This window comes from Meles meles, chromosome 18 (genome assembly GCF_922984935.1).
Source record: "Meles meles chromosome 18, mMelMel3.1 paternal haplotype, whole genome shotgun sequence".
NCBI classification, from domain to species: domain Eukaryota; kingdom Metazoa; phylum Chordata; class Mammalia; order Carnivora; family Mustelidae; genus Meles; species Meles meles.
In genome coordinates, this window is record NC_060083.1 from 32,964,198 (window position 1) to 33,070,551 (window position 106,354).

The 106,354-nt window shown below is 45.1% G+C and overlaps 2 protein-coding genes and 1 long non-coding RNA gene across 4 annotated transcripts; 2 read left to right on the plus strand and 1 right to left on the minus strand.

Annotated features, from left to right (window-relative positions):
• Positions 1–24,700: 24,700 nt before the first annotated feature.
• Positions 24,701–56,162, minus strand: SCPEP1 (serine carboxypeptidase 1). The gene is made up of 13 exons (XM_045986190.1): positions 56,029–56,162; positions 52,930–53,078; positions 49,258–49,347; positions 44,976–45,131; positions 44,601–44,675; positions 39,937–40,009; positions 35,106–35,143; positions 34,589–34,717; positions 33,870–33,963; positions 32,828–32,941; positions 30,705–30,842; positions 28,990–29,153; positions 24,701–25,287 (listed from the first exon to the last, which is right to left on the minus strand). Exons 1-13 carry the CDS (start codon positions 56,099–56,101, stop codon positions 25,225–25,227), a joined length of 1,356 nt encoding a protein of 451 aa, XP_045842146.1. The 5' UTR covers positions 56,102–56,162; the 3' UTR covers positions 24,701–25,224.
• Positions 56,163–61,663: 5,501 nt separating this feature from the next.
• COIL (coilin) lies at positions 61,664–78,141 on the plus strand. 2 transcript variants are annotated; one of them, XM_045986388.1, is made up of 7 exons: positions 61,664–61,908; positions 68,210–69,323; positions 69,447–69,533; positions 70,217–70,264; positions 73,009–73,078; positions 75,514–75,672; positions 77,170–78,141. In XM_045986388.1, exons 1-7 carry the CDS (start codon positions 61,664–61,666, stop codon positions 77,196–77,198), a joined length of 1,752 nt encoding a protein of 583 aa, XP_045842344.1. In that variant the 3' UTR covers positions 77,199–78,141. The 2 variants fall into 2 exon arrangements, with proteins under 2 accessions (XP_045842344.1, XP_045842345.1); XM_045986389.1 differs by having other exon boundaries at positions 75,514–75,602.
• Positions 78,142–85,736: 7,595 nt separating this feature from the next.
• LOC123928879 lies at positions 85,737–92,257 on the plus strand. The gene is made up of 4 exons (XR_006815838.1): positions 85,737–85,901; positions 86,006–86,332; positions 87,113–87,249; positions 91,709–92,257. It is a non-coding gene; the product is annotated as an uncharacterized LOC123928879 (long non-coding RNA).
• The last annotated feature ends 14,097 nt before the right edge of the window (positions 92,258–106,354 follow it).

Consider the following 106,354-nt stretch of genomic DNA (forward strand, 5'->3'; position numbering starts at 1 on the left):
CACCTGCCTATGGTAGGCAGCCTCTGAAAGGGCCTCTGAATACTCCTGGCATTCTTGTAGTTGTACATCCCTTGAGTACGGCCTGGATTTGCTGGCTTAGTTCTAACAAATAGACTGTGGTAGAAGTGATGGGATGTCAAGTCCAAGAGTAGGTTATAAAAGCCATGACTTCCACCATGGATCCTCTTTCTCACTGCCTCTCGAACTGCTTCCTCTAGACGACTGCCATGTCATGAAGCAGTCCTGTGGAGAGGCCCAGGAGATGAGGGTTCAAAGTCTGCCAACAACCCCACAAGTGAGCTCAGACCTGTTTCCCTTCCAGCTGAGCCTTTGGATGAGACTGTGACCCCAGCTACACGTTGATTGCAACCTCACAGAAGACCATCAGCCAGAAGCTCCCAGCTAAGCCATGCCTGGATTCCTGACCCACAGAAACTGTAAGATAACAAATGCTTGCTGTTTTAAGCTGCTACATTTGGGGGCAATCTGTTGCACCTGATAGATAAGTCACACACACCCTTCTCTTGGATGAAAGGAGCACTGGCCAGTTTTTAGAGCATGTGACAGACAGGGAGATGCACCGCTGAGATCCCCATTTAAGGAGATCCCAAGTGCCTGATGCCAGGAGGGCAGTTCGCTGACAGCCTTGAGGGGCCAGCCCAGTTTTCAAGCTGGGGTCATGCTCTTCCTGAAGTGCTCTCCTCAGCCAATGGGCGAGCTGCAGTAGTGGCACAAGGACCCACCCATCTCTGCCCAAATGCAGGACCCCTTGAAATGGGCAGTCTTTGCTTCAGAGCTCCATGCTGGGCTGGCAGAGACTTTGGTCTGTGCTGGGTCTTGTCCATCTGTGGGTGTCACTCCCCAGTAAACCTCTCTCATTCTCAATCCCATTTTGGCCCGGGTCCACTATAGACTCCACCCTTTCCTCACTCTGTGACCCTGGGCAAGTTACTCAACCTTTCTGAGCTTTTTCTTCTCGCATGTAAAGTGGATGATAACTAATGTGGGGTTCGAGTGAGGTATTTATAGTTTCACAGAATGTGGAGCACAACGTGCCAAATCGAGGATGACTATTGCACATCCACAGACCACACACCAACCAGCCACTTTACATTTTCCAGAAACTTGTATTGGAAATCAGTTTAATATATTGTGTAGTATATCTATAGCAGATGTTTGGCATTCATGAGGACTCTAGCCATTATCCTTCTGGAACTCCAAACTACCAAATGCCCCCATAGCATGTACTGTCACCCATAAAATGAACCAAAGTACAGCTGAAAATTATCCATGACTCTTTTAGTTCCTTAACAGTTCTATAAATAGGGAACTAAACCTTTATAAATCTGTTATGATATGCCAAAGCAATTTGGTGAATTGTTTCTCTTGTTTGCATTGGACTTCATCACATCAGAGGGCTGAGTCACCTCTGAATACCGCCCTTTTAATAAACCCAGACATCTGAAATTTAACATGCCCAAACCTGTTCCTCCCACAATCTGCCTGACTTCGGTGATAATTCCAAACGAGAAAACAGGAAGCCGTCTCTGGCACCTCCCTCCCTCTCCTTCCCACCTCTGATCCAACAGCATGCTTTGTCGATTTGTTTTCCTTTCAAAGTGCCCTAAACCCACGAACCTCCTTCCAGCTCCATGGACACCACTCTGGCCTCTTTCTTCTCTTTCAAGAACCTCCTAGCTGGCTTCCTCTTGCCTTTAGAATAAAGACCACAGTCTTTGCCAAGGCTGAGACGCTCTGCATGAGCTGGGCCCTGCCCCTCCACAATACCACCTCCACTCCCCAAACACACGTGGGTGCCAAGCTCACTCTTGCTGTCGGACCATCCCGCAGGCCCTTCCTGTGTCTGAAACTCCCCTCCACCTACTCTTGGCACTGTACACTCCTTTTCCCTCATCAGGTCTGGGCCTACGATGGCACCTATTAACCACCTCCTAAAGTAGGTTCCACCACGCACAGCCTCCTCCCATTACCGTCAATCCCGGCAGCCAGGTCATTTCTTTTTGTTGCCTGCACCCCAATTTGTCACGACGCATTTATTTGTTTATTGAAGGCTTTCTCCGGCTTGTTGCAATTTCTTCAAGCGCACCAGTCTTTCGTACCCCTTTTGTTCATCCAGGGCCAAGCCCAGCGCTGGCCATAACACAGGCTTCGTAAATGTCCGTCGGATGAATTCTCCAACTAAGAATATCGATTTTTCTCTTTAACAGTCATTTTGCCACTATTGCAAAAGCCATAACTTTCCATTGTAGAAAAGATTATAAAATACAGATTGTAGAAAAGGATAAGACCATGTTATTCTACATTTAGAGGAAGCCATCATTTGTCTTCAGATACATTCTTCTGGGGGCAATTGTCATGCATCTCTAGCCACCTGTATAGGGATGTATATGTTCCCAAGTCCTTCAGCTTTCTGTGGTCACTCCTTCAACAGCCAAATAGAACATTTTGGTCCCCACGCACACCTTGAGGGAAATCAAGCCTTCTGGAGGGGCTGTAATGGGGCATGGCTTCCTTGTTTCCGAGAAGGAAAGAGTAGAGATGGCAGTATTCAGTGACAGCCTCTGGGGAGGTCCCCGGAAGCAGAGGAGGCGCAGCTCTCGTGGACAGCAACCAGCGCTGGAGGAGAAAGGGAAACAGACAGTTCATAATAAATGTGCTTGACTTCGCGCTTTCCATCTTTGCCAGTTTGGGTGTCCTCGTGCATCTCGAGACAACCCGCAGTACTTCTTGAGAACTGACCCAGGCCAGTTTCAGCCAACCTGCCCGGCAAGATCTAAGCCGAGGCTAACAGCGTGTCCAGACAACACAGAGGCACAATTACCAAGTGAGTTTAACTTCAGCCAAACTTAACCAAATGTGGGAGAAGTCTGAAAAGTCTAGGAGACCCCAGAGCTGTTTGGAATACGTATCGTCAAGTGGAGTGGGGTAGGGGAACCACTGGGCCATTCCATGATCAGACCAGATGGACAGGATGTGGCCAGGCACTCTTCCTGGTAGTACGTCTTCCCAACAACCCTGCAGGGGAGGTGGTTTTTACCCCTTTCACAGGGAGGTTAAATTGTGTGACCGGAGTGACATGGCTAGAGGGGCCAGAGCTGGGATTGGAACCAAATCTGTTTGACTCCAGAACCTGAATTCTTTCCTTGGATCGGGAAGATAGATAAAAGGATAGCATCAGCATTGCTGAACTCCAGGACGGTCATGGCATGGTCCTGTGTCGTTAGAAAGTAATGAAAATATGGAGCACCTGGGTGGCTCAGTGGGGTAAAGCCTCTGCTTTCAGCTCAGGTCATGATCCCAGGGTCCTGGGATCGAGCCCTGCATGGGGCTCTCTGCTCAGTGGGGAGCCTGCTTCCCCCCCCCCCCCCGCCTGCCTCTCTGCCTACTTGTGATGTCTGTCTGTCAAATAATTAAATAAAATCTTAAAAAAAAAAAAAACGTAATGAAAATAACAACTAGTATTTCTGGCATTGTGCTAAAATTCATACGTACCTGATCTCACTTACTTTCCTGATATAAAGAAGGCACTATTCTGGAGCCTGGGTGGCTTAGTGGGTTAAAGCCTCTGCCTTCAGCTCAGGTCATGATCCCAGGGTCTTCGGATCAAGGCCCACATTGGGCTCTCTGCTCTGCAGGGAGCCTGCTTCCTCCTCTCTCTCTCTGCCTGCTTCTCTGCCTGCTTGTGATCTCTGTCAAATAAATAAATAAAATCTTTAAAAAAAGAAGAAGAAGAAGACACTATTCTATTTGTTTTGCTTTTGCAAATGAAGGGATTGAAGTACAGAAAATCTGAATAATTTGCCCAAGGTCGAGTCAATACCTGTGCTAGAATTCACACCCAGAAGATTCTTGCTCCAAAACACACTCTTGAGGCCCCCCTGCTAGGCTTCTGCTAACAGAAACAGAGGCCAGCAGCCTTTTGGCCCTAGCTGCAACAGTTCCAAAGGCCCGTCCAGGAGGGACATGACCATCCAGGTAATGGAGACAGGAGCTGTGGAGTCAGGCCTGCTGAATCCACATCCAGCCGGGCGACCTCCCCCAGGGGGCTGCCCCTCAGCTCAGCTCAAAGCCTGAACACTTTGGCTGCCTCCTCTTTCCTGCTATTTCCCAGGACTGTGATGTGAACCTGCGGAGGAACGAAAATGCCACAGCCCTGCTGGGACTCTCCTACCTCCCGTGTCCAACACCGTTCCTCTTTTGTTCACCCCATGTCAACAGACCACAGAGCTCAGCACCTCCTCAGCTTCCAGAAAGATTGTGTTCACCCACACGTACAACAGGGAACACCACCAAACTGAATGAAAATTTGAAAGTGCAGCTGGGGAAGGGAACCTACAGCCCAGGACTCACAGAAAACCATTATTCCATTTTCATTTTTCAACTCTTCTTCCCAGCCCGCTACCCATTTTATGGTCATTCCCCTCTTGGCCTTTTTCCCCACACATTCCCTGCCCTTTGGGGTAGCAGATGGTGGTCCAGAAAGGCCTTCTCTCTTCTCTGTGTCTTTGCTTCTCACTCTCCCCTCACCCCCTGGGCACACACAGGTTCCTCTTGGAGCTTTGCTTGGATTAGCCACTATCTTTTTAACTTATTAAGTAAGCTCTACACCCAGTGTGGGGCTCAAACTCAAGCCCCTGAGATCAAAAGTCCCATGCTCTAGTAACTGAGCCAGCCAGGTGCCCCAACCACTACTTTTCTTATACAATACATCCTTTGGGCCCTCCCTCTAGTCCAAATAATTTGTTCAAGTATTTGTTCCAAATAAATGCTGTTCTCTCCCTGCTTGGTATGCTGGTTAATACATGAGCTCCCTCTACTGCCCCCTGCCCTCACAGAAGCTCTTTTAGAAAGAGGACAGTGGAGAAGTCTAGCAGAGCCATGGTGCCTGTGTTGGGGGGTGGGGAGGGGTTGTCCAGCTGCCTTTGCCCGCACTGGCCTTTTCCCCACTTCCTCCCTTTTGAAAGGTCATCGGCTTCAAAGGTCTCAGCAAGTTTGTCCTGAGCTCCTATTTTTCCAACTGTGGGTTTCTAGCTCCTCCTAACAGCAAGAGGGATTTGTCTCTGGTGACGGCTGCCAAAGGTAGTGGCAGGAATCTCTCAGAGAGCAATTACCTTGAAGAACCTTCCCTGGAGAACAGGCTCTTTCTCTTCCAAATTGGGAAATTCTCACATTGTGCCAATTAGTCCAGAGGGCACTTGGAACTTTATCAGGGGAAACACTAACAACTCTTAAAGGGAAAGTGAGCGAGGCACGAAGGCACCCTCCCCAGGGCTGTGATAGCAGGCACGTGGCTTTTAGAAAGCACAAAATAATAATGAGCTGTTATCCTGGCTGAACACACTGGAATATAATGTTAAAGCCCATCACTGATTCAAGTTCATTGTGGGGCTCACTCCCCCGCAAGAGGGTATAGATTTCATTGCCAGTGTCTCCTTTACCCTAGAGGTGAAATATCTATTCTGAAAAAGACTTACAATACCAGAAACCTCCTAAAGTCCATACAGAAATGGACAGTTGGACCTGCTGAAGGTTGATTATCGCGATAAGAGAATGACTGAGGATGGTTGCATGTTTCTTTTTAATCACACTGGCTTTGGGCTGCATGGCATGATGTCCTTTGAGACAGATTTGCCACCTCCGTTCAGCTTCGCCTCAAACGACACTTAACCTTTGCTTGCTTTCGCCAGGTGGGCGGCCCCTGACTTGAGTCGTGCAAAGGTGTGCAGACTGGCGGGAGGACCGTTGGCTCGGGCTCACATGCTGCCGTGTGCAAAGTCACAGACTGCACGGCCGCTCTCTGGCTTGCTCCAGAGTGGACCGCATGGTTGTGCACACACCGGACGCTTCAGTCTGCGGTGAGTCGGCGGGGGAAGAGGGGATCTTGCAGGAGCTGGCCAGACCCCTCCCATGTGGTTTGGTAGAGGGGACAGGAAGTGGGCCATTTGGAAAAGAGAGAGAGAGACCTCTGTACACCAGAGGACATCCCATTGAGCTAACTTGATGTTCCTATTTAATTCTGGAGAGAATCACCTGGGTGCAGCTCCTTGCTTTTGAGTCTGACCCTGATTTTCACTGCTGACCAGTTCTCCTTTGGGCAGGAAGAGGAAGGCACCAGGATCACTCTAAACATCACAGTAAAATATTGCACTCCCTTCCCCATGCCCACAAATCACTTTTTTTTCTTTAAAGTAATCTCTATACCCAACGTGAGACTCAAAATCACGACCCCAAGATCAAGAGTTGGATGCTTTACTGACTGAGCCAGCCAGGTGTCCCAATAACCATCTTTTTTTAACTTTTTTTTTTTTTTTGAGGAACAAAACACCCTGATTCCCCAATCCTTATGTATTTTAGATCTGAGTCCCAAAGTGTGTTTTCAGCAGACTGATTTACTGTAACCAAAGTACATTCTAACACAACCTTCCTTTGACTTGGCATCTTACTTCCTTTTTAGATTAGTATTTTTATTTTAAAGTATTTTCTCAGTGGTTTCCTTTTTCCAGCCCAGATGATAACATGGCTTGACTTGAGCTTTTTAGCGATTAAAACAGGTTATTCTTCTAGGAGCAGAGTTAAATGTGTTCCCAGAGAGATGCCAAATGCCATTTTTGGTTGTAGTTCTCTCAAGAGGGCCTTTTAATAATTCTTGGAGTGGGGTTGGTAATCTCTGGAAACAAGATAAACCAGGAGAAGATTGCTCTGTCCCAGGTCCTTTCTTTTCCTTTACGCTTGAGGCAACTATATAGAGGTTGGACATCATGAATCTCACAGCTGAACTTGGAATTACCTGCTGCTGACACTGGTTTTTGCGTTGGGATCAGGAAAACTTAAGAAACGAAACCTAATGATATGGTCTCAAAATACATTTGAAATGCTTTCCACAGCAGTAACTCTCAACACCTCCAGGCTTACGGAACAGAGGGAGCAATGCCATTCCTAGTTTCTAAAACAAGACTGTATTACACTAGGTTTGGCATGATGTGGTAGAAAACCCAAACCATCAGAGGCTTAAGATAGAACTTTCTTTCTTTCCCTTGCAAAGAGGGCAGTGGAGGAAACGTGGAATGGTGGCTCTATCCTTCGGAGTTCTCTGGGACCCGGCCTCTTCCAGCTCCCCTCCCCACCGTGCCTGTGCTTTGGTCCTTATGCTCATTGCCCCCACAAGGTGGCATCCACTTTCTAGCCAGTAAAATGAAAGAAAGGGGAAAAAGAGGGCAAAAAACACCTACTGGGGAAGGTTTCTAGCCACTACGAGGAGAACATTTCTGCTTCTATTCCAGTGGCCAAAACTTCATCACGGGGTGGCGCTGAGCTACAAGGGAGGCTGGCAAATGTAGACCTTTTCTTCTGCACGGCTGTGTGCCCAGTTAAAGATCCAATTTCTTTGTCACATACTCTAGGGCTTCTATTCTTAAAATTCATCCGTGTCTACCAATGTATCTTGAAAAAATTGGAATGCCTCTTTGAGATTACTGTATGACAACACAAGATGGCATAAAATCAGTATTAGAAATGCCCCACTCAGATGGGCAGGGGGCAAAAAAATAAAATAAAATAAAATAAATGTCCCACTCTTCATATTCTCTTAAAAGTAATTTTGCTTTTGGTAGTCCATGGTAATTAAATACCTCTAAAAACAGAAAAAGTTTTAAACAAAACCATATTCATCACATAGTCATTTATAATCACGCAAAAAAATGGAATTAGAATGCCAAAATATGGGGGATTGAGCACATCAACTACGGAATATGTTCTTAATGAACTATTGTGCATCTGTTAAAAATGAAGTTTACAAAGAGTCCACAGTAACAGAAAACTGCTTATCCTGTTAAATAAAAGTACAGAGATACAGATTTGCAGTATAGTTACAACTAACCTAGAGAGAGGAAAAAAGAAACAAAAACAACCAAATACTGAAAAGAAACCTCAATGACCTTTCTGGTTAATGAAACTTCTAATGACTATTTTTTCTTACATTTCTTTATTTTCCAATTTTTCTTAATGATTATATTGTTATATTATTTTATTATAAATAAAAATTTTGTTTTTATTTATTGTTTTATTATAAATAAAAATTGTTTTATTATAAATAAAAATAAATCCCACTCTCTGATCTTTCTAGGTACCTACATTCTACTCAGTTCATAGGGCTCAATTTAGTCCTTCTTCCCTTCTGAAAGCGTCCTCGATCCCTCCCTCTCTCCCCCTGCATCCATGTTAATACCACTTGTAATGGAAAGTCACCACTTTGACTTGCCAGCATCAAGGGGACTCCTCTGCTAGAGAAGTCTTGGGGTTTGAAGGGGGCTAGTCCTCTGCTCTGTCTGCTCCTTGGCAGTTATGGTGCCATCCTGTGACCGAAGCACACTCATCAAATAAAATAAAGCAGGCATATGCTTTAAAAATAATCCATTTGGGGGTGCAGTCAGTTAAGCATCCAACTCTCGATTTCGGCTCAGGTCACGATCTCAGGGCATCATGAGATTGAGCTCCATGTCGGGCTCCATGCTGAGCGTGGAACCTGCTTAAGATTCTCTCTCTCCCTCTCCCTCTGACCCTCCCTTGTGCTCTCTCTCAAAAAAAAAAAAATAAAATAATAATTGGGGTGCCTGGGTGGCTCAGTAGGTTAAAGCCTATGCCTTCAGCTCAGGTCATGATCCCAGAGCCCTGGGATCGAGCCCCACTTCGGGCTCTCTGCTCAGCAGGGAGCCCGCTTCCTCCTCTCTTGGCCTGCCTCTCTGCCTACTTTTGATCTCTGTCAAATAAATAAACAAAATCTTTAAAAATAATAATCATAATCATAATCCATTTTGGGGGGTGGAAGGCAGAATAGGTAAAATAAGTTTGTTCACGCGTTGACCATTGTCCGAACAGAGTGATGGGAGCATGGTAGTTCATTATACTATTGTCTCTATGATTGTATTTGTTTGCGATTTTCCATAATATAATTTTGCTTAAAACGGTACCTAGGGAAAAAAAAAAAAAAGGTACCTAGGATTTACTCTTTTCTGAAACTGGCTAGCTAGGCAAAAGCAACAGTTCCTTTAATTATGCATTAACAACTGCAAATAAGGCTGTGAAATTTAAGGCAGGAGGCAAATATGAATTAGATATCACCTGTATCATTTAGGATTATTTCAGTTGCAAGTGAAGGAAAATCTCACTCCACATGGTTTCAGCAATTCATCGGATCCCGGAGGAAAAGTGGGAGAATACTTCCCCCTTCAGATGTTATTTGATATAGGGCTCAAATGTGTCGTTGCTCTGGAACTCTGTTTCCCTTCACTTCTCGCCTCTGCCTTGTGCCAAGTTAGCTTCATCTGCATGTTTCCTGAGGTGTCTCCTGAGGGTCACAATCGGCTCTGCTTCAGGTGCCGCAGATAAAAGGTAGCGGTTGCTGTTGGTGCCCCAGAGGGCTCTCCCCACTCAGGCCTGAGTGCACGCACTATATTGTACACCCTTGTATCCCACCATCATCCAGTGCAGCTCGTGCACGTGGATGGCCTTCAACAAGTGCTTCTAAATGCTCCTTTGAATGGACAACTGTTTGCTAGCGCACAGCCACGGGGTGAGCCGCCAGACTCAGAGGGGGAACTCCCTGCACCGCCCTAGGGGGAACCGGCTTTCATTAGGCCTGTCTGGTGACGAATGTCTTTTAATTCCATGGAGGATAACACCATTTGCAGGCCTCCTGAGGGATTAGCCTTTACCAAAAACAAAAACACCTTCCTCTGTCTGTGGAGTGATATCAGCTAATGCTGACCGAGGGTTTATTGTATGCCCTTCACACTTAACCTTATCACAATAACCTTGTGATTCATTTTCTTAAAATTTAATTTTTTTAAGTAATCTCTAAACCCAATGTGGGGCTCAAACTTACAACCCGAGATCAAGAGTCTCATGCTCTACTGACTGAACCAACCAGGGACCCCAATTATTATTATTATTATTATTATTATTGCTATTGCTATTATCCCCATTTTACAAATGAGGAGATTGAGGCACAGGCCACCTGAGTAGTAGTGACTTGAACCAGTACTAAATCTAGGTAATCTGCCTATGAGATGATTCTTTTAACTTTCCTTCCTTCCTGTCTTCATTCTTTTCCTTCTTCTCTTTCTTCTTTTTCTTTTTCTTTTTTTTAAGATTTTATTTATTTGAGAGCACGAGCAGGGGGAGTGGCAGGCAGAGAGATTAGTAAGCTCCCCACATGTGGGGCTCGATCCCAGTTACCCTGGGATCATGACCTGAGCCAAAAGCAGATGCCTAACCAACTGAGCCACCCAGGCACCGCTTTTCAACCTTTCTGCTTCCTGGTCTTAGAGATGCTTACTTGCAAGCACTCCTGGCTAAACACCAGTTTCAAGTTTTCATACTTCTCCAAGTTCTCTTGCAAGCCCACCTTCTCTGCCTGGCTGTTGTATGTTTCAAGTTCCCATAGGATTCTTCCTACGCCCCTCTCCCTCCTCACAGTCTGGACTCTCCCTGGGCTTCTCATTAAGGCCCTGGGGTTCAGGGGCCATCTGTAGCCCGGGTAGCACTTGACTACCTGTAACCGAAAAAGTGACTATACGGGTTTAACCACATGGGGGCTTTTTTTTCTAGGAAGACTGAAAACATGTGATGGGGGGCTGGCACAGCAGCTCTACAATGTCATTGTTGTCCCAGGGACCCTCACCCTCACGTGTAGCTTGCATTTACATGCTCCTTTTGCCTTCTATCACACGACAGTTGCTCTGCCTCTAGCAAGTTTACATTCTGGGCCAACAGGGGAAAGACAAAAACGCACCCAAGTCTCATCTACCCCTTGGTATAAAGTATCCTGGTAGTCTATCCACCTACTTCTGCTTACCACTCACTGGGCAGAGCTGGCCATTCCTAGCAACCAGGAGGTTGGGGAAGGTATCTTTAACTAGACACACTAAATTCTGAACAAATTTAACACTGATGGAATGGAGAGAACTTACATAGATACAATGGAATATCATTCAGCCTCGAGAAATAAGGAAATCCAGCCATTTACAACAGCATGGATGGACTTTGAGGGTCCCCGAAGAGAAATACTGTATGACATCACTTACATGTGGAATTTTAAAAAGCTGAACTCATGAAAACAGAAAGTAGAATGGTGGCTACCAGGGATTGGGAGATGGGACATGGGACATGGGGAGGCGTTTAAGTTTACAAACTTGCAACTGGTAAATAAGTTCTGGAGAGTTAATGCATCGCATAACTCTCCAGATCACTCAACAATATGAATGAAGCTGTATTACAAGCTTCAAAGTTGCAAAGAGACTAGATCTTAAATGTTCTCCCCAAGAAGAAATGATAATTACATGACATGAAAGAGGTGTTAGCTAATGGCCACTACAGTAATCCTATCGCAATGTATAGATTTTATTTATTTGACAGAGAGAGATCACAAGTAGAGAGAGGCAGGGGAAGCAGGCTCCCTGCTGAGCAGAGAGCCCGATGCGATGCGGGGCTCGATCCCAGGACCCTGAGATCATGACCTGAGCCGAAGGCAGAGGCTTAACCCACTGAGCCACCCCATATCGCAATGTATAAATGTAGCAAGTCAACATGTTGCACACTTTAAACCCACACACTGTTAAATCTATTACATCTCCATTAGAAAATAAGAAGAGAACAACTATTGGATGGACAGACAGCCGGCATGCCACTGATACACCACTGATCCCAAACTTACAGTTCTATTTCAGACCCCGTACAAACTGAAGCTGAGTTCTGTCCCCTAGTGCCAGAGCATTACTATTCTCAATCTCCTCTACCTGAGACCTACACTCACCACTTTAATTAGGGTCCAGCTTCTGTTATGAAGGCGCACACATTCTCTGCCCTTTCCTTGCAGGGTCTTTTTGATTCTCAAATACCTCTTCTTTTCTATTGCAAATCAAAAGCTATGGTTCCTAATGCTTCTTTCTTTTTTTTCTTTTAAAGTAGTCTCTACATCCCCCACACAACCCTGAGATCAGGAGCAGCATGCTCTACCAACTGAGCCAGCCAGATGCTCCTACTTGCATTATTTTAATGGCTCCAATCCGTCCTTCCTTCATTCATTTAAAGTAGGCTCCAGCGGCACCTGGGTGGCTCAGTTGGTTAAGTGTCTGCCTTCCACTCATGTCCTGATGCTGGGGTCCTGGGATCAAGCTCTGTATCAAGCTCCCTTCTTAGCAGCTTCCTCTCCCTCTCCTTGCTCAGGCTCACTCTCTCACTCACTCTCTCAAATAAATAAATAAAATATTTTTTTAAAAAGCGGGCTCCATAAAAAATAAAAATAAATAACTAAATAAAAAGCAGGCTCCATGCCCGATGTGGGGCTTGAACCCACGACCCCGAGATCAAGAGTTGCATGCTCCCGGGACTGAGCCAGCTAGGCGCAGCTCTCCAGGCATTTTAGATGACCCTGGATGATTTGGCGAGGGATCATAAACTCAGTAAGATAGAGAAGAAAATCACAAGGATTAACATTTCAAAATATTATCTTGCTGTAGATAAAGAATGCTTGTGGCAGTAAATGTAAAGAGAATGTAACACAAAGACAAATGACATAAACCATTGTAAATCAATTTCAGAGAATTACTCTGAGTCCAGAAAATGAGAACGGTAAAATTTGCATAAATATCTGGAAAGTTGTTGTTTTATTTACTCTTGCTGATTTATTAGAAAAGGATATGACTCAGGAGCAGCCAAATGGAAGGAATGCACAGGGCGGGGTGTGGGATGAGGGGCGTGGAGCTTCCGCGTCCTCTCTGGGTACGTCACCCTCCCAGCATCTCGATCTGTTCACCAGTCTGGAAGCTCTAATCACTGGAGAATTTTCTATGCAATACTCTTCAATGAAGAACAGGGTAGGGCATGGAATAGAAACACATGATGTTTAAAAACGTATCAAAATTAAATTTCCATAGCAATCAAAATCAGAAGAGCTTATACTTCATCTCTCTAAATTGATCTCCTTATAGATAAAATGTGACCATTTTTTTTTAAGGTGTCCAGTTCATGAGGCTGGGGTAGAGAATAAATAAGACAAATAACGCCTGTAAACCCTTGGCCCAGCATTTCATACGGGGCAAGGGCTCAATCAATGTTAGTTGTTAGCACGGTATGGCAGTCAGAAATGAAATTTTAATACGATAAGGCAGGAAGGGCAAATTTTTATTTTTTGCAAAATTATTTCAAGGTCAAACATTTTTAAGAAAAAAAAAAACAGTCATAAGAAACTTGTTTCACTTAATAAAACACCAAAGTGTCTGCTGATGACCTGATCAGATCCTACGTATCTCCTGTAAGATGGGACAAGTCAAGAAACAATTCCTCAAGACCCTAATGAGATAATGGAAACAATGCAACCAAGTTTGGTTCCCGGTTAGGATGACCGGGTTTGCAGTGTTGTTGGGGCACGGGACCAACAGCCAAGAAAGAATTCTTGAGACATCTTTGGTGCAAAAAGGTGGTTTTATAGAACAGGACCTGTGGGCAGAAAGAGAGGTTGCTCTAAGACTGTGGGGAGCAACTGATTATATACTTCGGGGTTGGGGAAGTAAGACAAAGGGAAGCTCTGAAAGGACTTTGATATGCTAAAGAAGACTCACCCGACTCAGGAGGTCTGGCTAAGGTTGTTTTTTCCCTCCAGCAAGACATTCACATTAAGATGGTTGGGAGTTCCCTGGGGGAAGGTTCTACTCTGTCTGCCTCAAGTATTTGTCTGTGGGCTACAGGTTATAAGGACATTTCATTTTATCTGCATTTCTTTCTGCCTTTGTTTCCCATATCAGGTCATGCTAAAGATCAAACAGGAACAGCTCTCCAGGTGATACAAAGAAGGGGCACCTGGCAGGAGGTATCCTGAGACATGGGTGAAAGAGGAGGTATGTGGTTTCTCGTAAAGACAGCCGTCAGTGTCTGGGATGGACTGCATGGCGACAGGAAATCTGACATCACCAAAGTCCCAAATGACATTGAACATGTATTTCTCCCTTTCTTCCATAGGCTCCATGCTCCAACGTGATGCTGACGATTTAGTTCAGTTCAGCACAGATAGATCTAGTGTTCTTTGTATCCAGGGACTTGGGATACAGAGACGAGTAAGACAACTTCTGTTCCCTGAAGTGCTCTACAGTCCGCTGGGGGAAATGGATAATGGTAATTGCAGGGAGTCAGTCCTTCCTCAGAAACTGCCCCAGGTGACAGAGAGTCTTAGTGATCTGGGTATGACATGGAGGGGAAGTCGGAGAGGCCCTGTCCAGGTAGTTGAAGTTCTCTAAGATGTAAGACAAATTCATTTCAAGGCAAAGCTTTTAGTTCTGGCACATTCAACCTACAACCTGTTGATTATCCACACCCCTGCATGGATATGGACCTGGGTAACGTCCCACCTGGCAGCGGGAGCCCTAAGTCACAGCACAGTTCCATGTGAGAAATGCCCTCTTTCCTGCTATCGCTGAGGTCCCTGCTCCCAAGGATCCCACCACAGGGAACCTCACCTGCCACGAGAGCTGGAAAAAAAGTGGTACATGTAAGGAGCCCGTTTCTGGAAGGAGGAAATGTGGCACATTTTCATAAGCAGATGAGGTAAAAAGTGGGTGTCGTCATGGAATGTTGAAATCCCAGCCAAAGCAAGTGAGGTAGGTCAAGCCTGCAACAGAGCCAACTCCAGGGGGCCAAGAATGCAGCTCGGGAGCCATACTTCACAATCCGGAGGAGGTCCGTGGGCTCCTTCCTCCGTCCCTGCCCTGGAATGCCAGTCAGCCTGCCATCTAATGAGCAGGGAAGGCCTGCCCTGTACCGCGGACACCAGGACATCATCACAAGAAGCCTGAGGATTATAGAGTACAGGGAGAGTGCTAGGAAGGCAAGGGAGGGAACTCTTAACCTAGTCTGGGGAACCAGAGAAGGCTCCTGGGAGGGGGTCCTGTTTCTGCTGAGACCTGAAAGGGAAGGAAGGAAGCAGCCAGGTGGGGAGGGGCAGGAGGTGGTTCGGCAAGAAGGCATGTGACCGTTGCAGTGCTGAGTGTTGGGGTGAGGAGGAGAAATGCCTCTTCCCTAGTTCTGGGTTTGTCTTCCCTACAGACTCCTGGCCTCTGGCCCTCCCTTAGTCCTCCCCAGGGAGGAAGGGTGAGTTGTTTGATGGGGATCTGTTTTGTGATGGTCTGGGTGATGTGAGGCCAGCAGCTAGGAATGCCTGGGGGCACTCCTCTGGACCCCTCCTCCTGCTGCGGGCCTCCCCTCCTCCTGCTGGAGGCCACCTGGCAGCCAGGCTGCAAGACACACCTCCCACGACCTTCAGGGAACCTTAACGAAACCAGGTTTATTACTCACACAAGCCCTGGAGAGGACACAGTGGCCTCAGGGCCACGCTCGGAGGTCAGGGGTAAAGAGGGTGCAGCAGACCTGGGATTCTGCCTTTTGGGGCTTGAGGATGGGGGCCGAGGGTTTCACGAGTTCATTCTTCACTGGTGAATTTAAAGCAGTTTTGAAGTTCTAACGCAGTGCATGGCGATTACAGTCAATTGTACTATGAAGTTTAAAGTGGCTAAAAAACGTAGATCTTAACTGTTTTCACCACACACACACACACACACACACACAAAATTACATGACATGACAGAAATGCTGGTTAACGTATCAGTGTATCAAATGAACATGTCGTATGCCTAGAGCTTACACAAAACGGCACATCAATTATATCTTGATGGAAAAAAGAAAAGGAAAAACTTAAAAAAAAAAAACCATAAGAGTGAGAATTAGAGCACAGGAAGGGAAAGGCAGGGTCCCTCCCGGGGCCAGGTACGTAGGTCACCCAGGGTGCTCTAGAAGGGGAATGTCATGGACGGGGCGGCCTGGCACATGCCGTCTGCATGTGTTACCAGCACTGCGTTGTTGGAGATGGATGTCTTTGAGAGGGAAGCCTTGAAATTTGAAGCCTTAGTTAATGGCAGGCGCTCTTAGTTAGTGGCGGGTGACAGTCTAAAAAGGTACTTGTCAGGCCCTGACGCTATAGTATCATTCAAAGTTGGGTGTGGGAAACAGAAAGCTCTCTCAGTGTTTTGGGTAGAAAGGGGTTGACCAGGTATCCGTGCTTACCTCATTGGAAAGACTGGAAGGAGGGAAAGAGGGGCTCAAGGATAAGGTCTCCATGGGAGACTCCAAAAGCCCAGGAGAAATGGCCCACAAGTGGAGCTACTACTTCCGAGCCCTCTGCTGGGCTACTAACTGAACACAGACCTCCACAGCTGCAAGTCGGGGACCCGGACACCTTAGTCAAGACGCTGCCACAATAGCCTGTTGTTACGCGTCAAAAATGGGTGCTGGAAGGTTGCTGCAGAAAAGTCTCATGTCTCCACACGATGACTTGGCGGCAACAACAAAATCAAAAGGGGCTGCCATCAAATCTGCGCCTGTTTCCAACCAGAAGCCTCGCTACAAAGGAGCCTGTAACTACAGTTTTTGGCTTTCTGAACTCTGTCATCAGAAAGGTGCCTTTGATGGTGGGCTGGAGGTTGGAAGAGTTGAGCCACGGTGCATCACAGGAGGGTACACATATTGGTCTCCATTTCTTGACTGGGTAGATCCAGTCTGGAATAGGTCCTGGATCTCAGGATTTGGTTTTTCTTTTTCTCTCTCTACTGGAATGAGTGGGAGGCCATGTCTGCTCCGCACATGCCACCTTTCCCTGAGATGGGCTGGTCCAAGGTCAAGAGTGGGGACTGGGTGGTAGCAAGTAGACTTTGACTCAAACACTGAGCTATGTTCTCCATCATTTTGGTCTTCTTACCTGCTGACTTTGTTTTTTGTTTCTTGGTTGTTTGTTTGTTTGTTTGTTTTCCAATTGTTTCAGAATGTGGGTAGGGAAGAAGAATACAATTTACAGGGTCCTCCCCAAAACCCAGCTTCTAATATGCTGCAGTGCAAAGAGCTGGGGGTAGAGAGACATAAAGTGAGACTGAAGAGGATGATTCTGTTAGGTCTTCTGGGTTTACTTAAGGATTGTGGATTTGAACATAAGGCCATGAGAAAGCCCTTGCAGAAACATATCCGAAGGGATGAGCCTAAAGTCAAAATGCATTAGGGGGTGCCTGGGTGGCTCAGCCTGATAAGCATCTGCCTTCGGCTCAGGTCATGATCATGGGGTGCTGGGATCAAGCCCTGCGTCAAGCTCCTTGCTCAGCAGGGAGCCTGCTCTGCCCCTTACCCCTACTCATGCTCTCACTCTTGCTCTCAAATAAATAAAATCTTTTTAAAAATGCACTAAATGGACAAAGAAGCAAAATAAGGAAAAAATCACTGTAGGAAGTACAGAGTTGGTTTCCTTATTCTGCCCCTCATGGACTGTGTGACCTCTGGGTCTCAGTTTCTTCATCTGTAAACTGGACATAATTAAAGCTTTATTTTAGGAGAACAAAAAGGGAAAACTGCTTAGGATGGCGCTTGCCAGAAAAAAGGTTGAATCTGAATCCAAATCCGACACTGTAATCACTAATGAAGCAAGTTCACAAAATGAATTGGGCTGAAAACAGAGTAACCTAAAGCACCCTCTCTCTGGGACCAAACCCCCAGCACTGTGTGTGTTGGAGAGTATTTGAAACTTTTTACGGTGGTTCCACACTTACATCTGGGAGTTGCCACTCACAACCGTGGGATCTCGGCCAGGTGATGTGATCTATTCAAGCCTGGGTATTCTCTTCGTTAAAATGGCACCGAACTGGGGCGCCTGGGTGGCTCAGTGGATTAAGCCGCTGCCTTCAGCTCAGGTCATGATCTCAGGGTCCTGAGATCGAGCCCCGCATCGGGCTCTCTGCTCAGTGGGGAGCTTGCTTCCTCCTCTCCCTCTGCCTACTTATGATCTCTCTTTCTCTGTCAAAAAATGGCACCAAATTATTGTACTTCACTTCAGAAGCCTGGGGCAATTAGATGTGAAGATCCACACAAAGCATCTGGTATAGAATAAATGTTCAAAGGCTATGACCGGGTGTTCGTGGTATCTGTTGTTGATCTGGACCAAACCGTCAGCGGAGGAGCAGGCATGAGACACAGCTCCTCCCTTCAAGGCAGGAATGCAGTGTGGTGCAAAGTGAGTGGAAGCAATTCCCAAGGGTCACACTACTATCCCTCGCACCTGTGAGATGGACTGGGAGTCCGGCAGGTGTCAGGACAGACAGAAAACAGCGCCTGGTGAGCTCACTCTTCCACCACAGGAGTGTGGGCAGTGTGGGCAGTGAGGAGAGCCTGCAAGGCCACACATCACCATGCTTTCTCCGTGGACTCTGCTCCCGACAAGAAGCGATCTGAGGTGAAGAACGACAGAAGTAAGTATGAGAAGACGCAATGTGACCCACCATGACAGCCAGCTTCTAAAGGACTCCCCACGACGGTCCAGCGCCTGGCACCCGTGCCCTTCTGTAGTGCCCTCTGCTGCAGTGTGGGCTGGACCTGCTGACCTGAGCCAGCACCCAAATGCATGCTTGTGATGGGCTAGACTGTTGACATCAGTTATACGAGCCGGTGATCTTGATCTCGCCTGCACTCTGACGCCTCTCTTGCTTGCTCCGATGAAGCAAGCTGCTGCACCGTGAGCTGCCCTAGAGAGAGGTTCCCAGGGCAAGTGAGTGGGGGAGGCCCTCAGTCCGACAGCCCGGGAGGAACTGAATCTCGCCGACAACTTCCTGAGTGAGCTTGGAAGCACGTGCTTCCCCACTGCTGTCTCGAGGTCTTAACCACAGACCTGGCCAACACCTTGCTGGCAGCCTCGTGAGAGACCCTCAAGCATAGGACCCAGCTAAGTCATACCCAGGTTCTTGACCCACACAAGCTATCAGACAGTACATGTTATAAGTCACAGTCTATGGGTAATTAATTATGCAGCAATACAGAACGAATACACCCAGCAAATAAGTTCCTAGGTTTCTCCTGACTTCGCTTCTTTACCAAAGTGGTTGGTCCATCCTGCAGCAGGAAACACAACAAAATCTGAGTGTTTCTGCCATTAGTAGGCCACAAGGAATATGTTTCCAGTAATTACTGCCCAACCAGCTAGCATCCACCTCCCTCAGGCAGCAAAAACACTAAATGGGTCACATAGATCCACAATATCCAATTTTCCTGAATAAGAACTAAGTGGAAAATCTAAGAAATAACCAGATGAACTGGATGGGGAATTAGAGGATTCCCGTAACCACCCTCATTCAAACAGATGGAGGCACAAAAAAGGAAACGTGACATGAAAAACACACAGAACTGAAACCCAAGAAGTTAATGCGAGATACAAAAGATACATGAGGAACATTCTTTTGAAGGTTTGTACTAGGAAAGTCTAAATACTTTGTTCTGTCTCAAGGAGATTAGAGCAAACACAGAGTCCAGGAAATAGGAAACGAAGAAGCAGACAAGGAGACTTCGGTCAAAGGTGAAACAGCCGCTGCCATAACTGAGGAAAAAAAGGAGAAAGATAATTAAAGAAAACAAAAGCGCTTTAGAAATGTCAAAACTTGACCAAAGTTGGGGCACCTGGCTGGCTCCGTTGGAAGAGCGTACGACTCTTGATCTCAGGGTTGTGAGCTCAAACCACAGCTCAAACTCCTATGCTTGAGGGTCTCTCACGAGGCTGCCAGTCCTGTAGACAGGACTCAAATAAATAAAACGTAGGAGTGCCTGGGTGGCTCAGTTGGTTGGGTGTCTGTCTTTGGCTCAGGTCATGATCCCAGACTCTTGAGATCAAGACCCACATTGGGCTCCCTGCTCAGCGGGGAGCCTGCTTCTCCTTCTCTTTCTGCTGTTCCCCCTGCTTGCTTGTGCTCTCTCTCTGGCTCAAAGAAATAAAATCTTTAAAACAAAAACAAACTTAAAAAAAAAGACCCAAAAAATTGACCAGAGTTTACCAGAAATAGAAGTAGTGATGTTAATATAGTCTTGTTTTTCCCAGCTCTATTTTTTTAAGATTTTATTTATTTACTTGATAGCGAGAGAGTGAAAGAGAGAGCATGAAAGGGGAGAGGGTCAGAGGGAGAAGGAGACTCCCCGCTGAGCAGGGAGCCCGATGCGGGACTTGATCCCAGGACTCCAGGATCAGGACCTGAGGCAAAGGCAGTCGCTCAACCAACGGAGTCACACTGGAGCCTCTTTCCCAGTTCTTTTTGAGATATAATTAACACACTGTGTGAGTTTTAGGTGTACACTGTATTGATCTGATACATTTATATCAGATCACTGTATTGATCTGATACATTTATAAGTTACAAAATGATTAGCACCATGTTAGCAGGTAGTAACCTGCTGATGGCAGTCTCCGTTAAAAATACCCAGAATGGGGACACCTGGGTGGCTCAGTTGGTTAAGCATCAGATTCTTGATTTTGGCTCTGGTCATGATCTCAGGGCTGTGAGATCACGCTCCCTGTTGGGATCTGTGCTTAGCACAGAGATTGCTTGAGACTCTCTCACTCTCTCTCCCGCTGCCCCTCTCCCTTCACTCTCTCAAAACAAAAACAAAAACAAAAAACACAAAAGCTCACTACATATCAGGCAAAAGTAATTAAAAACTATACACATCAGTGTACCATCTAAAGTTACTGGGGCACCTGGGTGGCTCAGTGGGTTAAGCCTCTGCCTTCCGCTCAGGTCATGGTCTCAGGGTCCTGGGATGGAGTCCTGCATCGGGCTCTCTGCTCAGCGGGGAGCCTGCTTCCCCTTCTCTCTCTGCCTGCCTCTCTGCCTACTTGTGATCTCTGTCTGTCAAATAAATAAATAAAATCTAAAATAAAATAAAATTAAAAATAAAGTTGCCAATCTAATCAAAGAAGTGTATAGCATCCAGGTATCAAAATTAACCGTTTACAAAAGTAAAAAACAAAAACAAAACAAAAAACCCAAAACCCAAAGTCAAGTTGGTTTCAAATTTCTCAGCAACAGCTGATGCCAACAACGAAGGCGAGAGGTGACCCAGGGCTCCGCATCCAACTAAGTTGCTGCTCACATGGACGGAACAGAAAGGCATTCTCACACGTGCAGATTCCAGCTGTGGGAACTCTGAATCCATTACAGAAGAACTCCGAATCTAATTTATGGAACGAGTCAGGATTGGACTAGAGAAGTGGAACCGTGTGCGTGCACGTGTGCAGGTATGTATGTGTGCATGCGTGTGTGGGATTTGACTCATGCAGTGTGGGAGGTGGGCAGGCAGCTTTCACAATGTGATGCTGGGGATTGAGGGACACAGGGCTACCAGTCAGGAAGGGACAGTAAAGTAGAGAAAGGACAAGAGCACTCTGGATCTGGTGAGCTGGAGTCCATGAGGACAGTCCCTGGGACAGAAACTTGTGTCCGCTGGGTCCTCATCACAGAGCTAAGCACACTCACCTGGCTCAAGAGGCAGAGATGGTCCAGGAGGATCCAAGGGAATGTGAAGCCGTGGCGGGCCTGGCTGCGGAGGGGCTGAGGCAGCAGAGAAATGACAGCACTTTGAGCTAAAATTGGCTGCTGTCTCATTTCCAGCCCCCAAATCTCCATGAGAATCTCTAGTCTTGTGGGCCGTTCTAATAAAAAACATACAGGAAAGATAATTCTGGAAAAATATAATTTGGCCTAGGCAAGTGGAAACATTACAAAGACCCCACAGTCCATCCCTTTTCAACTTGGCACCTGGACACGTTGCCTTAAACCACACTTACTCTCCAAATAAAGACAGTAACAGAACCACACTTGTGTATAACACAACACAATATCCCCCATACGGCCAAAACCACACTGACCTTCTCCCCAGAATGGCACCAGAGTCCCTAGTTTGTCTCCGGAGAATGGGCATTCTTTTCCGAGCTGGTTCATACTCCCTTTTTGACATCTTGATACTTAAATACTTACACAGAACGTTATTTATTATGAGCACATCTTAAATTAGAAGATAAAGGATTGAGAGATTAAAAAATTTGGTTAATATTTATTAAAATATATTCACATCACCATAATGGAGAAATACTCCTACTATTACAGTCTTTTCTACAACAGGTCATGAGGTCACGGCTCGTGTTTGTACCTACCATTATTCACCACTTATTCCTTGTTCCTTTGTCCTCAGCAAGCACCTCGGTTCATCATAGTTCCTCACCTGGTGGAATGATCCAAACCTTTGTGGAAGGTGTGAGCCATTACCAGTATAAATTGGGTTATTACTGTTTTCCTTTGACTCGAGTCAGAGACTCTGGGAGGTCTCTAAGGTACTGCAAAGTATCTCCGGCATTCTCCCTCCTTATCCCTACTGTGTAGTAACAACCCAATTTCCCTTTGATAGTCAGGATCAGCCACCCCAGCCTGTACTTTGCCTGTTTATTTCAGTGCCCAAAGACACCAGATGGCAGCTTCCAACTCCACTTCAAGGCAATCTTTGCTGTGTGTCCTAGGGAAAGCATTTCTCCCTTTATAACTAAGAATTCTAGACCAGTAGAGGCTCAAGCTGTAGGAATGAGAAGCAAAAATTTGACTATTGGATCAAACAGGGCTGATAGGGAGAGGAGCAACTCTCATTTTTGTGATTCCCAGACTCCCAGATCCAGGGTGCGGGAGACGCACGATGCCGACTGACAGCATATACCACATGCTGAAGAACTCGGCGTCAGCCCAGAAAGGGATCACCACCTAGCTGGTACCGTGGTTACTCACTCAACCACGTGTCAGGGCAGTTGCTTCAGGATGGTGGGGGAACGTGGTAAAACCAGTGAATGCCAAGAGCATGAACCCACTTCTGCATTTCGTGTGCTGAGAATACCATGATGGCGGATGACACATTCTCTAAGGCCACAGATGGCAGTTTTGGCAGAGGCATTGTGGGCAGAGAAGGCGTATCTATGTCCACAGCAAGTGTCAATTCCAGTAAGATCAACCTGCTGCCTTTTTTGTAATGAAAGCGGTCCAATGTAATCAACCTAACACCGGGTAGCTGGCTGATCCCTCCGGGCAAGGGTGCCCTATCAGGGGCTCAGCGTTGGCCCTCACGCTGGCTGTTGAGGCACTCAGCAGCAGCTGTAGCCAGGTCAGTCTTGGTGAGCACAAGTCCACTGCTGTCGCTACGGCCACTTCGGTTGGCACTGAGTCCACAGGTGTTGCTGGGGAAGGAGGCTGTCCCAGGTCCACGGAACGGGCAATTCTAGCCATCTGATCATTAAAGATCTTCCTCTACCCTTTCCTTGGTGAGCATTCACATGGAACACAAGTTAGCTTCATAATCCGCCATGCAGAAGTCTATCCTCGTACCTCTTCCTCAGGCCTTGTGATTTTTTAGTTGTGTTCATTCCAAGTCCAACTACCCAGCCAAATGATGCCTTGGTGCAGACCCTTTCTTCTGACCATCTCTCCTTCCAGGCAAAATGAGCGAACAGGTAACTTGTTCCAAGTTCTGTCCGCTGGGAGGACTTCCACTCTGTCCACTCCCAAGTGATGCATGCCCACCATGCAGAACGATCTGTAAATGAAACCCTAGACTTCCTTCCCACGTGAACTGATCACAGGGAATTTCCCATGAAGGCATGGCTATGGGTTGAGAGAGAATGTAATGTAGCAGGAGGAGGGCTTTGGGCATTGAGGAACTGGTGATAGGATCTTAAGGCAGGAGAAGATTCATTTCCTCAGGCTGGGATGGAAGGGCTGCGTCTAATGGCATAAAAAAAAGGCCTGAGGTCCCTAGCTTCACTGGAATCTGCCCATGTGTACATCCTAATGTTCAAACTCAGATCCCTTCCCAACCAGCACCCTAACTTCTTTTTTCTTTCTTTTTTTTTTTTTTAAAGTAGGCTCCACGCCCAGCATGGGGCTTGAACTTAGGACCCTGAGATCCAAAGTCTCGTACACGACTAACCGAGCCAGCCAGGTGCCCCCTAACACCCTAACTTCTATGAAAGTGATCCTGTGAGGTTGGGAATTCAACTGTGTTGTAATTCAGTGCCAGAAGGACTCACAAGACTCGGTAAGTAGTTATACTCACAGCTATATTTTCTTCCAGCAAAGGACACCCAGCAAAAGCAGCCGGAGAATATGCACCGGTAGGGTCCAGTGAGACCCAGCATAAGCCTGTCACGTTCTTCCATGTCCAAGGGCACACAGGAGTGCTTTCTCCCCAACAGCAAATCATGGTTAAGTGCACGGTAGCCCTGCCCCAGCAGCCCTGCCTTAATCTCAGGTCCCAGCCCCGGGGAGGGTCATGTAGACTTAACCCACTATTTCTTTTTTTCTAATTTAAATTCAATTAGCCAGCATATAGCACATTATTAGTTTCAAATGCATAACCCGCTATTAACACTCTGTTCCACAGGAAGGCTCTGGGTTTGCTTTTCAGTATCTCAGCCCCACAACCACAAGACAGAGTGTTTTTTTCAGGGTTGTCCCAGAGGCAATGACGTCCCTTCTGCAGACCGTGAGCTGCAGGTGCAAACTTGAAAGTCTTGACTTTTAAATTAAAGACATCATTTTCATTTTAAAAAAGAGAAGTTACAGTTCTTTGACTAAACCCTTGTGCCTTTAGGAATCTACCATACGAAAATAAGGAGGATATGTGTAAAAATATAACTGTCAAGATGAATCACCAGAGCACTGTCTCTAGCAGACACACCAGGCGTTGCTCACACGAAACCGCTGTGCCTCACGGTACATCCACGAAATGGAATGCTCGGCAGCTATTAAAAATGTCACAAGAGAACATTTATTGACATGAAGAGGTGATAGGGCAATTGGTATGTGTGCCAGGTAGTCAGACAACATACAGTAATGATTCCATTTCTGTAAAAAATATATATGCATATATGGCAAAAAAAAAAAAAAAAGACTTACAAGGCCGGACAGTAAAAGGGTAACCGAGCTTGTCCCAGGGAAGGGAGTAAAAGGGTGTTTATCTGTTTACTTGTATTTCTTTCTTTCCCCCATAAATCACATCATTTTGTAATACCAAAATGTCAACCTATTTCAACACTTCATTTTGATTAAAACAAATCCATCGGGGAAAAAAGGGGAGTTCTTCAGAAGCAGAAACGATTTCCAAGTTGCCGCGGAGACAGCGAAGTGTGTTCTCAGGGAACCTTCACACTGACAGGCAGGCGGGGTTCCGTGGGAGACGGGCGGGCGGGAGGCCGGTGCCTCCTACAGCGTCAGGGTCCTGGCTCTGCCTCCCGTGCCCCAGGGCGGAGCAACTCACCGCCAGTCCATCCTACTCCTGCTGAGTCACCATCCTCATCATCTTCAGAGCCATGTCCCCTTGGTCAGATGGAACCTAGGACCAAACAGTCTCCTGAGCCCACACTCCTGGTTCTGGGTTCAGGGGCGATATCCTGAGACCCCGTTCCCAGGAGGAGTGCCGGCTCTGCGACAGCAGCCTAGGAGGACATCGCACCTGAGTGCGCCCTTTACGGGAGGGTCCCATCTGTGGAATGACCCCTGCACAGGACAGAAGCTAGTCAGATTGTAAGGGTCTGAAGAGGTCAGCATTTAGGAAAGACCCTGCTGCTCCACTTGGGGCTGATCTGTTGATTTATTTATTTTTTAAGAGAGAGAGAGAGAGAGAGAGAGAGTGAGCGCGAGTGCAGAGAGGGGTGGAGGGAGAGAGAGAGAGAGAATCCCAAGACGACTCTGCGAGGAGGTCAGAGCCTCAGCCGGGACTGGTCTTAGGACCGTGAGATCAGGCCCTGAGCGGAATTCAAGAGTCGGACACTTAACCCACTGAGCCCCCCAGGTCCCTGCTGATTTCCTTATAAGACCTGTGCTTAAGTTACCAGGACCTACAGCCCGTTCAAGGAAGAGCGGAGATTCTAAACAATTTAAAGGATTCTCTGGGACTGGAGTACAAAATAGCCAAGAGGGAAGCTAATAGCGGATCTGTCAACAATACTAAACAAAAAAACAAGATGCTTTGTTTGGGTGGCACCCTATTTTGGTATTATTGTTATTATTCAATTTTCTTTTGTTTTTCCTTTAGATTTTTCAGATAGGTTCCACACCCAGCGCGGAGCTCAAACTCATGACCCTCACACCCAGAGTCACACACTCTACTGTCGGAGCCGGCCAAGTGCTCCATCCCTTAGATTTTCCAGGTAATTCCTTTATAAACTCCCTTCCCATACACCATCGAAAAGGGGAGGGACAGCGGCCTCAGTTTCTCCCCCACAAAGATGGGCGTCCTGTTGATGGTCCCAAGTTCTGAGAGCCCATGGCTCCATGATTCTCCACAGCACACTGCTGTCCCTTGGGTCCCCTGGAGGCACAGGCACAGTGGGGTATACCAAAAAGACATTTCATCCACTAAAGGGGAAGTGGTTGGGGGTAATTTAATAACAGTTTCCAGGAGCTATTTTAAGGCTGCCCCAACTGATGTCTAGCTTCTCTCGGTGACAAGCCGGAGGAAATGGGCCTGAATTCCAGCACGCATGCTCTCCTTCCCCTCCCAGCTGCCCCTGCAGGGCCCTTCTCACAGCACTGTGCCCTAAGACTTCCTACTAGCTCCCTCCCTTGTTGATGCTGAGGGTACTGAGAATAGCTAAAGCCCTAACAGGGAGGCACCTGGGTGGCTCAGGTGGTTTGGTTTCTGCCTTCGGCTCAGGTCATGATCCCAGGGTCCTGGGATCAAGTCCCGAATGAGGCTCCCCACCACAGTGGGGAGCCTGCTTCTCCCTCTCCCTGCTGCTCCCCCCTACTCTCTAGCACTCTCTCTCTCGCTCTTAAATAAAATCTTAAAAAGAAAAGAAAAAAACCCGAACAAAATGTCCTCTTAACCCTGGGTGCTGCTGCCTTGTTCATGGTCTCTCCACATCAAGTTTCTTCAAAGGGCAGGCTACTCCCTCCTTCCTGTTTCTGAGAGGAAGCTGTCTTCCACCCCCTCACTGCTCCTTCATCTGCTCCACCCCGTCCATGCTGGCTTCTGGGCCAGCCGCTGCCCTGAAAGCGCTTGCCACGAGCTCTACGGATACTACTCTGCCCGAATTCCTGCTGACACACCACTCCTTTATCTGAGCTAGTGGCAGCTTCTGACACCGCCAGCCCCTGGCGACTTTGCGCACGTCCAGGTCCCTGGTCTCCCTCTTCCTTTTTTGGCTGCCCTTTCTCAACGCTCATTTCTATGTCCTTCTTTTACCTCCTGCCTCTTCCCCCCCCCCCCCCAATTTATTTATTTGACAGAGACAGAAGGAGCACAAGCAAGGGGAGTGGCAGGCAGAGGGAGAGGGAGAAGCAGGTTCCCCGCTGAGTAGGGAGCCTGATGCAGGCAGCACTCAACCCCAGGACCCCCGATCATGACCCGAGCCCAAGGTAGACCCCAACCGACTGAGCCACCCAGGCACCCCACCTCCTGCCTCTTAAATACTGGTGTACCCAGGGCCTGTCCCCAACCTTTTTCATATTCGACTCCCAAATCTCAGTCTTTGACTCCGGATCATATACACACAGCATATTCAGTTGCCTTATGAGCATCCCACTTGGGGGTTCTACAGGCAAACAGGTACCAAGTCCAGCCAGTTCTCCCTTCTGACACTTTATCAGATCCCTCTACTTCTCTTCCTCCTGGATTACTATACGAGCATCTTAGAGGGGCGCCCAGGTGGCTCAGTTGGTTAAGCATTTCTGCCTTCGGGTCAGGTCACAATCCCAGAGTCCTAGGATCAGCCCCACATCGGGCTCCCTGCTCAGCGGGGAGTCTGCTTCTCCTCCCTTTGCTGCTTCCCTGCTTGTGTGTACTCTCTTCGCCAAATAAATAAATAAAATTTTAAAAAAAAATGCCTTAGATTGATTCTTTGCCCCAGTCTCATCCCAGGCCCTTGGCTGCTAGAATGCTATTTCTTAGACAAATGTGGCGATTTCACTCCTTTGCTTTAAGACCCTCACTGGCATACCCGTTGGTTTCAGGATACGTGTGAGCTCCCTAACAAGGTATCCCCAGCCTCATCTCTCCCCGGTGCCCCTCCTGAGGCTCTGGACCTGCCCATGCGGTTCTCCTTGCTCCTACACCTCCTCCTTGCCTAGCTAATACCCCTAAGGAGTTGGTTTCTGGAGAGGGCACTTTAGTTCCTGCTGAAATCTCTCTCAGCATCTCCTCGGCCATCCAAGTAAACACACTATGTGGGCTTGATGTACAAATGGAGCTTACAGACGAGTTTTCTAGTCAGACCACAGCCCCTCAGTGCCTTCTCTGTGGAGATTCTGTCCTAAGCACCAGGGGGCCAGGCGGAGAGAGCTTCCCAGAAGGCACCTTACCACCCCTTTCAATAAATCTCCTCCAGGAAACCACTGTCCTGGGAAGAAGAGAGACCCTGCACTTAGGCGGCCAGACCAAAGCCTCACCGTGAGGGAAGCACCTGACCCCTTGGGCACCTGTGCAGGTGTCTGCGTCCGTACGTGCACACACACGTGTGTTTACAGTGGATTTATTCCTCCAGAATCTCCCTCAGCCTGTGGACAGCCATTCAGTCAACCTGAGACCTAAGGGGAGATAGTGCGTTCACTTGGCGCGTGAAGACCACCACATCTGTGCACACAAAGCCACTTCCAAACTGCAAATCTGGAAACTACCACGGCTCAAACACTCCCCCGCACCTTGTCCCATGCACTGCAACTCAGCCTTCCAGGGCGCGGAACTTTGGTTTTCGCTCCCCGAAAACATTAGGGAAAGACAATTTCTCCCTTCTTCCCCCAAGACAAACAATTAAGAAGAAAGTAACATTAAACTCATTTGAACTAAAGAGTCAAAGATAGAGGGCCCGGCTTAATGCTCTCAGAAGGATTCAGCTTTTTTAAGTGAGACTCTCTAGATCCAAAGGAATGAAGCACTAATAGCAGGACTTCAGGAGACACCTGGAAACACTCCCCAAACCAAAGCACTTCTTCTAAGACCTATCCGGGCACTGCACTCATGCATCATCAATCACCCGTGGCCTCCCTCTCAGGGCAGCTAAGAGTCCACGACCAAGGCTGAGGGACACGGCCTCACCATGTGCCCAGCTCTGAGGATCCAGTAGAAAGCCAGGTTCTTGTAGGACTTGACGAAAGCAGACGTTTCCGAAGACTGAGGGTCACTGTACACGGCCTTCCACTTCAGCTGCTTGAATTTGGGCAGCTCTGCCCACTTCAGTTTCCGCACCCAGGCCTCCTGACCTGGCGAGAGGGACAGAGTAGGGCCTGGCATCAACAGCTGGTTGGGGTAGAAACAAAGATCTAGATCCCATCGCTTTGCCTTTCCCAAACTAACATGCATAGAGCCCATCCTGAGATCTAGTTAAAATGCAAACTGGGAGTCAGTAGGTCTGGGGAGGGCCCGAGACTCTGCCTTTCCAGCAAACTCCCAGTGATGCCCAAGATACCCAGAAGAAACCTAAATGCTGAGAAGCCTGACTATGTTTGCCTCTGCCTTTCCCACCACTGTGTGCTCTGAAGGAAGGAAACTGGGGACCTGTGCAGGTGGTAAGACTCTCTGGAGGACTGTGAAGTCTCAGGGTCGGGAGATGCTAACGTGGATCATCTGGGCAGGTCATGGAAGAAACACAGAACCCTTTCAAAGTGGCCTCACTGCCCTTGGCTTACAACTGGTGGAAATACTCAATCCCACTGACCTTAAGAGGTGCGTCATAGACCTGTCAGACCATGTGCCTCAATTTACCTGCTGGTTCTGAGAACCTGCCACTTAGTCCTTACCTGGTCCTACTGAAACAGAACCACAAAGGCCATTTCCCTTAGGTCTTCAGGTTTAGAGCCAGCAGGGTTTAGTTTCAATTCAGCCTGCAGAGTTTCCCACCTACTGGGCCCGTGACAAAGACTCAACTCAACAGTGCCTTGATCCCATGGTCAGGAAAAGGTCTCCCTTTCTATTTTTGGCAGGAGTAGGTGTCGTGTGTTTCTTAATCATACACAAGGGCCTCAAAATCTGGCAGGCCCAGGCTTCTCTGGGGGTCACCATGATGAGGGAGCAAGAGGCTAGCTGAGGGCCAGCAGAGGCTGACACCCTGCAAATGCCGCCCGCCCTCACCCCCGGCAGGATCTGGGACACATTCTTCAGGCACTCCTGGCTGCCTTAAAGCTAAGGGAAGGAAAAGCAAATGAGCAAATGATTCCCTAACAGAGATCACAGTCCAGCAAGACCTATGCTTCCCTCGGTTTACAAATGTTTTCATGATTTACAAGAAAAAAGCATTCTTAGCAATCACTAACTTCCGGAAGGAAACTCCCAACTGTCTTAATGTAAATGCTTTACTAGAGGGAGAAAATAATTGAACTTGACAACAGCAAGGCCTCCAATACCTTGGAGGTCCTCTTTAGCATACAAAAGTTCTTTTGAACCCCCCCTTTTCCTTACCCCCAACTCCAGAGTATATAATTAGCCACCCCTCAAAAGCCCAGGGCAACAGCTCTTTCTGCCCATGGGTCCTGTCCCCGTGCTTTCAGAAAATCACCGTTCTGCACCAAAGATGTCTCAAGAATTCTTTCTTGGCGGTCAGCTCCAGACCTCACCCCACCAAACCTCACCTACATTCAAAAACTGCATCAACACCTCTGTTCTCTTCAAAGAGGTCATGCAGATGGGCGGAACACGAACTGGCCTTCTTCCTGGCATTTCAATGTCACCAGCCCCAAGAGTGGCATGTCTGGGCCCAGTTCCCTTCCAGCTCAACCTACCGAACTGTCTCCGTGGGCCCCTCGGTGCTTCCCTACCTATGGTGTCCACGATGAGATCAAGCTGTCCATTATAGATGGTCACGTTGACCCCGGCTTCCAGCAGCTCGTCCACGATACTGATGACCGGCTTCATGAAGTCGCCCTCCATGTTCTGGAAGACATTGGCAGACTGGCCTACACAGGAGGAAAGAGAGAGAGAGCTAAGAGCCAGCAATCTGCCAGCTTAAAGGGCACCTTTCAGACCAGAACATCCCGGGCTCCGGCACCCGAAAGTAACCACTGTGCTTCACCTAACAAAGGCTGAGCCCAAGTGCTTCACCAACAGGGACCAGTCAGCCCTGAAATCCATGCCCTGAGCCAGTCACCTGAAGCCTAGTACCCATGCAGATAGAGCTTGTTAGGCCGGTCTGCTCAAGGAACAATCTCTGCTTTGGGGCACATGTTGGTTTCCCTCCTTAGCTAAGTAACACTAGAGCCACACTGTAAGTCCTGCACAAGTGGGGCCACCCTACTAATAAACCAAATTAGACCCAAAGCAATACGGAGCCTCCCCGCCAGGGAGCCATGGCGAGGACGAGCCCCAGGCAAGAGAGATGGTTGGCACCGCACCCCTGGCAGATTCTTGACCATCATCTGTAACACTGAACCCCACAGTGACACCCCACAATGACAGCAGCTACTACGCATTTCTGTCTGCTTGTCATTGGGTTAAGCAAGCACTTTACAAACAACATCGCATTTCCTCTTCACCAGTCCCGGGAGGTAAGGGGTCCTAACCTGTGCAGTGGTTAAAGCAGACGAGGCTCCAAGAGGCTAAGAAACATGCCCACAGTGACAGAGCTGGTCAGTGGCAGGCAGGGCTGTGAGCACAGGCCTGGCAGGCCCCACAGTGTGTGCGGAGCCTTAACTGCAAACCTGAGCTCAACACCCTGGGTGTGGGCATCGGCCAGACAGTTTGTCCTTTCCCAGACACAGCTGGAGCCACAAAGAGTTTTCTCTATCACTCATCGTCTGCCAAAATGTAGTCTCCTTGCCCGTCCAGCTGCACGGGGCAGGGAGGGTCCCCGGAACCAGAGAAGCTGGCGCTGGAGAACGCAGTCACAGGGATCAACGAAAGGGGCAGAGCAGGAGAGGGGCTCTTGCAGGCTCGACCTTAGCTGCCTTCCTGTGACCTGTAATGGCTCACACCCTATTCTCAGTGCCACCCGGCTCCTCGGGGTGGTACCCCCCAAAAGTTCTGACATCAGATTATTTCTATTTGATCTAATTAACTCCCTCCACCCCTACCCCCATTTCTAGAAAACTCTAAGGGGTGAGGCAGAAATGAAGACACCAGAGCTGGGAGGAGTCCTCTGCGAACTGTAATTTGGGAGGAAGGCAGGTCTCCCCTGAGGAAACCAGGGCTGGAGATGAGTCTTAGCCTCTTCGCAGCTGTCAAGGGGCTGCCCTAGAAAGGCATCGCTTTGGAGGAGCTCAGACAGAAAGGAAGCCCTCTTCAGCTTTGCCTGTCTCCCCTCCAGGGATCTGGGAGTCCCCACTGGCTCACAGCCTCCCTATAAGACTGGTTCTGGTCTCTGAGGACCCCCAATAATTCCTAATATGGCCCCCAGAACAGAAGGCAGTAGACCCTGGAACCACATCCAGCATGAGGAGGTGGGGGTGGGGGGTCGGGGGGACCGAGGGGGGTGGTGCAGAGGGGGGCTGGCCAGGGAGCTGGTCAAAACCCACCCCAAAGGACATTGGTCTGGAAGTCACACCCACAACCCCCTGTGGCTTTAGGCGTGGCTTTTATCTCAGTTTTTTTTTTTTTTTTTTTTAATTATGGAAAACCTCAAACTGATAAGAAAAAGTCTGAAGAGTGAGAGGATTCCCAGGTGCGCACAATTTGGCTTCAACAATTATCAATGCCCACCCCATCCTCTCATTCCCCTCCCCACCCACTTCCCTACCAAGGTCTTACTCTGAACCGATTTTGGCAGGTTATTTACTGTCTCTGTACGTGCTTGCTCATCTATAAAACGTGGCCAGTAATGCTTTCCTGTCTGCAACCTGTCCTCACCATCAACAAAGCCCATTCTTCAAATTCAGGCCTCTGAACCCGCACCTCTACTGCCCCACACCCCACAGAGGGCCCTTTATCAGGTCGCCGGAGTACCTACCTCCCCAGGAGCAATCCTCGGGAATAATTTTGAGCTTCTTCCTGATGGGACCATTCATGAGCTGACTCAGGGAGTCCTGCTGGAGGTGTCTCACGTAGCGCTGGTAAAGACGAACTGAAACAAACCGGCACCCGGTGAGCCAAGGGACTGGAAATAACCACCCAGAGACTGTCTTCCCCCGAGGCTGGCACAGTGTCTAAGAGGGAGGCTTTCAGCTGGAAAACGGAAAGCGTCACCTTCATTCACCCCAGATGGAGGAAGAAAGCCAGAAAGCCAATGGAAGTGTTGAGATGCTTTATAAATTTTGATCGCTGCACTTTATGTATTTTGGGGCCATTGAGACTATCCAGCAAGGCCCAAGGCAGTCAGCTGCGAAGTGGAAGGTCGAGGCTCCTGCAGCCTTTATAGACCTCCTGCGGAGGGAGGATGCTGGGCATTCAGCATCCTCAGCGAAGCTGGCTCAGCTGAAGGACAGCTCAGTCCAGCCTTCAGAAGGACTATAATGCGCAATGGGCAGAGGATGGTTTCCAAACGTCAAAGACAAGTAAAAGTTAAAAAAAAAAAAAAATATATATATATATATATATATAATATTTTAAATTAAAAAAATAAAAAACTAAAAGTTTTTAAAAATTAAAAAATTAAAAATTTTAAAACTTTAAAAATTTTAAAAATTAAACAAACAAACAAAAAAAAACAAGGGAAAGAAGTCAGATGCAAAAGACCACAAACTGCATGGTTCCATTTAGACCAAACGTCTGTATCTAGTAACACAGACAGATTAGTGACTGCCTGGGGCTGGGTGTGGGACTGGAAACCAACTGCCTGCCAGGAGACACGGGATCTTTCTGGCATGATGGAAATTTCTAGAACTGGACTGTGGTGATGGCGGTGAGCAGCTTTATGAATACACTAAAACCACTGAATCCTACACTTAAAATGGGTGAATTTTGCGGCATGTAAATTATGTCACTAAAGTTAAAAGAATTCTCTCTTGCATGGAGATGGAGACAGGGGTCTCGCAACGTCAAGGTTCACTTACCTACGGGGCTCTGGGTGAATTCTAGGCTCGACTTCACCGCAGACGTGGGAGTGCTTTTAGTTAAGATGTTATAGAAGTTCACGCCATCTGTGTTCTGAAATACAGAATGGTAATTGGCTGTTTGTTTATTTATCTATGAACGAAGCTGCGTAACAGAGAGGCAACTGGTTTTCCATCTTAGCCGAGGACAGCTTTAACTTTGTAAATTTGCCAGGACCAGAAAGAAATGCAGCTCTGAGGGCTGAGACCAGCCGTCAGCCTGATCCTGGGGCAGGGGGAGTGAGCAGTTTATCCACATGGAGCTCAGATGCTGGAGAAAACCAAGGGACCACGTGTTATTCTACAGGGAGAACAGGGCTAACTACAGGGAGAACAGGCAGAACAGTGGGTCCTTCACACTCGTCCTCAGCTGTGCATTCTTCTGTCCTGGCTCGCTGGGGGCAGGATGTTGCCTGGCAAGGATTCAAACATTCCCTTCTGCAAGACATATCATTTCTCAGGGTGTCCATACATTCGGTCAAGGGACAAGCGGGTCTGGCAGGCCTGGGGTGGTTTTCTGACCTCGTCACTGATTCATCGGCTTTATTGTTTAGCACGTGACCCTTTTCAGATCTGTGGGGAGTCTCAGAATAGACCCAAACCCTGGTAGCACCAACCAGGGGGCCCTGACTCCACGTGGGAACAAGGCAAGTGGGCTGCCCCCGAGTGTGTCCCATTACCTGTTCAATGACCATTTCTGCTTTCCCCCACAGCTGGGTGGCCTCTTTGTAGAGCCCCTTATTCACGGCATCCAGGACATCCTCTGCAACCTGAGACACCTCTGCCAGGCCTTGGTCATCGAGAAGAGACTGGAACGCAAACCGAGAATGAGAAGGCCCGCTCTACGCACAGACACAGACCCGGCATCACCACAGCTGGGGACAGGTGACAGAAAGAAAGAGAGCAAAACGCTGGCAGAATCCAGATGGTAGGTATAGGGGTGTTCACGGGATCTTTCAACTTTTCTGCACATGTGAAAATTTTTCTCATAAAAAGTTGGGGAGATTTTAAACACTATGTTTCTTATACCTGGAGAAACAGGGAACTGGGCTGATGGTTTGTTCAGTTTGCCCCAAGGGTGCCGTGTCAACTTCGTAGGCAAACCCAGCAGGCCTGTCTGTCCTGGGGACAGAGCCAGGAGGGGTCTGCCGGGCCGCTTACCACGGAGGGTGCTGACGTGAGGACTCATCTACTTACCACGCTGTATAGGAATGGTCCCCAGGAGAGCACCGAATCTGAAGGAAACCACACAGGTACAAAGTAAGTCCACCGTGGCTCTCCCTTCCCAAAGAAAAACCCAACTAGCTTCCCTCCCAAAGTGGAGACAGAAGCAAGAAAGCTGGTGGCTTTGGGGCTATAGGTTCCTTAACTCACTGGTGCCCCTGGCAGGGCACCCTCACTCGGGTGGTGGCATGATGTGGGGACCTTTCTGTTGATTCAGGGCTAATGACATGTTAATTTGGCTGATCTTGGAGCAGTGAGTGAGTCCCAGCCAGTGATGGCATCCCCCCAGGCATGGTGTGTGTGTGTGTGTGTGTGTGTGTACACACGCACACAATTTCCTCTCTGCTAGACCTCTGGCCTTTCCGACAGCTTAGAATATTCCCCCCACCCTCACATTTCTGCTCTGTATTTGCTCCTCCAGTCTGCGGACACTAGCTTCTGCCGAGGAGCTAATTAAGGAGGAAGACTATGGACTTTGTAATTCAAGTGCCTACGACTACACTATCAGCCAATTCTTTTCTATTCCACAAACATATTTGAGAATTTACAAAGGATCTGAAGCCAGCAAGGAATTTTATTTTATTTTATTTTATTTTTAAGATTTTATTTATTTGGCAGAGAGAGATCACAAGTAGGCAGAGAGAGAGAGAGAGAGAGGAGGAAGCAGGCTCCCCGCTGAGCAGAGAGCCTGATGCGGGACTCGATCCCAGGACCCTGAGATCATGACCTGAGCCGAAGGCAGTGGCTTAACCCACTGAGCCACCCAGGCGCCCCAAGGAATTTTAGAGATACAAAGGAGTAAAATAATGCCTGCCCTCAGATAGAATAGTTGGGCTTGGCCTGACAGATCCACACCTCCCATAACTCTACGTAAGGCTAGTGTCACTGAGACGTGCCAACGAAGTATCAAGGTCCACCACTTGCACACTGGATATGTCATTCCTTTGCTTAAAAGACTTCAATAGTTCCCTAAAGCCAAGCATCTCAAAGTATGTTTCAAGGAGCCTCAATACTGCAGGAGTTCAGCCTACGTATCAGAGAAGAAAAAATGATTCTTCAGTTAAATATCTCTGAGGCTATGCAAAACAGAGTATTTTTCCCCCCTGCAGGACTTCTCAGAGCCTTTCACAGGCCTGTGAAACCTTGAGGAAGTGGAACCAGTACTGAGCCCTGGCAACTTACTTGACCACGAAGCCCTTTGTATAGCACCTCACTGGTCTGGTATTCTTCAGGGTACACCCCGAGACATGCAGGCATACCAGGGGACCTCACTATCCTTCATCTCTCCAACTTAACTATCAAGTTTGCGCCTTAGTTTCTTGAAATACAGAATCGTCTGCAACTTTCCAATGCTGGATCTAGACCAGGGAGGGACAAAACTTTTCTATAAAGGAACAAACAGTAAACATTTTTTGCTTTCCAGGCCAGGCAGTCTCTGTTGCAACTACTTGACTCTGTTGCGGCAACCTCCAAACAGCCACACGCAACATGTAAACGAATGGGCGTTAACTGTGTCCCAGTAAAAAGCTCCTCCACCAAAGGAGGGTGGCAGGGCAGACTCAACTTGTACCCTCTAGTCCGCCAACCTCTGATGTGCAACAGAAGCTTCTGAGGTGATGGAAATATTCTCTATCTATGTGGTCCAGGATAACTCAACAGTCATGTGTGGCTACCGGGTGCTTGAAATGTGGACAGTGCAATTGAAAGATTAAAATTTTTATTGTATGTTAATTAATTTAAATTCAGCTACATATGGCTACGGCTACCATCCTGAACTGTGTAGATCTTCTTGAAGACATGGAGCACGTCTGTGCATCCTTCCTAGCACCTAGCAAAATGGCTACTACCTAGCAAATAATAATTGTTCATATAAATTAACAGTATTTCTCTCTCAAAAAAGAAGTACTTCTGGGATGGTAGGGTGAACTTAAGTGGATCTGAAAGGAGGGATTCAGATCTGGGCAGAAGATTTCTTTTTTCTTTCTTTCTTTCCTTTTTTTTTTAATTGAGAGAGAGTATACAAGTGCAAACAGGAAGGGGGGGTGGGGGAGGGGCAGAGGGAGAGAGAAAAAGAGAAAACATGGGGCTTGATCTCATGACCCTGAGATCATGATCTGGAGCTGAAATCAAGAGTCAGATGCTTAATCCAATGAGCCACCCATGCGCTCCTGGGCAGGAAGATTTCTAAGGGGAAGTTCATTACAGTAAGGTGAAAAAAGGTAGATTTTGGATAGGATGAACGGCACTTGTTTTTTGTTGTTGTTTGGATTTTTTAAACTTTTTTGTTTGTTTTTAATTTATTTGACAGAGAGAGAGAGAAAAATCGCAAGTAGACAGAGAGGGAGAAGCAGGCTCCCCGCTGAGAAGATAGCCTAATGTAGGGCTCGATCCCAGGGGATCCTGACCTGAGCCGAAGGCAGAGGCTTAACCCACTGAGCCCCCCAGGCGCCCGATGAACAGCACTTGTAAAGCTTTGTGTCTTGTGTTGGTAGTGCAGCGTAATGGGTAAGTGCATAGAGTCTGGAGCCTGCTGCCTGGACATGAATGCTGACTTTAGCTGTATGACTTTAGGAAAATTGTTCAGCCTCTCTGAGTCTCAGTTTCATCATCTCCAAAACTGTGATAATAATAGCATCCATCCCATGGAGCTGTCGTAAGCGTTAATGAAGTTAATGCATGCCAAGTGTTGAGTGCTGTTAAGAAACTGTGGGGGCGCCTGGGTGGCTCAGTGGGTTAAAGCCTCTGCCTTCGGCTCAGGTCATGATCCCAGGGTCCTGGGATCGAGCCCCGCATCGGGTTCTCTGCTCAGCAGGGAGCCTGCTTCCTCCTCTCTCTCTGCCTGCCTCTCTGCCTACTTGAAATCTCTGTCTGTCAAATAAATAAATAAAATCTTTAAAAAAAAAAAAAAAAGAAACTGTGATGAGGGGCACCTGGGTGGCTCAGTGGGTTAAAGCCTCTGCCTTCAGCTCAGGTCATGATCCCAGGGTCCTGGGATCGAGCCCCGCATTGGGCTCTCTGCTCCTCAGGGAGCCTGCTTCCCACCCCCCCGCCCCCGGCCCAGCCCACCTCTCTGCCTACTTGTGATCTCTGTCTGTGAAATAAATAAATAAAAATCTTTAAAAAAAAGAAAGAAAGAAAAAAGAAACTGTGATGAGACCCCAGAAGGCAGCATAAGGCCCATGGCTGTGATTTTGAGTGAGACAGGGGGGCTTACGCCTCTGATCAAGGCTTCTGAAGCTTTACGATGTCCTAGGAGGTCTATCCAGGAAGGAAAAACAAAAGAGGAGCTCTTCTCCCAATGCTAACTCCAGAGCTCTCACTTATGCCATTTCAGCCCTGGATGATGCCAAGAATAAGAGATACCATTCCCAGCAGCACCGGGATATCCCGAATCCATCAGAGGCATGGTTCTGTAACAAACTGAATCCCCATCTTTAAGGAGAAAAATATTGTTTTTTACAAATTACTATTTTTTTTAAAGATTTTGTTTATTTGACAGAGAGAAATCACAAGAGAGGCAGGCAGAGAGAGAGGAAGGGAAGCAGGCTCTCCGCTGAGCAGAGAGCCCGATGTGGGACTCGATCCCAGGACCCTGAGATCATGACCTGAGCTGAAGGCAGTGGCTTAACCCACTGAGCCACCCAGGCGCCCCAAATTACTATTTTTAAAAACTGAGGCATCATCACACATCAGAAATCATACATGCCAATTTAGATGTTCTGATGAATACACACACCCACGTAATGACCACCCCAATGAAGACAGCACACACAGCCTAGAAAGTTTCTTGGTATCCCTTTCCAGCTCATTCCCCTCCCTCCAGAGGTAACTTCTCTTTTAATTTCCTACTTTGTAGTTTGGTCTTGCCTGTGAAAAGTCACCTTGTGTTGGGTTCGAGTGGTTCTCAACCAGGAACATCAGGAGGAGCGTGTGTGTGTATCACACTGGGGTGGGCATACTGGCATCTGACAGGTGCTGCTAACACCCCACAATGGACAGGACAAGTCCCACAACAAAGAATTATGTGGCTTCAAATGTCAACAGCCCTGACATTAGAGTTGACCCCACCACCGCAACAACTTCAGACACGGGAAGCCACACCCCAGATGTCTGCATCACAAACCACTTTTATCTGTTGTCCCAAAGAGGATACTCTGGTCCTGAAACAATGGAACTTGAGCGGCAGGACCTAATGGTAACATCTCACCACCACTGGGAGCAACAGATGGGAATTCCACCCCATATGCTCATCCAGATTGGGGTTTGAATCCGGACGGGGCCACTCATGCTGTTGTGTCAGAGGGCAAATTCCATCACCTCTCTAGTCTTTAAAATGTTTTCAACTGTAGGGGCACCAGGGTGGCTCAGTCAGTTAGGCATCAAAATCTTGATTTTGGCTCAGGTCATGAACTCAAGGTTTATAAGATTGAGCCCTGCCTTGGGCTTGTGCTGGGCACAGAGCCAGAATAAGATTCTCACTCACTCTCTCTCGATCTCCCACTGCACCCCCTTCTCTTATTAAAAAAAAAAAAAAAAAGTCTTCAACTGTAAAATGTGATTCTTTTAGTGTAAGAATCAAATAAGAGAATTAATCTGGCCAACAGCAATCCATGATAGGAGCTCAATATAAATGAGGTCTCATCCCCAAATTTCTTGGACACTCCTGGGGCAAACACTTTCTGCTTTGACATCTCTAAGGACCCAGAAAATTCTGTTTCCCTGTTTTTTGATCTGGACCACACAGCCCCAAGTCCCAGGGAAGGATGGAGGAAAGGAGTAAAGCATCAAAGGATTCTGGACTTACCAACAGGGGAGATCCACGAGTCACCCAAAGCGACACCAGAGAAGTTGCACTGGATGGTCCCTTGCTGAATGGCCTGAAAGAAGAGCCCAGAAACATTCTTGCCAAGGAAACCCAGAGACCTCTGTCCCTTCTTCAGCAGGAGGGAGCTAAGCCTTTATGCACCACCTTTCCCGAGCACAGAAAACTTCTGTCCATCCTTTCTAAGACTCCCTGGGTATCCAAAGACCTAAGAGACCCAGTGGAGAACAGGAGTAACTCTTTCCTGCTGCCATTTGCAAAATGAGGAAGAACCGCTCAAGTTTCTCTCAACTGTTTTCACGACAGTGTTGGCAGGATGTGCGTGGGGGTCTGGTGTAGCCCTAGCTTCTTTCCAAGGGTCACTGGTCCCCTGAGGTCTGGGATCCTTCACAAGGTGCTGGGGTGGGAAGGACCTGGGTATAGGTCACTGTCTACATGGCAGTTGCTGAGGGGGTGGTGGTCCTCCCCAGGAGGTCCTTGAGGGAGGGAGGGATACCTCAGAATTATATTATCATTTGTATAAAAATGAGAAAAAAAAATTTAGAGTGGACCCGTGAACACAGGTTGGAACTGCACAGGTCCACTTATACACGGATTTTTTTCCAACAAATACAATACAGTAATGTAAATGTATTTCTCTTATGTTCTTTTTTTTTAAATTTTTAAAGGATTATTTATTTATTTATTTGACAGACGGAGGTCATAAGTAGGCAGAGAGGCAGGCAGAGAGAGAGAGAGAGGGAAGCAGGCTCCCTGATGAGCAGAGAGCCCGATGTAGGGCTCGATCCCAGGACCCTGAGATCATGACCTGAGCCGAAGGCAGAGGCTTTAACCCACTGAGCCACCCAGGCGCCCCTCTTATGTTCTTCTTAATAGCATTTTCTTTTCTAGCTTACTTCACTGTAAGAATACAGTATATAATATATGTAACATACTTTATGTTCTCGGCAAGGCTTCTGGTCAACAGGAGGCTATTAGTAGTTAAGTTCTGGGAGAGTCAAGTTATATTTGGATTTTCCATAGCCCAACTTATATGAGAAAACGAATCACTATTACACACCTGAAACTAATGTAACATTGTGTGTCAACTGTACTCAAACAAACAAACAAAAAAATGTGTTTAAAAACGATCTTTGTGGTGCACCTGACCTATTATAATATATGCTATCCAAACTTTTTTTTTAAGATTTTATTTATTTATTTGACACAGAGAAAGAGAGAGAGAGATCACAAGTAGGTAAAGAGGCAGGCAGAGAGAGGGGGAAGCAGTCTCCCCGCTGAGCAGAAAGCCTGATACGGGGCTTGATCCCAGGACCCTGAGATCATGACCTGAGTCGAAGGCAGAGGCTTAACCCACTGAGCCACCCAGGTGCCCCTCTTTTTTTTTTCTTTTCAATTTTATTTATTTGACACAGAGAGAGATACAGCAGGGGGACAGGGAGAGGGAGAGGGAGAGGGAGAAGCAAGCTTCCTGCTGAGCAAGGAACCCGATGCGGCGCTCGATCCCAGGACCCTGAGACCATGACCTGAGCTGAAGGCAGGCACTTAATGACTAAGCCACGCAGGTGCCCCTGCTATCCAGAACTTTTACCTTGAATATATTAGATCTTTATATCTAACTTACAGTTTCATAGGAAATACAATAGAGAGAGAAATAAGTTAAATAAAAAAACACAGTGAAGATGTTACCAGACAAATCCAGAAAAGGAGACAAGCCATGGTCTGGTTTCTTCACCAAATCAGAGTCATAATAAAGAGGCTGCGCTAGATGAAAACAGACTTTAGGGACACCGCAGCCAGATGTAATTCCTGCATCTGGTTTGAATAATGGCTTAGACTAACTGGCTATCAAGGACATGCTGTGATCATTAATATTTGAGATGAATATCTGAGATGAAAATGTACTGAAATGGGAAGGTGAGAACTAGTGACCGAAGAAAGAAGGCTGTAGACATTATGCCTAAGATGATCTCATATTGGTTTAAAAAGCGTTTTATCACAGTGCAGGAGCAGATGTAAATGCCATCCACTAAGGTGTCAGGGGGACTCTCCACCAGGCGGGAAGGTGACGTTTTAAGCTTCAATTTGCGCTTGCTGTATTTTCTAATTTTCTGTTATGTACATATACTATTTCTTATGAAGGTTCATTTTTTTAACAGAACTAATAAATCTTAAAAAAGTAAAGGTCATACGAGCTCATCGGAAACAAACTGGAACACCGCAGGGGACAGGAGAAAATGTAGCGAAACTTTCCCCTGTCCCACATGCGACCTCCTGCTCACCAGTCAGCCACAGTTCACATGGCACGTACCCTAAACCCTTCCTTTGCTCTCACAAGCTTATACACACACGTATATAAAGAGGCATCCATTCTTTATAACAGCTGCAAAGAGTCCCATGGAAGGATACACTTACTTTATTTAACTAATCCTCTAGGGACAGCCACTGACCTTCTTTTCCGTTGACGGGCACTGTAAGCAATAGTGTATTAAACATGCTCTGACTTGGGGCACCTGGGTGGCTCAGTCAGTTAAGTGTCTGGCTCTTGGTTTCAGCCCAGGTTGTGATCTCAAGGCCACATTGGGCTCCACGCACAGTGCAGAGTCTGCTTAAAACATTCTCCTTCTCCCTCTGCTCCCCCACCACCCCACATTCTCACTGACTCTCTCTCTCTCTCTCAAATAAATAAATAAATAAATAAATAAATGTATGTTAAGAAAAAAAATCCTCTGACACACACACATATAAGAATTCCCAAGGACAGGTTCCTGGAACTGAAACTATTGGGTCCAAGGGCATACAGATTTTAAAAGTTGACAGAGACTGCCAAATTGCCCTTTTATTTATTTTTTTTTTAAAGATTTTATTTATTTATTTGACAGAGAGAGAGACAGACAGAGAGCACAAGCAGGCAGAGTAGCAGGCAGAGAGAGAGGGAGAAGCAGGCTCCCTGCTGAGCAGAGAGCCCGACGCGGCACTTGATTCCAGCATCCTGGCATCATGACCTGAGCCAAAGGCAGTCACTTAACCAACTGAGCACCCAGGAACGCCCCCCCCCACAATTGTCCTTTTAAAATGCCAATTTTCGGGATGCCTGGGTGGCTCAGTTGGTTAAGCGGCTGCCTTCGGCTCAGGTCATGATCCCAGCGTCCTGGGATCGAGTCCCACATCGGGCTCCGTGCTTGGCGGGGAGCCTGCTTCTCTCTCTGTCTCTGCCTGCCACTCTGTCTGCCTGTGCTCGCTCTCGCTCTCTCCCTCTCTCTCTCTGACAAATAAATAAATAAAATCTTTAAAAAAATAAAAAATAAAATGCCAATTTTCATTCCCATCAAAAGTGTAGGAGAGCACTTATTTCCCTGACTTCTTACCAAAACTGGGTGTCACCAATATTTAAATACTTATAAGCCTTACAGATTTGGCTACTAACAAAAGTTGAGCATTTGTCCTCCGTTCATGGCTGTTTGCATTTTTTCTATAAATGGCTTGTTTATATTTGCCAATTTGCTACTAGGATATTGTCCTTGTTTATGGCTATCAATATGAATACTTTTTCTATCATATATTTGTGTACATATACATCTTTTGAAATTATCTATGGAACTCTTAAGTTTAAATTTGCATGGGGTCTAAATATGTCAACCTCATTCCTTTTGGCTTTTGGGCATTCCATGCTATGATGGAGAGCTTCAGGGACTCAGTCAGTTGTGTCCAACCCTTGATTTAGGCTCAGGTCAGGATCTCGGGTTGTAAGATGGAGCCCCATGTTGAGTTCTGTGCTGGGCATGGAGTTTGCTTGAGATTCTCTCTCTCCCTCCCTCTGTCCTACCTCCTTCTCTGGCTCACGTTCTCTCTCTCTAATAATAATCATCATCATCATGATTTAAAAATTAAAAGAAAATTAAAAATTAAAACAATGAAGGAAAGCCGCAGGTTCTCTTACAGTTTTGGTTTTAATGCTTAGATTTTTTTTTTTTTTAGGTAAGATTTTTAATCTTGAACTGATATTTTATGAGAGAAAATTCCACATGATGGTTTTTCAAAGTGAGAGCCATTCGTTTCCATACCATTCACTGAGTATCCTATCTGCTGCCCAATGATTTGAAATGCCATCTTATCGTCACCTATGATCATGCCATATGATCATATGCACGACACATATATGTTACTTACATACACATATACACACATCATATCCTGCTACATTTAATCCATTAGTCTGCTGCTGTGTTAGTACCACATTGGTTTACTTGCTGTAGCTTTCTTTTGTTTAATTAGTTAATTAATTTATTTGACAGAGAGAGACACAGCAAGAGAGGGAACACAAGCAGGGGAGTGGAGAGGGAGAAGCGGCTTCCCGCTGAGCAGGGAGCCCATTGCAGGGCTCGATCCCAGGACCCTGGGATCATGACCTGAGCTGAAGGGAGATGCTTCACAACTGAGCCACCCAGGAGCCTCATCGTGTAGCTTTCTTTATAGCCTGTTTCACATCTGCTACGACAACCTTCGCCATTCTCTTTGAAACCTTTTGTGGTTATTACAGACTTTATACAAGGTCCCACTCAAAGTATACTCAATATCAGGTGATACAGAAAGGAACACAATCAGTTTTTGTCTGAAATCAAAACAACAGTCCTCTTCCCCATTACCTTATAAAGTTCTAGACCAATGCCGGCTGCCATTTTTCCTCCGTAGGACTCTGAGAAAATGTAGAATGGAATCGTCTACCAAGAAAAGGGATTTACAAAGATTAAATATGCCGAATGCCTTTTTTTCCCCACATGAATTAACTTCACATTTCTACTGCATGTAATGGCCAGACAAATCTCTTTTCTTGGTCTTTTCCCCCATATCAAGCTCAAAACCACTTTTAGAGATGACAGAATCAAAAGGCCACAACCTGCTCTTGGGCGTAGAAAAGTTTTCTCTGATAAAAGCTGGACATTGAACTCCTGAGGAAATCGAAGCTAATTCAGATGGCTACACTACCCCCTTTGCTTAGCCATCCCTGAGTCACTGCTCACCTGAAATTCCTTGTGGCAATCAAAGAAAGTCTTCAGGAGAACCATCATGTCTGATGCCACAGTGGCGAGGTCTTTGGCATACGCATCACTCCTGTTCACGAAACTGAACCCAGTGCCCACCGGGTTATCCACGAATAGGAGATTGGCCGACTGGAGCTACACGTCACACAGGAAAGTCAAGTGGTACAATCAGTCAGTCACCAACTGTCTTTCCACCATCTTTTAAAATTTATTTTTATTTTATTTTTTTATTTCCACCATCTTCTATGCACTTGAACCCAGGCATATGAAAATATCAGTGCGTTTACAATCCTACTGCTAAAAGGGATTTCAAAAAATAGTAAGGGACAGGACAGGCGCCTGGGTGGGTTAGTCGGTAGAGCTTGCAACTCCTGACCTCAGGGTTGTGAGTTCAAGCCCTACACTGGGCCTGGAGCCTACCTTAAGAAAATAAATAAGAAGGGCCAGGAATGTAGACTACTAAGGCAAAGAAAGGCAAAGGAAAGAAGAGGTATGTCCATATACACAGGGATCAAAGCATCTAAGCTGTCACCTTCACAGAACACAGTGTCCTAAATGTAATCTGTGAGCTCAGGTAGGACCACACAGTGTCAGCAGGAGCCACGGCTCAAAGCAGAGACAGTACATCCCAGGTCTGAACATCACCCATCAGTTTTCTTCAAGATGAATCCAATTTCCACACCAGCCTGGCCTCCAGAACACCACAAGTACAGAGTTTATCCCAATATCTTTCCCAAAGAGGCTCAGGGCTATAGACTCTTCTGTCTGGAAGGATTGTTCCTGGTGGCACAGTCCAGTCATGTCCTTTACCGATCAGGGAATTAAAGTTGAGAAAAGACCCAGGACTTGTCCAAGGAAGGTCACAAAGCTGGACAAGTAATAGCAGCACCGGCACTCAGGCCCTGGCCTCCTCACTTCTCGTTCAGACTCTCTGCCGAGTCGTACTATGCTCTGAGTTCCGGGAAACTTGTGAATGAGCCAGTGTGGCACTCGGCTACTACACACAGAGTGATATTTCAGTCAGAAGCAAGTTCAGGAATGTTCCAGGCCAAAGGAACAGCATGTGCAAAGACCCTGAGGCAAAGGTAAACTGCACTTGAGGAGGACTAGCAGGGAGACGGACAAAGAGAATCCAAGGACTCAGGGAAACTTGAGGGAGAGGCGGTCCCGCACTGAGTCTTGAATGGTAGACATGAGTATGGAAAGGCAGGAGAGAGCGAGGGGCCAAAGGAATGAGAGCCAAGGAACCGGCCAGGCAGAGGCCTGAAGGGAGGGTGTACAAAGACAGATGTTGGGACATGGGGCAGAAGGTAGGCAGAGACCAGCTTATGCCCAGGAATCTGGCTCTCATCTTCTGGGAACTAGAAGATATTAAACTAAGGAACGATTTGCATCAGAGAGGCACTATGAAGGCAGCCACTAGAGAGGATGGGAAAGGGAGGGATGAAGAATGTTAACAACACTTGGGGGTCTAACGTAGAGTTACCAGATGACCCAGCCACTCCATTTCGAGGTAGATCCCCCCCAAAACCAAAAACAGGAACTCCTACGAATGTCTCTGCCCCAGGGTCCCCTGCACTCGTCATCAGAGCCAAAGGGTGGAAACAACCCAGCTGTCCATTAATAGATGGAGAGACAGACAGAATGTGGTCCATCCATACAATGGAACGTTATTCAGCCGTACAAAAGGGGCTCTAGTGGCACATACGACATGGATGTACCTTGTAAATATCACAAGACGTGAAAGCCACACACCGAAGGCTACATACTGTATGACTCCATAGTTACAAGATGGCTTACCCAGCCAAGTCTACAGAGACGAAGGTTGATGAGTGGTGGCCCACGGAGAGACTAGTGCTTAATAGCTAAGGGGTATGAGGTTTTCTGGGATGGGAGGGTAGTGAAAATGTTCTGAAATTGACCGTGGTAACAGTTGTAAAATTGAATATACTGAAAGCCACTGAACCATACACTTTCAATGGGTGAGTCGTATGGTATGTGAATTTTATTTCAATAAGGCTATATTTTAAGAATTCGTTTTTAGGGGTGCCTAGGTGGCTCAGTCAGTGAGGCATCTGCCTTCGGCTCAGGTCATGATCCCAGGGTCCTGGGATCAAGCCCTGCGTCAGACTCTGTGCTCAGTGGGGAGCCTGCTTCTCCCTCTGCCCCTGCTCGTGCTCTCTCTCTCTCTCTCTCTCAAATAAATATAATCTTTAAAAAATAATTCATTTTAGATAAAACTGATTGGGCAAGCAGGGTGAGGGGCAGGGGAAGACAAGGATGGCTCTCTGGTTTGGTTCAGACACCGACGGGATGGTGGTACCGTTCGCCAAAGCTAGGAACAAAGGAGTTGGCTGGTTTTGTGGGTGGGCAGTCCGGTGTACTAATGACTATAGTTTGGGGTATGTTGAATAGGGATTATGAGAGACATTCATGTGGAGACATCCCAGAAGCAAATGGAGAAAAGTTCTGGGGCAAAAGGTTCTGAGCTAGAGATAAGGACTTAGGAGTCATCACCTTCTATGTGTCATTAAAGCAGTCTGAGAGGACAGGGCTGCCCAGAGAACACACAGAGGAGAAAGTTACCAAGGACAGAGTACGGGACACAGAGTACACGGCAAAAAAGTCCATGAAAAGAATCCCATGCAGGATCTGTCAGACTTGGGACTGGGAAGCCAGTAGGGCCCTGGGGACAGGCGCTCCAGCAGAGTTATGGGGAGAGAGCGAAGTGGGTTAGGACAGGGCTGCCCAACCTCGTCAAGGCGACAGAGGAGATTTGCATACTCCCTCCTAGGGCTACTATGCATTGCGTTCCCTAGCACCCACTCTCCCCTGCCCCCAGCCCCAGCCCCCAGCCCAGAAAGCTCCAGGTGAAGGCATAAATAGGAGGTGAAGACTAGAGCAGTGGCCAGAGGCACACCTCATTTTACTGCACTTTCTATAAACTGAAGGTTTGTGTGCAGCCCCGCCTCGAGCAAGTCCGCTGGCACCATTTTCCCAAAAGCACCTGCTCGCTTCATGTCCCTGGGCCACATTTTGGTAATTCTTGCAATGTTTCAAACTGTTTCATTATTACTGTACTTCTTACGGCACTCTGTAACAGTGATTACCACTCACGGGAAGCTCAGATGATGGCCCTTCTTCATTAAGGTATGTACATTGTTTTTTCACACATCACTTCAGTGCCCATGGGAAAGACCACAGTATAGGGTAAGCATAACTTGTATATGCCCCGGGAAGTAAAAAAATTCATCTGACCCGCTTTATCGTGGGGGTCTGGAATGGAACCCACAGTATCTCCAAGGTATGCCTATATAAAGAATTCTTTAAGAAAGGGAGGAAGCTGGAGGGATTGGTGTGGTAGGCTGGGGAAAGCCCATGCATGTCCGTATCCCAGGGAGAAGAGAGTCCAGAGACAGCACAAGGACAGAGAAAGGTTGTAACTGAGTGGAATCTTGGAGGAAGGGACCTCGGCAGAGAGGAGGCTCACATGTTGTTCTGAGATGGGGTTAGAAAGGGGTAGAGAGGTCAAACCTTACTAGCAAGGATGGGGGCAGCTGGTTGCAGGGGATGGCTCTGTTCTCCTGGGCAGGTAGAGAGGGGAGTGGGGCTGTAGCACACAGCGGAGGCGGCCCCCTAAGCCCCGGCGAAGCCCACAGCCAGGCGACAACCCCACCCCACCAACACTGCCATGTTGCCCACCAGGGCTGGGCACTTGGGAGTAGGAGCCAAGCAGGCAGACAGTGGGGCTGACCCACGCTTAGGGGTGGCAGGGCTGTTCCGAGAGAAGGATGAAGGAGCCAGGGGTTGAACAGAGAGTGGTTAGGGCAAAAAGCGAGACTAAGAATGAGGGAGGGAGGCAGACAGAACTAGAGGCACACCAGAAAGGCTGAGGACAAGGGGTCTGAGGTCTTGATGGAGTCAAGAAGCAAAGCAGGTGAGGGGAGAGGGGACAGGACTGGGGGTTGTGGCTGGAGGCAGGACCCTACAGTTGGACTACAGAGATGGCCAAGATGTAGGAAGTGAGGAGGTCCAAGCTGTCAGCTAGAATAGGCTTCTGGGCCAAGTGGAGAGAAAGGTCAGTGATGTGGGAAGGTGAGAGAGGAAGCTTGTGGTAAGTAGGCAAGGCCCCAGGACACACGGGGAAAGGGACCCGACAGGATGGCTAGACTTGTGACCCCACCCAGAATGGGTCAGGTCAGGTGGGCTGTGCCCTGGGAGGCCAAAGGGCACTTGCACATAGGGGCTGTGCTCACGGTACCCAGGTACTTCTTCGTGGTTTGAGATCACTATCAAGGGGCCCAATCTCCTCGAAATTTCCAAATCCAGTGCTGGAACCACCCGGGCCACCCTGTGGAAAAGAAAATAAACAAAAATAAACCCAGAGAAAACATGGGTCAAATCATCATTACAACGACGACCATATTCACGACAACACCGTATGATTTAGCGATGGCTGGGGCAACATTATACCAAAGACCAACTCTGTCTGGACCAACAGAGCCCCTCCTAACTGCTCAAGCCTTATTAAAGGGAAAAGACCCAGGGACGTCTAGCTGGCTGAGTCCACAGGGCACACGACTCAACTCAGGTTTGTGAGTTTGAGCCCCATGTTGGCCAGCTGAGCTGAGGGGATAGGCCTCAAATAAAAGGATACTGTCTCCCCGTACGTGAGCAAGATGGATAGGAAAGGGAGACACAGACATGGAAGGAACAGCTCTGGCAAAAGACAGGGCTATCTGTATAGGGAAATCTACAGGAAAAAAAAAAAGTCAAGGAGCCTCGGTGGCTCAGTCAGTTAAGCAACTGCCTTCAGCTCGGGTCGTGATCCTGGGGTCCTGGGTTCGAGCCCCACATTGGGATCCCTGCTTTGAGGGGAGTCTGCTTCTCCCTCTGCCTGCTGCTTCCCCTGCTTGTGCACCTTCTCTCTCTGTCAAATAAATAGATAAAAATCTTAAAAAAAAAAAAAAAAAAGAGAGAGACAACATAGGGTCAGGGTTTAGGGGTAACTGGAAGAGCCCGGCAGGGAAAGACTGTACAAAAGTATGCAATATTTTGAACCTACACCAAACTATTATAGAGCTGGGTGGCTATAAATCCTTCTAATTATATGCACTCTGTATCTTAGGTTTTCCAAATAGTGTGTTAAGACGCCCACCAGCCAGAGGCGCAGCTCATCACAGCGATGCCTCTAACCGTGAAAGGATGTACCTCCAATGTCCCTCACTTGGGAACAGGTTAGTAAATTATGACACGTCTACAAGACCGACTTGAGATGGCCACTGAGAACCATAAACTGTAGGAAACTGTGTGGCAACACTGAAAAATGCTTATAATGCAACACGTGGTGAATTAAGAGCAAGTGTGTATCCTCAGGTGAGCGCTGGGCCCCTTTGACCTAGCTGACTAACTGGGAGACAGGAGGACAGCACCAGAGGGAAAGGAGTGAAGCTGGGAATCCTAGGGGGCTTGACCTTGGTGTGACAAATCCCAATTTCCTGTCCTGCTTTTGATAAGCTGTGGTTGGCAGCAAGTGGTGATACTCCCTCCACTGTCCCCCCCCACCCTGCCCCCACCAATGGCAACGAGAAACTGCCTGGAGGATGTTTCTGTTCTGTTTGAGAACATCCCACTGCAAAATCCTTTTTCCTTTGGAACTTTGGGATGGGGTGCTGTCATGGCCCAGGACTACCAGTGACTCTGAAATATGGGAAATGTGTCAGCAGATCAACCGAAAGGCTTCAATGACTTGCAAGTGTACCTAAAATAGCTCACTACTCCACTCAGAATTACTTCACTCAGGCGACATGACCTCAACTCTCAAGGACCCACCCACAGAACGCAGTATGTGCACCGTCAGCAAGCTGCTAAAACAGATCTCCTTTTAATCTAAATTAATTATTTCTTCCCTAATCATAGTCTTTTTCCTTCTCCCGTAGGGCTCCGAGGAAATGAAAGGCAGGCTGGTTAGCTAGACTGTTGATAACCTTCAAACAGTATCTCAGCTCAGAGGGTAACCCTAACCAAAGGTCACAAACTGGGCAGCCTCCGGGGGCCACGAAGGGTACGCATGGAGCAGAGAACTCAGCTGTGGGCAGAGGGATCCCCTCCTCCAGAAGCTCCTGCCCTGTCTCATGGGGGGCCACGGCCACTCAGCTCTGGCAGAGCAGGGTCAGGCCTCAGGGGCCAAGCCTCCTGATTTCTGGAAAAAGCAAAGCAATGTCTTGAATTTAAAATGTTGCCAGCTGGGGTGCCTGGGTGGTGCCGTCTGTGGTGCGTCTGACTCTTGCTTTGGGCTCAGGTTGTGATCTCAGGGTCAGGAGCTCAAGCGCGGGCGGAGTCGGCTTGGGATTCTCTCCCTCTCCATACCCACCCCCACAAATAAATAAATAAACCTTTAAAAAAAATCCTGGCAAGTAATTCAGATAGAACAACCACCTCACTCTACAATCAGCCAAAGGGAAGGTTTGCAGCTTCTGAATCTGAAGAATTTTTACATTCCTGAGAGCCCAGAAAGTGCCTCAGGGCAGCATGTGACAAAGGGGACCCGGAAAGGGCAGCCCCAGGCCTACACGCCAGCACTTCTGCTTTCTGCTCTGGCTCCGTACATCAGCTTTCACTTGAGGGTAGAAAAGTCACTGACTAATAAAAAAGTTCAACACCCTCAAAATCCCTCAGACTAAAAAACCAAAGTTCAGAAAAGGGAACTGGGCTGCATCTCTGCCGCTCCCCTCCTCCGCCCCGCAGCCCGGGGTGGACAGAAGTTCCTGGGATACACACATGGGATCTTTCCTCAGACATCTTCCTATCTCCACCCTCAGGCTGGGCCTCACCTCCAGCCCCCAAGGAGACAGCTGTGATAAGGCTACAAGAAAAAGGGCCCTCCCCACAAAGGGCTCCTCTGAGCTCTATCTCACCAGAAATGTCTGCAGGGGCTAGCTGAGGAGGCCAAGGCCAGGGCACTGGCAGGGTGCTTGTGAATACTAACATTCTGGGAGAAAGTGACATCTGCACCCCATGGAGAGGAGCAGGAGGACACCCTGTTTACCGGCGAGCAATCTGGAGCCCCGTCCAGGCCACACGTCCAGTTTCCAGAGGCTGAAGCAGGAGCGCGTTCCTCCAACCCTCCCTAGAGCCTGGTCCTCCAGGTGGGCATGGGCCACCTCTAGACAGGTGTTGTAGGAAGGCAAGAAACGATCCTCTGCCTGCCCCCAAATGCCCTTCAACCAGCTCCCTGCCTTCCATCCTACAATCAGAGCTCGAGATTAAAAGGCAGGGTGCCTGGGTGGCTCACATGGTAAAGCATCTGCCTTCGGCTCAGGTCATGATCCCAGGGTGCTGGGATTGAGTCCTGCATCAGGCTCCCTACTCCTTGGGGAGCCTGCTTCTCCCTCTGCCTCTCTCTTTCTGTCTCTCAAGAATAAATAAATAAAATCTTACAAAAAGAAGATTAAAAGGCAAACACACTCAGGGAGAAGGATAGGGTGCAACATTTAATACGAAGCTACACAAGGCTGAGTCCTTTCAAGATCAGCTTTTCTGCAGGTGAGGAGATAGGGTTGAGGAAGGACTGGGAGAAGAGGGAGAGGGAGGGCTGCTCAGGGTACCTCAACCTTTGCTTGGGAACCTCTGAAAACACTTCTGTCAGCACAGAGTTGAATGTGAATTTAATACTTCCACAAAGGCATCCTGCCACTGACTGGGCTTAATATAGGAACACCCCTGCAAAGGCTAGAACCCCTCACTCTCTGATCTGGCCCCCTTGGTATACCATGGCCTTTGCTTGCCTCTGTAGGACACCAAAGCCCCAAGCCTTGGCGACCCCCCACTGGCCACTGGATCAGATCAGCCCTTCACTGCTGAGCTGTGAGTCCTTAAGAGCAAGCAAAGTGGCAGGTGGGGAAAGCTGACCAGGCAGCCCAGCCACTGTTACCTGAAGCCACATGATCAGGGGCAGTTCTGAGAAGTTCTTGCAGGGGTTAGTGGCATAATAGAGCCACCAGAACATGTGGGCATCCTTGCGGACGGTCACATAATTCCATACTTCCTTTCCCTCCTCTGCGGGCTGGTCCGTGGCCGCTCCTGAAACAGAAGCACAACGTGATCTTCCTGAAGAATGTGTAACATCCAGGTAAATTCTAAGCCCATGGAGATGGCCACGATAAACTGAAGATGATTTGGTTCCTACTTTAGGCACTTTACTCACTCTAATATATTGCAGAGATAAGGAAAAGCACTTCACTTGGGATAAAGCAAACCAGGAGGGCCTGGGTGGTTCAGTCAGTGGCATCTCAGCTCAGGTCCTGATCTCAGGGTTGTGAGTTTGAGCCCTGCATCTGGCTCCAGGCTGAGCACAGAGTCAGCTTGAGATTCTCTCTTTCTACCCCTTCCCACCCACTCTCTCTCTCTAATAAATAAATAAATCTTAAAAAAAAAAAAAAAAAAGTAAACCAAACTTAATAGTGGCTGGAGGCTTTCACTTTTTCCTCTGCACCCCCTGTAATATTCAGATGTTTAACAGTAAGCATGAAACACTTTTTTTAAAAAAAGATTTTATTTATTTATTTGACAGACAGAGATCACATGTAGGCAGAGAGGCAGGCAGAGAGAGAGGAGGAAGCAGACGCCCCGATGAGCAGAGAGCCAGATGCAGGGCTCGATCTCACAACACCGGGATCAGGACCTGAGCCACCCAGGCACCCCAGCATGAAAGACTTTTATAATTCTGTTTTAAAAAGACAGATTCATATTTCTGGAAAAAAAGAAAAATTGGAAAGTTCAAAATGCTGGCCTTTATATCTCATTTAATATATGATTAAAGAGGTATCCCAGATGAGAGGGACCAATATTCACTATCTTATGCTGGGAAAAATGTTAGCTTTTGTGAAGGAGAAATAAAATGTAGATTCTTACCTGACACTATAAACCAAAATACATTTCAAGTGAATCAAGTATTTCAATTTTAAAATTTAGATATTAAAAATAATACAAAAATATAATTGAGTATGTCTAGGTGGCTCAATCATTAAGCATCTGCCTTCAGCTCAGGTCATGATCTCAGGGTCCTGGGATCAAGCCCATTAGGCTCTTTGCTCAGTGGGAAGCCTGCTTATTCCTTTGCCTGCTGCTCCCCCTGCTTGTGTTCTCTCTTTCACTCACTCTCTCTCAAATAAATAAATAAAATCTTTAAAATATATATATATATATATAATTGAATTTTTCTTAATCTCTGGAAGGGGAAGTGATGTAAGCATACCCCAGAGACTATAAAGGAAAAAATCAACACAAGGACAGAGACTTGTTATATTTTCTGTACAACAAAATATATGTATATCAGAAATAAAATTAAAAGGCATACAACAATGATCTGCAACAAATACAAAAAAGGGTGATTTTTCTTACTCGTGTGGATCAATTTCAAAAAGGAAGATCCTAATAGTGAAATGGGTGAAGGCTCTGAAGAAATAATTTATGAAAACGAAATGTGACTGTCTGATAAATATGTGAGAAAAAGCTAACATCACTAATACTCAGTTATGAAAATCAAACCAATATGAGGTCACAAAAAACTTTGCTTATGTGACAGATAAAAAAAAAATAACGGCAGGTGCCCAATGGCCACAAGGAGACAGGAGAGCAGTCCGGATCACTGCCGGAAAGAGCGCACACTGGCATCACTTTTGGGGAAGGCAGCTTGGGTTTGCAAATATCAAAAGAAAGATATTCCACAGATCAAAAGCTATATATATATATCCTTTAATCCCACAGCTCCAACTTTCCCTAGTTAATTCTGTAGCATCTGCAAAACATGTATCCAGAAAAAATAGGTTCAATACATTTTCCACAGCACCTTTGCTAAAGTAACAACTCTTAAGTTACTGTTGTTTTTCTCAAGTACCCCTCTAGGTAAAAGGCTGCCATTGGAAGATGATGAGAGGTGATCCTCCATGAGGGGTTTCCTGCCTTCTACTTCCTATTTTCTTAAATTTCAAGCCCCCATGACAAGGAAAAGCACAAGAACTGGTCTCAAAAAGAAGAGAAGGGAGTATAGGAGACGGGAGAAGTGAGAAGCGAGAAAGATGTAGATTAAGAAAATCAGAAAGTGGCTTGAGGAGCAAAACAGAGTGGCTAGATCATAGATGTGGTTGGAAGATTGTCTGTACAAGTGACCTAAGATTACAGTCTCCTGGAAAATGACAGATATGGTTCGGGTCCCTTTTCACTTAACCGATGGCCCTCCTCCCTTCCCTGGCAGTGACTGCTGTTAAAATGGGGGTGGAGGGTGGGGGCAACGTATTTGACATTTCCCAGACCCAAACTGAAAGGCCAGATGATCCCGAGTTTACAAAAGGTTAAGACGAGAACTCTTAAGCACTCTGCGTAAGATCACAAGGCCAGTGTGTGGCCAGTTCGAATTCTCAGATCTTGAATCAGACCACGGAACACTTTGCTGAAAAGCTGAAAATTGATCTGCAAGTCATCCTATTAAACGAGAGTTTGTTTTTGTCAAAAAGGATCGCAGTGAGGGGAGATATTATGCTGTCCGTTCTGATCAGGGGAGAAAGATCTTATCTCAATGAAACGTCCCATTTGTGGCGGAGTTGGTATTTCTGGGTCCTTCGCCCCACACGTTTCCGCTCAAAATAAAAAGTCCTCGTTAACCCCACTTAGCAGCCAATCACCCTAGGAAAAGGGAGGTGGACTTGGGATCGTGGAAACCTCATTGATCAGCAGTTTCCCCACTCATGTATTTTGCACAACTCCTTCTACCTCGGGTTAGGGAAGAGAGGAGTACCAGACCACGCAGAGCCAGAAAAGGGTAGAAAAAGCACTTAGCACTTAAAAAGAAGAAGAAAAAGAAAAGGAAAGAAAAGAAAGAAAGAGCGAGCGAGGGTCTAAAGCAGTGTAATTACGCAAGGTGGAAACTGGGGGAAACAGATTTGCTTTCAAAAGCACAAACCCACTAATAGACGCTCATCCCTGGAGAGAGGAGGAGGCACCGGCCGCTGATGCAACTTTTGCCCGAACCTACCGGTGCTCGAACCCAGATGCAGCAGGAGCAGCAGCAGCAGAGACAAGGGAGAGGTCCCGGGTGCCAGCTCCATGGCGAATACCCGGCACCCTCACCAGCCGCAGGCTGGAACCCGCGCCCCACCACGTGACGGCGGTGGGTGGGGCCTGGGCCTTCGGAGTGGTCCGGGGGCGGGACCGGCGGTCCGGGGGCGGGGCCTGGGCAGCGGGCGGCCGCTAAGGTCCCGGCTGCGCTTTGCTGGTCTGGCCCACCGGAAGCCGAGTGGCAGCGTGCGGGGTGTTGTATCTGCCCCACCACGTCCTCCTCTGCGGCTTTGGGGATGGATCAGAGAGGTTGAAGCGTTTAATGCATTTGTCTGACTTGGGTCATGCGACGGGACTGAAACGCTACGGAGAAATAACCACGAGAACCGTCTTTCCTGCCCGGCTCATCTCTTCCCCCAAAATACGCCTGGCATTTCGGAAGCTGCTGCATGACCTCCAGGCAGATGAAGCCTGAACCACCTGGTCGTAGAACACTGCGATTCCATTTTTCACAGATTTAGCTTTAAAATTATTTTAACTATAAAATTACATATATCATGGACATGTTGGAAATTACTAAAATTTTTAGTTCCTACAAAACCATTGTTGGCATTATAGATTTTTCTCTAGTTTTCATCTTTGTATGTACAATGATAAAAAGTTTTATTTTTTTTTTTCTGTGTTGATAATTTGTCATTCACGTAATTCTGTGTTAACATTGTCTTCGGAACAGTCATCTTATTTATTTTTTTTAATATTTGAGAGCGAGAGAGTGTGTGAGCACAAGCAGTGGGGAGAGGGAGAAGCAGACTCCCTGCTGAGCAGAAAGCCTGCCCTGGGACTCTATCCCAGGACACCGGGATCATGCCCTGAGCTGAAGGCAGAGGCTTAACAGACCAGGCACCCTCACAACAGTCACTCCTAGATGGAATTCTAGGTTTGGGTAGGGGAAGGGAGGAAATGAATGGTAGAGGTGTGTGTGTGTGTGTGTCTGTGTGTGTGTGTGTGTGTGTGTGTGTGTGTGTGTGTGTTTAAAGGTCTTTTTTTTTTTTTCCTTAGGATATACTAAATAACTCACCTCATAGAACTTGGACACAAGACAATACAAGGACAGGTTATTGCTAAATACTGTATTTCAAAAAGTGCTCACGACAGAAAACGAAACAAAAACAAAGTCTATGTGACAACTCCTTTTTCTGTCCCCCTCTGTATCCCTCTCCTCCTGACTCTCATAAATGGACAGATGTTTTTATCAGCAACCTTGTGAAAAGACAGAGTCCTGCCAGTGAAGGGCAAGGGCACTGAGATTTGGGCCAGAGAAAAGAATTAGGCAACCAGGTTCTTGAAAGCTTTAGCTTGGGTTGGTCCTGGAATGTGTTAAATGCCATAATGAGGGTACTGGGGATAAGCCTCTTCTAAGGGAACATTTGAAAAATATACACACAGGAGTGACTGGGTGGCTCAGAGGTTAAGTGGCTGCCTTCAGCTCAGGTCATGACCTCAGGGTCCTGGGATCAAGCCCTGCTTCAGGCTCCCCTGCTCAGTGGAGAGCCTGCTTCTCCTTTTCCCTCTGCTCCCACCCCCGCTTGTGCCCTCTCTCTCAAATAAATAAGATCTTAAAAAGATAAAATAAACACGTAACTATCATATGACCCAGCAATTGCACTCCTGGGCATTTATCCCAGGGAAATAAAGTCTTATGTTTACATAAAAATCCGTCAACGAATGTTTATAGCAGCTTTATTTGTAATAACCCCAAACTGGAAACAACCTAAATGGCCTTGAACACCAACAGGTGAAGACCAACAGGTCTTCGATGCAAATGGTTAAACAAACGGGGCTCACCCATGCCACGGGATACTTTTCAGCAATAATAAGGAGCAAACTATGGATATACAACAACCTGAATGAGTCTCCAGAGAGTTATGCTGAGGAGAAGAAAAGCCAATACCAAAAGTTTACATACTTCATGATTTCACTCATATAACATACTTGACTTCACAAAACCACAGAAATGGAAAGCATTGTGGTGGCTCTAACAGCAACAGGGAAGATCATTGTAATAATGGGACTGTTCTGTGCCTTGGCTGTATCCATGTCAGTATCCTGCTTATCACTGGGGGAAACTGGGTGAAAGGTACATGACATCTCTTTGTATTATTTTCCACAACCACATGTGAATCTATATTATCTCATACTTTAAAAACTCAATGTAAATATACTTAAATTTATTTATTTATTAACTATTTATTTATTTGTCATAGAAAGAGACAGAATGCACAAGCAGGGGGAGCAACCAGTGGAGGGAAAAGCAGGCTCCCTGCTGAGCAAGGAGTCTAATGCAGGACTTGATCCCAGGACTTTGGGATCATGACCTAAGCCCAAGGTCGACTCTTAACAGACTGAGTCACCCTATTTATTTATTTTAAGTAGGCTCCTCCGCAATGTGGGGCTCAAAATCAAGGCCCTAAGATTAAGACCTGAGCTGAGATCAAGAATCAGACATTTAACTGACTGAGTCACCCAGGTGCCGCCCCCAAAAGCTTAATTTTAAAAGGGAAAGCAAACAGAAGCATAAAACATATAATGCTCTGCGTCTTCTCTTTTCTCTCATTATATCCTAGGCACATTTCTATCGAGATATATTTGGAACTACCTCAATAGGGATTTAATTGCATAAATTTTGAAACAGTGGAATTCTATACGACCATTCGATGTACACTAATTTTATTCAATTAAATCTCTGTTGATGGGTATTTACTTTGTTTCTTGTTATTTGCTTCGGGAAACATTGTACAAGAGTCTCTGCTCATAGCATTAGTCTATCTTTAGGACAAATACCTAGATATGGTATTGCTAGGTCAAAGGGTACATGAAAAAAAAAAGTACATGAATTTCTGGTTTAGACAAATGTTGTCAAATGACCCTTTGGAAGTTTTTAAAGTGTCATTTGACAAAAGAATAATAGGTCCTTTCTATAAATTTTTGCAGTCATGAACATTGCAAAATGCAGATAAACAGAGTTGGGTACCTACCACCCAGTCTTATTAAAATAATGTTAATACTTTGATTCTGAGTCTTAATTAGATCTGATCAGATTTAATTGGTTCACATCTAAGATTAGATTAGACATTAGATTTACAGTTTAGAATCAATCCTTTGTCATCACTCTAGGTTTCCACAGGAAAAGGAATGGTGGCATTTCACTTATCTCCAGGAAGGAAACAAGAATAGGCAGGCAAGTATTTAAAAACAATCTGCTACTTAGGTAACTTTCCACTTTTGGAGGACTGCGGGCAGGTCAGTCCTGAAGAGTACCAAACACTTGCTAAGGAGAAACAGGCATGCACAGTTTTGAGAGAATCAAGTTATACATGTCCTTCTTTCACTTGACCTTCTTCCTAAAGCTGATTGCCTGAGAATGTGACCGCACGCTTTCTGTTCTCCCAGAAGAAGTTTGTCTCTTTATCTCTCCTGTCCCATCTATATGGGCACCTACCGTACTTGGTTATCCATTTCTACCAGGTATTGTTAAATTTACATTAACTTTAGGGAAAATGTAGCACATTCTACTGTAAAGAATGCACATAACAGCAGTCATTGTTACATAAAATTGAGTAATGCCCTGAACTTGAGAACATTTTCATCCTATTGGGATTAACTATTTTCTTTTAGATATTGGTATGCTCTTTCAATTCAAATGCGTTCTTATAAACACAATTGATTTCAACTATCATATTAAGTCGCTGGTAAATCTGTAACAGTTCACAAATGTCCATCTCCCTATCTGTGAATATGCAAGCCTTTGATTACAATCCCCATTTCTGTGGAATTTTTACCCCAGTTTCATCTCATTTTAGCTCCAGAAACCTGACACCTCTAGGTGTAAGTATAATCATCACTTAAGTCTTAGTGGAGCCTTCCCAAATTTTGAGAATGTAAATGACTCTAGTGACTTGATAAACACTCCTTTGGGGAGTCAGGTGTTTGTTTTTAACATTTCTTTGTTACATTTGAACGATTCTTTGTTTTTAACATTATTGAACATAAATGAATTGTTGGCTGATAGAGTACGGAAAATAATTTTTAAAGGAAGATCCCTAAGTAACTTTAGCATTTAACTTGGCAGGAATTTAAGGAATTGGCTGACATTGCCAACGACATAATTCTTTTAGTCTGTCTACTTACGTAATGAACACGTTTTCTTAGGACTTTACATCTACAAAAACAAAAAATAGATCCAGAATCCATGTAAAGCCCTGTCTCTATTGCTAAATGAGACACAATATTCATCCAGAGAGACTTGGACTAATTAAAAAAAACATAGAGCTCTATTTCGTTAATAGATACGTTTCCATGTCCATTTTATTTTCCCTGTTTAATAATTATGTACCAAAATGTGTGATATTTTGTGCTATTTTGGTCAGCTGGGTACCACTCATAATAGTAATGATAATTCAATCAGAGGACTTACAGCATAAGGTTAGGAGAAAATAAAACTTACAAAAATTTTTTTTCAGGGGCACCTGGGTGGCTCAGTGGGTTAAAGCCTCTGCCTTCTGCTAGGTCATGATCCCAGGGTCCTCGGATCAAGCCCCGCATTGGGCTGTTTGCTCCGCAGGGAGCCTGCTTCCTCCTCTCTCTCTGCCTGCCTTTCTGCCTGCTTGTGATCTCTGTCTATCAAATAAATAAATAAAATATTAAAAAAATTTTTTTTTCTCAGTGTTTCCACTGACTACAAATATTAACACTTACTAGTCCAGTGATCTTGGGTTAGTAGCTTAGTCTCTCCGAAATTTTTAAAAAACTTTCAGCATGGGAATAGTAATAGCTTATCTTTGTCATGAAAACTAAAGGAATTAATATACTATGCGAGAGAATGGAAATTCAAATGATGTACAATTTGTGATTTACTTACCTACTGGCTAATAAGAGGGCTTTTATATTTTAAAGTATGCATGGTGATAGGTATTATACTGCTCGGGCCTCTAATTAATTTTTTTTTAAGATTTTATTTATTTATTTGTCAGATAGAGATCACAAGTAGGGAGAGAGGCAGGCAGAGAGAGAGAGAGGAGGAAGCAGGCAGAGAGCCCGATGCGGGGCTCGATCCCAGGACTCTGGGATCATGACCTGAGCGAAAGGTAGAGGCTTCAACCCACTGAGCCACCCAGGCGCCCCAATGGTTTTATTTTAAAACGTCGATATCTACAATATATTAGGAATTGCATCTTTTCCAACTCTTTACAATGAAAACTTTTGTCAATTAAATGTATTGGGAGTTACTGTTTTTTGAAATACTTTTCCGTATAAAAGCAAATATCTGAGAAGACAGCTACTGAGAAGTGCTTGTTTATCCAGAGAGTTGACTAAATTCGGACGCTGCACAGAGTTCAGCGGAAAAGAAATTCACGTAGACTCTTTCCTAGCCCAGTGATGAACAGAATTGAATCGAATCAACCCCGCTCCGCGTTCTCGCCGGTCACGGAGCCTGTAGTAGCCACTTGGAGCCAATAGGGGGCATACGTTAAAAGGCCCCAGGGGGCGGGCCTCCGAGCACGCCTCTCGGTAGCCCCGTGGTGTCTCTCGGCTTCCGTTGAGCATCGGGCAAGATGGCGGCTTCCGAGACGGTTAGGCTACGGCTTCAATTCGATTATCCGCCGCCAGCTACTCCGCACTGCACGGCCTTCTGGCTTCTTGTCGACTTGAACAGATGTCGAGTGGTCACGGATCTCATTAGTCTCATCCGCCAGCGCTTCGGCTTCAGTTCTGGGGCTCCCCTGGGCCTCTACTTGGAGGGGGGACTATTGCCCCCCGCCGAGAGCGCGCGCCTGGTACGAGACAACGATTGCCTCAGGTGCGCGCTGCGCGGTTTTCGGGCTGTCGGGGTGGGCGGCGGGCCGGGGACGCGCCTGCGCACGTCCGGGGCGCCTCGGGCACCTGGAGGCCGCGCGTGGGTGGGCAGTGGGGGCGGTGGGGCGTGGTGGGGGCTAGGGGTGGGCGTGGGGTGGGGCTGTCAAGCTGCACGTTAGTGAATCCAGGAGGTGCTGATTGGGCTAGGCAGGTTTGGGGCTCAGGAATCCGCTGGGTAAGGAGTAAGGAGCATCCTTCCCCGGAGTGCTTCTGAGCCAGGTGATTGGTGACCAAACTTGGAAAGACCCTGATTTTGCGCGTGGGGCTGGCCGGTGTTTCTTTCAGCCCTGGTTCAGCGGGCACTCACTTTACACTTTACACAGCGGGCACTGTGTTACGTGCACACATGTGCCTGAGACCCGGCCTTCCCCTGGCGGCTCACGTGCTCCTGCGAGGTCTTCCGAGACTTACGGTGTCATTCTTGTCATACGTGGGTGTTTTGTGGTTCTTTTAAATAGGTGTTTGGGACCTTTTTGGGTTGTGAATTGGGAAATAAAATAGTTTTAAATATTTTGGAAGTTAAAAGTAATGATACTAAGAGGAGTATCAAGGAGCCATTTTGGTATGGATTGCCCAGGTGTGGTTGATTTGTTTCAATAAAATGGTAAGACATTATCATATCAGTTTGAACTTCTTTGACTAATTCATTCAGATCTTCTTTTTAAAGCTCAGCTCCAATGAAAAAATTCTAGAGTTATGAACTAGGCTACTTCCTCTGCTTGCTCTTTGTTGAACAGTCTGTTCCTTAGAACATGTCAGATTCATAAGATTTCTTCATAAGATTTCTTCAGGGAATTCAGTTCGAAACAATAACCCAGGCGCCCAGTATATTATCTTCTTGTGTGATGTCAGCAATCAGCCTGGATAATTATATTAGGTTGTGCTGCTGATTGCGGAAGATGATGGAGAAGGGAGAGATCATCATGGAACACAAATGGTCTGGGACTCTTGCAGTTCCTTGACAGACATGTTAGAAATGGAAATGCTAGATGGCCCAGGAGAGTTGTAGAGGCAAACGCTAGCCTGACTTGGTGAAGAGATAAGTCTGACTGCAGAAGGAGTCTGTAAGGACTGCTGGGAGTATTGAGGGAAGCCTCACGAGGAAAGGTGGAGCCAGCTGGTGGGAGGCTCGAGAGGCTGCTTCCCTGTGGCCATTTCCTCACAGCCCATTCTCTCAGAACCCAGAATCTGACTTTTTCTGCTCTGACAGACCAAAAAAGTTGTACTTCAAAATAGTTCAAGGGAAGAAGTCCCTTATTTCTCTTCTCACATTCTCTTCCCACACCCTACTCTCTAGAAGTACCGTCAGTTAAGTTTGGGGTCTGTCTTCCCAGATTTTTTCCATACACGTGCAAACATGTATACTTACCCTTTTTAAATATACATGTTATCATAATAAACATAGTGTCCTGCACCTCACTTTTTTTTTTTTTTAACCTGACATATCATCGGTATCTTTCATTTGAGTGTACATTATTCTTTTTTAAATTTTTTATTTTCTATTTTTGGGAGAGAGAGACAGAGGGGAGGGAGGGAACGAGCAGGGGGAGGGGCAGAGGGAGAGGGAGAAGCAGGCTCCCCACTGAGGAGGGAGCCTGAAGCAGGACCTTGGGATTCATGACCTGAGCCAAAGGCAGACTTTTAACTGACTGAACCACCCAGGTGCCCTACATCATTCTTTCTAAATGCCACGTAGCGTCCTTTTACATGACCATGTCAATTTCTTTAACCAACCTCTTACTAATGGACCTTTTAGGTTGTTATCTGAGCTTATTTGGGCTGCTATGATAAAAATACCACAAACTGGGTAGCTTATAAACAACAAGAATTTATTTCTCACAGTTCTAGGGCTGGAGAGTCCAAGATCAAGGGGCCAGCAGATTCAGTGTCTGGAGAGGTTTGCTTTCTGGTTCATAGATGGCACCCTCTCACTGTGCCCTCACTGTGGAAGGGACTAGGGAGGACTGTAGGGTCTCTTTGATAGGAGCACTAATCTGGTTTGTGAGGGTTCTGCGCCCATGATCTAAGTACCTTCCAAAGTCCCCACCTCCTAATTCAACATATGAATTTTGCAGCAACACAAACATTTAGAACATGGCAGGTTTGTTTTTTTTTTTTTTTAAGATTTTAAGTAATCTCTACATCCAGTGTGGGGCCCAAACTCACAACCCCAAGATCAAGAGTCACACACTTCTTCGACTGAGCCAGCTAGGTGCCCCCCTCATGATGGTTGTTTTCTGTATTTCACTGGTACATACTGCTCTCGTAAACATTCTTGTACATTTTTGTGTACTTGGGCAGTAGTTCAGCAGGATACATTCCTAGAAGAGGTACTTTTTGGTCAGATTTTTAAAATTGGTGAGTGTTATCAAACTGGCCTCCACAAAAGTTGTACAGATCTGTATTTATGCCAATAATATATTGAGTTACTTTTGTTTAGTATTGTGTGAAAGGTAAGAGAGCAGAGTGATTAAGAGTTCAGGCTCTGGAGTCAGACCCCTACGTCTGAATCATGGCTCATTAGCTGTGTTCCCTTGGTCAAGTACTTTTACCTCTTTGAAAGTGATAATGCAGCAGCCAGGCAGGAGGGAGGCTGCAGGGAACTGAGGGGACCCAAACAGGGTGCAGCGCTACCTTTTTACTCTCCTTGTTGATACTCACCTCCATTTGGTGGGACAAATTCATTAAAAACCCCGCAACTCCTGGCCTCAGAGGACTAACAATTATTGTATTAATAAAAATTAGAGTTAGCATTTGGATAGTTCTTGCTCTGAGTCTGGCACTGCTCTAAACATAGATGATAGCTCATCTGAATGTTATAATTATTATCACTGTCCCCATTTTTGCAAATGAGAAAGATTGAGGTAATATTTAAAAATTTTACTTAAGGGGCGCCTGGGTGGCTCAGTGGGTTAAGCCTCTGCCTTCGGCTCGGGTCGTGATCTCAGGGTCCTGGGATTGAGCCCCACATCAGGCTCAGCAGGGAGCCTGCTTCCCCAACCCCCACCTCTCTCTGCCTGCCTCTCTGCCTACTTGTGATATCTCTCTCTCTCTCTCTCTGTCAAATAAATAAATAAAATCTTTATTTAAAAAAAATTTTTACTTAAAGTGACAGAAGAATTTGAATCCAGTCACTTTGACCTTGGCAGGCTGTGGGTTTGGGGTATTAGGCTGTGCAGCTGGGTGTGGCTGTATTTCTGTATGATAGAATCCTAGAAGTGAAATTGCACATTTAAAGAGAGTGCCTTGCATTTTGGGGTGCCTGGACAGCCCAGTCAGTTGAGTGTTGGTCTCGGTTTCTGCTTCAGTTATGATTTTATGGGCTGTGAGATTGAACCCTGCAGCTGGGCTCCATGCTCAGTGGGGAGTCTGCTTAAAGATTCTCCCCTTCTGCCCCCCCCCACTTGCTTGGGCACAGGCTCTGTCTCTCAAATAAATAAATCTTAAAAAATAAATAAAGGGAGCGCCTTGCATTTTGATACAATACCACCCAGCTTGCCCTGAAAGAGTTTGCATGAACTTTGAAGAGTCTGTTTTAAAAATTTCTTGGAATTAAATCTCTTTTATTGCTAATTATGTAGGTAATTCACTTCTCTTCATACAAGGAAAGCTATGTTTATTGTTTGTGATCCAAGAAGAGAAATGAAGGATATTCCTAGGGAAAGTGTACACCCAGGAAGGGATGATAGCTCAGCAGACCCTTACGAACAATTCCTTGTCCTGTGGATGGCAGTTTGTCTCTCAGTCTTACTGTGTTCCAAACGGAAATAATTCTCCTCAGGAATAACAGATAGTCAGTGAGGCTGCAGCAATCACAGGTCATACCTTTATGCCAGTAGCCCCAGATTCGATATCTTCATCATAGGGGAGGTGATGCCAAGGGCTGCTTGTTGAAAGCGTGATGGTGTTGCAGCAGGTGCTGTGTTCCAGGGATCTAGTAAACCAGTGACTGAACTGAGAGCCTCGCAACCATCTTCACAGTTTGATGGGAAATTTGGTCCCAACTGGTTGCCTCAGGATTGAAGCTTGAATCATAACATTGCTACGAGTAAAACAAATTGATGAAGAATGTCAAGGGACAATCCAGTATATTGCAGGTTCCGTAGTAGTTCTTAGATTCACAGGATGCCAGCCTGCTTTTGCCCATTTGAGAATTACTCCCTTGCTGCTACGTGCTAAAGTCCATCCTGGGCGTAGAGGATAATGTGTTTTTATAAATTAAATCCCTGATCCTTCAGACTTTTATTTCTGTTTATCCCGATATCAGCAGCTTTGACTTTGCTTTGCTTTGTATGTGTCTGTGTATTTGTGTATTCTGCAGAATAATCTGGTATGTTTTTTTCAGCTACCACGTGATAAATCACAGGATTACTATCCCATAACAAATTTTTTTTAAATGCCTACATCTTCTTATTCCCCAATTACCCTCCCCCCCAAATATGATTATCTAATCTTTCTGTGGTCACTAAAAAAACTTGATGAAATATATAGCTGGATAAAAATGTATTAAAAATATAATGTCTGTTTTTAGCAGGCAACTTTAAGCACCCACTATGCACTTGACTTTCGGGACACTCTCAGCTTTCCATCATTGGACTGCATGTGTTAGAATTAGCTATTGCCAGTTCATGGAACAACAGAGTTTCTTTACTGTGATAATAATTTTATTATTATATGAATTTATATTATTATGTGAAGTATGTTAGGGCTCTCCAGAGAAACCCAGAGTAAAAGATAATAGGTATATAGAGATAGGAACTTGTTTAAGGAATTGGCTCATGAGATAATGGAGGCTGAGAGGTCCCAAGATCCACAGTTGGCAAGCCGGAAATCTAGAAGAACCAGTGATAAGGTTGTAGTGCAAGTCCAAAGACTTCAGATCCGGGGAGTCGATGGTGTAAGTTCCATTCCTAGTCTGAGTCTGAAGGCTGAAGTCCCAGCTCAGACACTTGGGCTAAGAGAGGGAATTCCATTCAGGCCTTCAGTGGATTGGATGAGGTGCACTCACCCACTGGGGTGGGCAATCTGTGTGACTTAGTCTACCAATTCAGACGTTAATCTCATCTAGAAACACCCTCATAGACAAACCCAGAACAATGTCTAACCAAATATCTGGGCACCCATGGCCCAGTCAAGTTGACATATAAAATTAATAATCACAGAATTGAATTTTATGATGGCTTGTCACTATCCCAGAGAACATAAATTGTTAGAAAAATTTTCCCCAAATTTCAACAGAATAAAAGTAAAATCTGATTTTAAGAAAAAGCAGCTCACATTTATTTTTAAATTTTTTAAATTTTTTTTTAAGATTTTATTTATTTATTTGACAGAGAGAGACAGTGAAGAGAGGGAACACAAGCCGAGGGAGTGGGGGAAGGAGAAGCAGGCTTCCCTATATGGGACTCATCCCAGGATCCCAGGATCACGACCTGAACCTAAGGCAGATGCTTAATGATTGAGCCACCCAGGTGCCTGCAGCCTGCATTTAAAAACAAAAATAGAGGGGCACCTGGGTGGCTCAGTGGGTTAAAGCCTTTGCCTTCGGCTCAGGTCATGATCCCAGGGTCCTGGGATCGAGCCCTGCATCGGGCTCTCAGCTCAGTGGGGAGCCTCCTTCCTCCTCTCTCTTTCTGCCTGCCTCTCTGCCTACTTGTGATCTCTCTGTAAAATAAATAAATAAAATCTTTAAAAAACAAACAAACGAAAAACAAAAAATAAATACTCTGCATTATCACTATTTGGGATAGGCAACATAATAGAGTGGAAAGACTGTGAACTTTGAGGTTAGACAAACTGGTTTGAATCCCATTTCTGCTGCTTATTAGCTGTGGAACTTGGGCAGGTTACATGTCTGAACTGTAATTTTGTGATCTGTTTTAGAATGAAGGATACCTGCTTCATGGTGGCATTTAGATTAGAGAAAAGGTCAAGAAAATATTTGGGATGCAGTAGATACTCAAGAAATAGAACTAGTCATTAGAAAGTTGACCATAAGTGATACCATATAGGCCATTTTGTCAAAATGAGTCTTTTGTCCTTAAGTGATTTGACATTTTTTCATTGCCTGGTGGCAGGGGTAGCTTACAATCATCTCCTTATAGAACTGTGTCCTGGAGATGTGCTTGTCCAGGAGACGTACTTACTGTGACTTTCTCTCTTGTTTTTGTGTTTTTTTTTTCCATTTTATTTATTTTTTCAGCGTAACAGTATTCATTGTTTTTGCAACTCTCTTGTTTTGATAGAGTTAAATTAGAAGAGAGAGCAGCTGCTGAGGATACTGTGACAGTCAAAAATGGTGATGATAGTCATTTATTACCTAGAAAAGCAAAGAAGAGGGCATTTAAGTTGGAGGACGGTGAAGAAACTGAACTAGATTACAAAAATTTAAAGAAACAGTGGAAGAAGCAAGAGAACAATATTGATGAGAAGACCTTGGATCTGGAACCAAAAGCCGTCACAGATCCGAGTGTGAGGAAAAAAAGCAAGAGGAAGAGCAAAGCCATGTGTAGTGTTGTGGATGGTGATGACGAAGGAACCAAAAGAAAATCACCAAAGAGAAAGGAGAAATGTGAATATAAAAAACAGACGAAAAACTCCAGGTCTTCCAAAGCACAGACAGTGAAGGACTGGGCTGCCCCGAACTGTGGTCCTCTGAAAGGCTCGCCCGCTAGAAATAGCCTTGTCAAAGCCAAAAGGAAAGGTGGCACGAGCATTAGTACAAAAGATAGTCCCATTTCCTCCTCAGAGTCTGAGTCTTACCATGAATCAACCAGTGATGGTCTCAGCCATGTCATCTTGGAGGTCAGAAATTCTTCAGAGAAAATACTGACTGAGTCATCAAAGGAAGGACCCTCTACCAAAAACACAGCTGCAAACAAAGTGACCACCAAAACTGGCTTCAGCTCTACTGCCGTCAAAGGCAAGACGACTAGAACGTCATCTTCCAGTTCAGACTCTAGCTCAGAGTCAGATGACCAGAGCACGGTGTCCAAGAGCACCCCGGAGCGCACTGCCGGCTTCTTAAAGCCAGTAGGCCTCTTTGCGGGACGAGGCTGTACAGGCCCAGGGCCCTGCTCACAGCCTCCCACTGCTGCCGCCTGGAAGCATTCTGATGCCAACAGTGTCAGACCGGCCCCTTCTGCTGCTCCTCCCAACGTGACTCTCCCCGCCGGTTTGGGAAGAGGTTGGGGGAGAGGAGAGGACCTTCTTTCTTGGAAGGGGGCTAGGGGCCGGGGCATACGGGGGAGAGGCCGAGGCCGAGGGCAGGCCATTTCCTTTGTGTTAAATAGAAATGCGGACTATCAGAAGCACCAGCAATTAAATGAAATGGTCACGAACACATCTACTATTATCCAGGCAAGTACGATTTCTTCTGAGCGTACCTCTTCCCCTTCTCCCATGGGGTGTGTCTGGAGCGGATGTCACGGGTTCGCTTTTTTTCACCAGTAACAGACTCCCATGACTCATGCTGTTTTTCAGAATCCAGTAGAGACACCCAAGAAGGACTACAGTTTGTTACCACTGTTAGCAGCTGCTCCTCAAGTTGGAGAAAAGATTGCGTTTAAGGTATATATATATATTTTTTTTAAAGATTTTATTTATTTATTTGACAGAGAGAGATCACAAGTAGATAGAGAGGCAGGCAGAGAGAGAGAGGGAAGCAGGCTCCCTGCTGAGCAGAGAGCCTGATGCGGGACTCGATCCCAGGACCCTGAGATCATGACCTGAACCAAAGGCAGTGGCCCAACCCACTGAGCCACCCAGGCGCCCTAAGGTATATTTTAAAACCACAACAATTACAACAAAAAGATTATCCTCCCTCCAAATAAAACTTAATCATTAGCAGCTCAGGATTATATATGCATATAGACCCTTTTCCAGATCATATCTGTCCTGTTTTTGTACCTGGCATGCAGTAGGTGCCTGCTTATTGTTTCGGGAACAAATGAAAATGGCTTAGCCCAGTGTCTGGAACATAGCAAATGCTCGTGCTCGCTTCGGCAGCACATATACTAAAATTGGAACATAGCAAATGCTCAATAATAAAAGGGCTCTAATTCATGCACACTCCACCACAACATCCTCCCCCAAATCAAAGAAACCTTTCCCACTGGAACCCCTGTTTTGCCACCAGTTCATGGTAGGACCCCCAGGGTGGTGGGATGGGCACCCTAACCCAGCATATTCTCTCGGGCAGAGGAGAGGAGCCACAGAATTTGTGTATTTGTGGGCTCTTTCTTCTTTTGTAGCTTTTGGAACTAACATCTGATTATTCTCCTGATGTCTCTGATTATAAGGTAAGGCTTTTTATTTAAAAATAACTGTTAGTATATTAAAGAAGCTAAAGTCGTATTTAGTGCTGCTAATATGGATAATTTTGCTTTTTTGGAGTAAATAATGTTGTAAAGTAGAAAATGGGAACATTATCAAAATGTGAACTTTTTAATAGTATCACTGGAGCCTTTCAGCATCGTTTTCCTTGCACTTGAGGGTGAATGCAGGACAATGATGAGTTTTAATTTTTTTTTTTTTTTAAAGATTTATTTATTTGACAGAGAGAAATCACAAGAGAGGCAGGCAGAGAGAGAGGAAGGGAAGCAGGCTCTCCGCTGAGCAGAGAGCCCGATGTGGGACTCGATCCCAGGACCCCGAGATCATGACCCGAGCTGAAGGCAGCGGCTTAACCCACTGAGCCACCCAGGCGCCCGAGTTTTAATTTTTTTAAGTCATTTTTTTCTAAGCAGCTTAGACATTTGCACGCTTATTTGAAGCCATTCCCCCAGGATCCTAAACTTTGAAAGGAAATAATGAATAGCTGTTAGCCAGAAAATTTGATTATTTTCATCATAGGAATTTATTTTATATAATTGTGAATTACCGTAGATTCTTATGGTCTAACACAGCCCCTTTTGCATTATCTGTTAACCACAGGTAACTCACAAATATCCTTGAAATTTATTCACTAAACATCTGTGTGGGATTTTACATTAGCATGAGCTTTATCATAGTTCAGTAAAAGCTTAACTCCAGTGGGATTACAGAATTGCATGTTTCCTTTTTCACCCATTCAAAATTTTGTTAAAGTGCATAATTTTTTATTTTGATGTAATACATGGAATATAAGTCCATTTAAAAAATAGTAATTGGTAATGTTAACATAGTAACACAGAGAAAGTACAAGGAGCTTTGATTTAATCTGAGTTGATACCTTGGAAGACTTTTTTTTTTTAAACCTTGGAAGACTTTTAAAATCCTGTTAATAACCTTTCCTCAAGAGCGCCTAGGTGGCTCAGTGGGTTAAAGCCTCTGCCTTCAATCAGGTCATGATCCCAGGGTTCTGGGATCGAGCCCCGCATCAGGCTCTCTGCTCAGCAGGGAGCCTGCTTCCTCCTCTCTCTGCCTGCCTCTCTGCCTACTTGTGATGTCTCTCTCTGTGTCAAATAAATAAATAAAAATCTTAAAAAAAAAAAAAAAAAGAACCTTTCCTCAAAAGCAGACTAGAAGAATCAGTTCATGAAGGGGTTTGGTAGGTCAGTTCTGGATAATTAGTATTTCATTGTATTTTTCATATTAGCCCCTTATTATAAGTAACATGTAAGTTATCATCTAAAGCAGGATACTTGTGAGTGAAAAGGATTAATATTATATTAATAAATCTCCTGGAAGGAAATGTAAATGGACCTGTCTTGGGCAAAACAGGATTTTTTTTTTTTAAAGATTTAATTTATTTATTTGACAGACAGAGATCACAAGTAGGTAGAGAGGCAGGTGGAGAAGAGAAGAGGAGGCTCTCTGCTGAGCAGAGAGCTCGATGTGGGACTTGATCCCAGGACCCTGGGATAATGACCTGAGCCTAAGGCAGAGGCTTTAACCCACTGAGCCACCCGGGCATCCCAAACCAGGATGTTTTGTCACCTTATGGTAGATAAGGACTTTAATTCTGTGATATGTGGGGAGATAGATAAATACAGAATTAATATATGTCCTACAGCACAAATTGTGAGTCTAGATACTGATTTTTTAAAAAATGCATAGTAAATCGATGTTGGTCATAGTTATTACCCTGGAAAGCTATTTGCTTACTTTTCCTGATATTTTTAGGATTTTCTGGAAATTATTTTCAAAACCATTTGCAGAGTGAAAATCAGTCCCAGTTTTTGCTTTGACCTCAAGTGCTGTTATCTAGCTTGATCACTGGCTTTATTCCTGAAGCTTGTCTTCAGAAGTCAAACCTGTCCTCAAAGAATGTAGTCTCCTCTGCCCCTGACCTTGTCTCATGTGTATGCACCTACCTGCGAGATTTTAATGGATGGAAGTGACTGAGTGATGCCACAGAAGTCAGTGCAATGAAAGAAGACTTTATTACTTACATTTCCTGAGGGAGCAGGGAATGCCATGTCATGCAGGCCCTTGGGGGAAAGCACCTGGACCTCACCTGGATCTCATTCAGAGGCAGAAGCAGGAGTGAGGAGAAACCGTGTGCCAGGGCCTTTACTGGGGTTTCCTTGGGGTAGGCAAGGCAGGATGGGGGAAACAGTTTAAGATTGGCTACTTTGAATAATTAGCAGGCTTTGAGCTGTAGGGGCTGTCCCTAGTTGTGTGGTACTTTCCTCTGGGATGATTTCGACCAGGGAAAATAGTGGCTTGGGTATTGGAGTTCTTTTTCTCCTATAGGTGGATTTATTTTAAAACATTTTAAAAAAGATTTTATTTATCTATATGAGAGAGAGAGAGAGCGTAAGTGGGGGGTAAGGAGTGATAGAGAGAGAAGGAGAAGCAGTCTTCCTACTGAGCAGGGAGCCCAATGCAGGACTTGATCCGAGGACCCTGGGATCATGACCTGAGCTGGAAGGCAGATGCTTAACCGACTGAGCCACCCAGGCACCCCTAAAAGAAGTTTTAATATTGAGATAAAATTTGTATAATGCAAAATTCACCATTTTAACCATTTTATTTTAAAGTATAAAGTAATAATTAGGTGGTTTTAATATACTCAATGTTTCACATGTTGGTTTTTGACTTGGACTTTTATTTTTGAAAGGAAGGAAAAATACTAAGCCACAATCCAGAGACCCAGCAAGTAGATATAGAAATTCTTTCGTCCTTACCTGGTGAGTCTTCTAGAAAAAAATATGAAAATTTTTTTCGTCCTTACCTGGTGAGTCTTCTAGAAAAAAATATGAAAATTTAGGCTTTTCATATCTACATTGGTTTCTAAATAGCTTTTATACCCAGGAGCTGCTCTCTGCCTTGGCCTCCATGACTAACTCTCCACTTCTCCCATTGGCACAGTGCAGCCCTGGGGACCCGCGCTCCCGCTTGGTGGAGGTGTGTGTCCAGTAAGGGTTGTTGGATTTGTTTCCAAAGCCATTAGACAAGTTTTCTTAGTCCTATAATTATGTAATTTCATAAATATTACATAAACTGATGAGCACTGATTGCAAAAGGAATTATTTCTATGTAACCCAAATTGAATGCTGACCCAGGAGTGTAACTAAGAAATTTGTTGGAATTATGGATCTGCCAAAAGAGATTGGGAGGAATCTGGTAAGAAATCTAGGAAGATTTTCAACTTAGGCTGTCTTGCTAGTGTTTGCATTCTTGTATCCCTTTAAAAAAAAAAAAAACAACTCATAACTGGAAATTGTAGAAATACAATTTCTACAATAAGTCTATGGTTTATAGAAGAAAGGTAACTGTAGTCAGCAGGCTTCTAAGACCTACTCAGTTGTATTTCAAAAGAATTGGTAAATGGATATATTTTTGTGTGTTAAGTCAAAATAAAATGTCTAAAGTACATGTACCATGCACACCCTCGCACGCTATTTCAAGCGCTTCCCTGCTTTATGCCTGGTCCACCTCCCCGTTACTGGTTCTGAAACCTGGGAATAGGAGAGCTTTCACTGAATATGGCTTTACTCGGGTCGTATCGGCCAAAGAGCAGGGGAGGGCCCTTTTTCTTTAGCAGCCCCTAAGGCAATTAAAATGTTAAGTAAATGACTAGATATAACTTAAATTGGTTTTCCAGCTTTCTTCTGATTAGGTTTTATTTGAAGAAATCTCCCTTTCTAGGAATGGTGGACAGAGAGGTTTGTCCATGGTCAGATTCATGGATACAGCCTGATCACTGTTCGTCAGGTGATTGGCAATGAGAATATCCAGTTAGAACTTTTCTTCTTTGGAGCATCTAGAAGTGGCTTTATCTTTCAGTAATAGAAATACAGGTAGTCCTCGCTTTGCATAGTTCTGATCCTACATATATATATAAGAACGTCTGTTCCTGTGGTTTGGTTACATAGCACCAGTTCCCAGTGACATCAGGTATGCTGTTAGCTGTGAATAACTGCATGAAGTACGGCCAGCTTTTTGGTCTGCAGATCACTATGTCAGTAACAGATGCCGATCGGGATCAGTGACCAATGATGTCACTTCCAGGTCTCCTGGTGATTGGTCACCGTGCGTCTGTTACTCCGTCCCCAGACACACTGCTACGCATGTGGTTTGCTGCCTCCTTGTCTCTTAGGGATACACCCACATGGCATTTTACAAAAATGGATGTTGAGGTAGGGAATTGGTCAACAAACCTGAAAGTACAACAAAGAAACAAAAAGTGATGATTCTGGAAGTGACATGCAAATGGAGTTCAAATCAGAGGGAACAGCTGACCATGTGGATGTTGGCCCTGCAGTTCATGTGAACTTCTTGACATAAATGAGGAAGGATGGTGGTGACGAAAGAGCTCAAAGGATAAAATCCTGAAAGCTGATGCACACTTAGGAAGGAGTCTGCTGCTTTTGCAAGTGTAGAAAAGATTCTCCCTCTGTGTTGTCGTTACATGGCAGGAAGGCAAGCACTGTTTAAACCAGTCTTGCTAGTAGCTTGTTCTTTTCTTTTTTTTTTTTAAGATTTTTATTTTTAAGTCATCTCTACACCAAAAGTGGGGCTCGAACTCATGACCCCAAGATCTAGAGTCGCTTGCTCTACTGACTCTCTCTCCCAGTAAAGATTTTAATGTTTTGACAATTTTTCAAAATGTCTTGAGACCATCATGATTTTTCCCCATTGATTTCAGAGTGTTCAGCCTGCCATGGTCATTTTTATGACTCCGCACTACCGTGCAAAGCGAGGACTGCTGTATTACCAAGTAATAAGTATGTTTAATTTTGAGGACAGAGCAAGATAGACAAATTTTGCAGAATTCAGATTACCTTTCCCAGCTGGAACATATCAGTTGTCTTTTAGGTTATCTAATGGTTACACCTATTCTTTTCTGAGAGTACTAGTAACAGTGTATCAAGCTCATTTCTTTTTTCGATGAAGGAGAGAGTCTCTCTGATAAATGGCCAGGAAGCTCCCATCTGCTGTTACAGGGCTTTCTCAGGGTCTCCTGTCACCGAGCACTCCATACTTTCATGTGTATACCCAGCCTTCACATCAATGGACAATTTGTTTGTGGTGGTTTTCTAATGATGTAAATTCCCTGTAGAGGAACGTTTTCACTACTGGAAATGACTTATTGTCTCTCCTTCCTACTGTCTGGTTTCAGCCATGAAAGAACCTGGGAAATTTGATTTGGTTTATCACAACGAAAATGGAGCTGAGGTAGTGGAGTACGCTGTGACGCAAGAGAAGAGGGTAGGCGCGCTTCACTTCTTGCGATTGCTTGGTCCTCCGTTCTCTCGACTGGCTACTGGCAGTCTGGAAGGTGACATTGCAGCTTCCTGAACTGCCTATATTAAAGTCATGAAAGCTCTAGGCTCTGGGATCCCTGGTCTGCCTACAGGGTGGCAGTGTCTGTGCCCAGTGCCAAGTTAGGGTGCCATCTTGGATCTCAAAGAGCCAACAGGACAAGGTGCACAAATAACAGAATCTGAAGATTATAGAGTTGCATAAAAACATAGTTATGTAAGGGTTTCATTAGGGAAGAGTAGCATATTTTTAAAACTTCATTGATACATACTTTGAGTAAAGTATATATAGTATATAGCTTGAAGGATTGTCATAATTGAACGTACCCATGTCACCAGCACCTGGGTCAAGAAGCAAAACATTAAAAAAAAAAAAAGAAGAAGAAGAAGCCGAACATTAACAGGCCCCCTGGAAATCCCCATCATGTCTCCTTGCAATCTCTACCATCTCCCAAATGTTCCCGTGATTCTGACTTACAACTGCATACTTGGTTTTGAAGAATGACATAAAAGGATGATTCTGTCTTTGACTTCTGTTTAAATTCTTAAATTGCCATTTTAGGAACTATCTGGTTTAGAGGTTTTAGGCAGTCAGACTTCCAGAGTTGCTGGCAACGCCTGGCTCGTTAGGCTGTGCTAGCTTTAAACTAAATAGAATTTATACTTAAGAAAGTGCTTCCTCTTAAGGTGTTTATATTTGAAATGTTACGGATATTATTCTGTAACTTTCAGTATTTCAAACTCACATTTTAGAAATGTAAACTTGTAGAAACCCTAACCAGACTATGATTTGCTTTGTCTTTAGGATAGACGATACTCTTAAGGATTTATTCCAAAAACACATTTATAGGGTCTGTGGTAGGATCAGCAGATTTGGCCTGTACTTCTTTATTTGCAATGTGTGCCTCTTCACTCTGTTGAAAGGTGTTCTTGGAAACTACACTGGAAAATTAACCTTGGAAGCTTTCCTCTCTATGCCTTATTATACAGGGGCTAGAAGCGGAGCTTGTTATTACCATTCTCCGACACTAGATGGCCCTCATGATTCATCCACATGGCCCGAGTGTTGGCATTTGTTTGCTCTCTGTAAAACCTGAGCTGCCTCCCAGGTTAGGCAGCACAGAGTAGGGCTGTGCGGAGCATTAGGGGTCCACTGATACTCTTAAGGGCCCCGTCTGCCTGAGAAGAGTACTTGGGCCACCGAGCCACAGAGTCCTGTTGGGCAAATACCCTTGACCCTGGGTAACCAGCTGCCCCACACCCCAGCCCATCGCATCCCTACCCCTGCTCGAAATGAAGGAAAGGTGGCAATGTGTTTAATGTAAAGTGTAGTTGCATTCTAGGTAAACAGTTCTTCTAGCTAATTGGACTCAGCTTACTGGGACTCAGATCATTCCAGAGCTTCAACCATTCTGTACAAATGGAAATTTACATGACTGAAATTTTTAACCAAATGAAACCTGTATGATCTCAAAATGGAGCCTCTAAACCAAATATTTTGTGTTTTTCCTCAGATCACTGTTTTTTGGAGAGAATTGATTGATCCAAGATTGATTGTTGAACCTCCGAGTACCATACCAAGTACAGAGCCTGCTTGAGGATGACCTCTCCATCTCATAGTTTATAGATGTCTTGTTTATGAAAGTGACTATAACCTGAACTTTAAAAAAAAAAAAAAAGATTTGAAAGTTGTATGCATTTTTTGTTCACTTTACTGCATAGGAAAAAAATCTACCTCATCATTTAAAATAACATGGGTGTTGCTTTTTGTAGTAGATCTTTTTTTTTCTTCTTTCAAGCTAATTTCAGTAACAAAATTTAAAACATGACATTCCCTGCAGGCATTGTTACATATCAGTATATATGGTTTCTTCTCTTTTTTATTTATTTTTTGACCGTCAAGTAGCCATCGTCAGTAGGAGTCTATAACACCAAGTACAAGAAAATGCTGCATATCTTGTCTTAGTAAGTTTTATTAAGTAACGTTCTAAAACCTGAAAGCATGTTACTTGACCCAATTTTTTAACATTTGAGTTCCATTAAATATGGAACATCTTATAAATTGCAAGTATTTTATACTTGTAACTGTCAAGAATTAAGTAGCTGGGTTTATTGCAAGCAGTGAGTTAGAGAATCCTTTCACATTTTTCTCAACTTTAAAATTGAGGATTTTCAGAGTCCTGTGCAGAGCAGTGAAAATAAGACCTCGTGTTTTTGCCTGGGGTGAACTGGTGTTCTACCTGGGTGAGAGGATTTCCTATGAGTTCAGACCAGGGAACATGTTGTCTTGCTACAAGATCCCAAGCACCTGGCTGAGTGTGCTGGAGTGAGGACTGAACAGAAACTTCAGTTTCTGTTATTATTCAACACAAAGCTAAAATGGAAAAAATGGCTAAATCTATACTGTGAAAATTGCTTCCTTTTACGAAAGATCAGGTTCCTCCTTCAGCTTTGCAGATTTTTAAATAAAATCCGATTGAACTACACTTCCCTGCTGAGTCATCGTGTTTGGTTGAGTATTGCAAATTGCTGTCTTGTGTCACAACAACGCGACAGATACAAATGTTCCAGAACAGGAAGCTTTGCTTTGACTGGAGAGTCTGGTGTTGCACAGTTCAGTCCAGTGAGATTCATCAGATCTAGAACTGTTGGGCTGGTGATGCTGTCTACTTTCAACCTGCACGGCACTGATGTGCATCAAATGTGGATTTATTGATTTGTAATGAGGGGTATTACTCCAGAAAGTGTGAGGTCAGTGTGAGGAATGGGATCTCGGCACTGGGGTTCTTGCAGAGCACACTTTCCTTCCAGGGTCTAGAAAACAAGGTAACTAGCAAGCGCCAGCAGACATAGGAATAAATGCTCAACATCCTCATCAGGGAAATGCAGATCAAAACCACAATGAACTATCACTTCACAGCTGTTAGTACGGATGTTGTCAAGTCAAGGAATAGTGAGTGTTGGTGAGGGTGTGGAGACCAGGGAATCGGCTATGCAGCCACTTTGGAAAACAGTATGCCCTCTGTTCACTGCGACATTATTTACAATAGGCAAGATACAGAAACAAGTGTCTATCGACGGATGAACAGATAAAGAAAATGTGGTATATATATGTATGTATTTATTATTCAACCATAAAAAGGAATGAAATCCTGCCATTTGAGGCAACATGGATAGACCTTGAGGGTACTATGCTAAGTGAAACAAGTCAGACAGAAAATGATAGAATGATCTCCCCTATATATGCCATCTGAACAGCCCTCCCCCTCCACCCGAAAAAGGGCAACTTAGACACAGTGAACAGATTGGTGGTTGCCAGTGGTAGGGGGTGGGGGTGGGCAAAATGGGCAAATGGGGGTAAAAGGCACTAGCTTCCAGTGACTGACTTACGCCAGTAAGTCACAGGCATGTAACATACAGCATGGGGACTATAATCAATAATACCGTATTCCATATTTGACAGTTGCTGGGAAAGTAGATCTTAATTCCCACTACAAAAAGTTTCCATAATTACCTATGGTGGTGGATGTTACCTACATTTATTGTGGTTATTGTTCTGCAATGGGTATATACAAATACAGAGTCATGTTGTGTACCAGAAACTAACGTTCTATGTCAATTATACATTAGTTTAAAAAGATAATTAGTAAACATTGACTAGATCAAAGGGAAGTGTTGATCTCAGGGTGTGTTTTCTTTAGATTATAAATCCATTTATGAGTCCCCTTTTATCTCTGTAGTGGTGTTTTTCAAACTATAAACAGCAGCCTATTAGAAAATTGGGGGTCATAATCTCTTTGAAAGATGCACTACCATAGAAAAATACTACATCCACTAAATTTCAGTTTTCTTTATAAAACAGAACTTATAGGGGAGCCTATAGCTCAGTCAGTTTAGTGGCTGCCTTCAGATTAGGTCATGATCCTAGGGTTCTGGGATCAAGCTGCATGGGGCTCCCCGCTCAGTGGGAAGTCTGCTTCCCCCCTCCCACCCCACCTCCCACCCTGCTTGTGTGCGCATGCTTTCTCTATTTCAAATAAATAAAACCTTAAACCCCAGAATTTACATATAGCTGTGTGTGTACTGGATCACCATGTAAAATATAGCTGTATTTACTCTCTCTCTCTTTTTTTAAGATTATTTGAGAGAGAGTGAGTGAGAGCACAAGCAGGGGGAGCAGCAGAGGCAGAGGGAGAAGCAGGTTCCCCCCTGAGCAGGGACCCCAATGCGACGTGGGGCTCGAACCCAGGACTTGGGATCATGACCTGAGCCGCAGGCAGATGCTTAACTGACTGGGTTACCCAAGCGCCTCTGTAGCTCTGTTTACTCTTGCTTGAAATCCCATCATGGTCCGATGTGGACACTAAACGATGCAGTACATTCCAGGAGTGAGAGAGAGGAGGGCACATGAGGAAAGGGGCTGGGCAAAAAGTACCTGCCAGCGACTAAGTCTTTGCCTCACTTGTCCTGGGCTGGTGGTCCTGTTCTAGATGAGGAAATGGCGAGTACTCAGAGGCCAGCTCTGAATATTACAGGATTAGCCCGTGGGTTTCAAGTAGTGACGCATCTAACTCCTCTCAACGTAGTATTGAGTAACTTGCCAGAGACCACACAGCTAGAGCAGAGAGAGAGTGTCCAGTGTAATTTTTCAGAGCAGTATTTTTTCCCCAAGGTGTTTCAGTGGCTGTCCCAACGCTCTTGTGTCCTGGCCTGACCGTTAGAGTTGGGCACGCTTCACACCCTACCCCCACCGCCGCCTGTGTTCCTGAGAACAGAAAACTTCCTGCTCTGCCCCTACGACTCAGTTCCATCCGTCTTCAGATTGTCTGCTCACCATTAAGTTCTTTTTTGTTTTTTAATTGAGTATCTGTTTTTTATTGTTTTTGTTTAGATTTTTTAAATTATTTTAAAAGCGCTTGGTTGAGGTATGAGTGATACCCTGGAAACGGCACGTATTAAATGTGTTCCCTTTGATGAGTCTGAACACACGCCTAAGCTCCTGAAACCGTCACCACCATCAAGCTGATAAGCAGCGCCTTCCAAAGTTTCCTTGCGCCTTGTTTTGTTTTTGTTTGTTTTCTGTATGTTTGTCAATAGCACGTAGCATGAGACCTACCTTTCTAAATTTTTGTACGAGTGGAATCAGGTAGCCTTTGTCCCTTGTGCCTGGCTCATTTCACTTAGCATGGCGCTCTTTGGTCCATCCGTGCTGCTGCGGATGGCAGAACGGCCTCCTTTTAGGCTGATAATACTGTTGTTTGCAGGTCCACACTTACTATCCATTCGTGTGTGGGTGGACGCGTGGGTTTCTACGTCTTGGCTGTTGTAAATAACACTGCAGCGACCACGGTCCCCATTAAATCCTAACCTGCTCTAGCTCTTAGGTCTTCAACTCTGTATAAAAAGACTGTGATCCTTACTTAATTTAGTCCAGTGTCCTACAGGATCTTTGTCCCCCTCTTGTGAAAACTGCAGGTTCCCCAGCTCTATTTATGACCCTTGATACAGTCGATCTCCTCTTTGCTGTCCTCATCAGGGGCACCATGCTGCTAGCTTCTTACCTGCTAACTTTTCTTTTCTTTTTTAGCTACTTCCAAACCTGGATTATTTTTTTTTTTTAAGATTTTATTTATTTATTTGACAGACAGAGATCACAAGTAGGCAGAGAGGCAGGCAGAGAGGGAGAGAGGAGGAGGCAGGCTCCCTGCTCAGCAGAGAGCCCGATGCGGGACTCGATCCCAGGACCCTGAGATCATGACCTGAGCCGAAGGCAGAGGCTTTAACCCACTGAGCCACCCAGGCGCCCCACCAAACCTGGATTATTTAAAGCATTTATTCCCACACCTTCCTAACTGTTCTGAAGGGATGACATCACAAAAACTCTTCGCAGGTGAGAGATCTATGTACTCTCAAAATATAGGCACTATTTGGTTCTTTCAGCTTCCTTATTTCTACCTGAAAGAGCGGTTGCAGACTTTCTCCTTCAGCCCAGACCCTCCTTCCCTCATGTCAAGTAGACGGTTCTTGGCACTCACCAGGATGAAGGGGTCTGGGGGGAAGCCGCTTCCCTTCACAGTAATGACTGTATGGCCGGTTTTTCTTCCTGGGGCTTTGTTCTCAGCACAGGCTTGCAAGGCCCAGATCCGATTGGGAGAGAGAAACCGCACAGTAATTCAAAGAGGAAAGTTTAGTACCCAGAATTACTAACTCTAACAGGGACTGCAGTAATGAAGGACCGGCTAGTAGGAAATAAAGAGGTCACTAATGGAATGGTGGACATGACAAGCAGCTACGCCCTGAGCTGAGGCAGAGCCCCGCTGGAAAGAGTCGCCAAGACCCCCGCCCCGGGGCACTCATGATGAGGCCCTGCTGGGAGGTCATGGCCATCCCTCTCTGAAGGGGAGGGCGGTCTTTGTGATGTTGTACTGGCAGAACTTGCCGGAAATCTGCCCTCTCCCACACATTTAATTATGTGGTATTTTAAACTTGCATTTACTAATATTGCCAAATATCTGGTCAAACCAGTCTCTGAGTATTGGGAAACTGTCAGCTCACTACAGCAGACACATTTCCAAAATTCTGATTTGTGCTTGAAAGCTCCCACTTTTGCACTGGCAACTGACACAGTTGCTCTTGAAGGGAGAGCCTCCCTCCATTCATGGTCAAGACGTCTGCCAGACGCGCGGCTGAGCGACCACAGCCTGTCTGCCCGTTGGTATTCTAAGTAATGACAGCGGGGCACAGAAGGTGTCCGCCACACAGCATGTCTCTCTGCAAGAAAACCACGCTCTCCGGTTTGCAGCAGCAAACGTGCCTTCAGAGGTCATGGTTTCAGACAGTACTTGTCCCTGCTCTCTCAGGGACGTTCCTTTTCCTGTCTATGGCCCATTCGAAGCCGCGTGGTGCCCCCAGCTGGGTTCCCGCTGGGTGCCGCACTTTGGGGCTTTCGCACTGTCACCGTGGACGGGACGCAATGCCAAGACAACACCTTTGTAGTTCGGACCTCACAGGCCCCGGGACCCGCAGGGGTCCACAGACGACGCTCAGAGACCTGCTGGCCTCGTGGAAGGAGACGGGTTTTGAAGTCAGTGTTGGGGGTCTCATCTGAGCCCCAAGACAGAGTGAGTGTCTTCATGACTACGATGGACCTGCCCCATCCTCGGCTTACAATGTTTGGGAAATGTGACACCATTCAGGAAGGCGTGGTCCACTCTTAAGCCTCTAATCAGACTCAAGAGAGGCTAATTAATTAACACCAACTCATTAACATTCAGAAAGAAAAGTCACAACTGAGTATTAGCATGCGATCACCTTGACGGTAGACTTGGTTCTCTGCAAAGGCGATGTCGATTCAGTCAAAAGGATCTGCTAAACATGCCTAAAAACGCTGCGCCCTGCTGGGAAATGTTCTTGCATCAACAAGAATGTAGTTACAGTTAGCACTCGGCTGTTCCAACAATCCGGGTGTACCTATGGGAGTGTGGCAGCTATGACAAGGGACTTGAGGGCAGCTAAAGCTCTGGTCAAAGCCATGAGTCAAAACCATGGGTGCTTACTGGAACCTGAGCACCCAGTCTTGGGGCAGTGGAGGTCATATGATGTTAATGCCCAAGGCACCCTCGGAATAATGAAGCCTAAACCCCACCCACCCTCTGCTTGCGCCCCCCCCTTTTTTTTTTTTAAGATTGCTTGATTTTAGCAGGGGAGGGGCAAAGGGAGAGGGAGAATCTCAGGCAGGTTCGGTGCTGGGCTGGGCGTGGAGCCTGACAGGGAGCTTGGTCTCATGACCCTGAGATCATGACCTGAGCAGCAATCCAGAGTTGGTTGGGTCTCTTAATGGACTGAAGGACCCAGGCGCCCTCTGAATCTCCTTTTCACGCTGACTGTGGAGCCAGAGGGAGTGACACGGCAGAGGCAATATGGGGTTAGAACGTGGGCTCTCACCAGTTACGGATTCTCCTTCTCCGTGGTCACTCTGCCTTCGGCCAGCCCAGTAGCCTCTGTCAACCTCAGCTTCCACGGCACGGTGCCCGCCCGGGGGAGTGTGGCCAGGCCCGCAGGAGAAAACAGCTCATGGGAAGCATTTAGGGCATGACCAGGCACACAGTAGGTGCCTGTTGAGACGTTAGCTGTCATTTATTCATGTTCCCGTTATGGGGCGTGCCCAAGGTCCGGCTCTGAATTTCGGGCAGAATTTGAATCTCCTTCTTTTGAATTTATCTTAATTTTTGAATTTTATTTTTATCTGTTAGAAGCAACTCGTGCCATGGTTCATATTACAGCTGCCATGTTTAGACGTTCCTTAATTACATCTTTATTTTATTTTATGTTTTAAATATTTTATTTATTTATTTGAGAGAGCAGGGGGAGGGGCAGACAGAGAGGAAGAGGGATAAGCAGACACCCCACTGAGGCCCTGTAGGGTGGGGAGGAGGCTCAATCCCTGGACCCTGAGATCATGACCTGAGCTGAAACCAGGAGTCCGAATCTCAACCAACTGAGCCACCAGGGCACCCCCTTAATTACATCTTTAGGTGGGAGGAAGTGAGTCACCTAATTCCAATTTGTGATGCTTTTATTCCAGAAGGCTTGGGAGATTTCTGCTCTGACTTTGTCCATCCATTACCTCCAAACTCTTGGGCTTATCCTCATGCCCGAGTAGTATAGTTTTCCCCCCTGGCTTTAGTTACTTAGACACACGATCCCCACTTTCAAAGATTCAATATTAAGAAAACACCTCAGGATTGTGCTTTGTTTGTTTGTTTGTTTGTGCCTGTTTCTCTTCCTCCCCAACCAACAGGAGGAAAAGTCATTCGGAGGTGAATAGTGAGGGACTACAGTAGAACCAATACAATGAAACCCGAGAAAAATGCACCAGGGCTCTGATGAGACTGGTGATTGGCTCTTGTCCCCTGTCATCTTGGTAACCTTGCTGCAAATACAAGCCCTTGTGTCAAACAGCTGGATTTGGGGACACCATTTATAAGGTTTTACTATATACAAATGTGGCTGCAAGGTAATATATGATTAACTGATTGATCGATTGATTGATTTTGGGCCAAACAACCATGAGGGAGTCTAAAGGCTGGGGCACAGGTTGTATTGCATGTTTCTGCTGAAACTGGTCAGCTTCGCTGAGATACACACTCAAGGTCAAGGGCACATGCCAGCCCGTTGGCCGCTGTGCTGTCTGCCAAAGAAGCCTGGTTGAGCCTTAAGGGAAGGCGCAGGGCCGGCTGGACCAGGACCTTGCTGCTCCGGATAAGCAGTGGGTCTGCCGATAAGCAGCCTCCACTTCCTGGGAGCTGGTTAGGAAAACGGGGTCCCAGCCCCACCAGACCTGCTGGATCGGAGGAGGTATTAACAGAACCCCACGTGACACGTGCACATGAAGTTGTGGGACACGCTGAGTTAGGGGAGGACACAACTGGGACGCTGGCGCAGTTTCCTGCTCATCAGACTAATAACAGTTACTCCTGCTTGACGAAACCTGGTCTCCCTGAGGTTTTTCTTGGGGGCTGACCTGGCAAACCTGAGATTCTCTTTCACTGTAGAGGGAAAAGGGAGTGACACAGCTGCTCCAACAAGGAGCCGGCTCAGGGGTCTCAGAAGGATAAAGGTTTTATATTTTTTTTATTATTTAAAAATGTTTTTAAATTGATTTATTTGAGAGTGAGAGAGAGCAGGGGGAGGAGCAGAGGGAGACAAGCAGACCCCCGCTGAGTACAGAGCCTGATGCAGGGATCGATCTCACCATCCTGAGAGCATGACCTGAATTTGAAACCAAGAGTCAGATGCTTAACCAACGGGGCCACCAAGCACCCCTAAAGGTTTTATCTTGATCGGGACTGACATTCAGTTGAGTGCTATAAGTAGCGCTTCCTGACATTTTTCCTATCAGAGCACACATAGAAAATATTTGCAGGCACACTGGGATAAGCAAATAATGCTCTCAGTAGCCAAAGGCAACCAACCACCTAGCTTCTGGCTGCTCCAGAGCTGGAGGGATCAAAGTCTCAGAACACAGGTAAAGCAAGCCCGTTGAGCACACCAGGGTTTCAGGACACAGCAGCTAGTTCAGGGTGGGAGCCGGAAATGGAGGCAGCATGCCCTGAGCAGTCCTGAGCAGCCCCAGCACCACGTTGGACTGGTCACCATCCCACCCCTGCAGGAGCACCGCCCCAGCCGGAGACCCCCAGCTGGAGATGAGATGATCAGCGCAAGGAAGCTTTGGAGAATAGAAATGGTAACAAGAGCTATGCCAGCTGTTTTTCTAAGCGGTATATGTGTGTTAACTCATTTACGTGATAAGCTGACGAGTGAAGTACTGTTTCTTTTTCCCTTTTACAGAGGAGGGAACCAAGGCACAGAGGTGCAGGGCCTGCCCATGGTCGCACGGGAAGCCAACGAAGGAAGTCTAAATCCGGTTGTCTGCACCAGGGTCTGTCCTCTTGCTATACCACCTGCCCGCAGTAGAAGATTCCAGGGAAGAAAGAGATGGCGTCCCAAGCGAAAAGGACACCCAGACCCGTCCGCAGCCAGTCAGCCGGCTGAGGCTTCCTCTGCAACCCAGGCTCGCTGGGTCCCCGTCACCCGATTAGGAACAAACCAGAGGACACAAACACCAAATTCCGCATTAGGAATTGGGGAACAGGGTTGGAGCCGAATCCTTTCAGAGTATGTTCTTATAAACACTGTTAAGGGGAAAAAGTGAGCCACAAATGAGTTCAAGAATGTGCTTTCAGCCCTCCGACAGATTTGCTCTTCCTCTGCATCATGAACAAGGCGCCTGGTGGTTTTTGTTTTTTGTTTTTTAAGATTTTATTTATTGATTTGACAGAGAACACAGAAAGGCAACACAAGGAGGGGGAGTGGGTGAGGGAGAAGCAGGCTTCCTGATATGCGGGAGGCTTGATCCCAGGACTCTGGGGTCATGACCTGAGCCAAAGGCAGGCGCTTAATGACAGAGCCACCCACGCGCCCCTGTTTTGTTTTGTTTTTTAACCTGTTTATGATAATGACCAATGTGTGCAACTGCCCCTCAGAACAATGTGTTACTTAAACTATAACCCCTGCGGGATTTTGCTAGTTACCAAGCACATTTAGATACGGCCTTAAGAAAAGCACACGCTGGCAACAGGTCTTTGGGGGAAAGGTCGGTTTATAGGACCCGGAAGCCGAGCAGTTGGGAACGCCCAGCCTGCTCAGGGCTGAATGAAACACCACCTGCTTCCCTTTTCCTTGATCGCTCCTTCCTCCTCCCAAAACGCCTGTTGTTAGTTAGATGAGTCCTTTGAATGTGCTTGGTTAACTATAAACTTTACCCTCCTTCTTGTTGGTCCACAGGACACGTGACTAGTGTTTGACCTTCACCGGCTCCTCTGTGGGCTATTGTTTCTAATAAAAGTGAGACAGAGGAGTTGCTCGGGGCTTCAGTCTTTTCCCTTTCTCTTGCAGCTGACTTGTTTGTACCTCATTCTTCTCCCGTGTTCGCCGACTGGAAGCGGCAAGTGGTGCTGAAACAGGGACTTGAAACAAAACAGGAGAACAAGCCCCAACGTGAGTTTTGCACGGCCGTGCCTTTTTCCCCGCTGGTGAGTTGTGGGTACTTATCGCAGGGTGTGGGAAATCTAGAGAGCACAAACGATTATTGCCCTTATGTTTATTTATTGAGATGGCTCCTAAAGGTGGGAGGAGCAAAAGTCAGCGAGGGCCAACTTACGGAGCTTTTAAAGGTAATTGAAGAACATTGCTCCTGGTTCCCTATATTAGTGACTTTACATTTACAAACTTGGGAAAAAGTAGGTCACGAGTTAATACTTTTGTATACGAAAGGATAACCAATTCCAATTCCTATATGGCCTACTTGGACCCTCATTCACTCTGTTCTGGAGCCTTTACAAACCCCTGATGCGGAGAGCGATAATGAACATTCACAAGAAACTAAAAAAGAGGAACATGCCATCCAGGAGGAGAAAGAAATTACTAAGGCCACCAGAAAGAAATATATAAAGGAGAAATCTCCTCCTCCTCCAATAACAGAACAAAAGGTGCCACCAGCACCATTCTATAAGAAGGCACCATTTAGTGAAAAAGATGAAAGATACATGCTATCAGCAATTCAAAAAGGCCTCCTTGAAGCACAGCGAGCCGGAGACCCAGGTGCCTTGCATTTTAATTTCCCAGTTACTATTACAGAACATGTCCTTCCAGGACATGATCCTAACAACCCTAACAGTGTCTATGAGGCCAAGCCTGAGCCATTTCCCTTCAAATTATTGAATGAACTAAAACAAGTAGTACAAAATTATGAAGTTAATTCTCCATTTACAATGGGGATCATTGTAAAGGCATCACAGAAGACAATTGACTTATTCTGACTGATTGGTCATTGTTAGCAAAAAGAGTTCTATCTCCAGGTGAGTTCTTACAATTTTAAACATGGTGGCAAGATCATGCAGAAACAGCAGCTGCCCATAACAGAGCTAGTAATGTTCCTATTTCCATGGAACAGCTCATGGGTATTGGGCCATGGACCCGGGTGCAAGACCAGGTACTAATGAATGATGAAGCTATTGAGCAGCTCCAGAATTGCTGTTTGAGAGCCTGGGAGAGAATAGAATCCCAAGGAGAGAAATGCTCTTCATTTCAAAAGGTGATACAAGGTCCAAAAAGAACCCTCTAAGTGATTTTATTGCAAGATTACAAGAGGCTATCAAAAGACGGATAAATAATCTTGAGGCTACGGATACCATTCATCAACTGTTGGCTTATAAGAATGCTAGTTCTGATTGTAAGAAATTGATAACACCCTTTAAAGGCAAGAGAACATTGACAGGTTATATTAAGCTATGCCAAGGACTAGGAACAGAGACCTGTAAAGCTTATTTGTTAGCTCAAGCAATGGCTGCCCTTAACACAAGAGAAATTACTTACTTTGCAAGCCTTAGTAGAGGAACAGATAGAAAAAGGACATATTGAAGAATCTCACAGTCCTTGGAATTCGCGAGTTTTTGTTATTAAGAAAAAATCAGGAAAATGGAGACTTTCAACAGACCTGCGTGCGGTTAATTCTGCTATCCAACCCATGGGGTCTCTCCAACCTGGATTGCCTTTGCCTAATCTAGTCCCACGCGAATGGCCAATAATGATCATAGATTTACAGGATTGCTTTTATACTATACTACTTGTTAAGAAAGACTGTCCTCGTTTTGCTTTCACTATTCCCAGTGTAAATTTAAAAGAACTAGCCAAATGATATCAATGGAAAGTTCTTCCACAAGGAATGTTGAATAGCCCCACTATCTGTCAGGAGTATGTGGCAAAAGTTAGACAGCCGGTTAGAAATCAATTTGCACAGATTTATCTTCTCCATTGTGTGGATGACATATTATGTGTGGGGCCTCTGACAACATGCAGTTTCAGGAGGCATTCAGAATGCTGCAGTTGCAATTTGAAAAATACAAACTAATTATAGCTCCAGAAAAAATAACAAGTCACCACACCTTTCTCATATTTGGGGTTCATTACGGACAGGACCTCAGTTAAACCACAAAAAGTTCAAATCCGTAGAGATAAAATTACAACCTTGATGATTTGCAAAAGTTATTGGGAGACATTAATTGGATAAGACCTAAAATTGGAATTCCCACTTATGCTGTACAGCATCTATTTGCCTCTTTAAAGGGAGGCAAATAGCCTTATATAAACAGCCCTAGAACCCTATCAAAAGAGGCCTTAAAAGAATTACAGTTTGTTGAAAGCCAGATTCGTTCAATGCAAACGGATAGAGTCCAACCCGAGATACCGTTAGATCTTCTTACTTTCCATACCCCACATACACCCACTGGATTAATTATCCAGGAAAAATTAATTGTAGAATGGATTTTTTTCCCAAATAATACTACCTATACAGACCATACTGGCAGTATAATTCAATTAGGAAGAAAAAGAATTCGCCAAATACAGGGGTATGATCCGCAGGTTATTGTTCCTGCCTTTAATAAGACACAAATTGAAACAGCATTTCAAAATAATTTAAATTGGCAAATTGCCCTTAGTGGCTTTGCTGGAAACACTTCTTATTATCCCTCATTACCTGTTGTTTCCTTTTTAAAACGTACTGTTTTTGTCCTTCCCAAAATTACTTCTAAAAACCCAGTAACAGATGCCCCTACTTACTTTTCTGATGGCTCTGTCAAAGATGAAGCTTGTTATTATGGTCCTATTTCGAAGGTCATATCTACTATTGGTCTCTCAGAACAAAAATCAGAATTAATGGTAGTCATTGCATTGTTAGAAGACATTTATTCTGCATTTAATCTGTTACCTGATTCTTTGTATATACGTTTTACAGCATATCAAAACTACTACTGTTTCTACATCTAATGTAATATGGTGACTCTAATCATGGTAGCCGTAAGTCTTCCTGGATGTTATACACAAATACATAACTTTACTTATTGGGCTTATATATCCAGTCCTCCCCTGCTCTGTCCAGTAGAGTGGAGAGAAGATACAATACCAATTTATTTGAATGCCTCAAAATGGGAACCTGGAATTTTGGATCCTGGATTGCCACTCTTGCCTTTAGAGGAGGGCACAAATATTAATCTTACCTTTGGATATCAAAATAGAGCAATATGTATTGGCAATCATTCCAGTTGTCTCATCCCTGATGATCAAAGATGGTGGTGGACTTTCCTACTGATAATTATCTGACTAAAGCTCAGTTAGTTACATTTACTCTCCACTAAAGGATTCCTTGCCAAGGAATATCGGGGTCCTAACTATAACACGGCAGCACCCCTATTCCCAAATGCAAACTAACACAAATACGGTCTGATAAGGGAATTCGCCCTTTATGGGAGGATTGTTGAGCTTCTCACCCCAGTATTGTTATTAATGATTCCTATGGAATTGTAGGGGACTGGTCCCCTAAGGGGATGGCAGGCACCAATTGCACTGGGAGACTCTGCTCCTCTCATCGAAATTTAAAATGGCAAGTTTTTGATGATCTCATCTTAACCACAAACCTTAACCTCAGGAGATGCACCTCTGGTCTGGCTTGGGCAAGGACTTTCTATGCCATCTCCTTTTGTTAATTACCGGAAAAGACAAAAGAATTTATGGAAGGTCACCACTGCTTTAAGTCACCTAAGAGTTTGGACCGGTTCTTACATTCATCAGTCTAATGACTATGCATTTTCTTTTTTCCTTATGGATAAAGAATGGGAGAATGGGTAAAAGCTTGTGTTAGAGATCTCTCTGTTTTCGTTATTGGAAAAATGACTTTTGATCATAGCAATAGAGAAACAGACTGTCTCAACTGTAGAATGTTCACCTGTGTAGATGGGAATGTTTATACAGACAATTCTATCATTATCATAGCTGGGAGAATAGGCATCTGGTTACCGGTGAAACACCACCGTGTTTGGGAAAGCTCTCTAGATGTATATATACTTTTAACATTTTGAAGGACTGGGTCCATAGAACAGAAAGATTTCTTGGGCTGCTTATACCAGCTATTTTAGGAATTACAGCCATTACTGCTACAGCGACCCCTGCAGGAATAGCCTTGCATCAACACTATTTGTACAGAAGTGGCACAGGAATGCTAGCAAAGCTTGGAGTCAACAAATGATCACAGATCAAAAATTAGATGAAAGTATCTCTGATTTAGAAACAGCCATGATACATATAGGAGATGATCTTCAAAATATAAAACTTAGACTTCATATTTTATGTGACTGGAATGTTTCTTCTTTCTGTGTTACTCCCCATGCCTAAAATGAATCAGAAATATCTTGGAGCAAAATTCACGGGCATATTACTAATCATTATGGTGATAATTTAACTTTAGGTATTAAACAACTTCAGGATACTATTCTAAGTATTACTCATCATTACAATCAGTTCCAGGAGTGAGTTTTACTCACAGAATTAATGATATTCTGTCTGATTTAAACCTTTCTACTTGGATCAAACAAACTGGTCTTGGCGTTATAGGTGGAATGATTATTCTTCTCATTGCTATACTCTTTTTATGCTAAGTCCTCAGAAGCACGCGAAAATCCCTTCAACGACTGAAGAATCAAGAAACTGCAAAATCAACTTTTCTACTTCTTCACAAACAAAAAGGGGGAGATACAACTGCCCCTCAGAACAATGTGTTCTTAACACATTCGCACATCTTAACATGTTAACAACTTAAACTATAACCCCCGGAGGATTTTGCTAGTTACCAAAAGCACATGTCGGCAACAGGTCTTTGGGGGAAAGGACGATATATGACCCTGAAGCCGAGCAGTTGGGAACGCCCAGCCCGCTCAGGACTCAAGGAAACACCGCCTGCTTCCCTTTTCCGTTATCATTCCTTCCTCCTCCCCAAAGCGCCTGTTGTTAGTTAGATGAGTCCTTTGAATGTGCTTGGTTAACTATAAACTTGACCCTCCTGCCTGTTTGTCCACAAGACCTGTGACTAGTGTTTGACCTTCATCGGCTCTTCTGTGGGCTATTGTTTCTACCTAATAAAAGTGAGACTGAGGAGTTTCTCGGGGCAGCAGTCTTCTTTCGACTGTTGTCCCCTGCTCCCTTTCTCTTGGCAGCTGACTTGTTTGTGCCTCATTCTTCTCCCTTTCACCGACTGGAAGCGGCAAATGTGCAGTATTTAAAAAGTTTTATCTCCCTTCAATATAAATTCAAATGTATGTTATTTTGTGTCTGATCATATTAAGATTTTTAACAGTGACATATAGAATATCCTCCCCTTCCATCCCATTTTTATAAAACAAGTGCTGTGTTGGGGCATCTGGGTGGTTCAGTCTGTTACACGTCTGCCCTTGGCTCGGGTCATGGTTCCAGGGTCCTGGGATCAAGACCCACATCAGGCTCCCTGCTTAGTGGGGAGTCTGCTTCTCCCTCTCCCTGCCACTTTCCCTGCTTGCACTCTCTCTCTCTCTGTCCAGTAAATAAAATCTTAAAAACAACAATAACAAACCAACAGTGCTGTCTTACAAAAACCCTTAGAATTTCAAACACTTACTCCACTAATGCTATCAGTTTGCCAACCTTCTTTGGACCTCATTTTCAGAAAAATTTTGAGAACCCTTGTCAAATAATCACAGCAATAACAATAATAAAAAGATAGCTAATAGAGAATTTGAATTCTCACCTTTTAAGCATAGATTTAAATTCTGGAAACAGCTAAGTTTGGTGACTCCTAATCCATTTTTTAAAAATAGACTTTATTTCTGGAGCAGTTTTCACAGCAAAATGGAGCAGAAAGTACAGAGTTCCTATACCTCCTTTCCCCATTATCAACACCCCACACCACAGTGATAACATTTGTTACAACTGACGAACCCACACCAACACATCATCACCGAAAGTCTGAAATTTCCATTAGTATTCACTCTTGGTATAGCAAACTTTATGGGTTTTCCTAAATACACAATAACATGTATCCACCATTATAGTGTTACACGGAATAATTTCAGTGCCCTAAAAATTTTCTGTGTGTGCCTATCCATCCATTCCTATCCCTTGGCCCCTGGCAACAGGGATCTTTTACAGGGATATTTTTGCCTTATCCAGAATGTCATAGACTTGGAATCACACATGTAGCCTCTTTAGATTGGTTTCTTTCACTTAATAATATGAACTTAAGTTTCTTCCATGTCTGTCTGTGGTCTGATGGCTCATTTATTTTTATCACTAATACTTATTGTTCAGATGTACCATAGTTTACGTGCCCATTCAACTACTAAAGGACATCTTGGTTGTTTCCAAGATTTTGCAAGTTTAAATAAAACTGCTATAAATATCTGTGTGCAGATTTTCATGTGGACATAAGTTTTCAGCTGCTTTGGGTAAATAGCAAGAGGCGTGATTGCTGGATGGTATAGTAAGAATGTAGTTTTGTAAGAAACTGCTAAGCTGTCTTCCAAGTGGTTGTGCCATTTGCATTCCTTCCGACAGTAAGAGCTCCTGTTGCTCCACATTCTCACCAGCGTTTGCTGTTCTCACTGTTCCAGATTTTGGCCATACCAATTGGTATCTCTTTGTTGATCTCATTTGTAATTCCCTGAGGACATATAAAGTAAAGCATCTGTCCATAAACTTATTTGCCATCTTTTATCTTCATTGGCGAAGTACCTGTTCAGGTCTTTTGCCCATTTTTCATTTGAGCTTTTTTCCCTGTTAAGTCTAGAGTTTTTTGTACATTTTGAATAACAGTCTCTTGTTAGTGAAGTATTTTGCACATATTTTCTCCCGTCCTGTGACTTATCTTCATATTCCCTTGATCCGAATCCATTTTTAAGATTGGAGACAGAGTTGGGGGCAACCCAGTTGATCCAATGTCTGCCCCTTGATTTTGGCTCAGGTTGTGATCTCAGGGTCATGGGATCACGCCCCGTGTTCGGCTCTGTGCTCAGCATGGAGTCTGCTTGGGATTCTGTTCTCTCCCTCAGCTCCCCACCACCAACTCTCATTCTCTCTTTAAAAAAAAAAAAAAATTGGAGACAGAGTGAGAAAAAAAATGAAGAAAAAAGGAAACAGGAGACAGCGTGGTACTAGAGTATCCAAATAGTGGGGTAGGCCCAAGTTCAGGGCACCAGGAAAACGATTATCAGAAACATGAAAAACAAAATATTTTCAAAGAATTTGATGTCAGATAACACCCACCTTTGGCTATAACAGAGTCATTAGTACAAGAACTGTCCACCCACCAAACAACTACAAAATTGAATAAAATGTGTTATGCAATTTTTTTCAAGCATTGGGCAAAAAGTAGTGTAGGAGTTTGATCCTGCAGAGAAGGGAAACATAGTGACATAAGCCTCACAGTCACCCTGAACTGCTGCTGCGGTATGGGAGGGAGGTTGGTCACAAGTGGAGAGTTACCTTGCTGAGCTGAGGGGACAGAGATTGGGTTAGTGCGATACTGAAAAATTAAAAATTAGGGGGGCACGTGTGGCTCAGTGGTTTAAAGCCTCTGCCTTCGGCTCAGGTCATGATCCCAGGACCCTGGGATCAAGCCCCACATCGGGCTCTCTGCTCAGCAGGGAGCCTGCTTCCTCCTCTCTCTGCCTGCCTCTCTGCCTACTTGGGATCTCTGCCTGTCAAATAAATAAAAAATCTTCAAAAAAATTAAAAATTAGGAAGGTTACTAAAGGAAAGGAAGCTGTGGGATGGGGGGAGAGGCTTCGAGAGGACTCTTTGTCCAAGAACAAACAAATTAAAAAATCAACAGAACAGATTCCCAATTCACCCAAATGTTGGAACTATCAGGATGTTCAAGTAGCTATTATAAATATTTTTAAAGACTTAAAGGAAAATATAGTCAAAATGGGTGAATAGATGGGAAATCTCAGCAAAGCAATTGAAACTGTAAAAAAAGAACCAAGTGGAAATCCAAGAATGGAAAAATAAATATCTGAAATTACAATGTAACTGTAGGATATTCACAGCAAGTTGGAGACTTCGGAAGAAAGACTGAATAAACCTGAAATCAGATCAGTAGGAATTATCTCTTTATTTTTTTAAATGCTTTTCTTTCTTTTTCTTTTTTTTTAAAAAAGACTTTATTTATTTATTTATTTGACACAGAGAGATCACAGGTAGCCAGAGAGGCAGGCAGAGAGAGAGGGGGAAGCAGGCTCCCTGCCGAGCAAAGAGCCTAATGTGGGACTTGATCCCAGGATGCTGAGATCATGACCTGAGCCGAAGTCAGTGGCTTAACCCCCTGAGCCACCCAGGTGGCCCAGTAGGAATTACCTTATTTGAAAAATAGAAAGAGGGGCACCTGGGTGGCTCAGTGGGTTAAAGCCTCTGCCTCCGGCTCAGGTCATGATCCCGGGGTCCTGGCATCGAGCCCCACATCGTGCTCTCTGCTCAGGAGGGAGCCTGCTTCCCTTCCTCTCTCTCTGCCTACTTGTGATCTCTGTCTGTCAAAAAAAAAAAAAAAAAAAAAAAACTTAAAAAAAAAGAAAAATAGATAGAAAAAAGATTAACAAAACTGCAGTAACCTGTGGGATAATATCAAACAAGCCGACATATAGTTAACTGGAGAGAGAGAATGAGACCAAAAATGTTGAAGAAACAAAGTCCAAAAAATTACCCAAATTTGGAGAAAACATTCAAGTTACAAATCCAAGAATCCTAGCAAACTCCAAGCAGGATTAAAAAAAAAAAAAAAAAAAGACACCCAAGGACATCATAGTTAAAATGCTGAAAATTATAAGGAGATAATCTCAAGCCTCACCAGAGGAGATAAAATATCTGCAGAGAATAGCCAGTACAAGTGATAGTTAATGTCTCATCAGAAAAATGGAATCCAGGAGACAGAATTATATATATATATATATATATAAATTGATTTATTTTAGAGAGAGAGTGCAAGCAGGGGAGAGGCAGAGGGAGAGGGAGGGAGATGATCCTCCAGCAGACTCCTCACTGAGTGTGGAGCCCAACATGGGGCTTGGTGGATCCCAGGACCCTGAGGTTGTGACCTGAGCTAAAATCAAGAGCCAGCTGCTTAAGGAACCGAGCCCCCCAGGCACCCCTCGAATGACCTCTTTATAAAGAGCTGGAAGGAAAGAAAGTCAACTTAGAATTATATATCCTGTGAAATTACCCATTAGAATGGAAAGAAAGGCATTTTCAGATAAACAGAAGCTGTAAGAATTCATTGCCAGATAGTCTGCCCTCCAGGATATGCTGCAGTAAACTGCTATCTGTAAGAAGAAAGGAAGAGCCCTGGAATGGGTAAATATGTGGGGAATTTATCTATCTTTTTATTTGTAAACATATTTTCTTCTTTAATTAAAAAAAATTTTTGGAAGCTAATTGACTGTTTAAAGTAAAGTTAAAAAAAAAAAAACAGAATACTGTTAAAAGAAAAACTGAGGCACATGACATTTTTTGAAAAGTTCATTTGAACAAACATTGATTTGTATCAGGCAGTGGCCAGATGTGAAGTGGCTACGGGTGCTCTATTGGCAGGAGCTGGGAGAAAGTTTGTGTTATTTAATTATAGATTAAGCAGTTGCCTTCTTTGGGAAAACCTAGTTCACTGTTTGTGACTGATTGTTCTTAAGTTTTGCTTTCCTAACCTCAAGGCACTTACAGGAATGGACTCTGGCATAGGTTTTGGCTTGCTGATGTTGGCGGCCAAAACACCAGAGTCTTCCCACCCGAATGACTTCCTTGTTTAATGACTTTTACTAGAAAAATAAAAAGTATAGGTAAAAGGCTGCTAAGAAGAAACAAAAATGAAATGTGTATATATATATATATATATATATATATATATATATATATATATGAGATTTTATTTATTTGAGAGAGAGAGAGCCCAAGTGGGGAGGGAAAAGCAGAGGGAAAGGTAGGAGCGCACTCCCAGCTGAGCAAGGAGCCTCATGTGGGCCTCAACTCCAGGACCCCGGGATCATGACCTGACCGGAAGGCAGATGCTTAACTGATTGAACCTCCTGAACCTCCCAGGCACCCCTGAAATGTATAGTATATTTGATTAATGCGAAGAAAGACTGGTAAAGAGGAAAAAAAACCCAAAGAGATAACTAAAAAGCAAGTAGCAATTTGGCAAACCTAAAAATCAATATATACATTAGGGGCATGTGGGTGGCTCAGTAGGTTAAGCCTCTGCCTTCAGCTTGGGTGGTGATCTCAGGGTCCTGGGATCAAGCCCCACAATGGGCTCTCTGCTCAGTGGGGATCCCTCTTTCCCCTCTCCCTCTGCCTGCCTTTCTGCCTACTTGTGGTCTCTCTCTCTGTCAAGTAAATAAATAAAATCTTAAAAAAAAAATCAATATGGGGGCACCTGCGTGGCTCAGTGGGTTAAGCCGCTGCCTTCGGCTCAGGTCATGATCTCAGGGTCCTGGGATCGAGCCCGGCGTCGGGCTCTCTGCTCAGCAGGAGCCTGCTTCCTCCTCTCTCTCTCTCTGCCTGCCTCTCTGACTACTTGTGATCTTTCTCTGTCAAATAAATGACATTTTTTAAAAAAAAAAATCAGTATGTACATTGATTACAAATGGACTAAATACTCTAACTAAAAGGTTGAGATTATCAGGGTGAATAAAAAAAGCAAGAATCAACTATGTTCAGTCTAAAAGAGACACTCTTTAGACATAAAGACACAGAGAAGTTCAAAGTGACAGGATAGAAAGCTATACCATGGAAAGAGTAAGGTAGTAAATCTGGTGTGATTCCTGCTATCAGACAGAATAGATTTTTTAAAAATATTTTTATTTATTTATTTGACAGACAGAGATCACAAGTAGGCAGAGAGGCAGGCAGAGAGAGAGGAGGAAGCAGGCTCCCTGCTGAGCAGAGAGCCCGATGCGGGGCGTCTAAGGCAGAGGCTTCAACCCAGTGAGCCACCCACGCACCCCCAGACAGAATAGATCTTAAGAGAAAGATTATTTTGAGAGATAAAGGAGGACTTCTCTTTTTCTTTTTCTTTTTTTTAAAGATCTTATTTATTTATTTTTATTTATTTAAGATCTTATTTATTTATTTATTTTTAAGACCTTATTTATTTATTTACAGATAGAGATCACAAGTAGGCAGAGAGGCAGGCAGAGAGAGAGAGAGAGAGAGAGAGAGAGGAGGAAGCAGGCTCCCTGCTAAGCAGAGAGCCTGATGGAGCTTGATCCCAGGACCCTGGGATCATGACCTGAGCCGAAGGCAGAGGCTTTAACCCACTGAGCCACCCAGGTGCCCCTTTTTCTTTTTTAAAGACTTTTCTTTTAAGTAATTTCTACACCTAACAAGGGACTTGAAACCACAACCCCGAGATCAAAAGTCGCATGCTTTACTGACTGAGCCAGCCAGGTACTCCAAAGGGGGACTTTTCATGATTATAAAGGGTTTAAATAATAAGAAATACATAAAATCGTTAATGGCGTGTACCTGTATTAATTTCCTAGGGTTGCCATTATAAAGTACCACAAACTAGGTGATACAAAACAACAAAATTTCATTCTCTCATGGTTCTAATTTAAGGTGTCATGCTCCCAGAAGGATGCAGACTCCCTCTGGGACTTGTAGGAGGGACTCTTCTTGCTAGCTAAGAAACCGACACGTTCATTATCATATTAAAAATTAACATCTCCTGTCAGAAATTGGTAAAACCACTAGACAAAAGAAAGATTGGGAAGGATACAGAAGATCTGAGCCTTGATATAATTGACATTTATACATTCAATAAATGAAAAACACACTTTTTTTCAAGTACACTAAGAATGTTCATTAAGATAGACCAAATGCTGAGCCATAAAATAAGTCTTAACATATTTCAAAAGACAAGCGTCTGAGATAGTAGAGCAAAGATTGCATTAAATTAGAAATTCATAACAATAATATATCCAGGGATGCTCCAGATACTTGGAAATGAAGACATACCCTTATAAGTAGCTAATGCATCAAAGAAGAAACTACAAAGGAAATTAGACAGTATTTTGAATGGAATGATAATGAAAACACACATATCAAAACTTGTGGAATATAATGAAAACAGTGCTTAAAGAGAAATTTATAGTTTTAAATGTCTTTGTTAGGGAAAAAAAGTTTAGCAATAATAATCTAATCATAAGCTTGAAAAAGAAGAGCAAATTAAACCAAAAATAAATAGGAGGAAATAATAGATAAGCGAAGAAGTCAATGCCAAAAAAGAGTATATACCTGACAGAGAAAATTAAAGCCAAAAGTTGATTCTTCAAAAAAAATCAGTAAAATTAATAACAGATTAATCAAGAGAAAAAGAAAGAAAACAAAAATGGCTTTTATCATGAATGAAAGAGGGGTTATTACTACTGACATGGTGACATCAGCAAAAATGACAGAATAAGAATCTTTTAGGGTTCCTGAACCTAATTCTGATATGGGTGGGGAATTCCAACAACACCACCAAGCAATTCTTGGACACCAGCAGGGTGTCTGAGAATTCCACTCAGCTCTGACACTTTCTACCTGGAGATAGCACCAGATTCTATAGGTTAGGGGCTCAGTCCTTAAGACTGCTCTCCACCTGTAACGTCAGTTGCCAGTCACAAGTCCCAGACTTTCCCTGCACTTCTGACCAACCGGCTATAGACTGACAAGCTCCTCCTTAAGTTTGATTAATTTGCTAGAGTAGCTCACAGAACTCAGGGAAATTACTTACTTAATGTCTACCGGTTTATAAAAGAATATGATAAAGGATATGACTCAGTAGTCAGATGAAGAGATACATAGGACAAGATCCCAAGCAAAGGGGCTTCTGTCCCCTTGGAGCTTTGGGGCCTGGCTCTGTGATATATGAAGGTGTTCTGGTTCCCCAAGCATGGAGGCTCTCTGGAAAGGATGAAAAAGCTGCTCTCTTGGATTTTTATGGAGGCTTCATTACATAGTAATGAATGACCAGGTCACTGGTCATTGGCTGATTCAACTTCCAGCCCTCTTTCCTCTCTGGAGGTGGGGGCAGTGGGGACTAAAATTTCCAACCTTCTAATCACTTGGTCCTCTTGGCAACCATTCCCCATCCTCGGGTGGGGCCAAAAGTGCCTTTTGTTAATGACAAGCCACCCATCTCACCTTTATGACTCCGAGGTGTTTTCAGGAACTGGGTGAAGATCAAATATATCTAGAAATATATTTTGGTCATTTGAATGGCCAAATAGATATTTCTTATAAATCATTATATTGTGAAGGACCTCTGAAAATTCTTCCTCCATAGAAGAAAACTAACAAAATTGTCAGGATCCAGGTTTTCAGAACCCTGGAAATTAGTGAAGAACTTTCCACAATTCAGTGAATGCTTATTTAAGAGAAGTGGCTTAATCCTGGTGAGGACAGCAAGTTTGGGTGTTTTAACTGGCTCTATTCTATTACCCCCACCCCCAGCTCAGTGGTACTCTTAAAAACCAATGGACTACAAACAAGTCTGAGCCCTTGGAAAATATTGGAAAAATTAATGGTTCTAGGGATTTGTGGCTATCTCCATTCAGTCATTAGGTGATCACTAAGCCAACTGAGCTGGGACTCGGTATATAGACTTTATGGAATTAATTCTGGAAAGTCACTAAACAAAAACAGTGACAAACAGCTATAACAACAAATCCTGGGGAGGGGGAATCCAGTGTGCACATGCCACACTGCATTTTTTTAAATGTCCAATTTTGAAAAAAAAAATCACAATACAAAGAAACAAGAATGGTGGGGCGCCTGGGTGGCTCAGTGGATTAAGCCGCTGCCTTCGGCTCAGGTCATGATCTCAGGGTCCTGGGATCGAGCCCCGCATCGGGTTCTCTGCTCCGCAGCGAGCCTGCTTCCTCCTCTCTCTCTGTCTGCCTCTCTACCTACTTGTGATCTCTCTCTCTGTCAAATAAATAAATAAAATCTTTAAAAAAAAAAAAAAAAAGAAACAAGAATGGCTCGTACAAAAAAAAAATCAATAGATATTGTGTCTGAGGAAGTGCAGGTGTTGGACTTACTAGACAAAACTTTAAATCAGTCAGCTATTTTATTTAAAGATTTTATTTTATTTATTTGACAGAGAGATCACAAGTAGACAGAGAGGCAGGCAGAGAGGGGGGAAGCAGGCTCCCCACTGAGCAGAGAGCCCGATTTGGGGCTCGATCCCAGCACCCTGAGATCATGACCTGAACCAAAGGCAGAGGCTTAACCCACTGAACTACCCAGGTGCCCCCAATCAGCTATTTTAAATATGTTCAAAGAACATTAGGAAAACACGTCTAAAGACATCATTTTCATACAGTGAAGTATGAAAGTATGAAAATGATGTCTCTCTCAATAGAGAATCAGTAAGGAGATAGAAAAAAAATTTTTTTTAAGATTTATTTATTTATTTGAGAGAGAGAGAGAGAGAGGTGGGGAGGGGCAGAGGGAGAGACAGTCTTTTTTAAAAATTTTTAAAATTAAATTTTTTTTTAACATAAAATGTATTATTAGTCCCAGGAGTACAGGTCTGTGAATTGCCAGGTTTACAAACTCCCACAGCACTCACCATAGCACATAACCCTCCCCAATGTCCATAACCCCACCATCCTTTCCCTACCCCCCTACCCCCAGCAACCCTCAGTTTGTTTTGTGAGATTAAGAGTCTCTTATGGTTTGTCTCCCTCCCGATCCCATCTTGTTTCATTTATTCTTTTCTTACCCCCAAACCCCCCACGTTGCCTCTCAATTTCCTCATATCAGGGAGATCATATGATAATTGTCTTTCTCTGATTGATTTATTTCAGTAAGCATAATACCCTCTAGTTCCATCCATGCTGTTGCAAATGGCAAGATTTCATTTCTTTTAATGGCTGCATAGTATTCCATTGTATATATATACCACATCTTCTTTATCTATTCATTTGTTGATGGACATCTGGGTTCTTTCCATAGTCTGGCTATTGTGGACATTGCTGATATAAACATTTGGGTGCACGTGCCCCTTCGGATCACTACATTTCTATCTTTAGGGTAAATACCGAGTAGTGCAATTGCTGGGTCATAGGGTAGCTCTATTTTCAACTTTTTGAGGAACCTCCATGCTGTTTTCCAGAGTGGCTACATCAGCTTGCATTCCCACCAGCAGCATAGGAGGGTTCCCCTTTCTCCACATCCTCGCCAGCATCTGTCATTTCCTGACTAGTTAATTTAGCCATTCTGACTGGTGTGAGGTTGTATCTCATTGTGGTTTTGTATTTCCCTGATGCCGACTGATGTGGAACACTTTTTCATCTGTCGGCCATCTGGATGTCTTTGCAGAAATGTCTGTACATGCCTTCTGCCCATTTCTTGATTGGATTATTTGTTCTTTGGTTGTTGAATTTGATAAGTTCTTTATAGATTTTGAATACTAGCCCTTTATCTGATATGTCATTTGCAGATATCTTCTCCCATTCTGTCGGTTGTCTTTGGGTTTTGTTGACTGTTTCCTTTGCTGTGCAAAAGATTTTGATCTTGATGAAGTCCCAATAGTTCATTTTTGCCCTCGCTTCCCTTGCCTTAGGCGATGTTCCTAGGAAGAAGTTGCTGCGGCTGAGGTCAAAAAGGTTTGCTGCCTGTGTTCTCCTCAAGGATTTTGATGGATTCCTTTCTCACATTGAGGTCCTTCATCCATTTTGAGGAGGGAGAGACAGTCTTAAGCACACTCTGTGCTAAGCGTGCAGCCTGACGTGGGACTCAGTTTCACAACCCTGAGATCACGACCTGAGCTGAAACCGTGAGTTGGATACTTAACCCAGCTGTAACAGGTGCCTCCCACCCCCTCATTTTTTTTTTTTTTTAAAGAACCAGACGAAATTCTGGAGTTCAAAAGTAAAAGAAATGAAATGAAAAATTCACCACGGGAGTTCAATAGCAGATTTGAGCAGGTGGAAGAAAGTCTTTGTGGATCTGGATATACAGATCAATTGAGATGATCCAGTCCTCGAAACGGAAAGGGAAAAGAATCAGGGAAGATGAACAGAACCTCACAGACCTGTGGGACACCAACAAGCACACCCGCGGACACAGTGGGACAGCAACAGGCACACCCGCGGACACAGAATGGGAGTTTATGGAGGAGAGGAGGGCAGAAAGAATATTTGAACAAAGGAATAAAAATAGTACACTAGAAAATATTTAGCACAAAGGAAGGCAGTAACGGAGAAGCAGAAGAACAAAAAAAGATACAAGACATGAAACTAAATGGCAAATGGCAGATGTAAACCCTACCTTCTCATTAATTTAAGGGAAATGGATTAAACACTCCAGCGAAAAGGCAGAGATTGGCAGGATGCATAAAACAAAACAAAGCAAAAAACCCCCCAAACCATGATCTGACTATATGCTGTCTACAGAAGCCACACTTTAGATTCAAAGACACAAATTGGTTGGAAGGACAAAGACGGGAGAAGAGGTACCGTGCAAACCGTAACCCACAATAGGATAGACCACATTTCGGAAATAAAATAAGTCTCAGTAAATTTTATTTTATTTTATTTTATTTTTATTATTATTTTTTTAAAGATTTATTTATTTGACAGATAGAGATTACAAGTAGGCAGAGAGGCAGGCAGAGAGAGAGAGAGGAGGAAGCAGGCTCCCAGCCAAGCAGAGAGCCCGATGCGGGGCTCGATCCCAGGACCCTGGGATCATGACCTGAGCTGAAGGCAGAGGCTTTAACCCGCTGAGCCACCCAGGCGCCCCAGTCTCAGTAAATTTTAAAAGATTGAAATAATCCAAAGCCTATTCTCTAACCGCAATGGGATGACTTCGGCATCGTAGTGATATAGGCAGGCCTGGTCTGAGGACCCACTGGAGGCCCTCACAGGACCAGTCAGGAGGGCCCTTGGCTTCAGGCAGGAGAGAAATCAAATGTGAGCCAAGAGGAAGTGAACACAGGGTTTACTGAGAAGGGATAAGGTCTAGTAGCGGAGTGTCTGGGAGACTCGGAAAAGGAAAAATGAGTCTCCTTGTCACTTGAGGCTAGGGGTTTATACAGGAAAGGGGTCCAGGGTACGTGTCCCTCCAGGAATCCAGGTAGGGGTTGATCAAAGGGCATGTCAGGTGAACAACAGGTTTTCTCCCATTTGTCACCGAAGGCAGGGATATTGATGCCAGTGTTGCCCGAGGTTTGTTCAAAGCTAATGTTTGGGACCGGGTTCTTCTCAGATGTTATCAGGTGTTTAGGGGTCAGGATGAAACTCAGAGAACAATTCTGTTCTTTGCTTCCCCCTTGGAATGGGAAGTTATCTTCTTTGGTTTACCCAGACACAAGGTGAACTATAGAACGTGAGAAAATGGGGCCTTTCTTCAGCTTCCCTATCTCAGTAGGTCTTAGTATTTACTGCCTGGAATTTTTGATAAACAGACTATGTTCCTGCAAGTCCTCTTCACTCACTAGCCCTTCTAAACTCTCAAAAATTCTACAGACATTCTGGCTGAGTCACCAGGCTACCTCACCCACTACAGCTAAGTCATAGGGTGTTTCATTAAATTTACTTCCTGTAAATGGCTCCATCCCCCCCCCTTTGGGAGGCAACATGTTCTAATAGGAAATGTTTGGCTTCTAGAATGGGATAGGCTGCATGCCAGTATCTGTTGTCTTAGCAAGATTATTTCTCTTCTCTAAGCCTTGGTTTTCTCATCGGTAACATGAGATAATACCTACCTTAAAGATTTAGTGTGAGAATTAAATAAGATACTACACACCAAACTGATTTCCTAACCCCTCCTACCCTTTGCCTTCCTTCTCCCCAAGCAAAGAACAAAAACACAATACAGAGGAGAACAAATGGCGTTAAGAGTCTTGGAGGAACAGAAATAGGAAAACCAGGAATTAGAATTTTAAGCAGAGCAGTCCCGAGTTTGAATCTCAGCTGTTTTTTTTTAAGTTTTTTTTGTTTTTGTTTTTTATTTTTTTTTTAATTTTTATTTTTTTTAAAGATTTTATTTATTTATTTGACAGAGAGAGATCACAAGTAGGCAGAGAGGCAGGCAGAGAGAGAGGAGGAAGCAGGCTCCCTGCGGAGCAGAGAGCCCGATGCGGGGCTCGATCCCAGGACCCTGAGATCATGACCCAAGCCGAAGGCAGCGGCTTAATCCACTGAGCCACCCAGGCGCCCCTTGTTTTTTATTTTTTTAACGATTTTTATTTATTTATTTGACAGACAGAGATCACAAGTAGGCAGAGAGGCAGGCAGAGAGAGAGAGGAGGAAGCAGTCTCCCTGCTGAGCAGAGAGCTGGACATGGGGCTAGATCCCAGGACCCTGAGATCATGATCCAAGCAGAAGGCAGAGGCTTAACCCACTTAACCACCTAGGTGCCCCTGAATCTCAGCTGTTTTGTATAAAATAAGTGACCCTATTCTGGGCCCCACTTTGGGCAGAGAGATTACTTAAAATGTAATTTTAAGTTTAAAAGGATTACTTAAAATGAGGGGAGGGTCCCTGGCTGGCTCAGTCCTTAAGCAGCAGACTGTTGTTTGTCCTGTGTTTGAGCCCCATGTTGGGACTTAAAAAAAAAATAAAATACAGATCCTCATCTGTAAATGGACATAATAAGTTCTGTCTTCTAGTGTTTATAAGGATTCTAAGAGGTAAGGTATGTGACTTGTCTTGAACGGAGCAGGTGCCCCATGAGTGGTAGCTTTTACTTTTAGCAGTTAAAAGATTTACCTTTTTATGTTTGCTGCTCACCCTGTCCAACGCAAACTCCAGCAAACTCTCCCCAAAACTCTACCTCTCTTTTCTGCCCCCGGCCCCCCCCAATACTTCTCCCCTCCTGTATACCCACTTTTCCTGTGCCCAGGCCCGGGGAACAGAGCTGGATGAATGAAAGGAAACAAATCTAAATAAACGATTTTGGAAAAAACGTTTGCTTCAAAATCTGTGTGTGTGTGTGTGTGTGTGTGTGTGTGTGTGTGTGTGTGAGAGAGAGAGAGAGAGAGAGAGAGAGAGAGAAACCTTTGTTTTCTAGGATATTGGGTGCCCGGGTGACCCAGTAGCTTAAGCGCGTCTGCCTTTGGCTCAGGTCATGAATCCACAGTCCTAGAATCTAGTCCCACAGGGGGCTTCCTGCTCAGCGGGGAGCCTCCTTTCCTTCTCTTGCTCCCCCTGCTTCTGTCCTCCGTCAAATAAAATCTTAAAAACAAAACAAAACAAACAAACCCGGGCGCCTGGGTAGCTCAGTGGGTTAAG

What these genes read in the sequence shown, in the direction of transcription:
- COIL (XM_045986388.1), top strand. Translation starts at nt 61,664, where the DNA reads ATGGCGGCTTCCGAGACGGTTAGGCTACGGCTTCAATTCGATTATCCG. An exon ending in CGAGACAACGATTGCCTCAG is followed by an intron (nt 61,909 to 68,209) that starts GTGCGCGCTGCG and finishes TTGTTTTGATAG; the next exon opens with AGTTAAATTAGAAGAGAGAG. An exon ending in ACACATCTACTATTATCCAG is followed by an intron (nt 69,324 to 69,446) that starts GCAAGTACGATT and finishes GCTGTTTTTCAG; the next exon opens with AATCCAGTAGAGACACCCAA.
- SCPEP1 (XM_045986190.1), bottom strand. Translation starts at nt 56,101, where the DNA reads ATGGAGCTGGCACCCGGGACCTCTCCCTTGTCTCTGCTGCTGCTGCTC. An exon ending in CCCTGATCATGTGGCTTCAG is followed by an intron (nt 49,348 to 52,929) that starts GTAACAGTGGCT and finishes TCTTTTCCACAG; the next exon opens with GGTGGCCCGGGTGGTTCCAG. An exon ending in TTGGTCTAGAACTTTATAAG is followed by an intron (nt 40,010 to 44,600) that starts GTAATGGGGAAG and finishes CTCTTCTTTCAG; the next exon opens with GCCATTCAGCAAGGGACCAT.